Source organism: Patiria miniata, unplaced genomic scaffold, assembly GCF_015706575.1.
Source record: "Patiria miniata isolate m_02_andy unplaced genomic scaffold, ASM1570657v1 HiC_scaffold_18, whole genome shotgun sequence".
Lineage (NCBI taxonomy): Eukaryota > Metazoa > Echinodermata > Asteroidea > Valvatida > Asterinidae > Patiria > Patiria miniata.
In genome coordinates, this window is record NW_024037056.1 from 9,710,626 (window position 1) to 9,832,658 (window position 122,033).

Sequence of the window (122,033 nt, forward strand, 5' to 3'; positions counted from 1 at the left end):
ATAAGTGCCATTGAAGTGGAGAAATTAGATCGAAAACCATATTGGTTATCAGAAATGATGTTATATTTGTCTAGAAATGCTACTGTCCTATTGTACACAAGTCTTTCAAGAATCTTGGAAAAACATGATAGTACCGAAATTGGTCTATAATTACCAAGCTCAGCGGGTTTCCTTTTTTAAATATAGGAGTGACTTTGGCAATTTTCAATTTATCTGGGAAAACCCCTTTAGATAGAGATAAATTAAAAATGTGACACAGGGGATCACTTATATTGGTTATGACAGATTTGATTAACCCTGGTTTGACACCATCCAAGCCAGGAGACTTATTGTTTTTAAATTTGGAAACAATTTCATGAATTTCTGTTTTTGTTATTGGATTAAAGAAAATGGAATTTTCGTTAGGTTCAGTCAAGTAATTCTCATAACTAGCATTTGCTTGAGGAAGATTCCGATTGAGAGAAGGGCCTATTTGAGTAAAGTAGTCATTAAAAGCATTTGAAATATCTTTGGTGTTATTTGTATGGTTTCCACGTATATTGAATTCAGAAGGGTACTTTTTATGATTATTTTTGTTTAATAATGAGTTAATTATACGCCATGTTTTTTTAGCATTACTTTTTACTTTTTCAAACTTATCTTTATAAAATTTTGCTTTGGTAATCTTGATGATGGCATTTAACTTGTTACGGAAAATCTTGTATTTGTCAAAATAGTTACTAGTTGGGTTTTTTAAATATTTTTTGTATAGTTTATTTTTATGATTAATTGAATTCAAGATCCCATCCGTCATCCATAATTTGAGTTTCTTAGAGGGCTTGGTTTTCTTTAGGGGAAAGTTATCTTGAAATATCTTTAAAAAGTCCGAATGAAAATTATCAAAAATATGATTAGGATTATCCGTACAAGTGATATTCCAATTTGCGTTGTTTAAATCGATTTTGAACCTTTCCAATCTATCTGCTGTAATGTGTCTGTATAAACGACCTGCATTTTGTTTATCAGTTCCTCTAATATTAAAGGAAGATATCTGATAAATTGGTAAGTGGTCAGAAACGTCATTGAACAGGATGCCGCTTTCTGTACGTCCAGTACTGTTTGATATAATATTATCTATTAAGGTAGCAGTTGTTGACGTTATGCGAGTTGGTCTGTCTATCAGCGGTAAATATGAATTGCTAAAAAGAGAATTAACAAAATTCTGAGTTGGATTATGGCTATTGTAGTTCAACAAATCAATGTTAAAATCGCCCATGATGAAGGAAATTTTATTTTCCTTGTTTATGTTTGCCAGGATAGTGTCGAAAAAATCAACAAATTCATTTGTATTAAAACAAGGCGGTTTGTAAACTATTCCAACAATAATATGTTTACCCTGTGTGCAAGGAATTTCAATAAATAATGAGTCACATTCTGAACAATTCAGTATTAGGTCATTACGGAGAAAAAAATCGAGGGAATTGTGCACGTACAGTGCAACACCGCCACCTGTCCTATTTTGTCTATTTTTCTTAACGCATGAGTAATCTTTTATGTGCATATCAGGACTCTGATCATTTAACCATGTTTCACTAAAACCAATCACATGGAATTGGAAGTTAAGAATATTTATGAAATCAATCATTTGGTCAAAATTTTTAGCGAGGCTTCGAACATTCTGGTGAAGACATGAAAAAGTATTTCGACAATTATCCATTTCAGTCAATTATCCATTTCAGTCCCAGTGTGACTTGCATACATGCCTATAGACGGTAGTACGTCTTCCCTCTGAGTGGAGAGTGGAGGTTTACTATCAAGGCCAATGGGGTATTGTATGTCACGACACGTGGAGCATAAACAAGTCAAATGTAGTCTGTCGACAGCTTGGATACTTACCTCCTTTGATAGACTCACACCACCACTTCGCACCGATACTCCTTGATGATGTTGTATGTACTGGAAGTGAAGCCTATTGATCAGTGCAGTCACAGTGGATGGGGGAATTGAGCACGCATTGTTTGTTTTTTCAGACTCTCCATAAGTTTTGTACACGTTTTTCTTCCACCCATACACTTCGGCACTTTCTCAAATCCAATCGACTTCAGACTTGGTACACACATAGACCACGACACAGAGATGGTCCCACAAGATTTGTGTTATGGAAGAATCTTTTAAAGCATTCAGAGCTCGGTTGTTGGAGAGTTTTAGCAATTTTTAATTGTTATAGCATGTGACCCGTTTTGTAGGGTTTTGTCATTTTTATCAGCCCTTTTTTCAGCCCTTTTTATCAGCTCCTTTTATTTTTCCTTTTTACCTGGATGGGAATTCCAATTGATTTTAGTCCTGTTTTTTTGTGTAATTTGTATTTGTTGTCACATGGGGCTCGTTTTGTAGGGTTTTGCAATTTTTATCAGCCTTTTTAACCCCTTTTCTCAGCTTGTTTTAGCCCTTTTCATAAGCCCATTTTTTCGGACCTTTTTACTTGGATGGAAATTCCAATTGTCTTTTGTCCTGTTTATACAGTTCTGAGGGTGGCCATTGTTTTGGGACGTTTGTTCTTTTTGGTGTGGAGGGGGTCTTGTCGATATTTTTCTTTTTTTCATTTCGGTTATCAATATCGATTTTTATCCGAACCTTTGTAATTTTACCTTAAATGTAATCAGGGGTATGGATGAGCACATCATTTGATGACAGTTTTTATACTTTTGTTCATTCCGTGACAGCCCCTGCTTACATTTAAGATTGTAATGTCTAAAGATTTAAAATAAATAAAAATAAAATAGTTATCTTCACGTCATCTAGTGTCAGTTTACAGAGTCATTTCAAACAGCCGAAACAGTTGCTGTTTGTCCAAAAACACTCATCTAGTGGTAATATATTTTTTTTCAGGCTCCTGTTTGAGTGGGTGTGACTCCGGCCCTCATGGACCGTGCTATTGCGATAATCTGTGTATGGGGCTCGACGACTGCTGTGCGGATTATGTCAACCATTGTTATGCTGCGGGGACTACCACGTCGCATACCAACTTTGGTAAGTAATGTTGGCTCACTGGCAGATCACAAGGGGTTAGGTTTGTGTCTTATCACCTTTATTGTTTTCTTTGTACACTAGTGATTTTTGTCCTGAAAATATATCATCTGTCACGACAAAACATGCTGATGACACCGCCTCACCTGGGCTGATCACCAATAATTCTGAGGCGGAGTACATGTATTGGTATGATATAAATTAATTTGTCGAGTGGTGCGACAGAAATCATCTGATTATAAATGTACAGAAAACCAAAAAGATTATATTTCATTTTCGGAGGACCAACCATAAAGGAACTGGTTGAAATTGACAATACAGATGTCGAAATTGTCAGGTGGTATAGAGGTTGGTCGTTGTGTGTGGTGATCCAGCACAGGTTACACTCTCAAAACATGCCAGTTTTGTTGGTGAGAAAAGTTGGTTAAGATTTAAACCAACAATGTGTACATTTCTCCAATTTGAGCAATGTTGGGTACATTTTCTAAACGTTGGGTAAAATTGGTTCATTTTTGCAACCTATTTTTTTTAAACCAACTGTTGTGTGGTTCATCTGGTAATCGACGGTTTGTAAAAATTAGTCATTTTACCCAAAGTTGATTAGATTTAACCTCATTTAACCAACGTTGGGTATATTAACTCATTTTAATCAACCGTTGATTAACAGGTGAACCATACAACAGTTAAAAAATGGTTAAAAAGTGAATCAATTTTACCAACGTTTGGTAAAATGTACCCAACATTGGCCAAATTGGAGAAATTTATACATTGTTGGTTAAATTGTAACCAACTTTTTTTCCCAACCAAATTTGAAAACATGTTTTGAGAGTGTATCGGTGAGTCGTCACGGTCCCAATAGTACGGCAGGAGAAATGGGTTCCCATGCATCCCCCTAAAACAAAATTCCAAGATGGTTTTTAGAATCCTATGACATCTGATTAAAGAATTTTGATGTTGCCTGCAAAAAAGTCCATTATGCCCTAATTTGCATATTTTTAAGATGGCTTCAGTGCAAATAATTAAAACGCTAAATGTCATATGTCAGTGACTAATGAGCCGATTTTGATGATCTTGGTGTCAAAATTATGAATATCTGGGGTGCTGAATCGATTTTCGAGGTTTTTCAAATAGCTGGAGGTCAAGGTCATTTTGGTAAGAAAAAATGGGTCATTTTCATTTTCCATCGGCATTATTTTTAACCTAGCTCCCATAGATATGGAGGCTTACTTATTGCTTTAACAAATGTCCACATTATCCCAACTACCAAATCCATTCAATAAAAAATGATGTGGCATTTTAATCTGGAGTTATGGCTCAATATTTGACACCAGCGCCTAAGTTTTGGATATGTACCCAATAATATGAAAATCTTCAAAATATAGCCAGTGGATAAAAACCCTACAGTTATATTTATCTTTTAGGGTCATGAAATCGGTTGATGGCGGTTTAGAAGTAATCAGAGGTCATTTTATTGCTCCAAGAACAAGGGTCAAGGGCATTTTATTTAAAAAATACTTCATTGTTTTAATTTCCGACATGCACCATTTTTGTCGAACTCCCATTGATATGGTAACAAAAGCTTATTGTTAAGTATTTTTTTTTATTTACCCAATGACAATTTTATGTCGACATTATGGTTGGCCATGATCTTCAAGGTCATAGGATGTGTCAATTTGTGGTCTTCATTATTGTGTTAAGGTCGTCTTCAAGGTCATAGGATGGGAAAATATTGAAGTAAAACTTAGCACATAGACCACGTTGCTCTCTTGCTGGCCCTCTTCGTTTTCAGCAGCATCAGTGTCTAACGGATCAACGAGTGATGGGAGCAAGATAGGGCCAATTGATTAGACAGGCTCCAGTACCCCTCAACTGTCTTCAGCCACCCTTGACCCTCATCATACGGTTTTGTCCTCAAAATTAGGGTCAGCAGCACGCCTGTAGCCTGCGATTAGGTGGTTGACGCGCTGCACATGAGGGATGAGTGAGTTATGGCAGGGATGCAGACATACATGCCAACCTTCCACTTGTTAACTTGTGGTCCTCTCCCTCAGCAGCTTGCTTCTCACCACATTTACATATATAGTCTCAAGCGCTTGACCACAAATGGCGCAGGTGAAAACCTCCAACTGCTACTGCACCTCTAGGGCCACCCTCCATGTCACGCCGACCTGCACACTTCATAATTTATGATCACTACGTGAACCACTATGAATTTAAAAGAGCACTTGCATGTGACTATACAATTGTTGTTATGCAAATATGATTTGCCTGAAAGCCTTGTGGAACTTGGTGTTCTTCTGGAGCTTCTTCAGTGGCGCCACCTTCCCCTTGCCCTTGAAAGCACTGGGTATTCCCGATCATAATACAGCTTACGTTCATGTATTGATGTCCAATATACCGGTTCTCCTCTGGTTCAAATATGGCATCACCAACTGGCCAGGCACCGCGCGAACGCGCAAGCCCATACTGGTACTGGGCAAATTCTGGCAAACATTGTGCCAGTTCTGTTGTAGTTGTAAGCTCTCCCATAATTACTGCCAACATCCCACCCTTTACTTACTACAGTTTGGTACCCTAAAACCTTCAACGGAGACATCAGAGAACAGGAAATTTAACAGACAAAGGATCCAAACAACAAGGAAACAAATAAGCAAACAAGAACTCAGAAACAGTTCGATTTTTTTTGTGATTATATGCATGTCAAGACATTTGCATTTTGTTCATTAAATTGAACATGTCGTGTTTCATTACAAAACTGTGATTCGTTACAGCTGTTGTCCGTCTTGCTGATGGTAACACGCCGCATGAAGGGAGAGTGGAAGTATTCTACCGATGCGAATGGGGTACTATCTGTGGTAGACACTGGGGCATTGAGGAGGCTAATGTCGTCTGTCGACAGCTCGGTTACCCTTCTGCAACTCAGGCCTGGCGAAGGGCTCACTTTGGTCAAGGATCAGGACCAATTCTCCTGAACAATGTTGTGTGTCATGGCAGTGAATCAAGTATTGACCGTTGCGATCGTACTGAATGGTACGATCACGTTTGTTCGTATCACTCCTTTGATGTTGGAGTGACATGTAACGAGACCTCTGCCAATCCCGGTAGGTACATCTCTCCTTTAGCAAAAGAATCCAGATATAATTTTTTAATCAACGTGTGCTGCTTTACAATCTAATTGTTTTTTGAAAGGTTTCATCAGCAGTCTTAATTTCAAATCAATCTTTTGTATTTTAATTTCAGTTCCAGTTCGACTCACCAATGGCAGCTTCCCGTATGAGGGTCGTATAGAAATATACCACGATGGTCAGTGGGGCACTGTCTGTGACGATGGCTGGAGCATTGAAGATGCCAACGTCATCTGTCGGCAACTCGGCTACCCTCCTGCATCACAGGCCTGGCAGGGTAGTCACTTTGGTGAAGGATCAGGACCGATTCTCCTGCGTAATGTTGCTTGCAATGGCACCGAATCACACATTGAGCTATGTGAACACAGTGGGTGGTTCAATCACAGCTGCAGTCATGCAGAAGATGCCGGAGTGACTTGTGGGGAGAAACTCATTGTCAATACCTCTTCACCAGGTATATACTTGAGTTGATTTATTTATTAAACTATATACACCTTATTCTGCCATAATGAACAATTCTTACTTAATTGAAATCATCAAATAATCCGCAGTTGTACAAGAAAGAAAGGCAATTTCAAAGTAGCTTTTCAAGATAATCTTGCTGTATATATACATTGCTGCCTAAAACCTGACAAATACCTGGTAAAACCCAATGAAATTCAATGCTGCTGAAAACAATAACTGGGTCTTCTATAATCCTGAATTAATTTACATTCAAGTAAGTAAGTATTTACATTTAACATTTGGCTGCAGTCGGTGAGTCACGTGGACAATAATGCACCTAAATATGTCACCACAAAATCTATGTTTGTCATTTCTCAGTGCATTTCAGCCTAGGTATAAGGGACAAACACAATGTACATTCGTGTGACTATTTTAAGAACTTGCCAAGGGCTGACATGACTACGTTGTCGGGTTTGGTGCATTGGCCAGTAAAACATAATCCATGTCGCATGGGCTCCATGCACTAGTTTTAGAGCTCATTGAAAGGGACACGGATAGCCCGCCGCGTGTGTACAGCCACTCGCGCGACTTAATATTTTATTCTGAGTTTGGATAAAATCAATGCAGATGCATGTCTCCATTTACAGAACAGATTATATTGGCCTTCCTGACGTAATATTCGACTGAAAAAGAAGCGACCATTTATCATGCTTATGTTGAATCTTCAATTTTACTGTCTCTCTCTTTCTAGTTTCAGTACGGCTTGTGAATGGGGAAGCACCTAATGAAGGTCGAGTTGAAGTGTACTACAAATGCCACTGGGGTACAATCTGTCAGAATGACTGGTCCATCAGAGATGCCAATGTCATCTGCCGACAGCTCGGCTACCCTTCTGCATCGCAGGCCTGGCACAGTGCTCACTTTGGCCGAGGATCAGGAGTAATTGTCCTGAGCAATGTTGCATGTCGTGGCAATGAATCAAGTATTGACCTGTGCCATCACAGTGGATGGTATGTTACCTCCGGCTGCAATCATTATGGGGACGCTGGAGTAACTTGTGACTTAACATCTCCAGAAGGTGAGGTACAAGAATGTATTATTTTTAATTAATCAGCAATGATGGCTACATGACTACCTTTACTTTTTGTTTAAAGTCAGCAAGTCAGGATATCCACCTTGATATCTAAAAAAAGCTATTTTGTTTGATACATGAGTTTTGCCCTCCGTCGATTTATATTACTGTAGTATTTGATTCGTGGGATTAATCACGGGGGTTGTCGGGGTCTCTTAACAAGACTACTGTCCTGATGCACAAACACTCAGACACACAGGTTACATTTGATGATCAGTATTTTATTGTCGATGACAAATCACGATTCATGTTCCATTATGATTAAAACTCCAGTATAAAAAGTATAATTAAGACTCCATGTGGTTAAGACTAAGTCTGTCTGTCTGGTGGGATCTGTCGGCGCGATTTATGCTAGTGTGGGCATCACAAAAACGCCTTCTTCTGGACTTTGAAAATATGGACATTCGCTATACAAACCTAATGTAATGTCCAATGTCCAATTTCCAAGTAAAATATGGACATTCGCCATACAAACCTACGCACATTTGCAACGTCCGTGTCTAGCTTATTAGACAAACTTGTCAGGGTGTCTGGGGAATCTCAATTACGCCTCCTCCCGGAGTTTAAAAAATATGGACATTCGCCATACATGTCCGTGTCCTAAAAGACACACTTGTCAGGGCGTCTGGTGGGATCTGTCGGCGCGATTTATGCTAGTGTGGGCATCACAAAAACGCCTTCTTCTGGACTTTAAAAATAATTATGGAAATTCGCTATACAAACCCATTGTAATGTCCAATGTCTATGCGTATTAAGCGCTATATGAATGTTAATTATTATTATTATTATTATTAATGTCTAATATCCAAGTAAAATATGGACGTTCGCCATTAACGGTAGGGGAGGGGGGAAATCACAATGACGCCTTCTCCTGAACCCCCAAAATATGGACATTCGCTGTACAAACCTACTGCAATGTCCAATGTCCAATATCCAAGTAAAATATGGACATTTGCCATACAAAGCCATGGGCATTTACAATGTCCGGGTATCACCTCAAAAATTGTCAGGGCGTCTGGTGGCAGTGGCATAGCCAGGAATTTTTCGGGGGGGGGGGGGCGCTGGGGGGCTGGAACATTTCATGGGGGGGGGGCGTCATGCAGGGGCATCAATCGCTTCTCAAAAGTGGGGGGGGCGGACATACCTTGATCAGAACTGATGCGAGCGCGAAGCGCGAAGCCCGAAAGCCCAAAGCCCGAAGCCCGAAGCGCGAAGCGCGAAGCCCGAAGCGCGAAGCCCGAAGCCCGAAGCGCGAAGCCCGAAGCGCGAAGCCCCAAGCGCGAAGCCCGAAGCGCGAAGCCCGAAGCGCGAAGCCCGAAGCGCAAAGCCCGAAGCCCGAAGCCCGAAGCCCGAAGCGCGAAGCCCGAAGCGCGAAGCGCGAAGCCCGAAGCCCGAAGCCCGAAGCCCGAAGCCCGAAGCCCGAAGCCCGAAGCCCGAAGCCCGAAGCCCGAAGCCCGAAGCCCGAAGCCCGAAGCCCGAAGCCCGAAGCCCGAAGCCCGAAGCCCGAAGCCCGAAGCCCGAAGCCCGAAGCCCGAAGCCCGAAGCCCGAAGCCCGAAGCCCGAAGCCCGAAGCCCGAAGCCCGAAGCCCGAAGCCCGAAGCCCGAAGCCCGAAGCCCGAAGCCGAAGCCCGAAGCCCGAAGCCCGAAGCCCGAAGCCCGAAGCCCGAAGCCCGAAGCCCGAAGCCCGAAGCCCGAAGCCCGAAGCCCGAAGCCCGAAGCCCGAAGCCCGAAGCCCGAAGCGCGAAGCCCGAAGCGCGAAGCCCGAAGCCCGAAGCCCGAAGCCCGAAGCCCGAAGCCCGAAGCCCGAAGCCCGAAGCCCGAAGCCCGAAGCCCGAAGCCCGAAGCCCGAAGCCCGAAGCCCGAAGCCCGAAGCCCGAAGCCCGAAGCCCGAAGCCCGAAGCCCGAAGCCCGAAGCCCGAAGCCCGAAGCCCGAAGCCCGAAGCCCGAAGCCCGAAGCCCGAAGCCCGAAGCCCGAAGCCCGAAGCCCGAAGCCCGAAGCCCGAAGCCCGAAGCCCGAAGCCCGAAGCCCGAAGCCCGAAGCCCGAAGCCCGAAGCCCGAAGCCCGAAGCCCGAAGCCCGAAGCCCGAAGCCCGAAGCCCGAAGCCCGAAGCCCGAAGCCCGAAGCCCGAAGCCCGAAGCCCGAAGCCCGAAGCCCGAAGCCCGAAGCCCGAAGCCCGAAGCCCGAAGCCCGAAGCCCGAAGCCCGAAGCCCGAAGCCCGAAGCCCGAAGCCCGAAGCCCGAAGCCCGAAGCCCGAAGCCCGAAGCCCGAAGCCCGAAGCCCGAAGCCCGAAGCCCGAAGCCCGAAGCCCGAAGCCCGAAGCCCGAAGCCCGAAGCGCGAAGCCCGAAGCGCGAAGCCCGAAGCGCGAAGCCCGAAGCACGAAGCCCGAAGCCCGAAGCCCGAAGCCCGAAGCGCGAAGCCCGAAGCCCGAAGCCCGAAGCCCGAAGCCCGAAGCCCGAAGCCCGAAGCGCGAAGCCCGAAGCCCGAAGCCCGAAGCGCGAAGCCCGAAGCGCGAAGCGCGAAGCGCGAAGCGCGAAGCGCGAAGCGCGAAGCGCGAAGCCCGAAGCCCGAAGCCCGAAGCCCGAAGCGCGAAGCCCGAAGCGCGAAGCTAGAAGCGGCGTGGGGTTCGGGGCCCGCTTAAGGGTCCCGAAAAAAAAATGATTCTAGATGTTCTGTGGTGTGATCTGAAGCAATTTTTTACCATTTTCCTCCATGCTTTAACTAATATTTTCTTAGCAAAAGATAATTATTTGAACATCGTTTTCGAGGTTGGAGTCAGTCTCTTGACCTTCACTAACCACATCAATTCCTTCCACAGAACCATCAAATTCACATCGGAGTTCTCGGCTCACCAAACCCACTTTCTGGATGTCACCGTCCGCAAGCAAGGCAACTCACTAACCACTGACCTGTATTCCAAACCCACAGACACCCACCAGTACCTCCACTCCTCCAGCTGTCACCCCAGGCACTGCAAAACTGGCATAGCGTTTAGCCAGGCACTCAGCGTACCAAAACAAATGCTAATTTAAAGTACAGACAGGCACCAGACTATTCCTCATTTGCATACATGTGCAAAAATCTTGCACATGCAAATGATCCAGTACCAGGGTACGTAGGCGCGTACTGCTCGACACCCTTGGGACAAAGTTGCTGCCCGACCGGGCAATTTTTCAAGATGGCCGCTAGTTTTTTTTTTTTTTTTTTAAATGGCCCTCATTGGACTCGGATAATAACATACCATCTTCATATGGCCTAGATGCAACAAATACAAGGCCAGAATGATGTTACTGTTGAAAAATTTTCATTTTTTTCGTTAAAAAAATAATATTAGGTGTTATAGGTAACCTCTCAAAGGTATTTGTTTTGGTCATTTTTATGTCATTTTCTATTACAGTCACTGTGCGTTTGATCAATGGGAACGCACCAAATGAAGGTTCAGTTGAGGTGCAGTACAGAGGCCAATCGGGGAGCGTCTGTGGTTACAACCCAGTCTGGAGAATTGAAGAAGCCAATGTCGTCTGTAGACAACTCGGCTACCCTTCTGCGTCTCAGGCCTGGCAGAACGCTCACTTTGGGCAAGGGTCTGGGCCGATTCTCCTCGTAAATGTTGCATGTGATGGATACGAATCACGCATTGACCAGTGTGACTATAGGGGCTGGTTGATGTCTAGCTGCATTCATTCCCATGATGTCGGAGTGACGTGTGATGTAACGACTCCCGCTCCGGGTAAAGTTCATATGTTTAATAACGTAATGCAATTCACACAGGTATAAGTTCAAACGGTAAAGCAAGTTTAAAGAAATTTTAATTCAACAAGGTCAAAATGTCACGATTTAGGTAAGGGCCATATTGGGTAGTCCAGATCATCCAGAACATATACTAGAATATAATACAAATTTAATGAATTTGCCTCATCCAAATGTGCATGTACACAGACCTACCAACCTGGTACATATACACAAGGAATAGCTGTATTAACGAACAGCTACATCAACTGGGGAAAGACGTTTTCAGATAAAAAATCGAATACTTGAAACTACACATTTTGTGTCGTGTGATTGAAAACAAAAATGCGACGTGTATTAGGTCTATATAGGTTTTCCCAGCTGAATGTGTCTGAAAATATAGGTTTTCCCCTGCTATTTTAACACTTGTATCATACGAATTCCCTATATCGGTTCTTTAATTTCGTCCGCGAACATCCCCAAGCTCAATTCTCAATTTGAATTTCAAAAAACCGCCACTAGATTTCATTTAAGGTTCAGTATAATTCAAACTGTTAGCATTCCGATCCGTCCAAAATCTTTGAAATTCGTCTCGTGAAGCAATCGGCGTTGAATTGTAAAAGCAAATTCGTTTTCTGTCATTCGTTTTAATTTTCTTGTCGTTACATTTCATCTCTGGTGACTTAAAACGTTACTATTAAAAATGTGCCCAATATTTGGACTTGTTTTCGCATTAATTAAATTTTGATTTTTAACAAATATTTCCTTATAAATGAAAGTATAGCTGTAAGTTTTCTTTGACAATTAACATTGAAATTAGAAATTGAACTTTTACAATATGCTCTTTGCTTTATAGCACATGGAAATTAAGCATTAAGATCAAACACCTTCGTAATGTTGCTCTTTGATATTTGTTTATGAATAAAACAACAGAAATAAGGTATGATGTCTATCAAAGAACAACGTTAAGGAGGTCTTTGAACTTAATGCTTAGTGTCCGTGTCATAAGTGCATATTGTGAAATGTCAATTCCTGACTCTAATGTTAATTGTGAAACACAGCAATAAAAATTCATACCTTACAGCTAACTAATTTTGTTTATACATATAAGGAAATATATGTTGAACTATCATTGTTTTAATATGCATAATTCTTCAAACAAGTCTAACGATTTGGCGCATTTTTCTAATCGTATACGATTAAGTCACCAGGGACTAGATGTAATGAAAACAACATGAAAACGAATGACAAAAACCGCCGATTGCTTCACGAGACGAATTTCAAAGATTTTGGACGAATCGGAATGCTTTATAATTTAAATTATACTGAACCTTAAATAAAATCTAGTGGTGGCTTTTTGAAATTCAAATTGAGAATTGAGCTTGGCGATGTTCGGGGACGAAATTAAAGTATCGCTATAGGGAATTCGTGTGATACAAGTGTTAAACTAACCGTGAAAACTTATATTTTCAGACACTTTCAAAAAGTGTATGAAGCAAACTGAAACTGTACATAGTTAATGAAAAAAATGAATCTTATGTTAGTGCATTGTTTATGCTCCAAAAGTACCAAAGTAATAATGCCAAAAATAGAACAGAATTAGATTGTTCTCCAATAGTAATACAAATGAGAAGCAAACATGTATAATATAGTGATAAATCGATATGACTGAGCATTTTTTTTTTCTGGGGGGGGGGAGGTGGGAAAGGGGTAAGCTCCATTTTTGGTGTTATTTGGTTGTGCCAGTGTTTTTTCCTGATTGAACTGGTTTTTGTATGTGGCAGATGTTAAACGGAGAGCTGGATAGTGTTTAATCAAAATTTCGGGAACAAATCCTCTGATTGTCTGAAAGCATGGTATTATCGACCCTGATCACAGAATGGCCATTCTTAAGTTTCGCTAGATCAGACTAAGACCCATTGGCGCCATGCCAAGTGGGGCCAATTTTGCATTTAATCAAAATTTTGAGAACAAGAACGAAACCAATATCATTTGATAGCTTGGAACTTGCAGATTATGGATATATAACTTAAGAATGATTTAAGATCATACTAATTTACTTAAGAACAGCCCGAAAAGCGCGGAGGGTGGGCGTGTCCATTACCCCCTTCTTTTCCTTTTCGCTGATACCGGTGCAATGCAACAGTAGAGGAGAAAATGAAACTAGTTTGTATTGATGCCTCAACACTCATGAAATAAACAACGATGACTTAAGAGTGATTTTAGATTAGATTAATTACCTTAAGAGCGGCGGGAAATGCGCGGAGGGGGCGGGGCCTCACCTCATCACCATGTGGGCCTACGTTTTGGCTCATATCGTCGCAAAGCATTTGTTAAATTCTGCCAAGTTTATTTCACAGCTGTTCTGATGTCTTGCAGTAATTGTGACACCAAATTTATGCAAATAGAGCATAACTTCGTCATAAAATGTCTATTTTCCAACACAGTTAGGCCTATTGTTAACTTTTCTCATTAACAAGTACACGCACATGAAAGCGTGCATGACAGTGCCGACTAACAGATTGAATTGAAATTTTGCAGATGAAACCATTTTTATTGATGCCTTGGCACTTGTGGAATATGAAAATATAACTTAAGGGTTCCTTTTGGTCAGACTAATTAACTTAAGAGAGGTGTCAACAGCGCGGAGGGGGCGGGGTTGCAGCCCCCCCCCCCCCCTCCGTGTACAGTTTGGCTCCTACCGTCGCAATGCATTTATTCAATTCTGCCAAGTTTATCTGATAGTTGTTCTGATGTCTGATGTGAATATAGGGCATACCTTCGCCACACCATTTTCGAATACCAAACGGTTATAAGCTTAAATGTTAACTTCTCGATCAACGTTCCATAACGTACATCGGAGGGCGCATGACAGTGCCGACTGACTTTAAACGACCACAACAAAACATTTCAACAGGCTGTATTGAAACTTCACAAATGTATTATACTAATATTCCGTTGTCCATTAAAATAATTCCAAAGTGGGGAGAGCATATCAGATTTCCGTTGCCCTGGGACAGTTTAAATATTTTTGTTTACCTTAGCATTTTTATTCTGATTATTGACCTTTGCACGGAATCAAAGTAGCCAAAGCACTTTACCCAACCATGAAATATTATTTCTAGTTCACGATAACCAGCCACATTTTGTAACCTTTTTACCAAACTCACTGGTGCATTGTTGTAACTTTGTCTGGCTTGTTTATTATATTATGTATGCTCTGTTGCGTTGTCGCCGGGCATGAACACAGGGGACATGGGGATCAAATAACAAAATCGTCTTTGGGTCTTAATTCGTGGGATCCTGTAGAACGATAGTCAAAATTAATTTCTATTTCATTATTTAGACTTGGGACATAAAATAAGTTTGCATTTGAAGTAATTTGTGGAAAATGGGTATACAAAGACCACTGATCTCTCAAATGGGCGTCTCCCCCAAACTGGAAAGCCCCCCCCCCCAAAAAAAAAGGGGAAAAAGGAGAAAAAAAGGGAACAGGTAAAGAAAAAGAGGCGCGAAGTCATTACTGTTCATTTAATGGTTTTTCTTTTTTGGGGGGTGGTGGTGGGGGTCATATATGTCCTTGTCCACCTTCGAAAAATCGAAATACGCTGGAAGAGTACATGTACAGGTATTTTTTTATGGGAGGGGGGGGGGGAACTGTAATTTGCCCCGTCTTGAAAAAAATCCCGGCGACCCCCAGAACTTCACTAGCTATGAACTTTCCCCACATTTGAAAGTACATTATCATGGCAAGAATTCATATCGTAAGATTAGATGTGGGTTGTAGAGTTTGAATTCATCTTTAAATATCAATAAACAGGGCATACAAAGTTAATTGACCTTTCGAAAGTGACCAGAAGGCAAATATGAAATATTTTCTCATATCCGATCATTATATATGCATAGCATGAAGAACCAGCGCACGGAGTTTTGTGCTTCAGTCTAAAAGTTAAAAACTGTGTACGATATTTCACCTTAACAGCTCCGTCAGCCTATACCCACTGCCCCTTAAGATTCAATTACATATTTAGCTTCAAACCGGAAAAGTGTAGTATATAATTTATTTTTAATTCGCCAGCTCCTGCTACCTGTGCTTTCTCATTATTATTATTTTAGCAGAAGTTGATATCGCTAATGAAACGACTCCCGAACATCGGCGACATCTGTGAAGTTTCAATTCCACCTGTTAAAATAGTTTGTTGTCATAGTTATTCAGAGTCAGCGCTCTCATGCACCCTCCGATGTACGTCATACACACATAATGGAAAAGCTAACATTTACGCCTTTTCCCGTTTTGTTATTTGAAAAATTTGTAGCGAAGGTATGCCCTATTTTCATAAATTTGGTGTCAAAATAACCGCATGACATCAGAACAACTGTCAGAGAAACTTGGCAGAATTTAATAAATGCATTGCGACGATAGCGACCAAAATGTACTCGAAGGGGGGCTGCAGCCCCGCGCTGTTTGCGCCGCTCTTAAATAAATTAGTCTGACCAAAAGGAACTCTTAAGTTGTATTTCCATGTTCCACAAGTGCCAAAACATCAATAAAAATGGTTTCATTTTACCAATTTAAATTTTGTAGTACATTTTCACGGTTTCAATTTGATCTTTTAGACAACATTGTCATGCACGCTTTCATGTGTATGTACTTTTCAATGGGAAAAAGTTAACATTCAGGCCTACCTATGTTGGAAAATAGACGTTTCATGACGAAGTTTTACTCTTTTATCATAAAAGTCGGTGTCAAAATAACCGGAAGACATCAGAACAGCTGTGAAAGAAAGTCGGCAGGATTTAACAAATGCCTTGCGACGACAGGACGATAGATGGTGGGGGTTGAGGCCCCGCCCCCTCTGCGCTTTTCCCGCCGCTCTTAAGGTAATTAGTCTGACCTAAAACCACTCTTAAGTTATATTTGTATATTACATGAGTGTTAAGGCATCAATAAAAACTGGTTTAATTTCTCCTCTACGGTTGCGTAGCAACGGTATCAGCGAAGAGGAAAAGAAGGGGGTGACGGCCACGCCCACCCTCCGCGCTTTTTGGGCCGTTCTTAGGTTAATTAGTCTGATATAAAATCATTCTTAATTTGTATTTCCATATTCTACAAGTTTCAAGCTATAAAATTATACTGGTTTCGTTCTTGTTCTCAAAATTTAGATTAAATGCAAAATTGGCCGCATTTGGCATGGCACAAATGGGCCGCTGGTTCCAAAAAGTGAATTTGTTAAAGAACAAAAAGAATGGCACATTATTACCAAAAAAACACTCTTTAGAAATATGGGTGGGGGGACCCGGCGGTGCAGATGGCATTTGTATAAAAAAGGGCAGTCTTTAGCAAAATATGGGGGGGGGGGGTAAATACTCCATCACCCCCCTTCCTCTCACCCCGCTGGCTTCGCCAATGCATAATCGGGTGAGAGCTGGCTGTTTCAATCTTCGGAATGCTACGATCACACTTTGCGAATGAATGTTCTTGCTGGCTTGTCACTCTAAAAGTAAGTACATTACTTACGCGAGCTCTACAGGTTGACGTAATGCTCATTTACGGGCTCCGAGCTACTTTTATAAATGTTTAATCAGAGGTACTAAATGCCTTGACCTGGGCGTGTCGTGCTTACGCACGAGCTCATACTCCTCAAGAGGGACCTGTCATCGATGCCGCTCTTCAGCTCCAAACCACGGTATTGCCGTCTGCATGGTCCACACCCTAGGGATATTGATCAAGCCAAGACCACGATGTCAAAGATCCAACCCGAATGGAGATGACTAGAGAGAGCAGGAAAACTATATATGGACAACAAAACCCGAGTTTAGCCTTTTGGTCTGATGTGCATGTTAGGGTCTACCCGATGTTCCCCAATACCTACACTGACAAATTGCCTAGGTAAATTTTACCAGAGAAAGGGTGAAAACTGCAGCTACCCTAAATCGGGTTGTTTGATTGTTTGGGTTAGAATTTCTGCTTAATTCAATCAAAAGTTGTAGTTAAAGAAGACCAAATTAGATTTTGTCTGGTATGACCACAAGTTTTGGTAATTTAACAGAAATTCTAACCCAAACAATGGGTTATAGAACAACCCGATTTTGGGTAGTTGCAGTTTTCACCCTTTCTTGGGTAAAATTAACCCAGGGAAAGTTTCAGTGTATGTTCCCCAAAATCCTTAGGATTAGGGTAAGGGTTTAGGGTTAGGATTGGGGGTTAGGGTTGGGGAACATAAGTATTTGGGAACATAGGTATTGGGGAACATAGGTTAGCACCCCATGTTAGGACCATGTTATTTTCTTCTATTTTAATTCAAAATGTCGTGTTTCATTGCAATACTGTGATTCGTTGCAGTGGTTGTCCGTCTTGCTAATGGGAACACGCCGCATGAAGGGAGAGTGGAAGTATTCTACCGATGTGAATGGGGTACTATCTGTGGTAGACACTGGGGCATTGAGGAGGCTAATGTCGTCTGTCGACAGCTCGGCTACATCTCTGCAACTCAGGCCCGGTGGTATGCTCACTTTGGTCAAGGATCAGAGCCGATTCTCCTGAACAATGTTGTTTGTCGTGGCAGTGAATTAAGAATTGACCAATGCGATCATACTGGATGGTACAATCACGATTGTTCGTATCACTCCTATGATGTTGGAGTGACATGTAACGAGACCTCTCCGAATCCTGGTAGGTTGATCGGCTTTGGCAAAAGAATCCAGATTGACTCGGAAAAATTGTCCGTCATTTTTGGTAAATTTACTATAAAACAGGTTGCCAACAAAATAAAGTAAAATGTTGGTCGGTTACGGATTTCTTAAAAATGACGCTGACGTCGACCTATTGCTTGTCAACACCGCATGAATAGCCGCATGACTCTCCAAAACCACCAATATTGAAGCATTGCGGTTGTGATAGCACAGTCATCGACTTTGAATTAGGCACTAATAAGCGAACCTTGCATTCATGCATTAGGCGTGTAAACGAATCAAAAGTTTTTAAAAAACGCAGGGAGGGGTTGTGAAGGGTTACGCCTACAAACGCCATGTGAATCCCAGCATACGTCAGGGTACCACATTTTAGTGACATTCCTTGGGATGGTTAGAGCACTAACGGTAAAACGTCGTGTAAGGCGAAGTAAAAAAAAACAACATGTTTCTCGCCCCGCCCGCTTCCTTTTTGGAGGCCGCCTGGATTTTTTTATTATTTTTTATTTTTGAAAAATGCAGTAAAAAAAGCATCGAAAAAGTCCACAAATTCATCGGAAATGAATTGTAGACCAATACAAGTCTAAATGACAGTGTAAATATGTTCAGTTCTCTTGTCCAACTTATCTTTAATTTTGAAAGTGTCTTTAAACAGTTGAAACACCAACGGTTGCAGGACATTTTTAAATGGCGGCCATCTTGAAACAAATAAAAAATAAAAAGCCCGCTTCCTTTTTTTTTTCTCAAAAACCCGGACGAGAAACATGGTTTTTTTTTTTACTCGGCCTAACGTATTGGGGAAAACTGTGTTTTACAGGATTTGTGTACAGTGCATGCTTGTTTTTAAACCTAAATGTCAACTCAACCTATAAGTATTCATAAGATGAAATTTTGCGTCAGGGTGATGTAAATAAATATTTGGTTTTGCCAACCTATTCCTTAAGCTCGGTGGTCGAGCGGTGAGACGTCTGCACTAGAAAGCAGGAGGTCGTTGGTTCGAGTCCCACCTCAGTAATTTTTGTTCCAACTATCACTCGGGAGGTAACACACTGAGTATACAGTGTTTATACATGGGTGAAGGGCACAGCCTAATTGATGAACAACCTATACGTGTTTGAATTTCAGTTCCAGTTCGACTCACCAATGGCAGCTTCCCGTATGAGGGTCGTATAGAAATATACCACGATGGTCAGTGGGGCACTGTCTGTGACGATGGCTGGAGCATTGAAGATGCCAACGTCACCTGTCGACAACTCGGCTACCCTCCTGCATCACAGGCCTGGCAGGGTAGTCACTTTGGTGAAGGATCAGGACCGATTCTCCTGCGCAATGTTGCTTGCAATGGCACCGAATCAAACATAGACCTATGTGAACACAGTGGGTGGTTCAATCACAGCTGCAGTCACGCAGAAGATGCCGGAGTGACTTGTGGGGAGCAACTCATTGTCAACGACTCTTCACCAGGTATACACTTTGAGTTGTGTTTTCTTAAACTTTGTTTTCAACCACAGTGAAAAAATATAACTGCACTCATTAAACAATTAGTCTGCATTTGTTGTAAAGAGTAGGAGACTGGAACTGTTAAAGCGCCCTCTTTGCTTGATTTTTTTTAAAGCCACGTCCTGTTATAATTATGTTTACTAAAGCTCAGTGGTTTCAGCCTGATAGTACAGACACAATTCACATTTTTGTGGCTACTTCATCAACTTGTTAAGGAGCTCCCCGTGTTGATGTGTTTGGCAAATTGGCGAGTAAAACTTTAATTTCGCGTGGGCTCCATGAACCAACTACAGAGGGCGTTTTTTACAACTTTGGAGAGCTCATTTGACGGGCAGACTCATTTGCGCACTCCTTTGTATGAGCGTCAGGCGTTGGCAGTAATGCATCCACATATATCAATTTACCGAGCATAATACATTGACCTTTCACAGGTAATTCGAGACAAAAGGTGGTGACCATTTATCATGCGTATCTTGAATCTTCAATTTTACTGTCTCTCTCTTTCTAGTTTCAGTACGGCTCGTGAACGGGAATGCACCTAATGAAGGTCGAGTGGAAGTGTACTACAAATGCCACTGGGGTACAATCTGTCATAATGGCTGGTCCATCAGAGATGCCCATGTCATCTGCCGACAGCTCGGCTACCCTTCTGCATCCCAGGCCTGGCACAGTGCCCACTTTGGCCGAGGATCAGGCCCGATTCTCCTGAGCAATGTTGCATGTCGTGGCAATGAATCAAGTATTGACCAATGTGATCACAGTGGATGGCATGTTACCTCCGGCTGCAGACATTATAGTGACGCTGGAGTAACTTGTTATTTAATATCTCCACAGCAAGGTGAGGTTCAGGATTGTATAATTTCAAATTAATCACAGTAATGGTTACAAGACTACCTGTACTTCATTTTTTTTTCTTTTTGAAGCCCGATCCCCCCCCCCCCTCCGAAACATTCAAATCGAGATTTGTACATCAATATCTCAAATGAGCAATTTTGTATTATGCAAGTATTGGAGTTTACCCTTTGCCGACGTGTAAAGATCAAAGCTCTATAAACAGTTTACATCTCGAATTTCACATGAATTAGCAAGCTATTTCACCTAACTGTTTTGTAGTCTAGATTATGTTTACATTGCAGTGATTAACCTCTTTTAGCTTGTTAAATAATATTGTCATTTTAATCATTTTGAATGACAGTTTCTGTACGTCTGATCAATGGGAACGCACCCAATGAAGGTACGGTTGAGGTTAACTACACAGGCCAATGGGGGAGTGTCTGTGGTAACAACCCAGTCTGGAGAATTGAAGAAGCCAACGTCGTCTGCCGACAACTCGGCTACCCTTCTGCATTTCAGGCCTGGTCGAACGCTCACTTTGGGCGTGGATCTGGGCCGGTTGTCCTCGAAAATGTTGCATGTGATGGACATGAATCACGCATTGACCAGTGTGACAGTGTGATGTCTAGCTGCAGTCATTACTATGACGTCGGAGTGACGTGTGACGTAACCACCCCATCTTTGGGTAAGTTGAAGTAGTTGATGTTAGTCATAAATGAAGATATTATACGGAAGATGGCATTTTCCGAAACCTCAAACCAAATTGCACACAAATATTCCCGATAAATACCAGCATGTGTGCCCAGCAGTTCGGTACCCTCAAACCTGAATGAAATGCCGGAGAGCAGGACTAACTACGTAAACAGCAGATCAATACAACAAAGAAACGAATAATCTTCCATTTACAACTCGGGGACCGAATTGAACCAATATGTACATTAGGACCTTGTTATACTTTTTCATTTAATTCAAAAAGTTGTGTTTCATCGCCATATTGTGATTCGTTACAGTGGTTGTCCGTCTTGCTGATGGTAACACGCCGCATGAAGGGAGAGTGGAAGTATTCTACCGATGCGAATGGGGTACTATCTGTGGCACTAGTCACTGGGGCATTGAAGAGGCAAATGTCATCTGTCGACAGCTCGGCTACATCTCTGCAACTCAGGCCTGGCGGAATGCTCACTTTGGTCAAGGATCAGGGCCGATTCTTCTGAACAGTGTTGTGTGTCGTGGCAGTGAATCAAGTATTGACCAATGCGATCATGCTGGATGGTACAACGAAGATTGTTTGCATCACACCTACGATGCTGGAGTGACATGTAACGAGACGTCTTCCAGTCCTGGTGAGTTGATCTCATTCGGCAAAATAATCTAGATGCACTGTAAACAATTGCCCGTAATTTTATGGTTCATCTAGCTGTCAAATGGGTCGCCAAAAGAAAATTATTGTCAGTTACTTGTATTTGGATGAAAATGGGTTAGGACGTGCTGGCGTGGTATGGAGAATTGAGGAGCTCCATTGCCACTGAAGTATCCCATTGTATGGCACGGCGTCTCAACATTAGCCTCTCCTAATCAAATCCTACTGTCTGGCTTCTCGTGCCGACCCTGTTTCTACTAAATAACGGATTGTGTCCGCAAGTTCCTGGCGCTATTTCGAGGTTGCTCCGGGTAGGTGGAGCTCGTTAGCTTTGGTTGGCAACCCACCTAGGAGAAGGACAACTCTGATCACAAACCCAGGTAGGTAGAACTCGTTAGCCTAGGTCGGCAGTCTGCCTTGAAGAGGGACAACGTTGATCGTAAACCCGGGTAGGTAGAATTCGTAAGCCTTGCTTGGCTGTCTACCACTTACTTGGGTGTCCAATCTTTCAGTGAGTCAGGGCTTGTCTATCGCAGCATGTGAAGTCTGGATTTGGCGGACTGTGCGGGATAAACCATCAGTTGGTTCAACGGACAGGAAGGTGATTTCCAGGAACGTGTAGCGGAGCACAAAGAGCATGACGAGACACGTAGGACGTCATGGTCATCCACTGAATCCTGATCCGTATCACCAGCCGACTTGACTATGTCTTGCCGCTGGACTTAGACGGGCCGGGACGAGAGAGAAAGGTTGATACGATCTTCGCAACTCTCCCTCACTATAATCCAAGTACAGCGCAAGTCACGGCTTCTAACACCATCTTGCTTGGTTTTATTATACCAAGTCCTGTGGTGATGGGGGAAATGACGGAACAGCAAATAGTTTAGTCAGAAAAGAGGGGTATCGTGCACCCTCGGATATCTATTTCTAATCAACGTCTCTAGTTCAGAAAAAAATGCGTAGGAAACGATTTGCTATGTTAAAAATAAATCAAAAAACGTCCACGTATTGTTTTATGCAAATTAGTGGCGCCATATCCGAAAAATCTATTTCTAACTAAATCTCAACCAATATTGCAGATAACTGGACAAATCAGGTGTCTAAACCCATGTTTTCAAGGTCAGAGATCACAATAAACTGTTCTTGAAGTGACCAGATGTGGCTGTGGCATAGGAACATGCAAATTAGTGCCGCTAATACCGGAAAATCATGTTTTTGGCATATCTCGGGAGTATAGCACATAACTACATAATCCCATGTTTGTAGGGTCAGGCATCATCAGAAGACCATTCACGAAGTAACTATGTGTGTCCTTGGCAGGTAAATATGTAAACTATAAAGGGCTTATTTATCAGAAATTTGATTTTTAGCCAATATCTCGGCCAATACTGCACATAACTACACAAGTAAGGTGTCTAAACCCATGTTTTGAAGGTCAGGTATCATTAGAAGACCATGGACGAAGTAAATATGCATTTCCTTGGCAGGTAAATATGAAAACTCTCAAGTGCTGATTCATCAGAAATTTGATTTTCAGCCAATATCTCGGTCAATACTGGAGCTAATGTTAACAGATGGGTTTTGATAAGCAGCAATGATCAAAGTTAAGCCATTTTTAAGCCATCATATTAAAAATAACCTGTGATATTGGCTGAATTTGAATAGAATATTGGTTGAAAATCAAATTTCTGATAAACCGGCAATTTAGAATTTACACATGTTCATTATTAACTATCTACCTTTAAACGCATTATGAATCCCAGCAATCGTCAGGGTACCACAGTGTGTAGCAAGTTTTTTTCATTGGACGATTCCAGCGATAAGGGTTATATGCCGTAAACAGTACGGGAAATGAACAGGGTTTATACAAGTTTTGTTTTGCTTGTTTATAGCCAGCATGTGCTGCGTTCCTGGGTTCTATCACTGACGAAAAAAATCAACCTATTAATGTTTTAATTTCAGTTCCAGTTCGACTTACCAATGGCAGCTTCCCGTATGAGGGTCGTATAGAAATATACCACGATGGTCAGTGGGGCACTGTCTGTGATGATGGCTGGAGCATTGAAGATGCCAACGTCATCTGTCGGCAACTCGGCTACCCTCCTGCATCACAGGCCTGGCAGGGTAGTCACTTTGGTGAAGGATCAGGACCGATTCTCCTCAGTAATGTTGCTTGCAATGGCACCGAATCAAACATTGACCTATGTGAACACAGTGGGTGGTTCAATCACAGCTGCAGTCATGCAGAAGATGCCGGAGTGACTTGTGGAGAGCAACTCATTGTCAACGACTCTTCACCAGGTATTCCCTTTGAGTTGATTTATTTCTTAAACTAAACATTCAACTACAATGAACAGTTCTTACTTAAATGCAATCTTAAAACATTAGTCTGTGGGTGTTTTAACTGGGAACAAGAACTGTTTGCACCCTCTTTGGTGAATCCTTGAAAGCCACGCCCAGTGATTTTGTGTTCGGATATGGTTCCTTTTGTGAGTCACGCAAAAAATAAGGCCATATTTCACCCGGAGAATGTGTGTTATATCTCTGTGATTTTAGCCTGGGAATAATGTTACAGACACTATGTACAGTTTTGTCACTACTTTATGAATCTGGCAGACGCGTTTGGCGAATAGTCCTGAGACCTAATGACGTCACGCTTTGTGCGCTTTGCTACGAGAGCCAGATGGGACGTGTCCTTATGTGAGCAGATTGGTTGGCACGCGGCTTGCATTTATCTGCATGTACGTCCAGACATATCAGACGTTATACAGGAGAATTGGCTCCGTGGATAACGGGTGATACTCAGACTTCGTCCCTTCTGGCTCTCATAGGAAAGAGCACATGTAAACAAAGAGTGGCGTCATTAGGTCTTAGGACTATTGGCAAATTAGTCTGGTTCCCTGTCATTTGGACTTCCAATATGGGGACAGGCAGCTAGCGGTAAATATTGCATACTTCAGGAAGCATCCATCCTGATGTATGCAAATAATATGCATGATAGGTCTGAATCCCGCCTCCTGAATTGAAAATCGCAAAGGTGAAGTTTGCCCGCAACCAGCCTATTGCAAATTGACAGTAGGCCGCGCCACGAATGTACAATTTCGGGGATGATGAGCTTCGAGTTTTGCTGATTTCGAAAGTGTCTCTGGACTGGCAAATATCAATAAAGAGGGAGAAATTACTGTACAGTATTTAAAACCTATGCAGTTGAAATGCTTGAAAGTTACCTTCATGTAGACACTGATGATTCTGCGTATTTTTGTGGTAAGACAAGAGTAATTTTTTCGATAATCGTGTGTTCAATCACCGTCCATGCACGGAGCTGCTAAACAGCGATTTGAAAAAACCCCAAAAACAATCATGATGCGCGCGGAGGTGATTCTATCAATGACTTTAAATGGAAGCTTGCTATCGATCCCCATATTTTTTTATTATATGAACACCTCGTTTACGCCATAGACATATAATAAAACCTACACAAGACATTGTCTGCTTTTATGTTGTGAATTCTGTGAACAAAGCGGGCTGCGTCACGCGGCCTGGCGCGATGCGCGAATTGTCATGTGGCTTCGATTTACGCGCATACTTCGTACGTTTACTTCGTATGTTCAGGTCGCCAACTAGACTTGGTCAAGTCTGGGTTGCGCTCGGTCAGAGCCTATAATAGTAAAGCCACTCACAGCGCATATTGCATACTTACAGTACATAACGCGCGCCCTCATGCGTCGAATCCGGACCATCATGTTAAAAACGTACATGTACATGTTATTTTCAAGTGATGCAGCAACCCAGACTTGGTCAATCTGCCAAGCGTACGCGCTGGTTTGTTCCACGTTTGTACACAGTCTATGAAAATTAATTTTTGCTGTTATTGGCTTCTACCGATTTCGGTAGGAGCCAATCACTTCACAGTATTTCAGGTAATGAGCGTTTTTATTCTTAAAAATGCGCGCAGGTTGTTTGATTTGATATTATTCCTAACGCGCAATCAGCGTTGTCTGCGTGTATTCGCGCAGCCAAAGTTTCGCGGAGAACGCATACGCATCCCATGGTGAGGAGTAGAAACAGATACACGCACGCGTACGTTCGAATGCTTTGAAACGGCTCTGGGTCGCACAACACGAAGCGCGTATCATTGGATCTCAACATCTTTTACAGGTTAACCCCAATAAAAATTCCCTTTTGTTTTGAATTACATTTGAATGTCATGTTCTGTATCAATTCCATCCAAGAGTAGCTGATCAAGGTAGCATTATCATCCAAATATAATGTGTTTGAAATCTACAAATTAAGATTACGTTTTTAAAACTTTTGCAGATTGTTATCCAGCCTTCCATACCTACTGAAAATAATAAACGAGTCTTAAAAAATTGGTTACTTTGATTGGTCAAGCGATGTTGCTGCATATGCATAGAGACGGTGTTGCATATGCATCGATGAATACAGGTGCGTGCACGCGAGGGGGGGGGGCTGATGGCAGATTGATCAAGTCGGAATTGCTAACTAAACTTTTGCACCACATGTATGCACATGCTCTGAAATACATGCACACACATATACGTATAATACGCGTATTGTACAATGTCCATACAGTGTGTACGCATTGTTTTACGGCACTGAAGTGGAACGCGCGCTGAAGTGTACCTTGTCACTGCTTGTCGGGCTTCTGGAAAGACGTAAACTAGGTGATTTTTGCTACTTTTTTTTTTTAAATTAGGATACCGACTTAAGGCAATTCCGACTTGAGTCAAGTCTAGTCGCCAACGCACTTGTGCACTACTTAGTTGTTGTTTTTTCCCACATGCGTACGGGACCAAACGATTCCAAATAACCCGCGCTGTGAGACCGCTCTCATCATGGGCTTGACGCGTCGCGCAAGATCTTGTGCGACGCGTCATGCAAATAATGAACGTTCGCGTAATTAACATTATTCTATACGCTTAGCATTTTGCTCACAGGTGCAATAGCAAATGTCGTGTCTAGGTTTTATTTTATGTCTATTGTTAATACGCACTCCTTTGCTCACGACTTAAGTTATTTTGGATGTGCACAAATCCATACTATCTTCGCGTGTACAAAAGTTACATTCTCTGTTTTGACTTCCGAACAAAATATATTCACATAAACCAGTTTTCAGATACGTTGTGTGGACTTGCCCACGTCCAAACAAGGTTTCCTTCTCTCTGGAAAACAGAGACATTTTTGGGTTAGGTTAATGTGTCGCAAAATCAAGAGAAACACTCAAGGGAATCATAGTAAAACAATTGGGTTAAAAGACTTGTCACAGTGTGAATAACATTTTTTTCACAGGTTTTCTTAACTACAAAAAATCAAAGGAATGTCCACTCCAGATATGTAACGTAAACATGCGTGAGTGTCATGAGGTGTCAGCAATGGAAATATGCATGTATCTATTTACCGATCAGAATATTTTAACCTTTCAGAGGTAATTTGACAGAAAAGGAAGCGACCATTTATCATGCGTATCTTGAAACTTAAATTTAACCCTCTCTTTCTAGTTTCAGTACGGCTTGTGAATGGGGAAGCACCTAGTGAGGGTAGAGTGGAAATCTACTACAAATGCCACTGGGGCACAATCTGCGATAGTGGCTGGAGCATCAGACATGCCCATGTAATCTGTCGGCAGCTCGGCTACCCTTCTGCATCCCAGGCCTGGCAGAGGGCTCACTTTGGCCAAGGTTCGGGGCCGATTCTCCTGAACAGTGTTGCGTGTCAGGGCAATGAATCAAGTATTGATCAGTGCCAACACAGTGGCTGGTATGGCAGCTATGGCTGCAGACACAATCGTGACGCCGGAGTAACTTGTGACTTAACATCTCCACAAGGTTTGGTACCAGATTGTATTATTTTAAACTAATAAACAAATATGGCTACAATCTTTACTTAAAATGTTGAGATGCCCATGTCATGTTGAGATTCCCATGTCATGCAAATGCCCCCCCCCCCAATCATTTAATTCGAGATTTGTACCCTAATATCTCAAATGACATATTTTGTTTTATATATTTTGGGTTTAGCCCTTCGTCGACGTATGTTACAAAGGGCCATAACTCAAGTGACATAACATTTACCTTTCCTAGATGCAAATGCCACCCATGTAACTGAGCTATTTTGCCATAACTGTTTTCTGGTCTGAATAATGTTTACACTGTCGTGGTTAAAGCTCGGGGTGTTGTGAAAAGTCAGCTGCCAATTTTCTTCTTTAATTTCCACCAACTTGTTTTATAAGAAATGAGTGTCATAATAATATGTTTTTGAACCCTCTCAGTGCTTGTAAAATATTTGTGTCATTTATATGTCATTTTGAATTACAGTCACTGTGCGTCTGATCAATGGGAACGCACCCAATGAAGGTGCAGTTGAGGTGCAGTACAGAGGCCAATGGGGGAGCGTATGTGGTTCCAACTGGAGAACTGAAGAAGCCAATGTCGTCTGTCGACAACTCGGCTACCCTTCTGCATTTCAGGCCTGGTCGAACGCTCACTTTGGGCGTGGATCTGGGCCGGTTGTCCTCAAAAATGTTGCATGTGATGGACATGAATCACGTATTGACCAGTGTGACTTTAGGGGCTGGTTGATGTCCAGCTGCAGTCATTACTATGACGTCGGAGTGACGTGTGACGTAACCACCCCATCTCCGGGTAAGTTGATGTTAATCTTCGATAACGTTAATGCATCTCACACAAATGTAAGTTCAAACGGAATGGCTGGAAACTGTAAAGAAATTTAATTTAAAAATGAATTCATAAATACCTACATACAGTTTACGCATTCCTATCGGTCGAGAGCCCGTCACGTGGCCGGTCTTAAACGGATGATAAAGACATGGCTAGCTGGTCTTAAACGCTTTTCCAGTGTCACATGAAATTTGGACTCCTATGAAATCCGGTGCCTTTTAACGTTTCATTGGTTGGACGTTCAAATTCCTTCCGTATGCATGCGCAATGTACTACCAGTGAATCAGTATTTCATGGTCCGAAATTCACACTTCACTAGCCCAGCTGCGTTTTGGGCGACATCGCGCAGTATGCGCGACGCGCACGCCAATGTCTGTATAAGGTAACGAGTTGTGGATGGGCATTCCATTTTATAGTCAGAGGGGTGTTTCGTAAAACGTGATGTAAAATTGTTGAACAAAATGGTTGGCAACGTCTAGTTTTTGACATTTTTTAAAATATTTTTGGACCGAAAGGGTATTTATGAATGGGAATACATTTGTGTTCGGTCGGTATTAAACACTCTGTTTAATACCGACATTTATTCCCTTAACAAATTATCACGTATTATATAGAAAAGGGCTACAGGATGTACCAGAATTTCCAACAAATACACTTATACAAATGTCTTGAATTTGCCTCATACAAATGTGCATTTACTGTTGTACACATATCTACCAGCCCGATACACCCAATGGACTGTCATAAGTTAATACACTATATACGGTAATAAACCAATCGTAGGAAGAGCAACACATGTGAATATTCTTATGTGTCGTGGTAGAAAAGTAATTACGTAAAAAGTTGGAAAAAAAATTGATTTTTTTTTCCCAAGAGTATTTAAAATCCTACATCGCCATCATTATCCAGTCGACTCTCGTCGGACAGCAACAGAGACACGCCATACATCACGCTCTCCCATTGCCGTCCTGATCTCGGCTGTGGAGGTTATTATAGCCCAGTGTCCCGACGCAGCTGGTCCACATAGGTTAACGTCTGCCCACCTCGAGAGGCTACTCCATGAGTGGGTTCCCATAGGATTGACTTGCAGCTATTTCTGGATGTCGTACGCAGTATCCAGTAATTCGTAGACGCCTAGTTCTAATCGCTGTGAAGATCCTTGGCAGGTTGCTGTAGAGCACCTCATTCCTCATTGTCTCTCCAACTGAGGTCTAGAGCCATCCTCAGCATGCGAGTGAGTGTAGCATCCATCGAGTCGAGCCTTTTGATTTGTATTTAGAGTCCATGCCTCAGAGCAGAAGAGTAGAATGGAATCCACGGATGCACGGAATAGAGCTCGTTAGAGTTTATCCGGCATCGTAGACTTCCAGATCTTCTTTAGGAATTGGCAAACCTTCCAAACCTGTGCTTTCCTCACTCGGATGTCTTTGCCTGTTGAGCTGATGTTGGAGTCAAGGTACTTGAAGTCTTTTTTCACAGTTAGGGTAGTGCCGTCCTTGGTGTTGATCTCCACATCCCCAGTGTCGATGTTGAAGCACATGATTTACGTCTTACTGGCATTGATCTGCGGGCCAGTCTTTTCACATTCTTCTTCCACGCTAGAAAGCAGAGCTTGCGCCTTCTCCACCGAATCCGAGACCTGAGCAATGTCGTCAGCAAAGTCAAAGTCGGTCTCTACCACAGCACCTACCCGTCTGCTTTGCCTTGGTGCGAGCATGAAACCGAGCTGCTCCCTCCCAGAGATTTCTCGCCTCAGAGCGTAGTTAAGGACGATGACGAATAAACAGGGCGCAAGAGTATCACCTTGGCTTGATCTTCAGTCATCACCTCATCATAGACCTTGTAGAGCTGCTCTTTCTCACGAACATACACGCCCTCTTCTTGTTTCTCCTCAGCAACGAAGTTGACATATGTTGCCTCCATTTCTTGTCTGGCTTGAAGGACTCTAGGGTCGTTTGAACAGAACTTGTCCTTCCTTTTGGTACAGGTGCTAGTATCGCTTGAGCAGCCCCCTCTTGAGCCTTGATGCAACGGTCGTACCTATCAGTTGCATCTGCATCCACTTCCAAAGATTCAAATCAGTTTATCCATTCCACTGTGTATACCTCTTGTAACACTCCAAAGCCTTCCATGCGTAATTGACCTTTTTCTTCACTGCTCCTTGGATACTCGCAGACTGAGTCGCACCTTGGCCGAGACTACACAGTGATTTGACCCACGCTAGCGAAGGAGTTGAAAGCCTGGGTATCTCTGATACTGTCCCTCCACTTCTTCCTTACGAGAATGAAGTCAATCTGCTGCTTGTGTTTCTCCTGGTTGTTGTCTGGGAGTGAGAGCCATGTCCAGAGTTTCTTCTTTGGGCTTTCGAAAGCGAGTGTTGACAGCTATTAGTGCATATTCTTCAATTAAGTCAAAAAGTCGCTCGCGATTTGCATTGGTTTGCTGATGGAATGAGCGGGGCACATCGTCTGTTCCCAACCGTCCGTTGAAGTCCCCGAGAACAGCTAGAAAGTTGTGTGCAGGGACTGACTGGATCGCATCGCTGAGTGTCTCATAGAAGCTATTCGTCACCTCTTCCGTCGCTTTACTGGTGGGCGAGTAAGCAGATAAGCAGATATGATAACAGTGGCTGGATTGCTCTGGATTTCACTCCAGTTAGCGCCTTCTTTGCTCTTGAACTCATCGCTATTCTTACTCCGCCACAAGCTGCTTCCCCCATTGCGCCATGCTGATGACGTCACCAGGTACCGGTTGCCGATCTTGTGGAATACAACTGTCTCAGTTGGGTCTTTGTGAATAATTCGATGTTCCTTGATGCCCGTGATCGAAATAGTCTGAATTTTCATGTTGTATGCCAATTCTTGTTGATATTTTACTTCCCTGATTGTCCGGGTATTCATTGTTGTCACAATTACATCTTTTTTTACATCTCAAAAGGTTCGCTGTGGTACCACCACACTCGTCAGCCTCTCCCCTCCCAGATGGGTTTGGGGAAGCATTATTCCCGTTGGGACGGGCACCGGATCCCGCAGCTGTGCTCCTGCTCACTCCCGGAGCTGGCAGCCGTATTAAAGATTTGTGTCGAAATAGCTGTGTCATCATCATCGTTGTCTTTCATTAGCTGGTTAAGACGGGGGTTCGCCAAGTCTCTCCGCCTCTCATGCTGGCCGTTGGGGTGAACAGTCCACCGTTTTTCCGCCCTTGCCGTTGGAGATCAAGTCTCTCTTCCTCCAAATGAGCAGATAGACAGACCATACCCGACACCTGGTATACTGCCAACTAAGACTGACGAGCTCCTCCTGCCCGGGTTTGCGATCAGAGTTCTCCTTCTCCTATATAGGTAGACTGCCGACCTAGCATAACGAGTTCTACCTACCCGAGTTTGTGATCAGAGTTGTCCTTCTCCTACATACATAATATCAAAACAAGTTTGAAATCGGTATAATTCAGCATCGTATGGGGTAAATTACAGTATGTGGTTGGGCAAAGTTTTTCTGGTTGATTTTTTAAAAACATGGTAGATGTTAAATATTTTAAAACTTTCATTTGGCTATTTCCCAGCAAAGGAACTGGGCCAGAACTGAACCCGTACCATTCTTTCGGTACGATTACAGTGGAACTGTCCGAATTTTTGCAGCTGATTGGCCCAGTTTCGGTAAGGGCTTGCATATTTGTGCGGTGCCGGGCCAGTTCGTGATGCCATTACCTGAACCAGAAGATACCAGTACTGGACCGAATCTGCGCCACTACAGAATGCAAAAATCGGTCCAGTTCTAGGTCAGTGTAATGCCTGAAATGGGCCAGTTCTGTTTCGTTTGTGCTCGGAGGGCGGCCCAGGCAATGCCAGCTGCAACTATACTGGCCCAGCACTGGCTTGCTCATGGCATAACACCGGGCGAGCAGTAGTACATTATGTCAAGACAAACAGTAGAAAGCCAGTAGTGGACCGATACTGGACAAAAACATGATGCCAGAATCGGGCCAGTCTTGAGCCGGCACTGAGTCAGTGTAATGTCAGTCTCGTGTGTACTGGGCCTTGGATGAAGGCAAATGCAATGTTAGCTGCAACTATACTTGCCCAGTATTGGCTTGGACATTGCGCAAAACCGGGCCAGTACATGATTCAATAACAACTAGAAGCACAGCGGGTTTGGACCGATTCAGGGCCAACACAATGATGACAGAATCAAGCCAGTACTGCGGGAGCGTAGATCCAAACTCAACTGAGCCAGCCAGATAATGACACAATTAACAGAAGCGGACCAGTTCTGTATCGCCTGTCCTTGACCAAATATATTGCGAGTATACTCCAGAGGAGGTTTTTGCGCATTTGAGAAGGTATTAAATGAATGACATTTTAAAAGCATGTGGTAACCACCACCCTTGCAGGCTATGGCACTTTCAAATAATTGTACTAACATACCTATACATAAATTAATATACATGCAATTATACTGGCGATGGCATAATTTCCTAACTTCAAACAAAACTGCACACAAATATTTCCGATTACCACAAACATGTGGACCCAGCAGTTTGGTACCCTCAAACCTGAATGAAGATTTCGGAGAGCAGGAACAACTGCGTAAACAACAGATCAATACAACAAAGAAACGAATAAGCTTCCATGTACAACTCGGGGACCGAATTTAACCTTTTGGTGCGATATGCATCAGCATCTGTAGAATATGCAAACTCCTTGATAGGATATCCCCCACATGCACGTTAGGACCTTGTTATTTTGATCATTTAATTCCATTAATTGTATTATTGATTCAAAATGCTGTATTTCATTGCAATACTTGTGATTCGTGGCAGTGGTTGTCCGTCTTGCTGATGGTAACACGCCGCATGAAGGGAGAGTGGAAGTATTCTACCGATGCGAATGGGGTACTATCTGTGGTAGTCACTGGGGCATCGAGGAGGCTAATGTCGTCTGTCGACAGCTCGGCTACATCTTTGCAACTCAGGCCTGGCGGAGGGCTCACTTTGGTCAAGGATCAGGACCAATTCTGTTGAATAATGTTGAATGTCGTGGCAGTGAATCAAGAATTGACCAATGCGATCATACTGGATGGTACAATCACGATTGTTTGAAACACTACAGTGATGTTGGAGTGACATGTAACGAAATGTCTGCTAATCCTGGTGAGTTGATCTACGGTGGGGTTGATAGTGAGGGGCTGTGACCAGTTACGCCAACAAACGCATTTTGAATCACAGCATGCGTCACAGCACCAAATGTTACGGAAAATGCAAATAGCACGCAGGCGCGGATCCGGGGGGGGGGTCAATCCCAAGCTCTGACTCATTATTGTCATAGTAATACATTAAAAATAATGTGCCCCCGCTCTTACACCCCCAACAGTTATGCTGCTAATAATGTCCGCCTGTGCACAAAATTCAAAAGCCAGTTGAGTTACGGGGGTATATGTGCACTATTCTGTAATGAAGTGTTACTGATGGTCAGATTTGAACAGCTACCCCATTTAAAGTATGGTACGACCCCCTATTGAGTTAACGGAGACCACACGTGTCCAGAAAAAAACCTGTCTACAGCATTGATTTCGGATGACCCCCCCCCCCCCCGCAAAAAAATCTTGAATCCACCCCTGGCTCGTTCTTTCTTGGGACGGGTCTAGCAATAACGGTATAAACAGCCGTAAAAATTAAAAGTTTTTTTGGCAGTGTATGCTTATTTAACCAACGTGTGCTACTGAAATCTAATTCTTTTTCAAAGGTTGCATCAGCTACCTTAATTTCAAATCAACCTGTGGTATTTTAATTTCAGTTCCAATTCGACTCACCAATGGCACCCACCCGTTTGAGGGTCGTATAGAAATACACCACGATGGTCAGTGGGGCACTGTCTGTGACGATGGCTGGAGCATTGAAGATGCCAAAGTCATCTGTCGGCAACTCGGTTACCCTCCTGCATCACAGGCCTGGCAGGGTAGTCACTTTGGTGAAGGATCAGGACCGATTCTCCTGCGTAATGTTGCTTGCAATGGCACCGAATCAAACATAGACCTATGTGAACACAGTGGGTGGTTCAATCACAGCTGCAGTCATGCAGAAGATGCCGGAGTGACTTGTGGGGAGCAGCTCATTGTCAACGACTCTTCACCAGGTATGCATTTTGAGTTGATATATTTTTGTTTTACTAAATACTCTACCACAATGAAAAAAAAGTATGAATAAGTGCACTCATAAAACAATTAATATAAGGTTGCACATGTAGTAACGCGTGGGAAACAAGAACTGTTAGTGCTCTCTTTGAGTGACCGTTTGTTCCAACATGGCTGCTGTCTGTGTGTCACGTGAAAAATAAAGCAGTGATTAACCCCTACTACGTTCGTTATATAGCTCAGTGTTTTCAGCCTGATAATAGTACAGACGCAATGGTTTTTTTGTGACTAATAAACGAACTTGCAAAGGGCTGATTATACGTTGATGACGTTTGGCAAATTGTTGAGGAATTCATCCTTATCGTATAAGCTTACTGTACTAACAAGAGGGCGCTTTTTATCACTATAGAGAGTTCATTTTACGGGTACACGCGTGTGCGCACTTGTTTGCACAAACATTTGCGCAATACCTATATTCAGAAGTTGCACAAGAGCTAACGTCTAAGCGTAAACGTCAGACATAGTCACCAATGCACGTGTGAGGGATGTCGGACGTACTTGTAAGTTACGATGCACTTGTAAGTTTACCGGTGTGCGGCAACAGCGCCACCTTGCGGCGGCCTTGGCATTCCTCACGTTGCTATCGCCTCCGCTGTTGGCCTGTCCGCTGCACACCAACTTTCAGGTAAATTTCTCTATTTTGTTAACTGTAAAATCCATTTAATTTAGATAATCATACTTTTGGGGGAATATAGCAATTGTGGGACAGCTTTGGTAACGTTTAAAGGGATATTTAAATGGGTAATTTAGGTCAAACTTTTCTGTAACTTTTCGATCGATGAACAAATGGAGGCCCTCTTGCGGTACGTTCAGAATAGTTCGTATACATGTACATGTATTTCATGCCCAAAATTGGCGATGCCATGACTGAAAACTATTGTTGTTATTCTTGTATTAAAGTTGTTGCAATCATATGGATCTTCAGTGAAGTTAATACTAAGGTTTATTCATTTTGACTTGACACATATAAACAAGCTTTTCTGTTCTTTTAGTCACATGAAATTGTACGTGTAAATGCACATGTAGGAAGATTTATGTAAACAAACATGTACTTGGGGAATTTATAACGTGAGTACCCTACTTATAAATATGATTGGTACTTGGATTTGTGTAGAATATATGGACTTTAATTAAGCTGGATTTTATCTCTAAGATAACACAGTAATTAGAGAGTAATCCGAGAGTACTTGTGAAATATTGATTCACAGTCTTTATTTCAATTCACATGTTAATTAATGACTCAAGTGACAACCAGAGTAAACTCTTTGTCATTGCAATCAGTAAGTAAGTCCATATACGGTAAACAAATTAGGCTTTCATTAAATTCCAGTAGGAAAACTGACCAGGGTAATTAATTTCCTGACGGTTCCTAATATAAATCTGTCGTTATCTTGCATCAAAGTTCTCGTCTGATGATTTTCAAACTATACATGTATAAATTTTGTCTTAAGTTAACTTTCAGGGAATACTTGATTTATTTTGTTTTCTCTTTCTTTTTATTTTGATTCCTCACTTTGCCATCGCCTCCGCTGTTGGCCTGTCCGCTGCACACCAACTTTCAGTGGCTGAAATAAAACATCACATAGAGATCCGAATCCTGGGTGTTCGCTGTGTGTTCTTCACCAAATCACCACAGCTGACCAAACAGCCCCCCCCCCCCCCCTCCACAAGTGTCAGAAGTGGGATCTCTATTTTCAGCCAGTCTGCCAGCAGCGGGGGATTGGAGATCCGTCATTGAATTCAGAGTCGTCGAGATGGCAACCCACGTCTGCGTATGGTCACTAACAGAAGAAAAGACGAGGAAATTTTGCCTGGTTGAAGGGCGTCTGCCTCTCCAAAGCCTGAAAGGGTGTTACCCTGATATAACCGGGCTGATTCACAGAATTGACCAGGACAATGAACTGATTCTGCCAATTGTGAATGGGGCCATTCTCCCGCCAGAGGGGGGATGGGAAATAGTAGAGTACACACCGCTTACCAGAGCCGAGATCAAAACAGAACCGCCCAATACCGAGTCCCCATCAGAGGAGCTCCTGCGTGCGCTCGTAGCCAAACCATCCCAAGTCGTGATGGCACCCGAGCGCAAACTACCGGTATTCGAGGGACGAGATGATGAAAAGTCGGTGCCAGTTGATGACTTCGTGACAGCAATGAACCACGCTTATGATAGATACCACATCCCGGAAGACCAGCGGGGCCAATTTCCACTGGATTCACTCCGGGGTGGTCCGAAAGTTGAAGTGCGGTCACTGTTGTCATCCGGTAAAACCACAAAGGAGGCCTTGAAGTACCTAACGACGTCATATGGGGAGACCCTAACAAGTGGAGAGTTGCAGCGGCGGTGTTTGGAACGACGACAGCAGCGTGGTGAGTCCATTCGTCAGTTTGGCGTGGAGCTACAACGACTGTTCCAACGACTATTTAAGCGAGACCCCGGACTATACAAAGATCCAGACACCATCATCCAAGAGCAATTCGTAGACGGCATCGAGCAAGAGGGGCTGAGGCACTCCTGCAGAGACGTTGTCGATCGCAATCCATCTATCTCCTTCGGAGCAGTAAAGGACTGGGCCATAAAGCGGGAGGAACGAGAACGGGCCCGAGCGCAGACTACAGCCTTTTAAAGTACCTCGTCGGCTATGGAGGCTGGGATGAAACCTGATGCAATCCAGCGATTGGAGAAACAGATGCAAGAAATCATGGTATCTGTGAAATCCCTCGCCGAGAGGGTTCCACCTGCTGAAAGACTGCCTACTCCGATTTCTCCCCAAGCCCTTTTGGCACAGCCTGGGGGCGGACCACCCAGACCTTGGTGGCACCAGACAGACTACCCCAACTTCCCAAAGCCGAGAGCCGTCGACAACCCGTATACTGCACCAGTTCAGTCAACTCCAAGATGCTTCAGGTGTGGCCAACCCGGACATTTTGCGAGGAATTGCCTCAACTCTGATCGGCCGCGCCCAAACCCCCCACCCCCTTCACCATTAGGAGCCATGGGTCCTTCGGGAAACTTGTACATCCTACTGTTGGGAGCCAAACAGTGGGGAATGGAATAACTGGCTCAACTCATCATGACTTACCTGGTTTTCAAGCACGTGCTGCCTCAGATTGTTATGCAGTTGATGTGAAGTTTGGAAACCAGACTGTTTCTTGCTTATTGGACACAGGATCCATGGTCACTACCATCACCAAGGGCTACTTTGACAGCGTCCTGGCACCAGAGGGTGTGCAACTTGAGAGTATTCCAGAGAAATTCAGACTCATCTCAGCTAATGGCGCAAACATCCCCTATGTAGGATGTTTTGAGACTGATGTGCATTTGCTGGGAGTGATTGTTCCATCCCGACTCGTTTTAGTCATACAAGAGGCAAGGTCTAATGCTAGTCCCTCTAATGCCCCAGGCATTGTGGGGATGAACATTTTGTCTGACTGTTGGTCTAAACTAATTGACAGTCATGGACAGGGATACCTCCGCAAACTTCAAGTGGACGGCGTTGAACCGGTGTGGGAGAAGATGCTGCAGGCCGTTAGGAAGCGTCGAGCTATTAACGAGGTCCAAGCTGCCATTGGGAAGGTGCACTTGAAAAGAGGACCCCCTCTGCTAGTCCCTGCCCAGCACGCTGTTGTCGCAGAGGCGTCCGCACGGATAGCACCAGGAGATGTTGACTACAAAGCAGTTCTCGAGCCATTTGAAGGTACCAACCTCCCGCGAGGTGTTCGGTTGGTGAGAGGATTGGTGACTGTTTCCTTGGGATAACTGGCTGTGGTGTTGATGAATGAGAGTGAGCAAGATGTTCTTCTGCCAGAACGCAGTTGTTTGGGTACCCTTTATCATGGAGACGTTGTAGAGGAGGTCCCGATGAACAAATCTGGAGAGACCCCAATGAGTCCCGTCCGCCACGATGCCACCCCAGCATGTAGGCAATCCAACTCAGACCCGCCAACAACTGAAGTAAAGATTGATGCAGAATTGACGGGGCAGCAACTCAACAAATTTCGTACCCTTCTGTATAGATTTGATGATGTGTTCGCCAGAGGGGAGGGAGACTTAGGGTACACAGATGCTGTTCGACACCGAATAGAGACAGGGGATGCTCCCCCGATCCATCAACGCTACCGATCACTTCCTCCTTCCCAATATCAAGAAGTACGGGCTCATATACAGAAATTGATGGAGGCTGGCATTCTTCGTGAGAGTTCCAGTCCTTGGTCCGCTCCAATAGTGGTTGTGCGGAAGAAGGATCAGTCAATAAGACTCTGCGTCGACTATCGTCAGTTGAATACTGTCACCGTGAAGAACTCCTTCCCACTCCCGAGGATTGATGAGACCCTGCAGACGCTGGGCGGGGCTAAATTCCTGAGTGTGCTCGATCTTGCTTCAGGTTACCATCAGGTGGCAATGGAGGAGCGAGACATTGAAAAGACGGCCTTCACAACCCCCTTTGGCTTGTTCGAGTACACAAGAATGCCTTTTGGTCTTTGCAACAGTCCCGCAACGTTCCAACGACTGATGCAGAGATGTCTGGGAGACCAAGCATGGGAGTCTGTTCTCATCTACCTAGACGATATAATAGTGTTCTCGACTACTTTCGAAGAGCATATCATACACCTGGAGACAGTATTCGGCAGGCTGCGCCACTATGGGTTGAAAGTCAAACCCCAGAAGTGCAGTTTTTTCAAGAAGGAGGTCAAATATCTCGGGCACCTGGTCGTGGCAGATGAAGGTATTAGGCCGGATCCTGATAAGGTCTCCGTCGTACAGGACTGGCCAGAGCCGACAACTGTGACTGAGCTCAGAAGCTTTCTGGGGTTCACCGGGTACTTTCGTAAGTTCATCCAGGGCTATTCCAGTATAGCGGCACCCTTACTGTCTCACCTTAGGGGTTTAAACACCAGGGAGAAGAATCAGGCTGGTTGCAAAAAATTGAATCTTGGCGATGAAGCGTCGAAGGCCTTTTCGTCCCTAAAGTCATCACTCCTTCAAGCACCCATACTTACCTTTGCAGACTTCAGTCGTCCCTTCATCGTCGAAACAGATGCTAGCTCACTAGGTCTGGGGGCAATACTTTCACAGCAGCAGGATGATGGGTCTAGACGAGTCATTGCCTACGCTTCTAGATCACTCCGGCCAGCCGAAAGGAATGACAAGAACTACTCCGCCTTCAAGTTAGACACTGTTGGGTGTCCGGTGGGCAGTTTGCCAAGCTTTCAGAGACTACCTGATGGGGAACAAAAGCACTGTCTATACTGATCACAACCCTCTGAAGTTCTTGGACTCTGCTTATCTTAGCTGTACCGAGCTCCGATGGGTGCAACAGCTAGCAGCTTTTGACTTCCAGTTAGGTTATCGACCAGGCAAGAAGAACCAAGCCCCAGATGCCCTGTCTTGGTTGAAACGGAGTTATTCAGAAGTTCCAGATGGCCAGGTCACTGAGCTATCATCACAAGCCATACGAGCCTACTCAGGTGGTGATGTCGGGGCTGCGACAGAGATGCCCCCAAATCTAGCGCACCAAATTCGAGTTACCAGTGAAGAAGGAAGTCAGTGTCTTCCTGGATACAAACCAGGGGACCTCCGGAAGCTTCAGGAAGAAGATGTCCTTCTGTTGTATGTGGAAAGAGGGAGGAGACCCTCCCGGGCTGAGAGAGAGGAAGACCCAAGGGATGTGATGTTGCTTCTGAAGCACTGGGGTCAACTCCACTTGAAGCAGGGTGTCTTCTTCCGTCGTGGAGTACGTCCTGAGGGAGGAAGTGTCGAGAGGCTTGTCACCCCGGCTGCTCTTATAGACACAGTGCTGAGATCTTTCCATGATGACTGCGGGCATTTTGGAGCGAGAAGGACACTGCGTCTGGTTCAGCCGTTGTTCTTTTGGCTGCGAATGGAGGTCTCAGTACGCACCTGGTGCCAGCAGTGTGAACGATGTGCGGTTGGGAAGAAACCTGTCAGGCAAACCCGTCCACCATTAGGGACCCTCCGAGCTACAGCACCCTTGGAAGTCGTGGCGATGGACTTCACTGTGTTGGAGGCATCCTCTGATGGCTATGAGGACGTCCTCGTCTTCACAGACATATTTACCAGGTTTGTTTGGGCTATACCTACCAAGGATCAGAAAGCACAAACCGTGACCAAGGCATTGATAAAGTATGTCATCACACCCTTCGGAGCCCCTTTGAGATTACACTCCGATAATGGGCGGTGGTTTGAGGCACAAGTCATCACTGAACTTTGTCAACTGTATGGAATAGGTCGCTCCCACACTACCACTTATCACCCGCAAGGGAACGGGATGTGCGAGCGATTTAATCGCTCCTCCAAAAAGTCAAGATGGACTGAACAACTTCCTCTGCTTGTTATGGCGTACAACAACAAAAAACATGCACTGGCAACTGGCTATGAACCTTTCTTCCTCCTGTTTGGAAGGACGGCGCGGTTGCCCCAGCATCTTCTCTTGACTGTTGATCATGACCAGATTGGTGGCGCAACTCAAGATGTCTACGTCAAAAAGCACCAGGAAGGGCTATAGAGGGCCAGGCGGTTGGCAGTCAGCAACCAGGATAAAGGAGCAGAAGCCAGGCGTACGTTGCATGACCAGGTTGTGTATGAGAGACCGATTAACACAGGGGAGTATGTCTTGGTACGAGATCGCTCGCATCGGGGACGGTCCAAGATCCAAGATTATTGGGAGCCAGAGCTATACATGGTCGTAGAGCGACCGTATGACGGTCAGCCGGTGTACATTGTCCAGAACCCTCGTGGCCAGCGTAAGATTCTTCATCGTTGTGAAATCAAGCATTGTCCTTGGGATCTCCCCGAACCCAAGATGGTGGCGGTTGACGAGACTACTTCTCCCTCTACTTCAGACGAGACGTCCCCCTCTACTTCACCCACCAGTGATTCAGCTGAGTGGGGTAAGTTACTCACCTGGGTCCCCAGGGTGGGCGACGAGAGTTCGCAGGAGAAAGCAAGGCAGCTCAGTACTGGGTGTGAAGCAGCCACCCACCCCATTACTGAAGTACCAGCGGTATCAGCCAGTGACTCCGAGCCACCCCAGACCGGACCAGAGAACCAGACAGCACCCACAGGAGGCAAGAGCTCTACCAGAGAACCAGTTGAAGATCCCGGCTCCACAAGTGGTGCCGGCTCCCTCGCGGGGAGGACGGATGAAGCTCACCTACTAGGGGTCTCTGCTGAGGAACCCACCGAGCCAGATCACTCCACGGGAGGCGTCAGGCGCTCCAAGCTTTCGACCAAAGGCAAGCCACCTAATAGGTTCCAATTCTCAAATGTAGTCAGATTACTTCCGAGTCAAGCATATGGTTGCTTCAGAGGACACAATAGACACTGATGAATCTGGGGACTAATTTTTGAGATGTTTTTCCATTTCAACCATGTTCTAGACAGTTGACACACAAAACTACTTGTATGTGCATCACACTTAGCAAGGAAACCCCCAGTGCCCTATTAGTCCTGGTAAGCCAATTCTCAGGCCTCTCAAATTTTGACATTTATTTGACTTCATTGCTTCATGTTTAACAAGAGTTCCACTTTGTATAGGAAATCAATCAAAAGCTGTTGTTGATGATGTTTTGATTGTTGATAATTGTTTGCATGCATTTAAATCATTGTTAAGTAGTTATATGGTTTCAGTCATAGAAGGCTACATACTTGTCGTCGAGGGCGACGACCTTTTAGCAAGGGAAGATTGTGAGGGATGTCGGACGTACTTGTAAGTTACGATGCACTTGTAAGTTTACCGGTGTGCGGCAACAGCGCCACCTTGCGGCGCGGCCTTGGCATTCCTCACGTTGCCATCGCCTACGCTGTTGGCCTGTCCGCTGCACACCAACTTTCAGGTAAATTTCTCTATTTTGTTAACTGTAAATTCCATTTAATTTAGATAATCATACTTTTGGGGGAATATAGCAATTGTGGGACAGCTTTGGTAACGTTTAAAGGGATATTTAAATGGGTAATTTAGGTCAAACTTTTCTGTAATTTTTCGATCGATGAACAAATGGAGGCCCTCTTGCGGTACGTTCAGAATAGTTCGTATACATGTACATGTATTTCATGCCCAAAATTGACGATGCCATGACTGAAAACTATCGTTGTTATTCTTGTATTAAAGTTGTTGCAATCATATGGATCTTCAGTGAAGTTAGTACTAAGATTTATTCATTTTGACTTGACACATATAAACAAGCTTTTCTGTTCTTTTAGTCACATGAAATTGTACATGTAAATGCACATGTAGGAAGATTTATGTAAACAAACATGTACTTGGGGAATTTATAACGTAAGTGCCCTACTTATAAATATGATTGGAACTTGGATTTGTGTAGAATATGTGGACTTTAATTAAGCTGGATTTTATCTCTAAGGTAAGACAGTAATTAGAGAGTAATCCGAGAGTACTTGTGAAATATTGATTCACAGTCTTTATTTCAATTCACATGTTAATTAATGACTCAAGTGACAACCAGAGTAAACTCTTTGTCATTGCAGTCAGTAAGTAAGTCCATATACGGTAAACAAATTAGGCTTTCATTAAATTCCAGTAGGAAAACTGACCAGGGTAATTAATTTCCTGACGGTTCCTAATATAAATCTGTCGTTATCTTGCATCAAAGTTCTCGTCTGATGATTTTCAAACTATACATGTATAAATTTTGTCTTAAGTTAACTTTCAGGGAATACTTGATTTATTTTGTTTTCTCTTTCTTTTTATTTTGATTCCTCACGTTGTCATCGCCTCCGCTGTTGGCCTGTCTGCTGCACACCAACTTTCAGTGGCTGAAATAAAACATCACATAGGGATCCGAATCCTGGGTGTTCGCTGTGTGTTCTTCACCAAATCACCACAGCTGACCAAACAGCCCCCCCCCCCCCCCACACACACACACGCATCAATATAATACTGATCAGAATTATACATGGGCCTTCCTGAGGTAATTTTATAGAAAAGGAAGAGTCGAATATCATGCTTATATCTTGAACATTTAATTGTACCCTCTCCTTTTTCAAGTTTCAGTACGGCTTGTGAAAGGGGATGCACCTAATGAAGGTAGAGTGGAAGTGTACTACAAATGCCACTGGGGTACAGTCTGTCATCAAGACTGGACCATCATAGATGCCCATGTCATCTGCCGACAGCTCGGCTACCCTTCTGCATCGCAGGCCTGGCGGTATGCTCACTTTGGCCGAGGAACAGGGCCGATTCTCCTGAGCAATGTTGTATGTCATGGCAATGAATCAAGTATTGACCAATGCCAGCACAGTGGATGGTATGTTACCTCCGGCTGCAGACATAATTTGGACGCTGGAGTAACTTGCGACTTGGCATCTCCTTCAGAAGGTTAGGACAGAAACCTATTGTTTTATATTAATCACAGTTACGGGATCCTGACAACCTTTATTTCAATACTTTGTTGAACACCCCCCCCCCCTTTCTTCCCAGGAAAAAGAAATCAAATTACTCGGAATTTGACGCAGATTCTACCTTGTAAAGGGGCTGTTTTGCCATGATTGTATTGTAGCCTTAATGTTGCGTTTACCAGGAAAAATAGGAAATGGAGGTTGGGGTCATGAATAAATAATACATTTCGATCTGAATTCATTACAAGACTGTATAATAAGGGAATAAATGTGTGCTCTGGAGGTTTTTATCACTCGTTTAATACCGCTTAAGCGGTTTAATACCGCTTAATTATCAGCACCCAGACTCTAAGCGGTATTAAACAGAGTGATAAATACCGACCGAGCACATATTTATTCCCATTCATAAATACCTTATCCGTAAAAAAATATCAAATAATTCGTTCAAAAAATCCAGATTTTGTTCAACAAGTTCACTTCATGCTTTTTGAAACATCCCTCTAGCAAAATAATGGAGTGTTCAGCTGGCGAGTAAGATGTAAACAACCCTTTTATGGAGATTGACGCGCGCGTAACATGTTCTGCGCGATGTCACGCAGAACGCACCTGGGGCGTTGCGTTTTGAATTTAGAACTATAAAATTCTGACTCGCTTGTAGTGTTGCGCATGCCTACGTGAGGATTGTGAACGTTCAACCAATGAAACGGTAAGAGGCACTGGATTTTTAGGAGTCCACATTTTATTGTGACACTGGAAAAGTGTTTAAGACCAGCTAGCCATGTCTTTATCATCCGTTTAAGACCGGCCACGTGACGGGCTCTCGACCAATAGGAATAGCTAAACTGTTTGAGGTATTTATGAATAATAGTTAAAAATACATTTCTTTTGCATTGTTCAGACTTAGCTCTTGATATAGTGGCGTTTTGAAGATTAAATCAGATAAGCAGAAACAAAGAGGGTATACAAAATTAACTAACCTGTCGAGGATCACCAGAGGTCAGTTTTGAAATGTCATCGCATCTGAAAATTCTTTTTTATGGCACGATATCCCAACCTTTACAATTGGGTAATTGAAAAGTAAAACTAATTATTAGCAATGAATAGAGTATTAAAAAGGTCATTGACTCAATGAAGGTCAGCAGAGGTCAAACATGAATTGTCCCCACGTCTGACAATTCTGTTCCTGGCATGAAGACCTACCATTTAGAATTGGAAGAGTGATTTGTTTTGACGAGTAAATCTTATGAATAGGGTAAACAAAGGTCATTGCCCTCTCGAAGGTACTCATATATGAAATGTTTCCACATTGCAAATCATTTTTATTGCATGAATACCCATGACGTAGTCTTGAAAAAAATTAACTTTGATAAATAGCTATAATAAGTGTTAAGGTCATTGATTTCTCTAAGGTCACAAAAGGTCAGATATCAAATGGCCCCATATCTGAATGTATTATGGCATGAAGATCTATGCAAACAGCATTCATCGAAAAGTGCACAATTACGTCTCGTATATGACCTTAACAGCCTCACTGCACGCAGTAATTGACAGCATTTTGATTCTAATGATTGTTAGTACTGTTGGAACACTTAATCGGGTGGCTTTATTCGAAAAATACATTTGAAGTCTTAGGTACCAGTTTAATGAAAATTTGGTGCAGCAGTTACTTTCATTTGATAAGTATTCATTTGGACAGATACTGAACCACCCATGCCCAGCTAGTCTAACAGTGACAGGTCTGTTACAGAGAATACACGAGAAAGTGTGGATTCGTAATTTAAGAATTCACACTTGCAAGTGAATTCTTCGACTTAACCAGTTGCGTCAACAGAGGTATTGGCAAGAATGTTGCAACCTGACGCCACTATTTTCATATATCATCTCAAGAAAGGTCATTCATTGCAAAAAAAATTACGATAAGACATGAATCTGGGACTGAGAAATGTTTCCAATTTTGTCGGGAAATAATTCAAGCTTGTACACAAGCGCGGAAGTGGCGGCAGGTTGGAGGCAACATTTTTTTTCCTGGCGTGTTTAGCATGTGTTTCGCCACACTCGTACAACAAAGTCATTTTGTGTGTATAGGCTCCTTACGTCAAAATGGACAGTTCAGACGACCATTTCTTTCTGACTAAAAGTAGATTGTGCAGTGACGGCGGAGAATCTGACAGTGAAGATGCATTGGTAACTTTCGGAAAGCAAATTTTCACGTAGATGGTCCTATTCAGGCTCATTATGGAGAACAATATTGTCCGACGTGTTCAAAGTGTGGATTCGTTATTCCGAATCCACACTTTACTAAAGATTCGTCGTTCCGAATCCACACTTTGTGACCAGTGATAGAGATTTGTTGATCCAAATCCACACTTTTAACAATAGTTCGACGTCATAGCAATGGTTTAAGTACCTATCTCCAAGAAAAAAACAATATGTGCATAAATATACTTGGTTTTGTATGACTTTATAAGACACTTAATAAGGTTTGCACATAACATAGCATGTCATCGTTCTCACTTCGCAGGGGTTCAACTTCGCTGTCCGGCCAATATCACGGCTGCCACTGATCCGGGAAGTAACGACACTTCCGTTTCGTGGGAAAAACCCAAAGTCTTCAGTTCACTTCAGGGGCAAGATACCAGTTGGTTGCAACCCGATCACATGTCATCAGGGGACCATTTGATTGGCTCAGATGATGATGACGTCGATGATGACATTAACGGTGGTAGTGGTGGTATATACTCCCGTGAAGATGGAGGGACACCAATTCGGTTGCTGTCAGAGAACCACCCTGGAGAGTCCTTCATTATCGGATCCACTCCTGTTTTCTACCGGGTTGAAGGCACCGAGATCAAATGCGATTTCTTCGTCATTGTCGAAGGTAAAAAAAAAAAATTAAAGACTGCTGTTTCGGGGACCGAAAAAACTGCTTTTTAGCTTACACTATTTGAGTATGATGCTGCAGTCGACTACGGTAACATACTTAATCCTTAGGTCGAGGTGCGTATGAAATTGGAAACAGTAATGACGTTTGTTGAAAATATAATAAAAACAATACGGGGCAAGCCTGGTAATTCTCAAAGCACACTAAGCTATATTCAACCGATTTGAATGGCTTTTCACTGGAAGTCTTTTCATGCATGCTGTCTATAAAAATACAAGTTTAAGCTTGAAATCATGTAGCACCCTGCTTGTAATTAAAATTAATGTGTTTATACCATTCCAGATAACGAGCCACCTACGCTTGATGGCTGTCCAGCTAACGTCATCATCCCTGTCAGCTCATCGGCCAATCAGGTACATCACAGGTGGACTCCTCCAATGGCCTCTGACAACTCTGGTCATCAAGTGGAGGTGACGTTCAGTTGCTTATCAGCCACAGCCAGTGAATGCGACAAAGCTGCCAACGGAACCTTTTCAGTTGGGGAATTTACAATGATGTACAGAGCTGAAGATGCGTCTGGGAATGAGAATGTCTGTACGTTTACTGTGACTGTTACAGGTAAATATCTATCAGTTCTTACTCTTTTTTGGACTTGGGTTGCTATACAGATGTCATTGACTCAAATTTAACTGTCTGTATTTGTTCGGTTTCATCGGCATGTGTAAAAAGTTGGGCTCTCTAAGATTGCTGCCGTTTATCCATGTGTACAGTTTGTCGTGTAATCCTAAATAAGAATTAAGCTTTCTTCCTCAATTGTACAAACAAGACAACTCTGGTAGTTTTAATCATAACTATTTGGTCTGCTTTCTCAGTTGTGGAACTCATCTGCCCAGCTAATGTCTCGGCATTAGCAAGTCCTGGCTGGACCAGTACCAGTGTGAGCTGGTTGGAACCGGATCTAACTGGATGGGACGGACCAACAAATTTCACCTCAAGCAACATTTCTGATGTTAAATTGTTGATAGGAACTCATGTTTGCAACCCTTTTCAAGATATTACACCAAAACAAGTTTAACATTGACTTAGTGAGAGAAGAAACATTTTGCCGTGCTTTTACAACAGGTCAGTGCCCAACCAACACAACCACTGACGGTCTGAGATGGCCTGTAGCAGTAGCTGGATCCACTGCCAAGTCTGTCCAACGATGTCCACTGACCACTGCAAATGGTTTGACTTCACCTCTCACAGTCTTTGAAACTTTCTCCCTGGTCTTCCAAGTTGTTCCTTGTTCTGCCTGATGATGTATCCAATCTTTCTTGTAATCTTCACGATCGTCTCTCCACCTCAATATTTCTTTTTTTTCGTTCGCTGTTCCTTGGCCGCAAGTCTCACTTATATCGCATTTATTCGCACAGTTCAGTTTGTTCTGATAGAATGGTTTTGCCCATCTGAATTATTGCTTTTTGATCACTCAAAATGAAGCTGGTGAACCCAAAGCCGTCCGGAACTGTTCGAAGTTGGAGGCGCCTCTCTACTTCCGATGGGAGGAGCAAGAGATTCGTGGCTGCGGGGACAAGAAGGAAGTGTCTCTCGAAAACGTCGTCAAGGTAATTTGTTTCATCTCAGGACGTTATTTAGTTGATCCAAATTAGATGATGGCTCAATTTTCAGAAAGGCATTCTAATATGGTCGCTCCTGCAGAGAGGTCCTAGTTTATGAATCACACTGCATGTGTTTACTTGAGCAAACTGTGAAAAACTGCAGGCAGATGTGGTGTTTAATAAGAAGCTTATATATGAAGATGTGACCATGAACCATATTCGTTGACAGGTTGAGGTTAGCAAAGGCAATGCAGTCGAGGTGGCCGAGTTTCTAGCCAATCAGACGTCAGAGTCATCTAAGGAGGCAGAAGATGTTGCGGTGGTTGCCAGCATTTTGGAGAACATCGCAAAAGCAGGATCGGGGGACAAAGAGGTATGTTGAATTACGAGTCCGGAGAGGGGACTTATACATGGTTCAAAGAAAAAAAGCGCTGTGGAACAGTGATATGGTAGAAATAAATGTAACTGAAGTTAATTATAATCATAATTTCTTGAAGGTGACAGAACTGGTGCTGGAGACTGTCAGCAATGTCATTATGAGTGTTGGGCCTGAAACTCATGACTCCGAGCCCACTCAGATCGAGGCTGGTACCTCCTCAGCCATCGTTAAGTCCGTTGAGACTCAAATCTCCCTGACACTTCAGCAAGAGGGTAAAGTCAGTATACGTCAGGACTCCATCCACGTGGAGGCGGTCAGTCTTGAGCCAAATCAGACCAGGAACGGACTCAGCTTCGTGTCTGTGAAACAGTCTAATGTGACGTCTCCTGGACAAGGGTCACCGCAAGAGGGCACCCTTGCTGGTACCAAGGTCGAGACTTTGTACTCCAGTGTGATACCTGAGGATCTCGATGTCTTGGCATCGGCTCGGTTGCCTGGCAACATCACTAATTTGCTACCGTCCCCTGATGGTAAGTTCATCATTCATGTGTGATCAAAGATTATGCACAATAATCGATATTTGATAATATAAAACAGAGGGTGGGGCTATGCGGTGGTTGCTGAGGTCTACTATGCAAGCAATGGTTCAAATTGTGCGTACGTTTGAGACGCACTGTTGTTCCTTGTTGAAAGTGGAGTTATGATGGAAATGTTGGGATAACCTAAGCCTCCGGAAGTAGATTCTTATAGAATCTTAAACATCTTTCAAGGGATGACACTATGAAACGTTGTTTGTTGATAAGATTTTCGGGGGAAGTGCAAACCAAATATGAGAAACGTACCTCTTTAAACTATTTCTTCACAATGTAGCTCAGCTGCAAGCCAGTTTCCTGATTTACGCTGATGACACGTTGTTCCAGTCGGCTTCGATCAGAGAGCATCGAGGGGAGGGTAACTCGACTCGTAAGGTCGCTGGATCTGTCGTCTCACTGACTGTAGAGAATGTTGAACTTGTCAACCTCACAGAACCAGTCGTGATTGAATTCAAGGTGATCATGAGATAATTAATATTCCAGTTCATCCAGAGTAGAATACTTCACTGTTGCACGAGGGCCGATTCCTGCCAACTTAACATCAATGTCCAAGTTAATCAAGTCAGATTGTACCCTCAATTTTGTGTAACCTTTTATCAATCTTCCGATTTCGATACTTAGGAGGAATCAAGCGAAGTCCACTGCGTGTCCTGGGACTTTGAGCTGGAAGATGGAGTCGGCGATTGGACGACAGATGGATGCGCGCTTGCTGAAGTGACCAATAAGACAGTCGTGTGTAATTGCTCTCATGCCACCAACTTCGCAATCCTAGTGGTATGTATAGTTCAATCTTGTGATTCCAAACTACTTCATACAGCTTTTTTTCCCTATAAGAATGTAACAATTGCAGCCTCAAGGTGACTAGACTCCCGCAGGTTGCACCAACATTAGATCATGGAGCACATCACAAAGCAAATGAGTACCCCTTTCAGTTCGAAGAAAGATCGACACTACTTTAAGCCATACGAAAAGGAAAGGTCCGTTCAGTCAGGAAAAGAAGGAAAGTTATCAGGAAAAATACAATACATTGTTCTATAAAATCTACATGATTTCCCCGTTTGTACCTTTTTGAAATGCCTACGTTCAATGCCAACAAAAACACTTCATCTTCACTCACTGAATGTTTCTCCACGTTTTTAATTAGGAGATCATTTTACTTGTTGGATACATAGATGCTACTATGAAAATTGGCTGGATTGGTAACTGGTATGAGGTTTCTTGCAGGATGTGAAGGGCCAAGCACCTGATGACAAAGATGACACTCCTGCTAAGCGAGCGCTTGATATCATCAGCCAGATTGGCGCTGCACTGTCGATCATAGCTCTGGCCATCACGCTGATCATATACTTAGCTATCAGGTAAGATCATTGTAATGAAACGATCGGCAAAATTTAACACAGCTATGTTTCCCGTACGCTTATTACTCATACGTTCCATGTGTTGTCTTGTCGCTGTAAGGCAGTGTGAAAATAAAGAATATATGTATAAACATCCTAACCTTTTTTTTGTAGGAAACTGCGAAGCGGAAAAGCTCGTCAGATCTTCATCAATTTCTGCTTCTCGTTGTTCATGCTGTATATCGTGTTCGTTGCCGGTGTCGACAATGCTAAGGTGAGCGATGTTACATAACGCAGGAAACTTTTAAGTTTAATTGAAGGGGCGATAGATATGTGGAGCCACCAAGAGGTCAAAAGTGGCCAGGACCGGTCGGTAAAAGCACTTTCCATATCTTGAAAGGCATTGATTGTAATGTCTTTTGTGAATTGCATCTTGCTTTGAAATTATAACAGTTATATCTACATGTACTTCAATTTAAAGGGTTCCGGAGGTGGTTGTGTGTTTGTGGCTGCTTTACTCCACTACTTGACTCTGTCCACTATGATGTGGATGGCCGTTGAAGCCAGGAACATGTACGTCAGTACGGTGAAGGTGTTCCCAGAAGACACGCCTCACTACATGCTCAAGGCTTGCCTCATCGCTTGGGGTGAGTCCATGTCTAAACTCAAACATTAGTTTTAAATAGATACCAAGCAAAATCATTGTTATCTTCAGTTGAATCAAGATTGGAATCAAGTTGAATCAAGAATAAGATTTCAATCTCCTTTTTTAGGTTCTCCATTGATTGTGTTGATTATCACCTTGGCTGCAGCATCACATCACTATGCCAACGAGCATTAGTAAGTGAATGACCATGTTAGCTTTTAATCTGAGGGCGCTGTTTGGATTCCCCAATGACTGACACTCTCTCTCTACCTAATTATTACTCAAATAGAGTAGTTCTCGGAACGTCGGCTTTGTCCCAAGCGTCTGCTTACTTCACTGTATGCAGGGAAATTAAGAACCTTCTACAATCTAAACTACTCCAAATGTTATTCTCTTACGAATATGATTTTGTACTCCTCAAGCAGACCTTGGACCCATAATGAGCCGAATTATCCAGAGTCAGAGGTCTACAATCTCTTAACACAAGCCGAAACTGGAAACAAAGACAACGTTTCGAAAATGTCCAAAGACTTATACAGATGCGACTGTGATAAATATGCAGGTTATTAAGCACTGTATTAAAGCTGGTATTACCTACCTATATTAAAAAATGATGATCAATATTTCTTCTTTTGCAGCTGCTTCGTTGAGCCTGGTCTTGTGCTGTACCTCGGCCTCCTTGTTCCAATTGGTCTCATCCTCATCCACAACATCATCACCTTCATCTTAGTCATGCGCAGTCTCCTGAAGGTCAAGGAGGCATCTCGCTCCCAGCAGATCTCCAAACGCCTCCAGAATGCCGTGGGAATCTCCGCCCTCATGGGCTTGACCTGGTGTTTTGGGTTCCTGGCCATCAACGAGGCAGCCTTTGCATTCCAGCTCATCTTCTGTCTGGCCAACTCCTTGCAGGTGGGTGTTTCATTCCTTGGCACCTCATTTCAGCGCGGTACAGCCTCACTTAATTCCCACACTTTTACCAACTCTGTAGCTCACTCTCTTGAGACGTGACTCTGTCATGAGTTTAACTACCAGGACATGCAGGGTCTTGTCCTTCCCTTGAGCTCTGTTGCCCCAAAGAGCTTGTTTTACAGGTACATGTACAATCATTAGATGTGCTCAAGTAGACTCTTGTTCCTCCATGGCGTATCGTATATTCACCTGCTCTTATCAATTATCTGCCTCATTTTCCTAACACCGCTTGTGAGCTGAGGGTTATGGCGAATGAGGTACAGTTTTAGCGGCCTCATGCACTGTGTAGTTCCTTACCAAGAACTTTATTTCCTATAGTAGCGTGAATTTATTTTGGGTTCTTGTCCTCCAAGTTTCGCCAATCGCAGGCAAAAGGGGAACACAGACAGAATAACTCCAGAGAGACTCAAATTTAGTTCAGCAATTAAAACTCTGCGGTCAACTTGCCGCACCGCTGCCAGAACATGAACTGCTGATTCCCAGCATAGAATAACACAGGCAGACAGAACTTAGTACATTGTAACAACTTAGCCCGCCATGGAGTCTAGTTTTTGGAACTAATTTCCGGACCGCGCGCTACTTGTAACAAAGGAACTAGGTCAGCGCAGTGTAAACAGCGCGTCGTCGGAGCCCTCCGTCGGCGGCTATAGTGAGCAAAAAAGACAAAATACAAACCGTCCGTAACACTCCATTTCTCTCTTGTACTTCCTTTTTGATTTTGTAGGTGTAGACCCTTGCTTTGTGGCTTGTTAAATAATTATGTAAAGTAGGGGCGGGAACTACGTACCAACATCAATTTTGCGAACGTACGGAGTCTGTTTGATAACCAAGTCGTAATTACTTGCTCCCATTGTAGGGCGTGGTTGTGTTCATCATGTTCTGCGCTCGACGTGAGGAGGTCCGCACAGCCCTGGCGCCCTACATGAAGCGCATCTGCTGTGGCCGGGAGTGCCGCTTGCCCACACTGCATCCTGAAAAGTCCAACGAGTCAGAATTGGTGTCAGCGACGGCTCACACTGTACCGTCAGCCGGGCAGACTGCAGAAGTGGAGATCTCTGTGACAACACCGCAATAGGAAGACCACGTTGCAATTGCAAAGAAAGGCTCACTGCAAGGTTGAGCCATTCTTGTGGCATACATTTGCTAAGTTCTGGGGTCGTTGAGGTACCATTATAACAGGTAACGTAAAGCAGATATTGACATCCTCCAAGCCCTAAAGCGTCATGTTCTATGTTTAATAATCAATACGTATGGTGTTTCATTTAATAAAATGTTTAGCATATTTCATAAACTGCTTAGCATGTTTTAAGCTGTGTTTAGATTATTATACTGCAAGGAATTAGGTAAATAGTAATGAAACACAGAGCTTTTTTATAATTACATTATTCTCAAATTTATATAACATTTCAACAATTTTACATTTCGACATGAAAGAGGTTGATTCGCGTGCATATTTCCTAACGCAAATGCATGTAATCGGAAACCGCTTCGTTATTTCACGATCAAGTGAAAGTATTTGATGGAGTATCGATTGAAAAATATCGAGTCTCGAATATTTAGCATAATTGATATTCATTTTACCACTGGATACACAACTTGAAAGCCATGAGGTATACCCACTGCAGACACGAATCCCTCAACCAATGAAGAAACTTAAATATGTGACCTACTGAGGCAAAATGAGGAATGTCCCCAAAAATCTTGTTTTGAGTAATCGACGCCTGCAGTCGGATATATACTAGAAAAAATCATGTCAAAAATTAATCGATATTGATTGTTTTGTATTTTTGAGTAGCTAAGGTATCCAACATTCAAACTATGCATTTTTGTTGGGGAAAAATACCAACAAAAGTGAAAAAAATTGAAGAACGTTTTTCACTGCCTTTGGTGATGTAATCCGTGTCTTTTTTTAAAGCCGTTTTTTTTTCGAAACGAGGTTAGCGAAACTTGGCAGGACACTGTTGAAGTTGCTGCGTCATATATTTGGAATGAATTAAGCTACAGGAATAAATTTGGTATCATTGGAAAGTCAATGATTTAACATGATATGTACATAACGTGACAAGTCAAAGGTGGGGGTTATTCCTCATTATGCTATGGCAGGTCACATATGTATAATTATATTCACTGAATTCGCTGCTTTGGCAGGTTGCATTATAGTTATTACACATTGCAACAGTGTAACGCATTGTAAGTATTACTCAGCATTAGAATACGGTTTAAATTGTTTTTCGTAAAGACAGGATGACATAGCCCACACTTTGTAGCTCTACTAGTAGGCCAGCTGGTGCCCAGAAACTTGGCATTGTCGCAAAATGTCGCTGGTTGATGAATGTATGCACGATTTATTCAGCGTTCGGGGGTGGAATCCAACCCTCGACTTTTTCTACGATAGCCTTGAATTTTTTTGTCCTTTTTTTTTTTCTTTTTAGCCTCGAGCCTTGCGCATCTTTTGATACCAAAAACATAAAACTCGAGCCACGGGTTGCTACGCGCCGTGAAAACTTAATTTCCCCATATACGTAGTGTACGCAGAACAGAATTACCATTCGTGCATATGAATAATTAATTAGCCATAATTCCAAATTTACCTAAAGTCATGAAATGTCTTAGGTATGTTTATGATGAGTTGTTCTATGCATGTACCGAGTTTCATAAGAGAAGCCCCCCCCCCCCACATAAAAACCTAGACACGCTACTGACAGGGCCTTATTTGTAAGTTTGAAAACCACCATAAGCACACCACAACACTTTTAAATACACAGTTTGCAATGTCGACAGTTTTATTAGGACAAAACTTCAAATGCTCAATGTTGAACGTGCTATAAACGTGCCTAAATAAATGCTAGTGAAAATTGTCTGATGAAATCCTGATTCAAGGTCATGCTTCGTAAATTAATGCGTGGGGAGTAGGTCCCCCGCTATCACCTTTTTTTGTATAATCTTTGTTTTGGTGGGAGATGTTAATAAAAAAGACGGTTACAGCAATCACATGTACTTAATTTTAAGTTCATTTTGTTGATTAATGCGTGAATGTCGCGTACCTTTTGATTAGCCAACAATTTAAAACATATGCGTGGTATCAGAACCAGGCAGGTTTTTTTCTGGGTTTCTTTTCCTTTAATAAGATTTCAACACCCAGGCTCGCATCATCCAAAAGGATGATCTAACAAATTTTTGAGACAAAAAATGAAATACTTAACAAAATTTGTTCAACAATTTGTAAAGCTGTTGATGAAAATGTTGTAAATGGAGGCAAGATAATGTGTAGTAATATTAAAGTCACGTGGCACATAGTGCTCTATTTTTATGGGAAACTTTAATAGGGTGCTTATTTTGGTCAATTTTTTCGGTTTGCGGTAACATCATGTGGTAATAACTACTGCTCATATTATTTCGCTCACAGCGAACTGACACCCGAGCGAGCAGGGCATCTCACTACAAGTACAATGCCCAACAGACAACCAATCAGAATCTACCAACACAAGTTTCATTCGTACGCATAAAATATTCGCCTTTTGCGGACGTTGAAGAAACCCCATTTTTTTTGGCATTGGTGATTGGTCACCGCTGTTTCCGAGACGCACAACGCGTATATTGTACATGATAAAGTGCCCTGTGATGGGTCTGTCTGATGCTTGCCAGGAAACAGTGTAGCCAGAGTCATGCACAAGTCTACTTTTCGTGAATTCAAAATGGCAGCCTCAAACAAGGCGTTTGTGACAAGGATGTTTCCCGAATTGAAGGTGGAATTTCTCTTTTCTTCCCAAAAGGTATGTAAACCTAACCACCACCATTTGTATTTTCACCTCCCATTGAAGCCTACAGGGGCACATAAGGCAGTTTGAAGACCATTTTGGGGGTCGTATTGACGATTTTGATTGGGGGTACGAGTGAAAATGGTCAAAAAAAATTAATAGTAGCCGCAATGAGGGCCATCGTTCTCGGACTCTACTATCGCCCGACCATGTCCAAATGTTAAAAAAAAGCGATCCGTAGAGTCCTAGTTACTCGGACTAGTCGTGTCCGATGTGTAAACAACCGGTTTTTCTCGGGAACGGTGAGACATTAGGTTGGTTTCCTTTCAACCACATGTTTGAAATAGGATAAGTAAACAATCCAAAACATGAAATTTTCGGGGATTTCAGGACCTAGTGCCCCTTTAATTTCAAATTGTATACAATTCTACAACTGTGTGCAGTGTGGGGCCCAATTTCAAGGCGCTGCTAAGCACACAATTTTCTGCTAACAGAGCCTCCGTCTATTTTATGGAGACCTTAAGCATAAGCACAGCAAAAGGCACGCTTACTTCGGAGGAAAAATTTGCTTAACTTAGTGACGTAACAATAGAGATCTCCATGCACGCGCGAAATAGTGCTTAAGGTTAGCAAATTTTTCTGCTATGCTAAACACAACTTTTCTGCTAACTGTTAGGCAGCGCCGTGAAATTGGGCCCGGGTCTCTCCGCAATCAAAATTGACCTATCACGGTAGAATCGCGTTAGAATCGCGTCAACGCAGCTTGTGAAATATTGTCCAATTGCATGGCATAAAAATGGACGCGGAAACGCGCAATATCTGAGACAAACAAAACTTTAATAGCGTACACGAATTCCATAGGGTTGTCTAAGGGGCGTGGCTTACTCGCCCCTATTTATAAATAGCGATAAAACGGTGTTCAGACGAGGGCGGATCCGGGGGGGGGCCAAAGGGGGCCATGCCCCCCCCCCCAAAAAAGAAAAACTAAACCAATTGGGGTTTTTTTATGTGACGTCGCAATAAAGGCAGGCAATGAGTACACCACCATCTTTTCCTCAGAAAATATTCGCTAAAGTGGTCAGAAATTGCTTCAGATCGCACCACAGAGCATCGAGAATCCAAAAAAAATTTCGGGGCCCTTAAGCGGGCCCCGATTCCCATGCAGTAATTTTTGGACCTACTTTTTGGGAGACACAAATGTTTGTTTGGCCCCACCCCCCCCCAAAAAAAATTGTGTTCTGGATCCACCCTTGTGTTCAGATCTGTTCGTATACAAACCAAAATAGATTGATATCAGCAGAACTTGTTATTCCTCGCGCAGTCTTGCCAAATCTTCAGAGATAGTCTGCGTATGCTGTTAATCAGGAAATATATTTATTTCTGTTTCCTTCCTCAAACAGTCATAAAAAAAACATTACAATGCCAGCTGGACCAACAAAGAAACTGTGGGCATTAGGATATGCTGCATGTCATTTTTATTTATTTATTTGCAGTCTTATTTAAACAGGGTGGCCTCCTCAGTTAAAAAACTGCTTTCCTTGAGGGCCCTGTACAAAAAGAAAATAAAACTATAAACCAAAACCAATTAATTAAGTAACATTTCAATAAAAAAAAAAAAAATACAGTTATTAAAATATAAACATAAATTAATGTTACTTGTTTAAGCAAATATATAAAGTACTAAAAAGCAATACTAAAAATTAATAACTCATAAAGAAGTTAAAAAAAAAAAAAAAATCCTTCAAAATATTCGACAACATGAACATAATTTACATGTACAATTATATCAGAATAAAATGATAAAACACATCCAATGGAAAACCAAAAAAAAAGTTAGTTCAGCCTACTTTCACTATCAGATAGATAAACAACATTGTTAAGTCAACTTTGACAATTTCCTTTATTATAAACCAAACGTAGCGTGCAAGGGTCGCGACATTGAGTATAGGGCCTGCGACATGTATATAAAAGCCGTACTTAAAATTGCCTTCTCATTTACCATCTTGCAAAGAGCAAAGTTGGTACATGTTTTCAGTGAAAAAGACACAAGGAAAATGAGTCGTGATAGATTGGTGAATAAATAAGTACATCAGCAACTTGTCATGGACGCCATGTTCAACATGAGGTCAGGGAGATCTTTCTCTGCGGCGTTTGCCATCCTCGCTTTTCTTGCCTTCGGTTGCAAGTTCCAAGTGGCTGCTTTAGGTAAGTGATATTATAATCAACTGAACTGTTAAAGGCTGGTTAACTTTTAATAGGTAAAATGTGAGGCGTTCAGGCAAATTGAAACAGAGCTGGGTAGAGGTCGAAGTAAACGTTTGCGGGTATAAGTAATAAGGAGAAATAATATTCTCCTTGCGATACCGTTTGTTGCACTTCAATTGGACATTCCGTTGACAAGTTATGACTGTTTAAAGTTCGAATTTATCGATATGTCAAAAAAGTAAACTATTTAGAAAACGACCTTTAAAGTTTCGAGTTTTGTAGTCGTGGAAATGAACTATGTCAATTGTTTATCCTTAGAAACACTTTTATTCCACGATGTTCAGGTGTAGTACACAATCATATCAAAGATTACAAAATAATGTCAATAAATCTTAAATAAAAAATAAATCACCCCATTCGGTGGTCCCCCCCCCCCATTTTGTCTCTACTATGGCCTGTGCCCATTTCTGTCTCATTTGGGCTTAATGTCTCACAAATTTTAAACGTTGATGAAGCTACCGTATTTATATTCCATTTTACTTTTATTTGTTGATGTTTTGTTTCGATTTGAGAGTGAATGAAAATGATATTTTTTACAGTACTGATAGAACTCTTTAGCTCGTCATGATCAAATATTTGAGCTGAGACAATATCTGAGATGCTTCAAAATGATTTTAAATAACAGTATAATCGGTATAAACAGTGTAACTGACACGTGCACGTGGGGGTCAGTTCGTAAAAACCACGTAAAATCAATGGACCGATCCAGTAAGCTCCGCCCAGTGCGCACGTGGGCAAATCAACACGTGCTCCTCTCCAATGCCACGCCGCATTTTCCTTCCGCGCACATCATACGCGCGTGCACGCATGTCGGACTTTAGTGCACGCACGTCGGACATAAATCACGGCTGTGATTGGTCGGAACACCATGGGGCGGTGCTTACTGGATCGGTCCATTGCGGTTTCACGAACTGACACCCGGTAGTGCGAAAGCACATCAGACACTGACACAAAATAGGAAGATTTTCGTTTTCACGAACTGACACCCAAGCATGATGCGGCAATACAGAACGGAGAAAAACGGTTTGAAAGGATTTGGCATACACGAATTTAATCCATCTGTATACATGTGTGTTTACACAAAAATTTAATTAAAAACCGTTTTCATTGGTGAAATCAAGGTCAGTGTTAGTTCGTGAAACCGAAAATGTACGGGGTGCGCTCTAAAGTGTAGTCTAAATAGACCCATGGCGAATGGCGAATGCCATGGGTCTATGATATGTGAGCAGATTCGCTGATTAATTAGGCAAGACCCCGCCTCTTTGACCTCCTAGATTTTGACCAATCAGTGGGCGCTTTCTATATCGGGTCTTCGGTCATTCACCCGCGTTTTGCGTCATAGACAATGGATTAAAAAGCCCGCATCACGCGCTCGGTATCATGTTATGCGATACTGCGCCCGGCTGTTGTTGCATTACAAAATATTGCATTCAAATTGACCAATCAAACCATTAGTCCTGATTTAGGAATGAAATGACGTCACGATTTAGTAAAGTCGACTCCGATTGGCTGGCGCGCGGCTTGCATATGTATCAGACGTTATACAGGAAGCTTGCTCCGTGGATAACGGGTGATACTCAGACTAGTAAAGTGCCGCACTGCCAAAAATATCCCGGTTCTGTAAATACGCGCGCGTGCAGCGCACTCACGCGCAACATACAGGGCGTTTTCGAATCCCTGTTCTTGACAACACGCGTGTAACACGAGAACGTGTTCTCGAGCTGGTTGTTACGAACGCGCGGGTGCGTGTCGCATCGATATAAAGCAATGCAAAATGGCCGACAATCGTCTGAATTTGTACTTAGGCCTATTCCAAATGAACGAGGACGACTGTTGCAAAACCGGACATGCGGGGATGAAATTGCAGACCTGCATTATAATGGTATTCTTATTCCAATCATTAGGGTATTAGCAAAAAAAAAAAAAAAGCACAAAACAATTTACGAATCTGCACAGTCCGCCATTTTGTTCAAGCTGCACCTCGCTGAACCCTCCATCAACCGGGGAGTGAAAAAATCGATCCGCGAACGCCCTCTCGTGTCTGTTCGTCACGTTCGAGACCGCTGTTCTCGTGTCGGGTTAACCCGGGTGTTGTCAAGAACAGGGATTCGAAAACGCCCACAGAGTACACAAATATTGAGTGGCTCTGCGTGGAATGGGAGGAATATTATCGCAAGGTAAAATCTGGACTTTTCCATTTCACGAGGCGAAGCCGAGTGAACTGGAAAAGTCCAGATTTTACCGAGTTTTATATAACTGACAGATAGATCCTTGTCATTTGATATATTTGAACTTTTATTTCAAAACAAAATTGGTGAAAAATGTATTTGTCTCTTCCAAACCACCCCTTCACGAAAATGTTTGAACCCAACGCTTGTAGCGCTGGCTCTTTGGAACAATACGCGCTACGCGCAACGCTGAACGCCCACACCTGCATGCATTTGCAAACAAATACCGCGTCATGGAACAAGAATAATATACAAATATTGAGTGGCTCAGCGTGGAATGGGAGGAATATTATCGCAAGGTAAAATCTGGACTTTTCCATTTCACGAGGCGAAGCCGAGTGAAATGGAAAACTCCAGATTTTACCGAGCGATAATATTCCTCCCATTTCACAATTTAAAGCCACTCAATATTTGTTTTATAAAACTGACATATAGATCCTTGTCATTTGATATATTTGAACTTTTATTTCACTACAAACCTGGAGGAAAATGTATTTGTCTCTTCCAAACCACCCCTTCACGAAAATGTTTGAACCCAACGCTGTAGTGCTGGCTCTTTGGAACAATACGCGCTACGCGCAACGCTGAACGCGCACACCAGCATGCATTTGCACACAAATACTGCGTCAAGATCCTAACTGTTGAATAGTATTTGTGAATGGGAGCAATAACGAATGTCATGTGATGTGAGTTCCACCAATCAAATGACTAGGATATTTATGTCAGTTATATAATAATACATTTTGAGTCCCGGCGTGAATGACAGTAATAACGAATGACACGTGATGTCAGTTCCACAAATCAAATGACAAGGAACTGTATGTCAGTCATAATGTCAGTTCGTGGTGCCGATGAGGTTCGTCTAAAAAGTTACGACGAGAGTGCACGTTAAAGGCTTTGGCCCACGGCCTCATGCGTTATAGCAGCACAAAACTTGCCTTTGAAGTAATAATAATAATAATAATATCGGAGTCTTATATAGCGCACGTATCTACAAACTCTTAGGTACTCAAGGCGCTGGAGATATGTCTATTATTAAAGAAAGGTAAATAAAGTTTATGAGAAATATGAGACCCATTATGTAGCACCTTATAAGGGTTTACAAGGTGCTGCGGCGCATATTGCAGCCACTGCCAGAAACACCGGGGCAAACCCCTTTTCTTAGCGATAAGTGTTACTGGGTTCTTTAACGTGCATTACACAACACACGGGAACTACAGCTTTACGTCCCATCCGAAGGACGAAGCAATAATGGTAAAGTGCCTTGCTCAAGATGCAGTTGCCTTGATGATTTTATTTTGCGTTGTTTTAAGAACCTACAACGTTAATTTTCATTATTGTCAATGATTTGACTATTAAACCTTTGTTATAGCCTTGAACAAGCTGGAACAAAGTAGTCGATATAATAAAATTAAGTAAGTTTTGTTTGTTCTTAAAGGGACACTAGGTCCTGAAACAGCCCAATTGGGCTACAAAACGCGCTTTGAACGAGATTATGTTAACCGGAAAGAACATTTAAAACTAGGTTAGAAACATCCACACAACTATCCTCCTTTAAAAAACTGGGCGTTTTGTGTTATTCCTGTATTATATGTGCGAGAACGAATTTCGGGGTCCACTTTTGCGACCCCATATTGGAGCCGTTTGAATGCTAGTTGTGATTTCATTCGTACGCGTAAAGTGTTCGCCTTTTGCGGACGTTGAAGAAACCACTTTTTTTGCATATGTGATTGATCACCGCTGTTCCCGAGACACTATTATATCGTACACTGTATGAGAACGACTATAAGACACGAAAAACGTATTCGTACTCCGTCGTGTCCGATGTAAACAACCGGTTTTTTTTGTCTTTTCTCGGGAACGGTAAGACATTAGGTAATTGGTTTCCTTTCAACCACATGTTTGAAATAGGATTAGTAAACAATGCAAAACATGAAATTTTCGGGGATTTCAGGACCTAGTGCCCCTTTAATTTCAAATTGTATGAAGTTCTACAACAGCAGTGCGGGTCTCTCAATCAAAATTGACCTTTCACGGTAGAATCGCGTTAGAATCGCGTCAACGCAGCTTGTGAAATATTGTCCAATTACATAACATGAAAATGGACGCGGAACGCGCAACATCGGAGACAAAGTTAACAAAACTTTAATAGCGTACACAAATTCCATAGGGTTGTCTAAGGGGCGTGGCTTACTCGCCCCTATTTAGAAATAGCGATAAAACATGTTCAGTTCTTGTCGTATACAAACCAAAATAGATTGATATCAGCAGAACTTGTTATTCCTCGTGCATTCTTGCCAAATCTTCAGAGATGGTCTGCTTATCCTGTTAATCAGGAAATATATTTATTTCTATTTCCTTCCTCAAACAGTCATGAAAAAACATTACAATGCCAGCTGGACCAACATGTCTAGACATATCAGACGTTATACAGGAGGCTTGCTCCGTGGATAACGGGTGATACTCAGACTAGTAAAGTGCTGCACTGTGGAGGATGTCAGTTAGTTAGTCTGGTTCCCAGACAAAAAGATTCGGACTGTTCCTGATGAATCTTAGGTCAGGCCAACCTCGTCCCCAGGGTGTCGAGCAGTACGCGCCCACTCACTACCTGCTCTCTCACCCTGGTATTGGATCATTTGCATGTGCAAGATTTTTTTACACGTATGCAAATGAGGACTAGTATGGTGCCTGCCTGTGCGTTATATTTTCGTTTGTTTTTGTATGCACTGTCTGGGGTAAAAACAGAATCAATTCGTCGCAGCGCGACCATGGCGTGAGTTACAAAAACACGATTTTCTAAATGTAAGCAATGAATATTAATTATCAACTCATTAAAAAAAAATAATAAGCAATTAGCGGTTAATTAAACCTTTATTATACTCGGAAATACTCGGGCACTATCCGATTGTCGACGAAAGGAATTCAGCAAACTTCGGAAATTTTCGGAAAAAGGAGGAATTCCTCCCGTTTTAGTCACGTGACGTAAATTGTAATACAATGTATTACCGGAGGCTACCGGACCTAAGATTCATCAGGAATAGTCAGAATCAGTTAGTGAAACCAAAATATCCCGGTTCTGTAAATACGCGCGCGTGCAGCGCACTCACGCGCAACATACAGAGTGTCAGTTCGTGGTGCCGATGCCGATGAGGTTCGTCTAAAAAGTTAAGACGAGAGTGTACGTTGCAGGCTTTGGCCCACGGCCTCATGCGTTATAGCAGCACAAAACTTGCCTTTGAAGTTGATGCAGTTGCCTTGATGGGTTTTTTGGCGTTGTTTTAAGAACTTACAATGTTGATTTTCATTATTGTCAATGATTTGACTTTTAAACCTTTGTTACTCTTGAACAAGCTAAAACAAAGTAGTGGATATGATACAATTTTGTGAGTTTTGTTTGTTCTTAAAGTTTTATCCTCCAATCGAATGACAAAGATCTACTTGTATGTTATATATGTTTTGCATTCGTACAATGGTGAGAATATTTTCACTCCTTGAAAGATGGAAAAATCCACATTCAATCTTTCAACTCATGAAAATATTCTCACCATGCATTGCACTCATAAACATTCATTATTTGTATACTAATATCCATTATGCTTCTGTGATCATATTTCTCAATCCACCAAGTTTTAGTTTCGGTCGTTTTGTTCCATGTTTAAAAGGGTGGAATTCAACAATTTGCAAATACATCTAAATGCACGAAATCATACCTTCAAAAGACTCTTAATGTAGAAACAAATTCAGAGTGTTGCTGGGGCATCATTATTCTTGTAAACTCTTTTTGAAACAAAATATACTCCAGCCTTCTCTTCAGCCTTCTCTCCCCCCTCCCCCCCCCCCAACCAAAATTTGATTATGCATCCGCCTTTGCATTGTGCGTACATTGATTAGACTTTCGGTTTGACGGATGCGTTGCCGATTATTACAAATGTGCAATCCAATTCGCAGAAAATCGATTTGTTATTGTGACACGGGCTGAATTGTACATTCTTTTTCATTTGTCATAATTTATATCGCAAAGTCTGCATTCATTATAAATAAAGTATACAGCCCATACAAATCATGATACAGCTTTGACTGATTCATTGATTAATCACTGTATTGTAGGCCCAATTGATCATTAATGCGTTTGTTCTTATGTACACAAAGGCCTATTTGAAATAGGCAAATGAAATGTTGAAAAGATATAAATCTTACCAAAATAAAATCAGTCAAAATAATCTTGAAGGTATATAATATTGGGACGGTAAAGGGTAACATCACGTGTCATGTTACATGGGATACAGGGACTTTTTTGTTGTTTCTTTGTCTAAATTGCATTTTAATGTCTTTCTGTATTTGTTAAAGTTCTGTCTCATTTTATTAGTTCGATTGCTTGGTTATATGATGCGATTGTGGCAATTGCTGAGCACAAAAAAAGAACGATTGTCTTCATCTTAGGTTTTATTTAGGATTTATTACAATAGTTGGTATGTTTTGAAAGACTACACCACTTGGTTTAGCTCAATCATCATGAATATTCAAAATTCAATCATTCAATCAAACATTCCTCATATGTTCTTGACTCGGCATACGTTTAATGCAGGAAATCGGCTGCACATTTAGCGAAATAGTTTGATGATAAATTAAAAGGAATACAGGATTGCGGATGTGCCTTCGATTTCGCGCTAAAATGAAATGTCAATGTACCAAATTCAGTGCACATTCGGGAAATCGTACGCTGATTTTTTACGACTGAATGCACCTTCATGGAAATAGAATTATCATTTGTTAAATACAAACAGCGATTTGGAACGTTCATTCTATTTCGCACGAAAACGAATGATTCTTTTACAGACTCTTGTACACATTTTCCGAAATTGTTCGGGAAACCTATATTATACCCCCATGTATAAGCCTATGTAATAAAAGATCAATTTGAATGCAGTCTTTTAAAGCTTTCCGGGATCGATCTGAAGCGCCAGCGTTCTGTCCTGTGATTTTATTTCACTACAAATAATGACCAAAAACTGGCACTTTTGGGTCCAGCTCGGCTATAGGCCTATCATGGATTTTATTTGTCAATTTATTTTTGAATTTAAAATGTTTTAATTTTTTTTGTTTAATATTGTTCGTTCACATTTACATGTTGATATACCGGTAGCTATTTTAAGCTTTTATTATTATTTTTTATCTGGGAAGTGGTTCAAGATGGACTGTACAGTCTTTTCCACAACCCCTGACATCTCGAAGGTGTTGGATGATGCAAGAGCTAGGGGTTGAGGGAAAGACGCACACTCATTTTAAGCCGGGCGTATAGGTAGTCAACTTTCTCAACGGCCATGCAAAATTGGCCGGGAATAATGATTATTGACTATGGTTATACTGTCTTATCTAACAAAATTAATTTGTCAAGTTTGATTTCTGGATCCGGCCCTGACGTTTATGACAGGGATAGGTGTTCGTTTGGTAGGCGGTTCAGACTCCATGGAAGGTCGAGTGGAGGTGTTCTGGAACGGTGCTTGGGGGACGGTCTGTCATAGAGGCTGGGACTTACGAGACGCAACCGTTATCTGCCGGGAACTGGGTTTTGGAGAAGCTTATGCGGCTCCCCGTCGAGCTGTATTTGGTGAGGGAACCGGAGCCATAGTGTTGAATGGTGTTCGTTGCACGGGTAACGAGGAGACGGTGTTTGATTGCCCGGCTAGAAGGGGATCGGGACACAACTGCTGGCATGACGATGATGCCGGGGTTCGATGTAGTAAGTTGTTGACAGCAGACTGAGTTATGCACGATATTATAACTTAAATTCGGGTTTTGTAATAACACACACTGACTGAATTTGGTGAGGGAACCGTGGACATATTGTTGGATGATGTTGGTTGCACGTGTAACGAGGAGACGGTGAAAAAAAAGACCAGGATACCACGACTGCATTCATTACGAGGATGCAGGGGTTCGATGTAGTTAGTTGCAATGCTGACATCAAAATCCAGACTGGTTTTTATAAGATTGTAAACAAAAATATAGTCATAGAAAAGAAGATTATGTACACTATCTCAAAGTAATAACACACAATCACTGCCTTTTGCGCTTTCAGTATGCATGGTCTACCCCCACAATTCCATAAAGGCATAGGCTTATTGCAGTGCCAGAATTTCTCCCGGTATATGACAAGTGACATATTTTTGGTATTTTGATTATGCTTAGCTGGAGATCGACCCGTCAAAATAATCTGCCCATCTAATCAGACGATCGATTCAGATTCAAACCAGAACTTTGCTACGGTCAACCTACCTGGTCCTGCCGCTTCGTACCACAGCAGCATTGGACGGCTCGAAATCACTATTGACGTGGATGGTTCTACGCATCGTGTTAATGACGAAGTCAGATTGAGTATTGCAAACTCTCCACACGTATTGCAATTCAATGCAAGTGATGCAAACAACACTGCGACGTGCAGCATGCAAATCTCCGTTCTTGGTAGGCAATTATTATTATACCCCAATGTATATGTAATATGAGATCAAATTGAATGCAGTCTTTTAAAGTTTTGCTGGATCGATCCGAAGTGCCAGCGTTCTGTCCTGTGTTTTTAATTCACTGACTCATCGAGTACAGGCCTACAAAAAATGCCCTAAACTGGCACTTTTGGGTCCAGCTCTGCTAAAGGCCTATTTTTTATTTTATTTTGTACGGTTTATTTTTGAATTTAAAATGTTCAAAAAAATGTTTAAATTGTTCGTTCTTATTTACAGTTTGATATAGCTCTTTTAAGCTTTTATTGTTATTATTTTATCTGGAAAGCGGTTCAAGATGCACTTTACAGTCTTTTCCACAACCCCTGACATCTCGAAGGTGTTGGATGATGCAAGAACTAGGGGTTGAGGGGCAGACGCACATTCATTTAAGCCGGGCGTATATACGTAGTCAACATTCTCAATGGCCATGCAAAATAATTGACCTGGAATAATGATAATTGACAATTGTTACTATCTCATCTTACTAAATTAATGTCAAGTCTGATTTCTGGATCCGGCCCTGACAGGGATAGGTGTTCGTTTTGGTAGGCGGTTCAGACTCCATGGAAGGTCGAGTGGAGGTGTTCTGGAACGGTGCTTGGGGGACGGTCTGTGGTGACGACTGGGACCTACTAGACGCAACAGTTATCTGCCGGGAACTGGGTATTGGAGAAGCTTATGCGGCTCCCATTGGAGCTGCATTTGGTGGGGGGACCGGAGACATACTGTTGGAATATGTTCGTTGCACGGGTAACGAGCAGACGGTGTTTGATTGCCCGGCAACAAGGGGATCGGGACACGACTGCGGGCACTACGAGGATGCCGGGGTTCGATGTAGTAAGTTGTTGACAACAGACTGAGTATTTTTTTACGAGATCGAAAATACATTGTACATGAACGCTATTATAACTCAAATTCGGGTTTTGTAATGACACACAACTGTCTAAATTTAGTGAGGGAACCGTGGACATGGTGTTGGATGATGTTGGTTGCACGGGTAACGAGGAGACGGTGTTTGATTGCACGGCAAGAAGACCGGGAGAACACGACTGCATTCTTTACAAGAATGCCGGGGTTCAATGTAGTTAGTTGCAATGCTAACATACAAATCTAGACTGATTTTTTTTATAAGATAGTAAAAAAAAAAACGATTATGTATACTATCTCCAAGGAATAACACACAATCACTGCCTTTTGCGCTTTCAGTATGCATGGTCTACTCCCGCATTTCCCTAAAGGCATATTGCAGTGCCGGAATTTCTCCAGGTATATGGCAAGTGACAAATTTTTGGTATTTTGATTATGCTTGTAGCTGGAGATCGACCCGTCAAAATAATTTGCCCATCTAATCAGACGATCGATTCAGATTCAAACCAGAACTTCGCGACGGTCAACCTACCTGGTCCTGCCGCTTCGTACCACAGCAGCCTTGGATGGTTCGAAATCACTATTGACGTGGATGGTTCTACGCGTCGTGTTAATGACGAAGTCAGATTGAGTATTGCAGACTCTCCACACGTCTTGCAATTCAATGCAAGTGATGCAAACAACACTGCGACGTGCAGCACGCAAATCTCCGTTGTTGGTAGGCAATTATTATTATACCCCAATGTATACGTAATATGAGATCAATTTGAATGCAGTCTTTTAAAGTTTTGCTTGATCGATCCGAAGTGCCAGCGTTCTGTCCTGTGACTTTAATTCACTGACTAATTGAGTATGGGCAAACAAATAATGCCCGAAACTGGCACTTTTGGGTCCAGCTCGGATATAGGCCTATCATGTTTGTTTTTCATCAGTTTATTTTTGAATTTTTGAATTTTTAATATTACGGGCGGGAACCAACATGTTTCTTCGGTCAAACCGAAAGAAAAGACCCGTAAAACTAAGACCGTTTCTCGACAAGAATTTGTCGACGTAACGGAAAAGCTAGCCGTAATGGCAGAAGCTATTGAAAATATTCAAACGGCCATCCTCAGTCCACCTGCCGCAAAGCGGCCGCGCCTAGCGTCGGAGTCTGACTCTGATAATACAAGTGCCTCAAAGGCCATAGATGAACTGCTCAAAGAATCAGTTCTCGATTCAGAAAATACAGGCCAGGACGACCAGCTGTTAAACAATTTCGAACAGCTATACACAGAGGATGCCCCGACTGCTGCTGCAGTCAATGAAAAATTGGCTAAGGTCATTGATAAAATGGTGCGTAACAAGCTACCAGAAGATAAGGCTGCTGAAAAGCTTAAGGCCCTCCAACGACCAACCAATGTAAAAAATCTGGAATGTACACGAGTCAATCCAGAGGTCTGGAGCTCTTTGAAGCCGAAAACTCGGTCACAAGACATAAAGCTGCAAAAAGTGCAGCAAGCACTCATGAAAGGAGTGGTGCCTATCGTGGGCGTAATAAATTCGCTCATGACGCGGCTAAATGGGTCAGCTGCAGGTACTGATAATCTAGATGTTAAGGGTGAAATCACCAAACTGCTTGACGCGATAGCAGTGATCGGGCATGCCAACCACGAGCTCAATATGAGAAGACGTGAGTTAATTAAGCCTGACTTAAACAAACAGTTTTCTGGCCTGTGTTCATCACATGTTCCAGTAACTGGGCTCCTGTTTGGGGACAATTTACCGCAACAATGTAAAGACATCCAACAAACGAACAAAATTGGACAGAAAGTTGGATTCTCTACTGGATCGCGGGGGACCGACAACAAGGGTTCCCTACACAGAGGGAACTTGGCTAGTGCCGGCAGAAGACGCGGTAGCTATTTAAACTATCAGCGTTACAGCAAGCACCAGGGATCTCGGTGGAATCACAAACCGCAGCCATCAGCAGGAGCCAAAAAGTAGATTTGCCAAGCAAAAAACTGGTGAGTCATTGCATTGAAAATACATGTACCAAAATTGCAGGTAGATTAGCCTACTATGTAGCCAAATGGCGAACTGTAACCTCGGACAAATGGGTCTTAGAGGCAGTACAGCATTACTTTATAGAATTTGCCAAACAACCTGTCCAGTTGTATCAGCCGAAACAAATGGCGTTTTCTCAAAATGAGACTGACATTATTTCGGCAGAAATAATTAAGCTTCTTCAAAAAGGAGCAATTAGGCAAGTTACCCACATGGCTGGGGAGTTTATTTCTACAATTTTTGTTCGTCCAAAGAAGGACGGATCCTTTCGGCCGATTATCAATCTTCGAGAATTGAACAAATCAGTGGCCTATTACCATTTCAAAATGGAGACCATTCAGTTTGCACTGCAACTTATACGGCCTCAGTGCTTTATGGCATCAATCGACCTGAAAGATGCATATTTTGCCGTGCCCATTGCAAAAGAACATCGCAAGTATTTGCGATTTCAATGGCAGAACAAATTGTTCGAATTCACCTGTTTGCCATTTGGCTTAGCATGTGCCCCTAGAGTTTTCACAAAGATCATGAAACCTCTGATTGCCTCCTTAAGACAGAGAGGCCATGAGTCATGTGATTACATTGACGATTCATTGTTGCTAGGTTCAACCATTCACGAGTGTAGAACTAATGTTAAAGCTCGTCTGACCCTTACTAAAGAGCTAGGGTTTATTATCAATGCTCAGAAATCGATTCTAGAACCCACACAGACCATTCAGTTTCTTGGGTTTATTCTGAATTCTGTCAACATGACCATTGCGATTCCTGTCCTTAAAGTACGGAAAATCGTTACAGCCATTGATAATTTGATCACGATGCCACGCCCAAAAATACGGGACGTTGCACATGTGATAGGGCTTTTGGTGTCTTGCGAGATAGCCGTGCCATACGGTGCTTTATTCAGAAGATCCATTGAAGTGGATAAGAATGAGGCTTTATCTCTTAATGCCAACAATTTTGATGCAAGAATGTCTTTATCTGACAGAGCCAAGACAGATTTAAGTTGGTGGCATGCTAATTTACAGTATGCAAATGCCCCCATTCACAGAAATAACCCAAATTTCTTTGTTGAATGTGATGCATCCAAAAGTGGTTGGGGTGCTCAATGCAATGGTCAGGTATTAGGCGGACAATGGTCTGCCACAGAGATTGATTTCCATATCAATTATCTTGAGCTCAAGGCATGCTTTTTTGCTTTGCAGTCCCTTTTCAATAAACACAGGGACATCCATGTTCACCTAAAAACGGACAACACAACAGTTGTTTCGTATATTCAGTATTTTGGTGGCACACATTCCCCTCAGTTAAATGAACTTGCGAGGGAAATTTGGTTATGGTGCATGGCCAGAAAGATATGGCTATCTGTATCGTATTTGCCTGGGGTTGATAATGTGATGGCAGACTTTGCCTCACGCAATTTCCACGAAGATATAGAATGGAAATTACACCCAGACGTTTTCCGCAAAATTATTGCGAAATTCATGGTGCCTGACATTGACATGTTCGCGTCAAGATTGAATTATCAAATTCAGCCATATGTATCATGGCAACCTGATCCGGGTGCATTCAGTTATGATGCATTTACACTGGACTGGTCTGACTACAAAGTGTATGCATTTCCCCCATTCTGTCTAATTGGGAAAGTCTTGGCGAAAATTGAATTCGATGAATCAATCGCCATACTCATTGCCCCACGATGGCAAACACAAGTGTGGTTTCCAAAAATGTTGAAACTACTCACAAACAAGCCAGTTATTTTGCCTAAAAGGGCTGATATACTTTCGCTTCCTTCCTCAGGCAGACTCCATCCGTGGCAAGAGCGGCTACAACTGATGGCATGCCATTTGTCCGGGAAAACCTGCAACGTCAGGGAATTTCACAAGACGCTGCCGACATTATCATCGCCTCTTGGCGACCTGCAACCAAGAAATCTTACAGATCAGCGATCCAAAAGTGGATTTTATTCTGTGCTCGGGGACAAATTAATCCCGTTCGAGCACCTGTAACAGTTGTTCTTGATTGCCTAACTGAAGAATTTCATAAGGGTAACAGTTATAGCTCAGTGAATACCCTACGTAGTGCCATATCGGCAATCGTAGCTCCGATAGATGTGAGTCCTATTGGGTCACATCCATTGGTTAAAAGATTCATGACAGGTGTGTTTAATTTGAGACCTGCTATGCCAAGATATAATTTTACTTGGGACGTAAATATTGTTTTCAAGTACCTAAAAGAATTAGGTCCTGGAGAAAAGTTGCCTTTAAAAGGGCTTACAATGAAACTTGTTATGTTGATTGCATTGATTTCAGGACAAAGGTGTCAAACATTATCTTTGCTTGATTTAGATCAGGTCAATGTCACTCGAAGCAATGTGACTTTTGTTGTTACTAAGTTAACAAAGACCAGTAGAGTTGGCAGTAAGCCAATAAGTGTGGTGCTGTCAGAGTACCCGCACGATGAACACCTATGTGTTATGAAAACACTTAGAGAGTATCTGATTAAAACTAGAACTTTCCGAGGACGCGAAAGGAGTTTGTTTTTGAGTTATACTTCCCCTCACAAGCGTGTAGGGTCCGAGACAATTTCTCGTTGGATCAAGATGACACTGCAAGATGCAGGTATTGACATAGGTAGATTCAAGGCTCATAGTACTAGATCGGCTGCATGTAGTGCAGCTTTGCAAAGGGGAGTTCCCCTGGATGTCATAATGACTACTGCCCAATGGGCAAGGAGTAGTACTTTTGCTAAGTTTTATAATAAAACTATTGTACCAGCAAGTCAGAAGTTTGCTGACGCTGTTTTGAGTTGTGAAGCAAAATAGGCTTCGAATGTTTGTTTTCTGAATAAATATACAGAAACATCAGAAATGAATTGTTTATTGTACGACTCTTTTTTTGTCGTTTGTTTGCCCGTTGCATGCATGGGCTCTAAATTTCTCATGTAAGTCCGAAGTGGAGGTGATTATGAGGTAGAATTTAAAAATTAAACGAATGAAATGAAGTTTAATTAGAATTCTACCGATTAAATCACCGACACTGAAGGACTTACACCCTCCACAATTGGTATATGTACTGCTATCATGCATTCCCCACCCCTTTTATATGCACCGGGCATTTTCATAAAAATGTATTGAGGCGTGCAGGGCGTGGTGGCCCTTTATAGGGAAGAGAGTCTATTCAAAATCTCTCAACCGTGACTAATCCTCCGGTGGAAAGTGTAATCTCATGTAAGTCCTTCAGTGTCGGTGATTTAATCGGTAGAATTCTAATTAAACTTCATTTCATTCGTTTAATTTTTAAATTATACCCCAATGTATACGTAATATGAGAACAATTTGAATGCAGTCTTTTAAAGTTTTGCTGGATCGATCCGAAGTGCCAGCGTTCTGTCCTGTGACTATAATTCACTGACTCATCGAGTACAGGCCTACAACAAATTCCCTAAACTGGCACTTTTGGGTCCAGCTCTGCTAAAGGCCTATTTTTTAATTTTATTTTTGACAGTTTATTTTTGAATTTAAAATGTTAAAAATTTGTTTAAATTCTTCGTTCTTTTTTACAGTTTGATATACCTGTATCTATTTTAAGCTTTTCTTCTTATTATTATTTTCATCTTGGAAGCGGTTTAAGATGGACTGTACAGTCTTTTCCACAACCCCTGACATCTCGAAGGTGTTGGATGATGCAAGAGCTAGGGGTTGAGGGGCAGACGCACATTCATTTAAGCCGGGCGTATATACGTAGTCAACATTCTCAATGGCCATGCAAAATAATTGGCCTGGAATAATGGTTATTGACAATGGTTACTGTCTCATCTCACTAAATTAATGTCACGTCTGATTTCTTAATCCGGCCCTGACAGGGATAGGTGTTCGTTTGGTAGGCGGTTCAGACTCCATGGAAGGTCGAGTGGAGGTGTTCTGGAACGGTGCTTGGGGGACGGTCTGTGATGACCTCTGGGACCTAGAAGACGCAACAGTTATCTGCCGGGAACTGGGTTTTGGAGAAGCTTATGCGGCTCCCCATCAAGCTGCATTTGGTCGAGGAACCGGAGATATACTGTTGGATAATGTTGAGTGCACGGGTAACGAGGAGACGGTGTTTGATTGCACGGCAATAAGGGGATCGGGACACAACTGCGGGCATAGCGAGGATGCCGGGGTTCGATGTAGTAAGTTGTTGACAACAGACTGAGTTTTTTTTACGAGATCAAAAATACGTTGAACATAAACGCTATTATATCTCAAATTTGGGTTTTGTATAACACACATTGACTGAATCAAGGGCGGATCCAGAACACAATGTTTGGGGGCGGTCCAAAAAAATGTGGTCCGCAAAATTGTTTGATCCGCCCTTGGACTGAATTTGCTGAGGGAACCGTGGACATAGTGTTGGATGATGTTCGTTGTACGGGTAACGAACAGACGGTGTTTGATTGCCCGGCACGAAGTCTGGGAGACCACAACTGCGTGCATAGCGAGAATGCCGGGGTTCGATATAGTAAGTTGTTGACAACTGTTTACAGACTGAGGTTTTTTTTTACGAGATCGATAATACATTGTACATGAACGCTATTAATAATTCGGGTTTTGTAATAACACACACTGACTGAATTTGGTGAGGAAACCGTGGACATGGTGTTGGATGATGTTGGTTCCACGGGTAACGAGGAGACGTAAAATTGCACGGCAAGAAGACCGGGAGAACACGACTGCATTCATTACAAGGATGCCGGGGTTCGATGTAGTTAGTTGCAATGCTGACATCAAAATCCAGACTGTTTTTTTTATAAGTTAGTAAAAAAATTATAGTTTATGAAAGTTTTCGAATTTGAAAGTGTAAAATAGTATTTATTCACAGTAAAAAAACTCGTCATGATCGAAAATTTGATCTTAGACAATTTGTAATATCTGAGATGATTCAAAATGATACAGTATATGTAGTTGAAGAAGATTATAGTATAAGAAGCTAATATGTACACTATCTCAAAGTAATAACACACAATCACTGCCTTTTGCGCTTTCAGTATGCATGGTCTACCCCCACATTTCCATAAAGGCATACTGCAGTGCCAGAATTTCTCCCGGTATATGACAAGTGACATATTTTTGGTATTTTGATTATGCATATAGCTGGAGATCGACCCGTCATAATAATCTGCCCATCTAATCAGACGATCGATTCAGATTCAAACCAGAATTTTGCTACGGTCAACCTACCTGGTCCTGCCGTTCCATACCACAGCAGCATTGGACGGCTCGAAATCACTATTGACGTGGATGGTTCTACGCGTCGTGTTAATGACGAAGTCAGATTGAGTATTGCAGACTCTCCACACGTCTTGCAATTCAATGCAAGTGATGCAAACAACACTGCGACGTGCAGCACGCAAATCTCCGGTGTTGGTAGGCAATTATTATTATACCCCAATGTATACGTAATATGAGAACAATTTGAATGCAGTCTTTTAAAGTTTTGCTGGATCGATCCGAAGTGCCAGCGTTCTGTCCTGTGACTTTAATTCACTGACTCATCGAGTACAGGCCTACAACAAATTCCCTAAACTGGCACTTTTGGGTCCAGCTCTGCTAAAGGCCTATTTTTTGTTTTATTTTTTACGGTTCAGTTTTTAATTAAAAATGTAAAAAAATTGTTTAAATTGTTCGTTCTTATTTACAGTTTGATATAGCTATTTTAAGCTTTTATTATTATTTTTTTTAATCTGGGAAGCGGTTCAAGATGGACTGTACAGTCTTTTCCACAACCCCTGACATCTCGAAGGTGTTGGATGATGCAAGAGCTAGGGGTTGAGGGGCAGACGCACATTCATTTAAGCTTGGCGTAAATACGTAGTCAACATTCTCAATGGCTATGCAAAATAATTTGCCTGGAATAATGATTATTGACAATGGTTACTGTCTCATCTTACTAAATTAATGTCAAGTCTGATTTCTTAATCCGGCCCTGACAGGGATAGGTGTTCGTTTGGTAGGCGGGTCAGACTCCATGGAAGGTCGAGTGGAGGTGTTCAGGAACGGTGCTTGGGGGACGGTCTGTGATGACGACTGGGACCTACTAGACGCAACAGTTATCTGCCGGGAACTGGGTATTGGAGAAGCTTATGCGGCTCCCATTGGAGCTGCATTTGGTGGGGGAACCGGAGACATACTGTTGAATGAAGTTGATTGTATGGGTAACGAGCAGACGGTGTTTGACTGCCCGGCACGAAGTCTGGGAGACCACAACTGCGGGCATAGCGAGGATGCCGGGGTTGGATGTAGTAAGTTGTTGACAACAGTCTGAGTTTTTTTACGAGATCGAAAATACATTGTACATGAACGCTATTATAACTCAAATTCGGGTTTTGTAATAACACACATTCGGTGAGGGAACCGTGGACATAGTTTTGGGCCCAAAAAAAAGTCTTCGGTTTCTGGTATGGAGCTTGCACAAAAGTGGTGCAGCGACGTGGCTTTTGTTTTCTTTCTTTCTTTCCTTTTTTTCCCTTCAAATGTCGGCTGATGACTGCAAATGGTGCCCGACTTAATTTAGTGCAAAATATATGGGAGCCCAGAGAGGCCACACAAAGCTTATTACTCGATCGTAACCCCATCTTAAAAAAAAGACGTTATAATAGTGCAGCACAGTGATGTAGTGCCTTGATGCTGGGCCTTGGCCTTAAGGCTGCCTTAAGGCTGGATTTTAGGGCCTTGGCCTTGGCCTCGAGGCTTGAGGGCAAAAGCCTTGGCCTTGGCCTTGGCCTTGAGGGTTCAGGGCCTTGCAATTTTGAGTCAAGGCTCTTCAAGGCCCATAGATTTTTGCATTTTCCATGTCTCCCTGATAAGTGCTAAAGATTTGCATGTATCTGTTTTAGATAATGCTGATATTTCTGACCATGTTGGGCCACCAAATAAAAAAAATCCCAAATCAGATTCTTGGATCCCCCTTTTGATACACTTGGGAGAATTGTGTGTTAATATAGAAGTAAATCATTATTTTGTCTAGTTAAACCATATTGAAGACCTGAACTTATACTTTAATACATACAGTGCAGTCATAAAACTGTGTAGGCCTATGCAAGCATGTTGATTGCAGTTAAAGAAATGTTGTTCTTCGTAACGAGCAATTCGTTATGATAAGGGCGGATCCAGTGGGACAAAAGGGGCCATGCCCCCCCCCCCAAAAAAAAACCAAAAACGAAACCGTTTTTTTTAATGTGACGTCGTAATAAAGGCAGGCAATGAGTACACCACCATCTTTTCCTCCAAAAACATTTGTAAAAATGGTCAGAAATTGCCTCAAATCGCACCACAGAGCATATCTCGAATCCAAATTTATTTCGAGGCTCTTAAGCGGGCCCCGAAGCACAAGCCGTAATTTGTTTACCCACTTTTTTTGGGGGGGGGGACCAACATTTCTTTGCCCCCCCCCCCCAAATTGTGTTCTCGATCCGCCCTTGCGTGATGACGTGTCACTCATGTGACTATAATTAGTTCTATATCAGTGGTCATTTCATAAAACAGGGCCTTGGCCTTGGCCTTGGCCTTGAGGGTTAAGCCTTGGCCTTGGCCTCGAGGCTTGAGGGTCAAAGCCTTGGCCTTGGCCTTGGCCTTGAGGGTCAAAGCCTTTGCTCCAACACTGCAGCAGCAGGATTCCAGTCAAACCAGTGAGTTTGGCGATTTTGAGACATCATCTTACATTGAAAAAAAATGTTTTAATTTTGCCGACACGAATGGCTACGGCGACGCGCGCGCAGACCAGAAACAGGAGGCTTTTTTGGGCCTTAGACGATGTTCTTTGTGCGGGTAACGAGGAGACGGTGAAATTGCACGGCAAGAAGACCGGGAGCATAGGACTGCATTCAATACGAGGATGCCGGGGTTCGATGTAGTTAGTTGCAACGCTGACATCAAAATCCAGACTGATTTTTTATAAGATAGTAAAAAAATAAAAGTATGTTCACCATCTCCAAGGAATAACACACAATCACTGCCTTTTGCGCTTTCAGTATGCATGGTCTACTCCCGCATTTCCCTAAAGGCATATTGCAGTGCCAGAATTTCTCCCGGTATATGACAAGTGACATATTTTTGGTATTTTGATTATGCTTGTAGCTGGAGATCGACCCGTCAAAATAATCTGCCCATCTAATCAGACGATCGATTCAGATTCAAACCAGAACTTCGCTACGGTCAACCTACCTGGTCCTGCCGCTTCGTACCACAGCAGCCTTGGATGGTTCGAAATCACTATTGACGTGGATGGTTCTACGCGTCGTGTTAATGACGAAGTCAGATTGAGTATTGCAGACTCTCCACACGTCTTGCAATTCAATGCAAGTGATGCAAACAACACTGCGACGTGCAGCACGCAAATCTCCGTTGTTGGTAGGCAATTATTATTATACCCCAATGTATACGTAATATGAGATCAATTTGAATGCAGTCTTTTAAAGTTTTGCTTGATCGATCCGAAGTGCCAGCGTTCTGTCCTGTGACTTTAATACACTGACTAATTGAGTATGGGCAAACAAATAATGCCCGAAACTGGCACTTTTGGGTCCAGCTAGGCTATAGGCCTATCATGTTTGTTTTTCATCAGTTTATTTTTGAATTTTGAATTTTTAATATTGTTCGTTCTCATTTACAGTTTGATACACCTGTAGCTATTTTAAGCTGTTATTATTATTTTTTATCTGGAAGCGGTTCACGATGGACTGAACAGTCTTTTCCACAACCCCTGACATCTCGAAGGTGTTGGATGATGCAAGAGCTAGGGGTTGAGGGGCAGACTCGCACTCATTTAAGCCTTGCCTACGAAGTCAACATTCCCAATGGCCATGCAAAATAATTAACATGGAATAATGCTGATTGACAATGGTTACTGTCTCATCTTACTAAATTAATGTCAAGTCTGATTTCTGGATCCGGCCCTGACAGGGATAGGTGTTCGTTTGGTAGGCGGTTCAGACTCCATGGAAGGTCGAGTTGAGGTGTTCTGGAACGGTGCTTGGGGGACGGTCTGTGATGACGACTGGGACCTACAAGATGCAACCGTTATCTGCCGGGAACTGGGTTTTGGAGAAGCTTATGCAGCTCCCCATCAAGCTGCATTTGGTCGAGGAACCGGAGATATACTGTTGGATAATGTTGAGTGCACGGGTAACGAAGAGACGGTGTTTGATTGCACGGCAATAAGGGGATCGGGACACAACTGCGGGCATAGCAAGGATGCCGGGGTTCAATGTAGTAAGTTGTTGACAATAGACTGAGTTTTTTTACGAGATCGAAAATACATTGTGCATGAACGCTTTTATAACTCAAATTCGGGTTTTGTAATAACACACACTGACTGAATTTGGTGAGGGAACCGTGGACATGGTGTTGGATGATGTTGGTTGCACGGGTAACGAGCAGACGGTGAAAAAAAAAACCAGTATACCACGACTGCATTCATTACGAGGATGCCAGGGTTCGATGTACTTAGTTGCAATGGTGACGTCAAAATCCAGACTGGTTTTGATAAGATTGTAAAAAAAATTATAGTCATAGAAAAGAAGATCATGTACACTATCTCAAAGTCATAACACACAATCACTGCCTTTTGCGCTTTCAGTATGCATGGTCTACCCCCACAATTCCATAAAGGCATATTGCAGTGCCAGAATTTCTCCCGGTATATGACAAGTGACATATTTTTGGTATTTTGATTATGCTTAGCTGGAGATCGAGCCGTCATAATCTGCCCATCTAATCAGACGATCGATTCAGATTCAAACCAGAACTTTGCTACGGTCAACCTACCTGGTCCTGCCGCTTCGTACCACAGCAGGCTGGGACGGCTCGAAATCACTATTGACGTGGATGGTTCTACGCATCGTGTTAATGACGAAGTCAGATTGAGTATTGCAGACTCTCCACACGTATTGCATTTCAATGCAAGTGATGCAAACAACACTGTGACGTGCAGCACGCAAATCTCCGTTGTTGGTAGGCAATTATTATTATACCCCAATGTATACGTAATATGAGAACAATTTGAATGCAGTCTTTTAAAGTTTTGCTGGATCGATCCGAAGTGCCAGCGTTCTGTCCTGTGACTATAATTCACTGACTCATCGAGTACAGGACTACAACAAATTCCCTAAACTGGCACTTTTGGGTCCAGCTCTGCTAAAGGCCTATTTTTTAATTTTATTTTTGACAGTTTATTTTTGAATTTAAAATGTTAAAAATTTGTTTAAATTCTTCGTTCTTTTTTACAGTTTGATATACCTGTATCTATTTTAAGCTTTTATTATTATTATTTTTTTTTTATCTTGGAAGCGGTTTAAGATGGACTGTACAGTCTTTTCCACAACCCCTGACATCTCGAAGGTGTTGGATGATGCAAGAGCTAGGGGTTGAGGGGCAGACGCACATTCATTTAAGCTTGGCGTATATACGTAGTCAACATTCTCAAAGGCCATATAAATTATTTGCCTGGAATAATGATTATTGACAATGGTTACTGTCTCATCTTACTAAATTAATGTCAAGTCTGATTTCTTAATCCGGCCCTGACAGGGATAGGTGTTCGTTTGGTAGGCGGTTCAGACTCCATGGAAGGTCGAGTGGAGGTGTTCAGGAACGGTGCTTGGGGGACGGTCTGTGATGACGACTGGGACCTACTAGACGCAACAGTTATCTGCCGGGAACTGGGTATTGGAGAAGCTTATGCGGCTCCCATTGGAGCTGCATTTGGTGGGGGAACCGGAGACATACTGTTGAATGAAGTTGATTGTACGGGTAACGAGCAGACGGTGTTTGACTGCCCGGCACGAAGTCTGGGAGACCACAACTGCGGGCATAGCGAGGATGCAGGGGTTGGATGTAGTAAGTTGTTGACAACAGTCTGAGTTTTTTTACGAGATCGAAAATACATTGTACATGAACGCTATTATAACTCAAATTCGGGTTTTGTAATAACACACATTCGGTGAGGGAACCGTGGACATAGTTTTGGGCCCAAAAAAAAGTCTTCGGTTTCTGGTATGGAGCTTGCCCAAAAGTGGTGCAGCGACGTGGCTTTTGTTTTCTTTCTTTCTTTCCTTTTTTTCCCTTCAAATGTCGGCTGATGACTGCAAATGGTGCCCGACTTAATTTAGTACAAAATATATGGGAGCCCAGAGAGGCCACACAAAGCTTATTACTCGATCGTAACCCCATCTTAAAAAAAGACGTTATAATAGTGCAGCAGCAGGATTCCAGTCAAACCAGTGAGTTTGGCGATTTTGAGACATCATCTTACATTGAAAAAAAATGTTTTAATTTTGCCGACACGAATGGCTACGGCGACGCGCGCGCAGACCAGAAACAGGAGGCTTTTTTGGGCCTTAGACGATGTTCTTTGTGCGGGTAACGAGGAGACGGTGAAATTGCACGGCAAGAAGACCGGGAGCATAGGACTGCATTCAATACGAGGATGCCGGGGTTCGATGTAGTTAGTTGCAACGCTGACATCAAAATCCAGACTGATTTTTTTATAAGATAGTAAAAAAATAAAAGTATGTACACTATCTCCAAGGAATAACACACAATCACTGCCTTTTGCGCTTTCAGTATGCATGGTCTACTCCCGCATTTCCCTAAAGGCATATTGCAGTGCCGGAATTTCTCCAGGTATATGGCAAGTGACAAATTTTTGGTATTTTGATTATGCTTGTAGCTGGAGATCGACCCGTCAAAATAATCTGCCCATCTAATCAGACGATCGATTCAGATTCAAACCAGAACTTCGCGACGGTCAACCTACCTGGTCCTGCCGCTTCGTACCACAGCAGCCTTGGATGGCTCGAAATCACTATTGACGTGGATGGTTCTACGCGTCGTGTTAATGACGAAGTCAGATTGAGTATTGCAGACTCTCCACACGTCTTGCAATTCAATGCAAGTGATGCAAACAACACTGCGACGTGCAGCACGCAAATCTCCGTTGTTGGTAGGCAATTATTATTATACCCCAATGTATACGTAATATGAGATCAATTTGAATGCAGTCTTTTAAAGTTTTGCTGGATCGATCCGAAGTGCCAGCGTTCTGTCCTGTGACTTTAATTCACTGACTAATTGAGTATGGGCAAACAAATAATGCCCGAAACTGGCACTTTTGGGTCCAGCTCGGATATAGGCCTATCATGTTTGTTTTTCATCAGTTTATTTTTGAATTTTTGAATTTTTAATATTGTTCGTTCTCATTTACAGATTGATACACCTGAAGCTATTTTAAGCTGTTATTATTATTATTGTTTATCTGGAAGCGGTTCACGATGGACTGTACAGTCTTTTCCACAACCCCTGACATCTCGAAGGTGTTGGATGATGCAAGAGCTAGGGGTTGAGGGGCAGACGCACATTCATTTAAGCCGGGCGTATATACGTAGTCAACATTCTCAATGGCCATGCAAAATAATTGGCCTGGAGTAATGGTTATTGACAATGGTTACTGTCTCATCTCACTAAATTAATGTCACGTCTGATTTCTTAATCCGGCCCTGACAGGGATAGGTGTTCGTTTGGTAGGCGGTTCAGACTCCATGGAAGGTCGAGTGGAGGTGTTCTGGAACGGTGCTTGGGGGACGGTCTGTGATGACCTCTGGGACCTAGAAGACGCAACAGTTATCTGCCGGGAACTGGGTTTTGGAGAAGCTTATGCGGCTCCCCATCAAGCTGCATTTGGTCGAGGAACCGGAGATATACTGTTGGATAATGTTGGTTGCACGGGTAACGAGCAGACGGTGTTTGATTGCACGGCAATAAGGGGATCGGGACACAACTGCGGGCATAGCGAGGATGCCGGGGTTCGATGTAGTAAGTTGTTGACAACAGACTGAGTTTTTTTTACGAGATCAAAAATACGTTGAACATAAACGCTATTATATCTCAAATTTGGGTTTTGTATAACACACATTGACTGAATCAAGGGCGGATCCAGAACACAATGTTTGGGGGCGGTCCAAAAAAATGTGGTCCGCAAAATTGTTTGATCCGCCCTTGGACTGAATTTGCTGAGGGAACCGTGGACATAGTGTTGGATGATGTTCGTTGTACGGGTAACGAACAGACGGTGTTTGATTGCCCGGCACGAAGTCTGGGAGACCACAACTGCGTGCATAGCGAGAATGCCGGGGTTCGATATAGTAAGTTGTTGACAACAGACTGAGTTTTTTTTTTACGAGATCGATAATACATTGTACATGAACGCTATTAATAATTCGGGTTTTGTAATAACACACACTGACTGAATTTGGTAAGGGAACCGTAGACATGGTGTTGGATGATGTTGGTTCAACGGGTAACGAGGAGACGGTGAAATTGCACGGCAAGAAGACCGGGTGAACACGACTGCATTCATTACAAGGATGCCGGGGTTCGATGTAGATAGTTGCAATGCTGACATCAAAATCCAGACTGTTTTTTTGATAAGTTAGTAAAAAAATTATAGTTTATGAAAGTTTTCGAATTTGAAAGTGTAAAATAGTATTTATTCACAGTAAAAAAATTCGTCATGATCGAAAATTTGATCTTAGACAATTTGTAATATCTGAGATGATTCAAAATGATACAGTATATGTAGTTGAAGAAGATTATAGTATAAGAAGTTAATATGTACACTATCTCAATGTAATAACACACAATCACTGCCTTTTGCGCTTTCAGTATGCATGGTCTACCCCGACATTTCCCTAAAGGCATACTGCAGTGCCAGAATTTCTCCCGGTATATGACAAGTGACATATTTTTGGTATTTTGATTATGCTTGTAGCTGGAGATCGACCCGTCATAATAATCTGCCCATCTAATCAGACGATCGATTCAGATTCAAACCAGAACTTCGCTACGGTCAACCTACCTGGTCCTGCCGCTTCGTACCACAGCAGCCTTGGACAGCTCGAAATCACCATTGACGTGGATGGTTCTACGCGTCGTGTTAATGACGAAGTCAGATTGAGTATTGCAGACTCTCCACACGTCTTGCAATTCAATGCAAGTGATGCAAACAACACTGCGACGTGCAGCACGCAAATCTCCGTTCTTGGTAGGCAATTATTAATATACCCAAATGTACATGTATACGTAATATGAGAACAATTTGAATGTAGTCTTTTAAAGTTTTGCTGGATCGATCCGAAGTGGCAGCGTTCTGTCCTGTGACTTTAATTCTCTGACTCATCGAGTACAGGCCTACAAAAAATGCCCTAAACTGGCACTTTTGGGTCCAGCTCTGCTAAAGGCCTATTTTTTACTATATTTTTTACGGTTTATTTTTTAATTTAAAATGTTAAAAATATTGTTTAAATTGTTCGTTCTTATTTACAGTTTGATATAGCTATTTTAAATTTTTATTATTATTCTTTTTTTTATATGGTAAGCGGTTCAAGATGGACTGTACAGTCTTTTCCACAACCCCTGACATCTCGAAGGTGTTGGATGATGCAAGAGCTGGGGGTTGAGGGGCAGACGCACATTCTTTTTAAGCCGGGAGTATATACGTAGTCAACATTCTCAATGGCCATGCAAAATAATTGGCCTGGAATAATGGTAATTGACAATGGTTACTGTCTCACCTTACTAAATTAATGTCAAGTCTGATTTCTTAATCCGGCCCTGACAGGGATAGGTGTTCGTTTGGTAGGCGGTTCAGACTCCATGGAAGGTCGCGTTGAGGTGTTCTGGAACGGTGCTTGGGGGATGGTCTGTGATGACGACTGGGACCTACAAGACGCAACCGTTATCTGCCGGGAACTGGGTTTTGGAGAAGCTTATGCGGCTCCCATTGGAGCTGCATTTGGTGAGGGGACCGGAGACATACTGTTGGATGACGTTAAGTGCACGGGTAACGAGCAGACGGTGTTTGATTGCCCGGCACGAAGTCTGGGAGCCCACAACTGCTGGCATGACGAGGATGCCGGGGTTCGATGTAGTAAGTTGGTGACAACAGACTGAGGGTTTTTTTACGAGATCGAAAATACATTGCACATGAACGCTATTATAACTTAAATTCGGGTTTTGTAATAACACACACTGACTGAATTTGGTAAGGGAACCGTGGACATATTGTTGGATGATGTTGGTTGCACGTGAAACGAGGAGACGGTGAAAAAAAGACCAGGATACCGCAACTGCATTCATTACGAGGATGCCGGGGTTCGATGTAGTTAGTTGCAATGCTGACATCAAAATCCAGACTGGTTTTTATAAGATTGTAAAAAAATTATAGTCATAAAAAAGAAGATTATGTACACTATCTCAAAGTAATAACACACATCACTGCCTTTTGCGCTTTCAGTATGCATGGTTTACTCCCACATTTTCCTAAAGGCATATTGCGGTGCCAGATTTTCTCCCGGTATATGACAAGTGACATATTTTTGGTATTTTGATTATGCTTAGCTGGAGACCGACCCGTCATAATAATCTGCCCATCTAATCAGACGATCGTGTCAGATCGACACCAGACCTTCGCTACGGTCAACCTACCTGGTCCTGCCGCTTCGTACCACAGCAGCCTTGGACGGCTCGAAATCACCATTGACGTGGATGGTTCTACGCGTCGTGTTAATGACGAAGTCAGATTGAGTATTGCAAACTCTCCACACGTCTTGCAATTCAATGCAAGTGATGCAAACAACACTGCGACGTGCAGCACGCAAATCTCTGTTCTTGGTAGGTAATTATTAAAGGTTTTGCCCGTCCTGGACAATTTTGGAAAATGTGCATTTGAATTTGTAAAGCATAAATTCAATTTGGCGCTGATTTTGAGAACGACGTATATCCGGGTTTCATTTTGGCAATAACTAGTATTCAATTTCATTTTGCACCATTCAAATAAATGAATGTGCATAACGTTTCATTTAAAGGATTACAAATACGTGATTAGACTTTCGGTTTGACGGATGCGTTGCCGACTATTACAAATGTGCAATCCAATTCGCAGAAAATCGATTTGTTATTGTGACACGGGCTGAATTGTACATTCTTTTCATTCGTCATAATTTATATCGCAAAGTCTGCATTCATTATAAATAAAGTATACAGCCTATACAAATCATGATAAAGCTTTGACTGATTCATTGATTAATCAATGTATTGTAGACCCAATTGATCATTAATGCGTTCGTTCTTATGTACACAAAGGCCTATTTGAAATAGGCAAATGAAATGTTGAAAAGATACAAATCTTACCAAAATAAAATCAATCAAAATAATCTTGTAAGCATATTATTGGGACGGTAAAGGGAAACATCACGTGTCATGTTACATGGGATCCGGGGACTTTTTTTGTTGTTTCTTTGTCTTAATAGCATTTTAATGTCTTTCTGTATGTCTTAAAGTTCTGTCTCATTTCACCCGTTCGATTGCTTGGTTATATGATGCGATTGTGGCAAATGCTGAGCAAAAAAAAAGAACAGTTGTCTTCATCTAAGGTTTTTATATAGGATTTATTACAATAGTTGGTATGTTTTGAAAGACTACACCACTTGGTTTAGTTCAATCATCATGAATATTCAAAATTCAATCATTCAATCAAACATTCCTCATTTGTTAATTTTGTGAACACATCAATGAATTCTTGACTCGGCGTACGTTTAATGCGGGAAATCGACTGCACATTTAGCAAAATAGATTGATGATAAATTAAAAGGAATAAAGATTGCGGATGTTCCTTCGATTTCGCGCTAAAATGAAATGTCAATGTACCAAATTCAGTGCACATTCGGGAAATCGTACGCTGATTTTCTACGACTGAATACACCTTCATGGAAATAGAATTATCATTTGTTAAAAAGAAACAGGGATTTGGAACGTTCATTCTATTTTGCACGAAAACGAAAGCTTCTTTTACAGATTCTTGTACACATTTTCAGAAATTGTTCGGGAAAACCTATATTATACCCCATGTATAAGCCTATGTAATATAAGATCAATTTGAATGCAGTCTTTTAAAGCTTTGCGGGATCGATCCGAAGCGCCAGCGTTCTGTCCTGTGATTTTATTTCACTACAAATAATGACCCAAAACTGGCACTTTTGGGTCCAGCTCGGCTATAGGCCTATCATGGATTTTATTTGTCAATTTATTTTTGAATTTAAAATGTTTTAATTTTTTTTGTTTAAAGGGAATATACAACATTTGCAAACATCGAAAAATAAAACTACCAAGTTTTTGCGAAATACCTTAATAGGACGTTGGTAGATGACAGTCTAAAACATCCTGTAAAATTATGGCACCTGGTATACTGTCATTTTCAAGAAAAGTGGTATTTTTGTATCAATTTCCAACGCTGATCGGCCGATCAGCGTTGGAAACAACTGGCTTTTTTTCAAATACTGGCCCCAATTGACTATTGCACTTGTTTGCAATCGATTACAAACCTATGAACGGGTACGAGCCAGCTAGACTGGTTCCCTGACCTTACAATTCCCCAATGTATGTAAACTGCTCTGTTTCTTCTTATATGGAGTCAGGGAACCAGACTACAGGTAAATGATCGTTTTTCTTGGTTTTTATAGCATTTTCGAACCCAAAACCTCCAAAAAGTCAGTGTAACTACATTTGCTTTATATTTCCAATCCCCCAATTCCATCCATTTCTGAAAATTACAGCAAAAGCAAATGATGTATATTCCCTTTAATATTGTTCGTTCACATTTACATGTTGATATACCGGTAGCTATTTTAAGCTTTTATTATTATTTTTTATCTGGGAAGTGGTTCAAGATGGACTGTACAGTCTTTTCCACAACCCCTGACATCTCGAAGGTGTTGGATGATGCAAGAGCTAGGGGTTGAGGGAAAGACGCACACTCATTTTAAGCCGGGCGTATAGGTAGTCAACTTTCTCAACGGCCATGCAAAATTGGCCGGGAATAATAATTATTGACTATGGTTATACTGTCTTATCTAACTAAATTAATTTGTCAAGTTTGATTTCTGGATCCGGCCCTGACAGGGATAGGTGTTCGTTTGGTAGGCGGTTCAGACTCCATGGAAGGTCGAGTGGAGGTGTTCTGGAACGGTGCTTGGGGGACGGTCTGTGATAGAGGCTGGGACTTACGAGACGCAACCGTTATCTGCCGGGAACTGGGTTTTGGAGAAGCTTATGCGGCTCCCCGTCGAGCTGTATTTGGTGAGGGAACCGGAGCCATAGTGTTGAATGGTGTTCGTTGCACGGGTAACGAGGAGACGGTGTTTGATTGCCGGGCTACAAGGGGATCGGGACACAACTGCTGGCATGAGGAGGATGCCGGGGTTCGATGTAGTAAGTTGTTGACAGCAGACTGAGTTATGCACGATATTATAACTTAAATTCGGGTTTTGTAATAACACACACTGACTGAATTTGGTGAGGGAACCGTGGACATATTGTTGGATGATGTTGGTTGCACGTGTAACGAGGAGACGGTGAAAAAAAAGACCAGGATACCACGACTGCATTCATTACGAGGATGCAGGGGTTCGATGTAGTTAGTTGCAATGCTGACATCAAAATCCAGACTGGTTTTTATAAGATTGTAAAAAAAAATAATAGTCATGGAAAAGAAGGTTATGTACACTATCTCAAAGTAATAACACACAATCACTGCCTTTTGCGCTTTCAGTATGCATGGTTTTCCCCCACATTTCCCTAAAAGGCATATTGCACTGCCATAATTTCTCCCGGTACATGACAAGTGACATATTTTTGGTATTTTAATTATGCTTAGCTGGAGATCGGCCCGTCATTATAATCTGCCCATCTAATCAGACGATCGATTCAGATTCAAACCAGAACTTCGCAACGGTCAACCTACCTGGTCCTGCCGCTTCGTACCACAGCAGCCTTGGACGGCTCGAAATCACTATTGACGTGGATGGTTCTACGCGTCGCGTTAATGACGAAGTCAGATTGAGTATTGCAAACTCTCCACACGTCTTGCAATTCAATGCAAGTGATGCAAACAACACTGCGACGTGCAGCATGCAAATCTCTGTTCTTGGTAGGCAATTATTATTATACCCCCGATGTATATGTAATATGAAAACAATTTGATTGCAGTCTTTTAAAGTTTTGCTGGATCGATCCGAAGTGTCAGCATTCTGTCTTGTGACTTTAATTCACTGACTCATCGAGTACAGGCCTACAAAAAAATGCCCTAAACTGACCCTTTTTGGTCCAGCTCTGCTAAAGGCCTATTTTTTATTAAATTTTTTTACAATTTTTTATTGAATTTAAAATGTTAAGATATTTGTTTAAATTGTTCGTTCTTTTTTACAGTTTGATAAACCTGTAGCTGTTTTAAGCTGTTAATATTATTTTTAATCTGGGAAGCGGTTTAAATATGGACTTTACAGTCTTTTCCACAACCCCTGACATCTCGAAGGTGTTGGATGATGCAAGAGGGGTTGAGGGGCAGACGCACATTCATTTAAGCCGGGCGTGTATACGTAGTCAACATTCTCAATGGCCGTGCAAAATAATTGGCCTGGAATAATGATTATTGACTATGGTTATACTGTCTCATCTAACTAAATTAATTTGTCAAGTCTGATTTCTGGATCCGGCCCTGACAGGGATAGGTGTTCGTTTGGTAGGCGGTTCAGACTCCATGGAAGGTCGAGTGGAGGTGTTCTGGAACGGTGCTTGGGGGACGGTCTGTGATGACGACTGGGACCTACAAGACGCAACCGTTATCTGCCGGGAACTGGGTTACGGAGAAGCTTATGCAGCTCCCCATGAAGCTGCATTTGGTCGAGGAACCGGAGACATACTGTTGGATGAAGTTCGTTGCACGGGTAACGAGGAGACGGTGTTTGATTGCACGGCAATAAGGGGATCGGGACACGACTGCAGTCATTACGAGGATGCCGGGGTTCGATGTAGTAAGTTGTTAATGTTGACAACAGACTGATTTTTTTTACGAGATCGAAAATACATTTAACATGTTTTGTAATAACACACATTGACTGAATCAAGGGCGGATCCAGAACACAATTTTTGGGGGGCGGCCAAAAAAATAATTTGGTCCCGCAAAAAAGGGGTCCAAAACTTTACGGCAAGGGGCTCAGGGCCCGCTTAAGGGTCCCGAAAGTGTTTTTGATTCTAGATGCTCTGTGGTGCGTTCTGAGACAATTTCTGACCACTTTACCCAAATTTTGTGAGGAAAAGATGGTGGTGTACGCAGTTTTTTTCATTTTTTGCGACGTCACTAAAACAAAATTGGGTTCTTTTTTGGGGAGGGGGCATGGCCCCCGTTGCCCCCCCCCCCCCGGCCGCCCTTGGACTGAATTTGGTGAGGGAACCGTGGACAAAGTGTTGGATGATGTTCGTTGCACGGGTAACGAACAGACGGTGTTTGAATACCCGGCACGAAGTCTGGGAGACCACAACTGCGTGCATTACGAGGATGCCGGGGTTCGATGTAGTAAGTTGTTGACAACAGACTGAGTTTTTTTACGAGATCGAAAATACATTGTACATGAACGCTATTAATAATTCGGGTTTTGTAATAACACAAACTGACTGAATTTGGTGAGGGAACCGTGGACATGGTGTTGGATGATGTTGGTTGCACGGGTAACGAGCAGGCGGTGAAATTGCACGGCAAGAAGACCGGGAGAACACGACTGCATTCATTACGAGGATGCCGGGGTTCGGTGTAGTTAGTTGCAATGCTGACATCAAAATCCAGACTGTTTTTTTATAAGATAGTAAAAAAATTACAGTTTATGAAAGTTTTCGAATTTGAAAGTGTAAAATAGTATTTATTCACAGTAACATAACTCGTCATGATCGAACATTTGATCTGAGACAATTTGTAATATCGGAGATGATTCAAAATGATACAGTATGTAGTTGAAGAAGATTATAGTATAAGAAGTTAATATGTACACTATCTCAAAGTAATAACACACAATCACTGCCTTTTGCGCTTTCAGTATGCATGGTCTACCCCACATGTCCATAAAGGCATATTGCACTGCCAGAATTTCTCCCGGTATATGACAAGTGACATATTTTTGGTGTTTTAATTATGCTTAGCTGGAGATCGACCCGTCATTATAATCTGCCCATCTAATCAGACGATCGAGTCAGATCCAAACCAGAACTTCGTTACGGTCAACCTACCTGGTCCTGCCGCTTCATACCACAGCAGCCTTGGATGGTTCGAAATCACTATTGACGTGGATGGTTCTACGCGTCGTGTTAATGACGAAGTCAGATTGAGTATTGCAAACTCTCTACACGTCTTGCAGTTCAATGCAAGTGATGCAAACAACACTGCGACGTGCAGCTCGCAAATCTCCGTTCTTGGTAGGCAATTATTATTATACCCCAATGTATATGTAATATAAGATCAATTTGAAATGCAGTCTAAAGTTTTGCTCAATCGATCCGAAGTGCCAGCGTTGTGTCCTATGACTTTAATTCACTGACTCTCATTAAGTATAGGCCTACCAATAATGCTCTAAACTCAGTCTGGCACTTTTGGGTCCAGCTCGGCTGTGGGCCTATCATGGTTTTTTTTTATCAGTACATTTTTGAATTTAAAATGATTTTCTTTTAATTAATCATTTTTTTTAAATATCGTTCGTTCTCATTTCAGTTTGATATAGCTATTTTAAGCTTTTAATATAATTGTTTATATAAATGTTTCCTCAGTTAATCAGCCGCCAGTGATCACCTGCCCACCCAATCAGACGATTCAGACATATCCAAATCAAAACTTCGCAACAGTAACCTTACCCGAACCAGCCTCTGCATCCGACAACAGCGGATGGTTCGAAATCACCATTGACGCGGATGGTTCTACGCGTCGTGTAAATGACAGAATCAGTTTGAGTCTTACGCAGTCTAGACACACATTGCAGTACACTGCAAGAGATGCCAGCAACAACTTTGCCACATGCACCATGCAAATCACTGTTATAGGTAAGCAGTCATTTCCTGTGTTTACACCCGAACCTACTTTGACATGGAAAACCTTTTTTTTCCCTTTTGCTGCGAAATAGAAATTTTGCAAAATCAAAACAACAAAACTTGAGTATACGTAGTAGTTCCTTACAAGTGATGTTTCAAAACCAATTTTTTTATGACATCGACTAATCCAGCGTGTTTTTTCCCCCGGCAATCGCAAGTAGATTTTGGTAAATGCTTAAGGTGTGTACGCCTATACACTCTTCTTCGTATCCATCTGTATGTGATGCGTACGTGCAGGTTTACCAAACTTATTCGTGCTTGATACATCTTGCTAGAATACAATTTTTGTCTACTTTCTCAGTTGTGAAACTCGTCTGCCCAGCCAATTTCTCAGCATTAGCAAGTCCTGGCTCGACCAGCATATGAGCATTTGAAGACTTGGCAAATATAGTTCAAAGAGTTTGTTTGGAACCCTTTTCAAGATATTACACCAAAACAAGTTTAACATTGACTTAGTGAGAGAAGAAACATTTTGCCGTGCTTTTACAACAGGTCAGTGCCCAACCAACACAACCACTGACGGTCTGAGATGGCCTGTAGCAGTAGCTGGATCCACTGCCAAGTCTGTCCAACGATGTCCACTGACATCTGCAAATGGTTTGACTTCACCTCTCACAGTCTTTGAAACTTTTTCCATGGTCCATAATGTTTCTTGTTCTGCCTGATGTATCCAATCTTTCTTGTAATCTTCGCGATCGTCTCTCCACCTCAATTCTTCCTCTTTTTCGTTCGCTGTTTCTTGGCCGCAAGTCTCACTTATATCGCATTGATTCGCACAATTCAGTTTGTTCTGATAAAATGGTTTTGTTCATCTAAAATATTGCTTTTTGATCACCCTAAATGAAGCTGGTCAACCCGTAGCTGTCCGAAACTGTTCAAAGTTGGAGGCGCCTCTCTACTTCCGATGGGAGAAGCAGCAGACTCGTGGCTGCGGGGACAAGAAGGAAGTCTCTCTCGATAACGTCGTCAAGGTAATTTGTTTTATCTCAGGACGTTAATTGATCCAAATGGTATGATGGCTCAGTTTTCAAAAGGGCATTATATTGATGGCTCTTGTAGAGATGTCCTAGTTTATGAATCACGCTGCATGTACGTGTTTACTTGAGCAAATTATCAAAAACTGTAGGCAGATGCGGTGTTTTAAGAAGCTTAGATATGAAGATGTGACCATGAACCATATTCATTGACAGGTTGAGGTTAGCAAAGGCAATGCAGTCGAAGTGGCCGAGTTTCTTGCCAATCAGACGTCAGAGTCATCTAAGGAGGCAGAAGATGTTACGATGGTTGCCAGCATTTTGGAGAACATCGCAAAAGCAGGATCGGGGGACAAAGAGGTAAGTTGATAACCATTCCGGAGAGGGGACTTATACTTAGGTTCAAAGAAGAAAGGGCTGTGGAACAGCGATATGGTAGAAATGTATGTAACTGAAGTTAATTATAATCATAATTTCTTGAAGGTGACAGAACTGGTGCTGGAGACTGTCAGCAATGTCATCATGAGTGTTGGGCCTGAAACTCATGACTCCGAGCCCACTCAGATCGAGGCTGGTACCTCCTCAGCCATCGTTAAGTCCGTTGAGACTCAAATCTCCCTGACACTTCAGCAAGAGGGTAAAGTCAGTATACGTCAGGACTCCATCCACGTGGAGGCGGTCAGTCTTGAGCCAAACCAGACCAGGAACGGACTCAGCTTCGTGTCCGTGAAACAGTCTAATGTGACGTCTCCTGGACAAGGGTCACCGCAAGAGGGCACCCTTGCCGGTACCGAGGTCGAGACTTTGTACTCTAGTATGATACCAAAGGATCTCGATGTCTTGGCATCGGCTCGGTTGCCTGGCAACATCACTAATTTGCTACCGTCCCCTGATGGTAAGTTCATCATTCATGTGTGATCAAAGATTATGTACAATAATCGATATTTGATAAGATAAAAAAAGAGGGTGGGGCTACCCGGTGGTTGCTGAGGTCTACTATGCAAGCAATGGTTCAAATTGTGCCTACGTTTGAGACGCACTGCTGTTCCTTGTTGAAAGTGGAGTTATGATGGAAATGTTGGGATAACCTAAGCCTCCGGAAGTAGATTCTTATAGAATCTTAAACATCTTTCAAGGGATGACACTATGAAACGTTGTTTGTTGATAAGATTTTCGGGGGAAGTGCAAACCAAATATGAGAAACGTACCTCTTTAAACTATTTCTTCACAATGTAGCTCAGCTGCAAGCCAGTTTCCTGATTTACGCTGATGACACGTTGTTCCAGTCTGCTTCGATCAAAGAGCATCGAGGGGAGGGTAACTCGACTCGAAAGGTCGCTGGATCTGTCGTCTCACTGACTGTGGAGAATGTTGAACTTGTCAACCTCACAGAACCAGTCGTGATTGAATTCAAGGTGATCATGAGATAATTAATATTCAAGTTCATCCAGAGTAGAATACTTCACTGTTGCACGAGGGCCTATTCCTGCCAACTTAACATCAATGTCCAAGTTAATCAATTCAGATTGTACCCTCAATTTTGTGTAACCTTTTATCAATCTTCCGATTTCGATACTTAGGAGGAATCAAGCGAAGTCCACTGCGTGTCCTGGGACTTTGAGCTGGAAGATGGAGTCGGCGATTGGACGACAGATGGATGCGCGCTTGCTGAAGTGACCAATAAGACAGTCGTGTGTAATTGCTCTCATGCTACCAACTTCGCAATCCTAGTGGTATGTATAGTTCAATCTTGTGATTCCAAACTACTTCATACAGCTTTTTTTCCCATTTAAGAATGTAACAATTGCAGCCTCAAGGTGACTAGACTCCCGCAGGTTGCACCAACATTAGATCATGGAGCACATCACAAAGCAAATGAGTACCCCTTTCAGTTCGAAGAAAGATCGACACTACTTTAAGCCATACGAAAAGGAAAGGTCCGTTCAGTCAGGAAAAGAAGGAAAGTTATCAGGAAAAATACAACACATTGTTCTATAAAATCTACATGATTTCCCCGTTTGTACCTTTTTGAAATGCCTACGTTCAATGCCAACAAAAACACTTCATCTTCACACACTGAATGTTTCTCTACGTTTTTAATTAGGAGATCATTTTACTTGTTGGATATATAGATGCTACTATGAAAATTGGCTGGATTGGTAACTGGTATGAGGTTTCTTGCAGGATGTGAAGGGCCAAGCACCTGATGACAAAGATGACACTCCTGCTAAGCGAGCGCTTGATATCATCAGCCAGGTTGGCGCTGCACTGTCGATCATAGCTCTGGCCATCACGCTGATCATATACTTAGCTATCAGGTAAGATCATTGTAATGAAACGATCGGCAAAATTTAACACAACTATGTTTTCCCGTACGCTTATTACTCATACGTTCCATGTGTTGTCTTGTCGCTGTGAGGCAGTGTGAAAATAAAGAATATATATATAAACATCTTAACCTTTTTTTTGTAGGAAACTGCGAAGCGGAAAATCTCGTCAGATCTTCATCAATTTCTGCTTCTCGTTGTTCATGTTGTACATCGTGTTCGTTGCCGGCGTCGACAATGCTAAGGTGAGCGATGTTACATAACGCAGGAAACTTTTAAGTTTAATTAAAGGGGCGATAGATATGTGGAGCCACCAAGAGGTCAAAAGTGGCCAGGACCGGTCGGTAAAAGCACTTTCCATATCTTGAAAGGCATTGATTGTAATGTCTTTTGTGAATTGCATCTTGCTTTGAAATTATAACAGTTATATCTACATGTACTTCAATTTAAAGGGTTCCGGAGGTGGTTGTGTGTTTGTGGCTGCTTTACTCCACTACTTGACTCTGTCCACCATGATGTGGATGGCTGTTGAAGCCAGGAACATGTACGTCAGTACGGTGAAGGTGTTCCCAGAAGACACGCCTCGATACATGCTTAAGGCTTGCCTCATCGCTTGGGGTGAGTCCCTGTCTTAACTCAAACATTATTTTTAAATAGATACCAAGCAAAATCATTGTTATCTTCAGTTGAATCAAGATTGGAATCAAGTTGAATCAAGAATAAGATTTCAATCTCCTTTTTTAGGTTCTCCATTGATTGTGTTGATTATCACCTTGGCTGCAGCATCACATCATTATGCCAACGAGCATTAGTAAGTGAATGACCATGTTAGCTTTTAATCTGAGGGCGCTGTTTGGATTCCCCAATGACTGACACTCTCTCTCTACCTAATTATTATTCAAATAGAGTAGTTCTCGGAACGTCGGCTTTGTCCCAAGCGTCTGCTTACTTCACTGTATGCAGGGAATTTAAGAACCTTCTACAATCTAAACTACTCCAAATTTTATTCTCTTACGAATATGATTTTGTACTCCTCAAGCAGACCTTGGATCCATAATGAGCCGAATTATCCAGAGTCAGAGGTCTACAATCTCTTAACACAAGCCGAAACTGGAAACAAAGACAACGTTTCGAAAATGTCCAAAGACTTATACAGATGCGACTGTGATAAATATGCAGGTTATTAAGCACTGTATTAAAGCTGGTATTACCTACCTATATTAAAAAATGATGATCAATATTTCTTCTTTTGCAGCTGCTTCGTTGAGCCTGGTCTTGTGCTGTACCTCGGCCTCCTTGTTCCAATTGGTCTCATCCTCATCCACAACATCATCACCTTCATCTTAGTCATGCGCAGTCTCCTGAAGGTCAAGGAGGCATCTCGCTCCCAGCAGATCTCCAAACGCCTCCAGAATGCCGTGGGAATCTCCGCCCTCATGGGGTTGACCTGGTGTTTTGGGTTCCTGGCCATCAACGAGGCAGCCTTTGCCTTCCAGCTCATCTTCTGTCTGGCCAACTCCTTGCAGGTGGGTGTTTCATTCCTTGGCACCTCATTTCATCGCGGTACAGCCTCACTTAATTCCCACAATTTTACCAACTCTGTAGCTCACTCTCTTGAGACGTGACTCTGTCATGAGTTTAACTACCGGGACATGCAGGGTCTTGTCCTTCCCTTTAGCTCTGTTGCCCCAAAGAGCTTGTTTTACAGGTACATGTACAATCATTAGATGTGCTCAAGTAGACTCTTGTTCCTCCATGGCGTATCGTATATTCACCTGTTCTTATCAATTATCTGCCTCATTTTCCTAACACCACTTGTGAGCTGAGGGTTATGGCGAATGAGGTACAGTTTTAGCGGCCTCATGCACTGTGTAGTTCCTTACCAAGAACTTTATTTCCTATAGTAGCGTGAATTTATATTGGGTTCTTGTCCTCCAAGTTTCGCCAATTGCAGGCAAAAGGGGAACACAGACAGAATAACTCCAGAGAGACTCGAATTTAGTTCAGCAATTAAAACTCTGCGGTCAACTTGCCGCACCGCTGCCAGAACATGAACTGCTGATTCCCAGCATAGAATAACACAGGCAGACAGAACTTAGTACATTGTAACAACTTAGCCCGCCATGGAGTCTAGTTACTTGTAACAAAGGAACTAGGTCAGCGCAGTGTAAACAGCGCGTCGTCGGAGCCCTCCGTCGGCGGCTATAGTGAGCAAAAAAGAAAAAATACAAACTGTCCGTAACACTCCATTTCTCTCTTGTACTTACTTTTTTATTTTGTAGGTGTAGACCCTTGCTTTGTGGCTTGTTAAATAATTATGTAAAGTAGGGGCGGGAACTACGTACCAACATCAATTTTGTAAACGTACGGGGTCTGTTTGATAACCAAGTCGTAATTATTTGCTCCCATTGTAGGGCGTGGTTGTGTTCATCATGTTCTGCGCTCGACGTGAGGAGGTCCGCACAGCCCTGGCGCCTTACATGAAGCGCATCTGCTGCGGCCATGAGTGCCGCTTGCCCACACTGCATCCTGAAAAGTCCAACGAGTCAGAAATGGTGTCAGCGACGGCTCACACTCTACCGTCAGCCGGGCAGACTGCAGAAGTGGAGATCTCTGTGACAACACCGCAATAGGAAGACCACGTTGCAATTTCAAAGAAAGGCTCACTACAAGGTTGAGCCATTCTTGTGGCATACATTTGCTAAGTTCTGGGGTCGTTGAGGTACCATTATAACAGGTAACGTAAAGCAGATATTGACATCCTCCAAGCCCTAAAGCGTCATGTTCTATGTTTAATAATCAATACGTATGGTGTTTCATTTAATAAAATGTTTAGCATATTTCATAAACTGCTTAGCATGTTTTAAGCTGTGTTTAGATTATTATACTGCAAGGAATAAGGTAAATAGTAATGAAACACAGAGCTTTTTTATAATTACATTATTCTCAAATTTATATAACATTTCAACAATTTTACATTTCGACATGAAAGAGGTTGATTCGCGTGCATATTTCCTAACGCAAATGCATGTAATCGGAAACCGCTTCGTTATTTCACGATCAAGTGAAAGTATTTGATGGAGTATCGATTGAAAAATATCGAGTCTCGAATATTTAGCATAATTGATATTCATTTTACCACTGGATACACAACTTGAAAGCCATGAGGTATACCCACTGCAGACACGAATCCCTCAACCAATGAAGAAACTTAAATTTGTGACCTACTGAGGCAAAATGAGGAATGTCCCCAAAAATCTTGTTTTGAGTAATCGACGCCTGCAGTCGGATATATACTAGAAAAAATCATGTCAAAAATTAATCGATATTGATTGTTTTGTATTTTTGAGTAGCCAAGGTATCCAACATTCAAACTATGCATTTTTGTTGGGGAAAAATACCAACAAAAGTGAAAAAAATTGAAGAACGTTTTTCACTGCCTTTGGTGATGTAATCCGTGTCTTTTTTTAAAGCCGTTTTTTTTTCGAAACGAGGTTAGCGAAACTTGGCAGGACACTGTTGAAGTTCCTGCGTCATATCTTTGGAATAAATTAAGCTACAGGAATAAATTTGGTATCATTGGAAAGTCAATGATTTAACATGATACGTACATAACGTGACAAGTCAAAGGTGGGGGTTATTCCTCGTTATGCTATGGCAGGTCACATATGCGTAATTATATTAACTGAATTCGCTGCTTTGGCAGGTTGCATGTAGTTATTACTCATTGCAACAATGTAACGAATTGTAAGTATTACTCAGCATTAGAATACGGTTTAAATTGTTGTTCGTAAAGACAGGATAACATAGCCCACACTTTGTAGCTCTAGTCGGCCTACTGGTGCCCAGAAATTCGGCATTGTCGCAAAATGTCGCTGGTTGATGAATGTATGCACGCTTTATTCAGCGGTCGGGGGTGGAATCCGACCCTCGACTTTTTCCGCGATAGCCTTGAATTTTTTTTGTCCGCGACCTGAGCTGTGAGGACTTTTTAGCCTCGAGCCTTGCGCTTCTTTTGATACCAAAAACATAAAACTCGAGCAGCGGGTTGCTACGCGCCGTGAAAACCTAATTTCCCCATATACGTAGTGTACGCAGAACAGAATTACCATTCGTGCATATGAATAATTAATTAGCCATAATTTCAAATTTACCTATAGTCATGAAATTTCTTGGGTACGTTTATGATGAGTTGTTCTATGCATGTACCGAGTTTCATAAGGGAAGCCCCCTCCCCCCGAGATGGTGAAAATAACCCAGCTCTTTTAGGGTTAAGGTAACGACGTACAATTCCAAATTAAGCTTCGGCGTGAAGTTTTCATTTGCCCCCCCCCCACACATAAAAACCTAGACACGCTACTGATAGGGCCTTATTTGTAAATTTGTAAACCACCATAAGCACACCACAACACTTTTAAATACACAGTTTGCAATGTCGACAGTTTTAATAGGACAAAACTTTAAATGCTCAATGTTGGTTGAATGTACTATAAACGTGCCTAAATAAAGGCTGCTGAAAATTGTCTGATGATAATCCTGATTCAAGGTCATGCTTCGTAAATTAATTCGTGGGGAGTAGGTCCCCCGCTGTCACATTTTTTTTTATAATCTTTGTTTTGATGGGAGATGTTAATAAAAAAGACGGTTACAGCAAACACATATACTTAATTTTAAGCTCATTTTGTTGATTAATGCGTGAATGTCGCGTACCTTTTGATTAGCCAACAATTTAAAACATATGCGTGGTATCAGAACCAGGCAGGTTTTTTTCTGGGTTTCTTTTCCTTTAATAAGATTTCAACACCCAGGCTCACATCATCCAAAAGGATGATCTAACAAATTTTGGAGACAAAAAATGAAATACTTAACAAAATTTGTTCAACAATTTGTAAACTGTTGATGAAAATGTTGTAAATGGAGGCAAGATAATGTGTAGTAATATTAACGTCACGTGGCACATAGTGCTCTATTTTTATGGGAAACTTTAATAGGGTGCTTATTTTGGTCAATTTTTTTCGGTTTGCGGTAACATCATGTGGTAATAACTACTGCTCATATTATTTCGCTCACAGCGAACTGACACCCGAGCGAGCAGGGCATCTCACTACAAGTACAATGCCCAACAGACAACCAATCAGAATCTACCAACACAAGTTTCATTCGTACGCGTAAAATATTCGCCTTTTGCGGACGTTGAAGAAACCCCATTTTTTTTGGCATTGGTGATTGGTCACCGCTGTTTCCGAGACGCACAACGCGTATATTGTACATGATAAAGTGCCCTGTGATGGGTCTGTCTGATGCTTGCCAGGAAACAGTGAAGCCAGAGTCATGCACAAGTCTACTTTTCGTGAATTCAAAATGGCAGCCTCAAACAAGGCGTTTGTGACAAGGATGTTTCCCGAATTGAAGGTGGAATTTCTCTTTTCTTCCCAAAAGGTATGTAAACCTAACCACCACCATTTGTATTTTCACCTCCCATTGAAGCCTACAGGGGCACATAAGGCAGTTTGAAGACCATTTTGGGGGTCGTATTTTGATTGGGGGTACGAGTGAAAATGGTCAAAAAAAATTAATAGTAGCCGCAATGAGGGACATCGTTCTCGGACTCTACTATCGCCCGACCATGTCCAAATGTTAAAAAAAGCGATCTAGTTACTCGGACTAGTCGTGTCCGATGTGTAAACAACCGGTTTTTCTCGGGAACGGTGAGACATTAGGTTGGTTTCCTTTCAACCACATGTTTGAAATAGGATAAGTAAACAATCCAAAACATGAAATTTTCGGGGATTTCAGGACCTAGTGCCCCTTTAATTTCAAATTGTATACAATTCTACAACTGTGTGCAGTGTGGGGCCCAATTTCAAGGCGCTGCTAAGCACACAATTTTCTGCTAACAGAGCCTCCGTCTATTTTATGGAGACCTTAAGCATAAGCACAGCAAAAGGCACGCTTACTTCGGAGGAAAAATTTGCTTAACTTAGTGACGTAACAATAGAGATCTCCATGCACGCGCGAAATGGTGCTTAAGGTTAGCAAATTTTTCTGCTATGCTAAACACAACTTTTCTGTTAACTGTTAGGCAGCGCCGTGACATTCGGCCCGGGTCTCTCCGCAATCAAAATTGACCTATCACGGTAGAATCGCGTTAGAATCGCGTCAACGCAGCTTGTGAAATATTGTCCAATTACATGGCATAAAAATGGACGCGGAAACGCGCAATATCTGACACAAACAAAACTTTAATAGCGTACACAAATTCCATAGGGTTGTCTAAGGGGCGTGGCTTACTCGCCCCTATTTATAAATAGCGATAAAACGGTGTTCAGACAAGGGCGGATCCAGGGGGGGGGGGGCCAAAGGGGGCCATGCCCCCCCCCAAAAAAAAAAACTAAACCAATTGGGTTTTTTTATGTGACGTCGCAATAAAGGCAGGCAATGAGTACACCACCATCTTTTCCTCAGAAAACATTCGCTATAGTGGTCAGAAATTGCTTCAGATCGCACCACAGAGCATCGAGAATCCAAAAAAAAATTCGGGGCCCTTAAGCGGGCCCCGAACCCCATGCCGTAATTTTTGGACCCACTTTTTGGGAGACACAAATGTTTTTTTGGCCCCCCCCCCCAAAAAAAATTGTGTTCTGGATCCACCCTTGTGTTCAGATCGTTTCGTATACAAACCAAAATAGATTGATATCAGCAGAACTTGTTATTCCTCGCGCAGTCTTGCCAAATCTTCAGAGATGGTCTGCGTATGCTGTTAATCAGGAAATATATTTATTTCTGTTTCCTTCCTCAACCAGTCATAAAAAAAACATTACAATGCCAGCTGGACCAACAAAGAAACTGTGGGCATTAGGATATGCTTCATGTAATTTTTATTTATTTATTTGCAGTCTTATTTAAACAGGGTGGCCTCCTTAGTTAAAAAACTGCTTTCCTTGAGGGCCCTGTACAAAAAAAAAATTAAAACTATAAACCAAAACCAATTAACTAAGTAACATTTCAATAAAAAAAAAAAATACAGTTATTCAAATATAAACATAAATTAATGTTACTTGTTTAAGCAAATATATAAAGTACTAAAAAGCAATACAAAAGATAACAGCATGTTAAATTAATAACTCATATGAAGTAAAAAAACAAACAAACAAACTCCTACAAAATATTACGACAACATGATCATAAGTTACATGTACAATTATATCAGAATAAAATGATTAAACACATCCACTGGAAAACCAAAAAAAAAGTTAGTTCAGCCTACTTTCACTCTCAGACAGATAAATAACATTGTAAAGTCAACTTTGACGATTTCCTTTATTATAAACCAAACGAAGCGTGCAAGGGCCTGCGACATGTATATAAAAGCCGTACTTAAAATTGCTTCCTCATTTACCATCTTGCAAAGAGCAAAGTTGGTACATGTTTTCAGTGAAAAAGACACAAGGAAAATGAGTCGTGATAGATTGGTGAATAAATAAGTACATCAGCAACTTGTCATGGACGCCATGTTCAACATGAGGTCAGGAAGTTCTTTCTCTGTGGCGTTTGCCATCCTCGCTTTCTTTGCCTTCGGATGCAACTTCCAAGTGGCTGCTTTAGGTAAGCGATATTATAATCAACTGAACTGTTAAAGGCTGGTTAACTTTAGGTAAAATGTGAGGCGTTCAGGCAAATTGAGACAGAGCTGGGCAGAGGTCGGAGTGAACGTTTGCGGGTATAAGGAAGGAGAAATAATATTTTCCTTGCGATACTGTTTGTTGCACTTAATTGGACATTCCGCTTGCAAGTTTAATGACTGTTTAAATTCGCATTTATCGACATGTCAAAAAAGTAAACTTTTTAGAAAAGGACCTTTAAAGTTCTAGTTGTGTAGTCGTGGAAATGCATTTACACATTTATTCCAAGTTGTTCAAGTGTAGTACACAATCATATCGAAGAAAAAAAATCACCCCATTCGGTGTTCCCCCCCCCCCCATTTTGTCTCCACTATGGCTTGTGCCCATTTTTGTCTCATTTGGGCTTAATGTCTCACAAATAACAATTGGGGAAAATATTAACCGTTGATGAAGCTACCGTATTTATATTCCATTTTACTTTTATTTGTTGATGTTTTGTGTCGATTTGAGAGTGAATGAAAATTATATTTTTTACAGTACTGATAGAACTCTTTAGCTCATCATGATCAAATATTTGAGCTGAGACAATATCTGAGATGCTTCAAAATGATTTTAAATAACAGTATATTCGGTATAAACAGTGTAACTGACACGCGCACGTGGGTGTCAGTTCGTGAAAACCACGTAAAATCAATGGACCGATCCAGTAAGCTCCGCCCAGTGCGCACGTTGGCAAATTTACTCAGATTATATAACCGACATACAGATCCTTGTCATTTGATTGGTGAAACTCACATCACGTGGCATTCGTTATTGCTCCCATTCATGCCGCGGCTCAAAAAGTACTATCCGCCCATGGGGAATGGGAAATACTATTCAACAGTTAGAATCATGACGCGGTATTTGTGTGCAAATCATAGAGCTGTATGCATGCTGGTGTGCGCGTTCAGCGTTGCGCGTAGCGCGTATTGTTCCAAAGAGCCAGCGCTACAGCGTTGGGTTCAAACATTTTCGTGAAGGGGTGGTTTGGAAGAGACAAATACATTTTCCTCCAGTTTTGTGTTGAAAAAAAGTTCAAATATATCAAATGACAAGGATCTATATGTCAGTTATATAAAACAAATATTGACTGGCTTTAAATTGTGGAATAGGAGGAATATTATCGCTCGGTAAAATCTGGACTTTTCCAGTTCACTCGGCTTCGCCTCGTGAAATGGAAAAGTCCAGATTTTACCTTGCGATAATATTCCTCCCATTCCACGCTGAGCCACTCAATATTTGTATACTAGTAAAGTGCCGCGCTGCCAAAAATATCCCGGTTCTGTAAATACGCGCGCGTGCAGCGCACTCATGCGCAACATACAGAGTATACAAATATTGAGTGGCTCAGCGTGGAATGGGAGGAATATTATTGCAAGGTAAAATCTGGACTTGTCCATTTCACGAGGCGAAGCTGAGTGAACTGGAAAAGTCCAGATTTTAACGAGTTTTATATAACTGACATATAGATCCTGGTCATTTGATATATTTGAACCTACAACTGTGTGCAGTGCGGGTCTCTCAATCAAAATTGACCTATCACGGTAGAATCGCGTTAGAATCGCGTCAACGCAGCTTGTGAAATATTGTCCAATTACATGACACAAAAATGGACGCGGAACGCGCAACATCGGAGACAAACAAAACTTTAATAGCGTACACAAATTCCATAGGGTTGTCTAAGGGGCGTGGCTTACTCGCCCCTATTTATAAATAGCGATAAAACGGTGTTCAGTTCTTTTCGTATACAAACCAAAAAAGATTGAAATCAGCAGAACTTGTTATTCCTCGCGCAGTCTTGCCAAATCTTCAGAGATGGTCTGCGTATCCTGTTAATCAGAAAATATATATATTTCTATTTCCTTCCTCAAACAGTCATAAAAAAAACATTACAATGCCAGCTGGACCAACATGTCTAGACATATCAGACGTTATACAGGGGGCTTGCTCCGTGGATAACGGGTGATACTCAGACTAGTAAAGTGCCGCACTGTGGAGGATGTCAGTTAGTTAGTATGGTTCCCAGACCAAAAGATTCTGACTATTCCTGATGAATCTTAGCTCAGGCCAACCTCGTCCCCAGGGTGTCGAGCAGTACGCGCCCACCACTACCTGCTCTCTCACCCTGGTATTGGATCATTTGCATGTGCAAGATTTTTGAACACGTATGCAAATGAGGAATAGTCTGGTGCCTGCCTGTGCGTTACATTTGCGTTTGTTTTTGTATGCGGTGTCTGGAGTAAAAGCAGAATCAATTCGTCGCAGCGCGAGCCTGGCGTAAGTTACAAAAACAATTTTATTTTAATTAAACTGTTACGATCTTATCGAGACAACATGCAGTATCACATTGCATATTAATATGAACAAATTGGAAAGAAAATGAATATTTTGGAGAAGGCATTGACGAATGATCGCGAAAACACGTAATGCACGTTGTTAATAACAACACCAAGTACACGATATAAATCCATTACTAGCCAATTGCGGTATCGAATCAGGATACAGGAAGAAAGTTTCCTATCCAGGGCTTACTATTGGAAACTATGTTGGAAATAAAGTAAGCACTGGGGACGAGGTTAAGGTCAGGACGCCTCCGTGGCTAAAAATAAACATGACGACATTGATGGCCCTTTTTCAAAGCTTGGCTTCGTTTCCGATTTCGCATTATCACTTTTAGCTTTTAATGTTCTGATCAAATTTTGTAAATAAATCACTTGCTTCGTATTATCATACATTTATGATAATACAGTTTGTTGTTTCTGTAAGATAACATTGACTAAATGTTGATCTGGAATCTTCAAATTTAGGCACCCAAATAGCACTGTAAGCAGACGGAGCCGAATGAAGACCGAGTTTTGGAAAATCTCAGTAACGGTCGTCAAATTCAAAATTGTACATGACGCAGCAAAAAGTTCGCCCATACGATCCGAGTATATTTGATGCACAAAATCGTCGTTGAATTTCAAGTTTTCTAAATGAAAGCAATTAATATTAATTATCTACTCATTTGAAAAAAAAAATAATAAGCAATAAGCGGTTAATTAAACCTATATTATACTTGGAAATACTCGGGCACTATCCGATTGTCGACGAAAGGAATTCAGCAAACTTCGGAAATTTTCGAAAAAAGAGGAATTCCTCCCGTTTTAGTCACGTGACGTAAATTGTAATACAATGTATTACCGGAGGCTACCGGACCTAAGATTCATCAGGAATAGTCAGAATCTTTTGGTCTGGGAACCAGACTATTAGTTAGTGAAACCAAAATATCCCAGTTCTGTAAATACGCGCGCGTGCAGCGCACTCACGCGCAACATACAGAGTGTCAGTTCGTGGTGCCGATGCCGATGATGTTCGTCTAAAAAGTTAAGACGAGAGTGCACGTTGCAGGCTTTGGCCCACGGCCTCATGCGTTATAGCAGCACAAAACTTGCCTTTGAAGTTGATGCAGTTGCCTTGATGGTTCTTTTTTGCGTTGTTTTAAGAACTTACAATGTTGAATTTCATTATTGTCAATGATTTGACTTTTAAACCTTTGTTAATCTTGAACCAAGCTGAAACAAAGTAGCGGATATGATACAATTTTGTGAGTTTTTTTTGTTCTTAAAGTTTCATCCTCCAATCGAATGACAAAGATGTACTTGTATGTTATATATGTTTTGCATTCGTACAATGGTGAGAATATTTTCACTCGTTGAAAGATGGAAAAATCCACATTCAATCTTTCAACTCATGAAAATATTCTCACCATGCATTGCACTCATAAACATTCATTATTTGTATACTAATATCCATTATGCTTCTGTGATGTTATTTCTCAATCCACCAAGTTTTAGTTTCGGTCGTTTTGTTCCATGTTTAAAAGGGTGGAATTCAACAATTTGCAAATACAGCCAAATGCACGAAATCATACCTTCAAAAGACTCTTAATGTAGAAACAAATTCAGAGTGTTGCTGGGGCATCGTTATTCTTGTAAACTCTTTTTGAAACAAAATATACTCCAGCCTTCTCTTCAGCCTTCTCTTCCCCCCCCCCCCCCCCCCCCCCCCCCCCCCACCCAACCAAAATTTGATTATGCATCCGCCTTTGCATTGTGCGTACATTGATTAGACTTTCGGTTTGACGGATGCGTTGCCGATTATTACAAATGTGCAATCCAATTCGCAGAAAATCGATTTGTTATTGTGACACGGGCTGAATTGTACATTCTTTTTCATTTGTCATAATTTATATCGCAAAGTCTGCATTCATTATAAATAAAGCATACAGCCGATACAAATCATGATACAGCTTTGACTGATTCATTGATTATTCACTGTATTGTAGGCCCAATTGATCATTAATGCGTTTGTTCTTATGTACACAAAAGCCTATTTGAAATAGGCAAATGAAATGTTGAAAAGATATAAATCTTACCAAAATAAAATCAGTTAAAATAATCTTGTAGGTATATTATTGGGACGGTAAAGGGAAACATCAGTGTCATGTTACATGGGATACAGGTGCTTTTTTGTTGTTTCTTTGTCTTAATTGCATTTTAATGTCTTTCTGTATTTGTTAAAGTTCTGTCTCATTTTATTAGTTCGATTGCTTGGTTATATGATGCGATTGTGGCAATTGCTGAGCACAAAAAAAGAACGATTGTCTTCATCTTAGGTTTTTATATAGGATTTATTACAATAGTTGGTATGTTTTGAAAGACTACACCACTTGGTTTAGCTCAATCATCATGAATATTCAAAATTCAATCATTCAATCAAACATTCCTCATATGTTCTTGACCTGGCATACGTTTAATGCAGGAAATCGGCTGCACATTTAGCGAAATAGTTTGATGATAAATTAAAAGGAATACAGGATTGCGGATGTGCCTTCGATTTCGCGCTAAAATGAAATGTCAATGTACCAAATTCAGTGCACATTCGGGAAATCGTACGCTGATTTTTTACGACTGAATGCACCTTCATGGAAATAGAATTATCATTTGTTAAATACAAACAGCGATTTGGGACGTTCATTCTATTTCGCACGAAAACGAATGCTTCTTTTACAGACTCTTGTACACATTTTCCGAAATTGTTCGGGAAACCTATATTATACCCCCATGTATAAGCCTATGTAATAAAAGATCAATTTGAATGCAGTCTTTTAAAGCTTTCCGGGATCGATCTGAAGCGCCAGCGTTCTGTCCTGTGACTTTAATTCACTACAAATAATGCCCCAAAACTGGCACTTTTGGGTCCAGCTCGGCTATAGGCCTATCATGGATTTTTTTTATCAATTTATTTTTGAATTTAAAATGTTTTAATTTTGTTCTTTAAAATTGTTCGTTCTCATTTACAGTTTGATATACCGGTATATTTTAAGGTTTTATGACTATTATTAATATCTGGGAAGTGGTTTAAGATGGACTGTACAGTCTTTTCCACAACCCCTGACATCTCGAAGGTGTTGGATGATGCAAGAGGGGTTGAGGGCCAGACGCTCACTCATTTAAGCCGGGCGTATACGTAGTCAACATTCTCAATGGCCATGCAAAATAATTGGCCTGGAATAATGATTATTGACTTTGGTTATACTGTCTCATCTAACTAAATTAATTTGTCAAGTCTGATTTCTGGATCTGGCCCTTACAGGGATAGGTGTTCGTTTGGTAGGCGGTTCAGACTCCATGGAAGGTCGAGTGGAGGTGTTCTGGAACGGTGCTTGGGGGACGGTCTGTGATGACCTATGGGACCTACGAGACGCAACAGTTATCTGCCGGGAACTGGGTTTTCGAGAAGCTTATGCGGCTCCCATTGGAGCTGCATTTGGTGAGGGAACCGTGGACATAGTGTTGGATGATGTTCGTTGCACGGGTAACGAAGAGACGGTGTTTGATTGCCCGGCACGAAGTCTGGGAGTACACGACTGCGTGCATAGCGAGGATGCCGGGGTTCGATGTAGTAAGTTGTTGACAGCAGACGTAGTTATGCACGATATTATAACTTCAATTCGGGTTTTGTAATAACACACACTGACTGAATTTGGTAAGGGAACCGGGGACATATTGTTGGATGATGTTGGTTGCACGTGTAACGAGGAGACGGTGAAAAAAAGACCAGGATACCACGACTGCATTCATTACGAGGATGCCGGGGTTCGATGTAGTTAGTTGCAATGCTGACATCAGAAATCCAGACTGGTTTTTATAAGATTGTAAAAAAAAATAGTCATGGAAAAGAAGGTTATGTACACTATCTCAAAGTAATAACACACAATCACTGCCTTTTGCGCTTTTAGTATGCATGGTTTTCCCCCACATTTCCCTAAAAGGCATATTGCACTGCCATAATTTCTCCCGGTATATGACAAGTGACATTTTTTTGGTATTTTAATTATGCTTAGCTGGAGATCGACCCGTCATTATAATCTGCCCATCTAATCAGACGATCGATTCAGATTCAAACCAGAACTTCGCTACGGTCAACCTACCTGGTCCTGCCGCTTCGTACCACAGCAGCCTTGGACGGCTCGAAATCACTATTGACGTGGATGGTTCTACGCGTCGCGTTAATGACGAAGTCAGATTGAGTATTGCAAACTCTCCACACGTCTTGCAATTCAATGCAAGTGATGCAAACAACACTGCGACGTGCAGCATGCAAATCTCTGTTCTTGGTAGGCAATTATTATTATACCCCCGATGTATATGTAATATGAAAACAATTTGAATGTAGTCTTTTAAAGTTTTGCTGGATCGATCCGAAGTGTCAGCATTCTGTCTTGTGACTTTAATTCACTGACTCATCGAGTACAGGCCTACAAAAAAATGCCCTAAACTGACCCTTTTTGGTCCAGCTCTGCTAAAGGCCTATTTTTTATTAATTTTTTTTACAATTTTTTATTGAATTTAAAATGTTAAGATATTTGTTTAAATTGTTCGTTCTTTTTTACAGTTTGATAAACCTGTAGCTGTTTTAAGCTGTTAATATTATTTTTAATCTGGGAAGCGGTTTAAATATGGACTTTACAGTCTTTTCCACAACCCCTGACATCTCGAAGGTGTTGGATGATGCAAGAGGGGTTGAGGGGCAGACGCACATTCATTTAAGCCGGGCGTGTATACGTAGTCAACATTCTCAATGGCCATGCAAAATAATTGGCCCGGAATAATGATTATTGACTATGGTTATACTGTTTCATCTAACTAAATTAATTTGTCAAGTCTGATTTCTGGATCCGGCCCTGACAGGGATAGGTGTTCGTTTGGTAGGCGGTTCAGATTCCATGGAAGGTCGAGTGGAGGTGTTCTGGAACAGTGCTTGGGGGACGGTCTGTGATGACGACTGGGACCTACAAGACGCAACCGTTATCTGCCGGGAACTGGGTTACGGAGAAGCTTATGCAGCTCCCCATGAAGCTGCATTTGGTCGAGGAGCCGGAGACATACTGTTGGATGAAGTTCGTTGCACGGGTAACGAGGAGACGGTGTTTGATTGCACGGCAATAAGGGGATCGGGACACGACTGCAGTCATTACGAGGATGCCGGGGTTCGATGTAGTAAGTTGTTAATGTTGACAACAGACTGATTTTTTTTACGAGATCGAAAATACATTTAACATGTTTTGTAATAACACACATTGACTGAATCAAGGGCGGGTCCAGAACACAATTTTTGGGGGGCGGCCAAAAAAATAATTTGGTCCCGCAAAAAGGGGTCCAAAACTTTACGGCAAGGGGCTCAGGGCCCGCTTAAGGGTCCCGAAAGTGTTTTTGATTCTAGATGCTCTGTGGTGCGTTCTGAGACAATTTCTGACCACTTTACCCAAATTTTGTGAGGAAAAGATGGTGGTGTACGCAGTTTTTTTCATTTTTTGCAACGTCACTAAAACAAAATTGGGTTCTTTTTTGGGGAGGGGGCATGGCCCCCGTTGCCCCCCCCCCCCGGCCGCCCTTGGACTGAATTTGGTGAGGGAACCGTGGACAAAGTGTTGGATGATGTTCGTTGCACGGGTAACGAACAGACGGTGTTTGAATACCCGGCACGAAGTCTGGGAGACCACAACTGCGTGCATTACGAGGATGCCGGGGTTCGATGTAGTAAGTTGTTGACAACAGACTGAGTTTTTTTACTAGATCGAAAATACATTGTACATGAACGCTATTAATAATTCGGGTTTTGTAATAACACAAACTGACTGAATTTGGTGAGGGAACCGTGGACATGGTGTTGGATGATGTTGGTTGCACGGGTAACGAGCAGACGGTGAAATTGCACGGCAAGAAGACCGGGAGAACACGACTGCATTCATTACGAGGATGCCGGGGTTCGGTGTAGTTAGTTGCAATGCTGACATCAAAATCCAGACTGTTTTTTTATAAGATAGTAAAAAAAATACAGTTTATGAAAGTTTTCGAGTTTGAAAGTGTAAAATAGTATTTATTCACAGTAACATAACTCGTCATGATCGAACATTTGATCTGAGACAATTTGTAATATCTGAGATGATTCAAAATGATACAGTATGTAGTTGAAGAAGATTATAGTATAAGAAGTTAATATGTACACTATCTCAAAGTAATAACACACAATCACTGCCTTTTGCGCTTTCAGTATGCATGGTCTACCCCCACATGTCCATAAATGCATATTGCACTGCCAGAATTTCTCCCGGTATATGACAACTGACATATTTTTGGTGTTTTAATTATGCTTAGCTGGAGATCGACCCGTCATTATAATCTGCCCATCTAATCAGACGATCGAGTCAGATCCAAACCAGAACTTCGTTACGGTCAACCTACCTGGTCCTGCCGCTTCATACCACAGCAGCCTTGGATGGTTCGAAATCACTATTGACGTGGATGGTTCTACGCGTCGTGTTAATGACGAAGTCAGATTGAGTATTGCAAACTCTCTACACGTCTTGCAGTTCAATGCAAGTGATGCAAACAACACTGCGACGTGCAGCTCGCAAATCTCCGTTCTTGGTAGGCAATTATTATTATACCCCAATGTATATGTAATATAAGATCAATTTGAAATGCAGTCTAAAGTTTTGCTCGATCGATCCGAAGTGCCAGCGTTGTGTCCTATGACTTTAATTCACTGACTCTCATTAAGTATAGGCCTACCAATAATGCTCTAAACTCAGTCTGGCACTTTTGGATCCAGCTCGGCTGTGGGCCTATCATGGGTTTTTTTTTATCAGTACATTTTTGAATTTAAAATGATTTTCTTTTAATTAATCATTTTTTTTTAAATATCGTTCGTTCTCATTTCAGTTTGATATAGCTATTTTAAGCTTTTAATATAATTGTTTATATAAATGTTTCCTCAGTTAATCAGCCGCCAGTGATCACCTGCCCACCCAATCAGACGATTCAGACATATCCAAATCAAAACTTCGCAACAGTAACCTTACCCGAACCAGCCTCTGCATCCGACAACAGCGGATGGTTCGAAATCACCATTGACGCGGATGGTTCTACGCATCGTGTAAATGGCAGAATCAGTTTGAGTCTTTCGCAGTCTAGACACACATTGCAGTACACTGCAAGAGATGCCAGCAACAACTTTGCCACATGCACCATGCAAATCACTGTTATAGGTAAGCAGTCATTTCCTGTGTTTACACCCGAACCTACTTTGACATGGAAAACTTGTTTTGATTTTTCCCTTTTGCTGCGAAATAGATATTTTGCAAAATCAAAACAACAAAACTTGAGTATACGTAGTAGTTCCTTACAAGTGATGTTTCAAAACCAATTATTTTATGACATCGACTAATCCAGCGTGTTTTTTCCCCCGGCAATCGCAAGTAGATTTTGGTAAATGCTTAAGGTGTGTACGCCTATACACTCTTCTTCGTATCCATCTGTATGTGATGCGTACGTGCAGGTTTACCAAACTTATTCGTGCTTGATACATCTTGCTAGAATACAATTTTTGTCTACTTTCTCAGTTGTGAAACTCGTCTGCCCAGCCAATTTCTCGGCATTAGCAAGTCCTGGCTCAACCAGCATATGAGCATTTGAAGACTTGGCAAAGATAGTTCAAAGAGTTCAAAGAGAAGAAACATTTTGCCGTGCTTTTACAACAGGTCAGTGCCCAACCAACACAACCACTGACGGTCTGAGATGGCCTGTAGCAGTAGCTGGATCCACTGCCAAGTCTGTCCAACGATGTCCACTGACAACTGCAAATGGTTTGACTTCATCTCTCACAGTCATTGAAACTTTCTCCCTGGTCTTCCCAGTTGTTCCTTGTTCTGCCTGATGATGTATCCAATCTTTCTTGTAATCTTCACGATCGTCTCTCCACCTCAATTTTTCCTTTTTTTCGTTCGTTGTCCCTTGGGCGCAAGTCTCACTTATATCGCATTTATTCGCACAGTTCAGTTTGTTCTGATAGAATGGTTTTGCCCATCTGAATTATTGCTTTTTGATCACTCAAAATGAAGCTGGTGAACCCGAAGCCGTCCGGAACTGTTCGAAGTTGGAGGCGCCTCTCTACTTCCGATGGGAGGAGCAAGAGATTCGTGGCTGCGGGGACAAGAAGGAAGTGTCTCTCGAAAACGTCGTCAAGGTAATTTGTTTTATCTCAGGACGTTAGTTGATCCAAATTAGATGATGGCTCAATTTTCAGAAAGGCATTTTAATAGTGGGGCTCTTGCAGAGAGGTCCTAGTTTATGAATCACACTGAATGTGTTTACTTGAGCAAATTGTGAAAAATTGCAGGCAGATGCGGTGTTTTAAGAAGCTTAGATATGAAGATGCGACCATGAACCATATTCGTTGACAGGTTGAGGTTAGCAAAGGCAATGCAGTCGAAGTGGCCGAGTTTCTTGCCAATCAGACGTCAGATTCATCTAAGGAGGCAGAAGATGTTAAGGTGGTTGCCAGCATTTTGGAGAACATCGCAAAAGCAGGATCGGGGGACAAAGAGGTATGTTGATAACCATTCCGGAGAGGGGACTTAGCACATTGTTCCAAGATAAAAAAAAAGAAGAGTGGGGTGGAACAGCGATATAGTAGAAATAAATGTAGTTAATTATAATCATGATTTCTTGAAGGTGACAGAACTAGTGCTGGAGACTGTCAGCAATGTCATCATGAGTGTTGGGCCTGAAACTCCTGACTCTGAGCCCACTCAGATCGAGGCTGGTACCTCCTCAGCCATCATTCAGTCCGTAGAGACTCAAATCTCCCTGACACTTCAGCAAGAGGGTAAAGTCAGTATACGTCAGGACTCCATCCACGTGGAGGCGGTCAGTCTTGAGCCAAACCAGACCAGGAACGGACTCAGCTTCGTGTCCGTGAAACAGTCCAATGTGACGTCTCCTGGACAAGGGTCACCGCAAGAGGGCACCCTTGCCGGTACCGAGGTCGAGACTTTGTACTCTAGTATGATACCGAAGGATCTCGATGTCTTGGCATCGGCTCGGTTGCCTGGCAACATCACTAATTTGTTACCGTCCCCTGATGGTAAGTTCATCATTCATGTGTGATCAAAGATTATGTCAATAATCGATATTTGATAACTTAAAGATAAAAAAAGAGGGTGGGGCTATGCGGTGGTTGCTGAGGTCTACTATGCAAGCAATGGTTCAAATTGTGCGTACATTTGTTCTCAATCAAGAGACGCACTGCTGTTCCTTGTTGGAAGTGGAGTTATGATGGAAATGTTGGGATAACCTTAAACATCTTTCAAGGGATGACACTATATGAACGTTGTTTGTTGATAACATTTTCGGGGGAAAGTGCAAACCAAATATGAGAAACGTACCTCTTAAAACTATTTCTTTACAATGTAGCTCAGCTGCAAGCCAGTTTCCTGATTTACGCTGATGACACGTTGTTCCAGTCTGCTTCGATCAGAGAGCATCGAGGGGAGGATAACTCGACTCGTAAGGTCGCTGGATCTGTCGTCTCACTGACTGTGGAGAATGTTGAACTTGTCAACCTCACAGAACCAGTCGTGATTGAATTCAAGGTGATCATGAGATAATTAATATTCCATTTCATCCAGAGTAGAATACTTCACTGTTGCACGAGGGCCGATTCCTGCCAACTTAACATCAATGTCCAAGTTAATCAATTCAGATTGTACCCTCAATTTTGTGTAACCTTTTATCAATCTTCCGATTTCGATACTTAGGAGGAATCAAGCGAAGTCCACTGCGTGTCCTGGGACTTTGAGCTGGAAGATGGAGTCGGCGATTGGACGACAGATGGATGCGCGCTTGCTGAAGTGACCAATAAGACAGTCGTGTGTAATTGCTCTCATGCCACCAACTTCGCAATCCTAGTGGTATGTATAGTTCAATCTTGTGATTCCAAACTACTACATACAGCTATTTCCCATTTAAGAATGTGACAATTGCAGGCTCAAGGTGACTAGACTCCCGCAGGTAGTACCAAGCTAAGACATTGGAGCACACCACAAAGCAAAAGAGTACCTCTTTCAGTTCAAAGAAAGAGTGACACTACTTTAAGCCGAAAAGGGAAGGTCTGTTAAGTCAGGAAAAAGAGAACATTTATCAGGAAAAAATACATTGGTATAAGGAATCTACACGATTTCCCTGTTTTAACATTTATGAAAAGCCTACGTTCAATGCCAACAAGACACTTTATCTTCATTCGCTGTTCTCCACATTTGTTATTAGGAGATAATTTTATTTTGTTGGATACATAGATGACAAATTAGGAATATCGTCTGGATTGGTAACAGGATTGACGTTTCTTTCAGGATGTGAAGGGCCAAGCACCTGATGACAAAGATAACACTCCTGCTAAGCAAGCACTTGATATCATCAGCCATGTTGGCGCTGCACTGTCCATCATAGCTCTGGCTATCACGCTGATCATATACTTAGCTATCAGGTAAGATCATTGTGATGAAACGATCAGCAAAATTAAACCCAACCATGTTTCCCCGTACGCTTATTACTCATACGTTCCATGTGTTGTCTTGTCGCTGTAAGGCAGTGTGAAAATAAAGAATACATATATAAAAACATCTTAACCTTTTTTTTGTAGGAAACTGCGAAGCGGAAAATCTCGTCAGATCTTCATCAATTTCTGCTTCTCGTTGTTCATGTTGTATATCGTGTTCGTTGCCGGCGTCGACAATGCTAAGGTGAGCGATGTTACATAACGCAGGAAACTTTTAAGTTTAATTAAAGGGGCGATAGATATGTGGAGCCACCAAGAGGTCAAAAGTGGCCAGGACCGGTCGGTAAAAGCACTTTCCATATCTTGAAAGGCATTGATTGTAATGTCTTTTGTGAATTGCATCTTGCTTTGAAAGTATAACAGTTATATCTACATGTACTCCAATTTAAAGGGTTCCGGAGGTGGTTGTGTGTTTGTGGCTGCTTTACTCCACTACTTGACTCTGTCCACCATGATGTGGATGGCCGTTGAAGCCAGGAACATGTACGTCAGTACGGTGAAGGTGTTCCCTGAAGACACGCCTCGATACATGCTTAAGGCTTGCCTCATCGCTTGGGGTGAGTTCCTGTCTTAACTCAAACATTATTTTTAAATATACACCAAGCCAAATCATTGTTATCTTCAATTGAATCAAGATTGGAATCAAGTTGAATCAAGAATAAGATTTCAATCTCCTCTTTTAGGTTCTCCATTGATTGTGTTGATTATCACCTTGGCTGCAGCATCACATCACTATGCCAACGAGCATTAGTAAGTGAATGACCATGTTAGCTCTTTAAATCTGAGGGCGCTGTTTAGATTCCCCAATTACTCACAACCTCTCTCTACCTAGTTATTATTCATAAAGAGTAGTTCTCGAAACGTCGGCTTTGTCCCAAACTTCTGCTTACTTCACTGTATGCAGTGAATTTAAGAACCTTCTACAATCTAAACTACTCCAAATTTTATTCTCTCACGCATATGATTTTGTACTCCTCAAGCAGACCTTGGACCCATAATGAGCCGAATTCTCCAGGGTCAGAGGTCTACAATCTCTTAACACAAGCCGAAACTGAAAACAAAGACAAAGTTATGAAAATATCCAAAGACTTATACAGATGCGACTGTGAGGTTAATAAGCACTGTATTAAAACTGGTATTACCTACCTATATTAAAAAAAAATGATGATCAATATTTCTTCGTTTGAAGCTGCTTCCTTGAGCCTGGTCTTGTGCTGTACCTCGGCCTCCTCGCTCCCATTGGTCTCATATTCCTCCAAAACATCATCACCTTCATCTTGGTCATGCGCAGTCTCCTGAAGGTCAAGGAGGCATCTCGCTCCCAGCAGATCTCCAAACGCCTCCAGAATGCCGTGGGAATCTCCGCCCTCATGGGGTTGACCTGGTGTTTTGGGTTCCTGGCAATCAACGAGGCAGCCTTTGCATTTCAGCTCATCTTCTGTCTGGCCAACTCCTTGCAGGTCGGTTTTCATTCCTTGGCACCTCATTTCAGCGCGGTACAGCCTCACTTAATTCCCACACTTTTACCAACTCTGTAGCTCACTCTCTTGAGACGTGACTCTGTCATGAGTTTAACTACCGGGACATGCAGGGTCTTGTCCTTCCCTTGAGCTCTGTTGCCCCAAAGAGCTTGTTTTACAGGTACATGTACAATCATTAGATGTGCTCAAGTAGACTCTTGTTCCTCCATGGCGTATCGTATATTCACCTGTTCTTATCAATTATCTGCCTCATTTTCCTAACACCACTTGTGAGCTGAGGGTTATGGCGAATGAGGTACAGTTTTAGCGGCCTCATGCACTGTGTAGTTCCTTACCAAGAACTTTATTTCCTATCCAAGTTTCGCCAATCGCAGGCAAAAGGGGAACACAGACAGAATAACTCCAGAGAGACTCGAATTTAGTTCAGCAATTAAAACTCTGCGGTCAACTTGCCGCACCGCTGCCAGAACATGAACTGCTGATTCCCAGCATAGAATAACACAGGCAGACAGAACTTAGTACATTGTAACAACTTAGCCCGCCATGGAGTCTAGTTTTTGGAACTAATTTCCGTACCGCGCGCTACTTGTAACAAAGGAACTAGGTCAGCGCAGTGTAAACAGCGCGTCGTCGGAGCCCTCCGTCGGCGGCTATAGTGAGCAAAACAGAAAAAATACAAACTGTCCGTAACACTCCATTTCTCTCTTGTACTTACTTTTTTTATTTTGTAGGTGTAGACCCTTGCTTTGTGGCTTGTTAAATAATTATGTAAAGTAGGGGCGGGAACTACGTACCAACATCAATTTTGTAAACGTACGGGGTCTGTTTGATAACCAAGTCATAATTATTTGCTCCCATTGTAGGGCGTGGTTGTGTTCATCATGTTCTGCGCTCGACGTGAGGAGGTCCGCACAGCCCTGGCGCCCTACATGAAGCGCATCTGCTGCGGCCATGAGTGCCGCTTGCCCACACTGCATCCTGAAAAGTCCAACGAGTCAGAAATGGTGTCAGCGACGGCTCACACTCTACCGTCAGCTGGGCAGACTGCAGATATGGAGATCTCTGTGACAACACCGCAATAGGAAGACCACGTTGCAATTTCAAAGAAAGGCTCACTGCAAGGTTGAGCCATTCTTGTGTCATACATTTGCTAAGTTATGGGGTAGTTGAGGTACTATTATAACGGGTAACGTCAAGCAGATATTGACACCCTCCAAGCCCTAAAACGTCATGTTCCATGTTTAATAATCAATACGTATGGTGTTTCATTTAATAAAATGTTTAGCATATTTCATAAACTGCTTAGCATGTTTTAAGCTGTGTTTAAATTATTATACTGCAAGGAATTAGGTAAATAGTAATGAAACGCAGAGCTTTTTTTATAATTACATTATTCTCAAATTTATATAACATTTGATCAATTTTACATTTCGACATGAAATCTGATAAAATCAACCTGAGTCAAGGTGCGAACAAGATGTTGATTGGCGTGTATATTTCCTAAGGCAAATACTTATAATCAGAAACCGTTTCGTTATTTCACGATCAAGTGAAAGCATTTTATGGAGTATCGATTAAATATATCGAGTCTCGACTATTTAGCATAATTGATATTCTGCAACCTGTTAATGATTGCTATACAGTTTACATAAACTAACACACTGTAATATTTATATTTCTAGCGATATTTTTTTTTTACCACTGGATACACAACTTGAAAGCCATGAGGCGTATCCAATGCTGAGCAGATACGAATCCCTCAACCAATGAAGAAACTTAAATTAACTAATTATATTGACTGAATTCGCTGCTTTGTTGGCAGATTGCATATAGTTATTACACATTGCTACAATATAACATATTACAAATTGCAAATATTATTCAGAATTAAAATATGGTTTAAATTGTTTTTCGTAAAGACAGGATAACATAGCCCACACTGTGTAGCTCCAGTAGAGGCCTATTGGTGCCCAGAAATTCGGCATGTCGAAACAGTAAAGTGTCCTCCCCCGACATAAAAACCTGGACACGCTAATGATAGGGCCCTATTTGTAAGTTTGAAAACCACGATAAACAACCCTGACTGTCATTGCCCCCCCCCCCCTGTCGTGGCCCCCTGTTGTTGCTGAATTCTCGGTGTTTCATGCCGACCCACTTGTGGCCACTGGCTTGGCTGGGGATAAGGGGGGGTATTTACCCCCCCCCCCCCATATTATGTAAAGACTGCCTATTTGCATTCAAGTGCCTTTTTTCGCAAATATTCCCCCCATTATTTTGAAGGGTGCCCTTTGTTTTAAAACGAGTGTTTGTTTTTTAAAGTGCCTTTTTTTTTAACAATTGCCCTTTTTCCACAAAAAAAATGAGTGCATTTTTTTAAGTGGGTGTGACGAGTGCCTTTTTGGGCATCTCGTGCGTGTGCCTCCCTGAAAACATAATTTTCTGATAGTGTGTAATGATCATGATCGACCACTTTGAACAGCGCCCTCAGTGAAAGATGATACCATATCCTTAACCTTACATCCTTGTATGCCAAGTAATCGGGGAATTGAAATTGTCAAATGAAGAGGTTAATAATAATAAAAAAAAAGGTTACAGCAAGCACATGTACTAAATTTGAAGTTCATTTGTTGATCAATGCGTGAATGTGGCGTACCTTTTGATTAGCCAACAATTTAAAACATATACGTGTTATCAGAACCAGGCAAATAGTTTTTTTTTCTGGTTTTCTTTTCCTTCATGCGCCTATCAAGTGTTTTCCCCACCTCTCCCCCGCGCTACCCTAGGTCCGATGTCGGGATTTGGTCGCGTTTTTCATGCCCCAGGGTGGCCCCAGAGGTCTGTCTGTCTGTCCCCGAAGATGGACCCCAAAAACCCAACAAATATTGGGCAAATGACATGCCGTCCTCAGTAAATGCACTCTTGACGAAAGTTATCGGAAAACGGGCTCTGTCTCGAGCGATGCGCATGCGCGTCTATTTTGCATATGTCCGTCCCCGGAAATTGACCAAAAAGAGCCCCCATTAAAGTTTCCCATAAAAAATAACTATACACCAAATTTTAATTTAAGGAAAAAAGCAAACGAAAGAAATGAAATACTTTTAAAAAATTGTTCAACAATTCGTAGAGTTATTTATGAAAATTGTGTAAATGGAGACAAGATAATGTGCAGTAATGTTAATTATAGTCACGTGGTATATAACAGGCTATTTTTTATGGGAAACTTTAATAGGTGCTTATTATTTTGGTCAATTTTTAGCCCGGCGGCCCGGGCTTGTACGCACAAACGTTTCATGCAAAACTTTCCTGCAAGGCGGCCAGAGCTTATTAATTGTGCACTCGCACTTGTTCTACGCAGCACGGCTGTTCTCGGCCAATTTTTGCAGCTCTATTTTAAAGTAGCCCGAGTCCCAACAACCAAGTTATCATTTCTATAATATCAAAAATCAAACAAGCAACCCAACAACTCAATAAAAACAGACATGCCTTCCGTGCAGTGTTTGGTTTGATTTCAAACTGACTGCCAAGTTGAGACGATTGATCCGGGATCGACGCATCAAACCCGGATCTAAATTATGCTAAAGGCACTTCTTCCTGTTTTTATCGTCACGAGCAAAGAAAACACTAAGGAGCTCATACATGTTCCTTGTACAGCATACTTAAAACAAGACCATGAATATAAGATTTCAGGCGTTGCATGGTGGAGTGTCGGTATCGTTTCGGTTTGCGGTAACACGATGTGGTAAGAACTACTGCTCAGTAGATATTATTTCGCTCACTGCGAACTGACACACGAGCGAGCAGGGCATCCACTCTTACACAGTGCCCAACAGACAACCAATCAGAATCTACCAACACAAGTACATGAACTCCCAATCCTAGCACAGCCTACTTAAGGAGCAACATCACATGTTGCAGATTGTAAGATTATTTTCTAATGCAAATAATCATGACGTAGTTTACTTATTTGATGATATCTTTAAAGCCGAATTTTATTGTCGAAGATTTTAGAGTACAGAAAGTTAAGAAAATTAATGTATTTGCTGTCTTTCGATTATCAGTTGTCGACACTCTTGTACGAAGCAAAGGCAACATTTCACGAGGTTACAATTTGCTGCAGCTTACTTTAATTTCAAATTGTACAAAATTCTTTAACTGTGTGCAGTGCGGGTCTCTCAATCAAAATAACGATAACTTGGTTGTTTGGACTCGGGCCATACTCAATAGAGCTGCTAAACGTAGCTGAGAACAGAGAACAAGTGCGAGTGCGCAATGCAGCCGCCTTGCATGAAAGTCTTGCATGAAATGATTGACTAATTGCGCGCGGTAGAATCGCGTTAGCATTGCGTCAACGCAGCTTGTGAAATATTGTCAATTACATTAAATATTGAAGGGACGCAGAACGCGCAAAATCTGAGACAAACAAAACTTAGCGTACCCAAATTCCATAGGGTTGTCTAAGGGGCGTGGCTTACTCGCTCGCCCCTAGTTTATAAATAGCGATAA

General features: G+C 42.1%; 6 protein-coding genes and 1 pseudogene across 11 annotated transcripts; all 7 read left to right on the plus strand.

Moving 5' to 3' along the window:
* Positions 1-7,030: 7,030 nt before the first annotated feature.
* Positions 7,031-29,489, plus strand: LOC119725115 (deleted in malignant brain tumors 1 protein-like). Its single transcript, XM_038196475.1, has 12 exons — positions 7,031-7,046; positions 7,327-7,653; positions 11,104-11,436; positions 17,779-18,108; positions 19,251-19,589; positions 20,134-20,463; positions 20,821-21,144; positions 21,470-21,802; positions 23,782-24,120; positions 27,339-27,665; positions 28,155-28,481; positions 29,392-29,489. Exons 1-12 carry the CDS (start codon positions 7,031-7,033, stop codon positions 29,487-29,489), a joined length of 3,423 nt encoding a protein of 1,140 aa, XP_038052403.1.
* A 4,079-nt stretch (positions 29,490-33,568) lies between these two features.
* LOC119724532 lies at positions 33,569-53,926 on the plus strand (annotated as a pseudogene).
* A 12,278-nt stretch (positions 53,927-66,204) lies between these two features.
* On the plus strand, positions 66,205-75,831 carry LOC119725116 (soluble scavenger receptor cysteine-rich domain-containing protein SSC5D-like). Its single transcript, XM_038196476.1, has 5 exons — positions 66,205-66,478; positions 66,928-67,200; positions 74,010-74,318; positions 75,280-75,552; positions 75,827-75,831. Exons 1-5 carry the CDS (start codon positions 66,205-66,207, stop codon positions 75,829-75,831), a joined length of 1,134 nt encoding a protein of 377 aa, XP_038052404.1.
* Positions 69,075-73,019, plus strand: LOC119724536. 4 transcript variants are annotated; one of them, XM_038195635.1, is made up of 2 exons: positions 69,075-70,108; positions 71,946-73,019. In XM_038195635.1, exon 2 carries the CDS (start codon positions 71,986-71,988, stop codon positions 72,967-72,969), a length of 984 nt encoding a protein of 327 aa, XP_038051563.1. In that variant the 5' UTR covers positions 69,075-70,108; positions 71,946-71,985; the 3' UTR covers positions 72,970-73,019. The 4 variants fall into 2 exon arrangements, with proteins under 4 accessions (XP_038051563.1, XP_038051565.1, XP_038051564.1 ...); XM_038195636.1 differs by having other exon boundaries at positions 71,950-73,019.
* Positions 75,832-76,336: 505 nt separating the features above from the next.
* Positions 76,337-98,453, plus strand: LOC119724533 (adhesion G-protein coupled receptor G2-like). Of its 3 annotated transcripts, none has more exons than XM_038195632.1 (17): positions 76,337-76,427; positions 78,262-78,534; positions 79,087-79,395; positions 81,854-82,126; positions 91,828-92,097; positions 92,638-92,742; positions 92,992-93,116; positions 93,336-93,479; positions 93,603-94,014; positions 94,356-94,534; positions 94,700-94,852; positions 95,304-95,437; positions 95,592-95,691; positions 95,899-96,064; positions 96,191-96,257; positions 96,702-96,972; positions 97,861-98,453. In XM_038195632.1, the coding sequence occupies exons 1-17, from the start codon at positions 76,337-76,339 to the stop codon at positions 98,077-98,079; spliced, it is 3,291 nt and encodes a 1,096-aa protein (XP_038051560.1). In that variant the 3' UTR covers positions 98,080-98,453. The 3 variants fall into 3 exon arrangements, with proteins under 3 accessions (XP_038051560.1, XP_038051559.1, XP_038051561.1); XM_038195631.1 differs by lacking the exons at positions 96,191-96,257; positions 97,861-98,453 and adding exons at positions 82,687-82,995; positions 83,951-84,223 and having other exon boundaries at positions 96,702-96,889; XM_038195633.1 differs by lacking the exons at positions 76,337-76,427; positions 78,262-78,534; positions 79,087-79,395; positions 81,854-82,126 and adding an exon at positions 91,213-91,479.
* Positions 98,454-102,966: 4,513 nt separating this feature from the next.
* On the plus strand, positions 102,967-110,680 carry LOC119725117 (deleted in malignant brain tumors 1 protein-like). The gene is made up of 4 exons (XM_038196477.1): positions 102,967-103,051; positions 108,745-109,053; positions 109,496-109,768; positions 110,343-110,680. The coding sequence occupies exons 1-4, from the start codon at positions 102,967-102,969 to the stop codon at positions 110,678-110,680; spliced, it is 1,005 nt and encodes a 334-aa protein (XP_038052405.1).
* A 1,135-nt stretch (positions 110,681-111,815) lies between these two features.
* On the plus strand, positions 111,816-119,118 carry LOC119724535 (adhesion G-protein coupled receptor G2-like). The gene is made up of 14 exons (XM_038195634.1): positions 111,816-112,082; positions 112,433-112,702; positions 113,195-113,299; positions 113,555-113,679; positions 113,897-114,040; positions 114,168-114,579; positions 114,909-115,087; positions 115,253-115,405; positions 115,844-115,977; positions 116,134-116,233; positions 116,441-116,606; positions 116,733-116,799; positions 117,239-117,509; positions 118,394-119,118. The coding sequence occupies exons 2-14, from the start codon at positions 112,684-112,686 to the stop codon at positions 118,610-118,612; spliced, it is 2,094 nt and encodes a 697-aa protein (XP_038051562.1). The 5' UTR covers positions 111,816-112,082; positions 112,433-112,683; the 3' UTR covers positions 118,613-119,118.
* The last annotated feature ends 2,915 nt before the right edge of the window (positions 119,119-122,033 follow it).

Excerpts from the sequence above, each read along its gene's own strand:
- LOC119725115 (XM_038196475.1), top strand. Across the intron at positions 7,654-11,103 it reads TGACTTAACATCTCCAGAAG|TCACTGTGCGTTTGATCAAT; the intron begins GTGAGGTACAAG and ends TTTCTATTACAG. Across the intron at positions 27,666-28,154 it reads TGACTTAACATCTCCACAAG|TCACTGTGCGTCTGATCAAT; the intron begins GTTTGGTACCAG and ends TTTGAATTACAG.
- LOC119725116 (XM_038196476.1), top strand. The coding sequence starts at position 66,205 with ATGGAAGGTCGAGTGGAGGTGTTCTGGAACGGTGCTTGGGGGACGGTC. Across the intron at positions 66,479-66,927 it reads TGATGCCGGGGTTCGATGTA|CTGGAGATCGACCCGTCAAA; the intron begins GTAAGTTGTTGA and ends GATTATGCTTAG. Across the intron at positions 74,319-75,279 it reads GGATGCCGGGGTTCGATGTA|CTGGAGATCGACCCGTCATA; the intron begins GTAAGTTGTTGA and ends TTATGCATATAG.
- LOC119724536 (XM_038195635.1), top strand. The coding sequence starts at position 71,986 with ATGCCATTTGTCCGGGAAAACCTGCAACGTCAGGGAATTTCACAAGAC.
- LOC119724533 (XM_038195631.1), top strand. The coding sequence starts at position 76,337 with ATGGGTAACGAGCAGACGGTGTTTGACTGCCCGGCACGAAGTCTGGGA. Across the intron at positions 82,127-82,686 it reads CACGCAAATCTCCGTTGTTG|GGATAGGTGTTCGTTTGGTA; the intron begins GTAGGCAATTAT and ends CGGCCCTGACAG. Across the intron at positions 94,853-95,303 it reads CCAACTTCGCAATCCTAGTG|GATGTGAAGGGCCAAGCACC; the intron begins GTATGTATAGTT and ends GGTTTCTTGCAG.
- LOC119725117 (XM_038196477.1), top strand. The coding sequence starts at position 102,967 with ATGAGGTCAGGAAGTTCTTTCTCTGTGGCGTTTGCCATCCTCGCTTTC. Across the intron at positions 103,052-108,744 it reads CTTCCAAGTGGCTGCTTTAG|GGATAGGTGTTCGTTTGGTA; the intron begins GTAAGCGATATT and ends TGGCCCTTACAG. Across the intron at positions 109,769-110,342 it reads CATGCAAATCTCTGTTCTTG|GGATAGGTGTTCGTTTGGTA; the intron begins GTAGGCAATTAT and ends CGGCCCTGACAG.
- LOC119724535 (XM_038195634.1), top strand. Across the intron at positions 115,978-116,133 it reads ATCATATACTTAGCTATCAG|GAAACTGCGAAGCGGAAAAT; the intron begins GTAAGATCATTG and ends TTTTTTTTGTAG. Across the intron at positions 117,510-118,393 it reads GTCTGGCCAACTCCTTGCAG|GGCGTGGTTGTGTTCATCAT; the intron begins GTCGGTTTTCAT and ends CTCCCATTGTAG.